Source organism: Cynocephalus volans, chromosome 9 (assembly GCF_027409185.1).
Source record: "Cynocephalus volans isolate mCynVol1 chromosome 9, mCynVol1.pri, whole genome shotgun sequence".
NCBI lineage: Eukaryota > Metazoa > Chordata > Mammalia > Dermoptera > Cynocephalidae > Cynocephalus > Cynocephalus volans.
The window spans coordinates 58,428,868-58,542,089 of NC_084468.1; the positions used below are offsets into that span (position 1 = coordinate 58,428,868).

The window sequence follows — 113,222 nt, forward strand, 5'->3', positions numbered from 1 at the left end:
TTTTTATTACTATGTATTGACATTCTCAGCAGTGCAATGTTAAATAAATATTGTTTGCTTTACCTTGTTCAGAACAAGTACATTACATAGAGTATGTTTAATTATTGCAGGTCACAAGAAAACAGAATCTTCCTGACATTTATCTCAGTAGTTGTTTGACTAGAATTGGAAATATAGCTATACGAAGGGTATTCAAAAAGTTCATGAAAAGATTTTTATTATCCTTTATTTTTCTTTTATTTCTATTTTTCCACAAACTTTCTGAAGTACCCTCATATCTTGGTTTCTCTCTTTATTTCCTTAACTTAGTTCCCATTCTTTTTTCATCATGAAGAGTTTGGTATTCTGCTGTCTCATTTGCTTGAACTTTCATAATGAATATGATCATTTGCCATGTTCTGCTAATAAAAAACACCTAATACGTTTCTGTACATATAAATGTAGGATATTTCCTTTTTATATTTTCTTTTATTCCTTGTCTCACACCTTGAAAGTGGAAATTTATGGAGATGAGAGAAACTGAAGAAATGAAGGGATTGCTTCAAATTGTATATATGCATGAGAAATTTATGTCAAGCCAAAATTTTGATGACAGAAAGCTTCTAGAAAACAAATTAATGCAGGTTGGGACAGAGTTCATCTGGCAGTATCAGGATGTTTGCATGTGAAGAAGAGCTAGGAGGAAAATATGGGTATATGCATCAAGTAGACAGTTCAGTGAGTTTGGTCAGGTCCGGGTGATTTGCAAGGAATCTTCCAAGTTCTGCATCTCTAAGAATGGCCTATGCACATGAAAAAATGTGTTCCATTCTATTAGATTTTTCTCTCTTAGATACCAGTTTTGGAAGTGATCCAGTCCCGGAAGGCAGTCACTCTAGTATAAACACCAGGCTTATTGGGTTGCCCGCATTCATCTCCCCAGCTCACTATTCCAGCAAGGTACCAGATATCTCTAGCATCTGAACTAACCAGTGGTCCTCCAGAGTCACCCTAAAGAAGAAGGGAGAAATTAGTAGTTCATAGTACAGTTTATTATGGAGGGGCAGATTTCAAAAGTCTTCAGCTTGTTCAAACTCAGAAGTGATTCCTGAATCTATCAGTATTCCACAAAAAGAAGAAGTTCCAATACCTGGAGAATTGGGTTAGCTTCAGGGTTCAGTATACTGAGATGGTAGATTCTGTCTCTTTGGAGAATAGTACTCTTAACTTATCTGGTACATCTGACAAAATAACTCCCTGTACTGGTTACCTCTTTATTAGTGTGACATAACACCCAAAATGAAGGGTGAAGAGACTATTATTGATAAACAGCACAAACATTAGAGTCAAATACCTAGGTTTCTATCTCAAGTTTGACCCTTCCAAGCTAGCTATGACCTTTAATTTACTTATTTGTAAATGCTCCTAAGAATACTTACCTACAGTGATTATTATGAAGATTTTGTAAGACAGTGAACATAAAGGCTTAGCCCGGCACAAAATAGAACTTAGGAAATATATATATTAAGCTACAAATTCCAATTGTTTATATCTTACAAACTTCAGAGGTCTGTTTCTTTATACAGGTCATAAGAACAATGTACTGGCTGATCATTTCTCAAGATCTTAAACCTCTAGTTATTGACCACATATTAAGTGCTTAGCACTCTATGACATTCTTAATTGATTAACATGTTATCTCACTAATTAATACATGTTATTCTTGCAACAAAACAGAGAAGTTTTATTTTCTCCAGTTTAGCATAAAAAATGAAACTCCATGAAATTAGCTGGAGATCACATGCTAGTCAGTGGCAGAACTTAAATTTGAATTCAACTCAGAAGCTGATGAGTTTTTCCCTACATTATACTAACATTTTTGTGAATTTTCTTTTGTCTGTTAAAAAATATTAACTAATATTAATAATAATAATATTTGACATCACGTATTTGTAATTTTTAAATCAATTAACCAAAAAAGCATTTTCTGAGATCCTCATATGTGGTAGGAGATATATAAAAGGGGTAAACACATGGGCCTTACCCTCAAGGAGCCTACAATCTGCTTAAAGAAATAAGATGCATCATATGAAGCTATTTGAAAGTAAATAATTGAAACCCAAGCCTATATGCAGGTAGAGCAGATTAGGATGAAGAAATAAAAGCTGCTGGAGACAACAAAGCTTAAATCAGCTTAAGAGATAGGAACAAGAGTCTGAAAATAAGTAAAATAATTTTTTAAAAGAGATAGCAATGTCTCTAACATCATTACAAGCTGAATAGTAAGGTAATGTCCAGGAAATATCAAATAGAGAAAGGTATAGGGTCTTTTCTACTAATACTATTAGTTCATATGTGATTGGTGAATAGGGGAGTTATGTTGGTACAAGATAGACATTTTGATGATTTATATTTGTTTTTTCTTAGGCAGGAGAATCAGAATAATGGGAGTAGAATTATCATCTTCACAAAGAAAGGAAAAAACTCTCAACTCAGCTACTGCACAGGCAGAAGCCTTTGGAGTTCTAGTTTAAGCAAATGTTTACCTGAGAGCTGCACCCCAGCCTTGCATAGCTCTTGGGTCCTAGCAGGTTGCACTTCCTACTCTGCTCAGGGCTACACTTCCACGTATACTGTCTCAGTTCCAGGAAGCCTGTGTTTCTCTCCATTGTTCCTGTGCGTTTTTAATGTCTCCTGAGTCAGCCACCAGTCCCTGATCATTCTGCCTGCCTACACTGTCCAAGTTATTCTTCAAGGTATAAATCATTGCTTTTGTTAATTATCCAGTTACAAAGTTGCACAGCCTTTGAGGGATCCATCAATCTGTCTCTAACCCTATTTTCCCTACAAATCCTGTTATTTTCAGTGAGTGGTTTAGTGAGAAACAGAACAGGAAGTTTATTCAGGAATGAACATATCATAACAGAAACTTCTCAAAGTACACGTAAGAAGCCAAACTAGGAAGTAACTGTAGTATTAAGACACAGAATACTGAAGAACTAGGTTAGGGTGTCAACAGAAGGAATAAAGACAAAAGAGATAAATCTGAAAGATATGGTAAAGGGGGAAAACGTTCTGGGACTTAACTGATTACATGTGAAGGAGATGTAAGAGTAAAAGAAGACTCCAAGAATAGTGAACCCCAATAACATAAATGAGAAACATTAAAATGGAAAACTAGTTAACATTTTGTGACTCCTATTGAGTTTGAGATGGCACATATACAGAGCTCTGTCTGATACTAACAACTTGAAACTTATAAATGGAAATGGATTTGGAGTAGATGAAACGTGAGACTAAATGTGGACAAGAGCTTGATTCTGGAGATGTAGATTCAGTAGTCATAAAAGTGACAGCTGAGTTCAAAGAAAAAAATGGCTCCTTTGAGTGAGAATTTAGAGAACAGAGAAAAATTTCACCTGAGTCTTGAGGCATATTCAGGCTTAGAGTGAAGGAGAGAAAGATAAACCAAAAGAGGAAATGAGAAATGAGTAGTTGGAGAGGGAGGGGAGAAATCAGCATACTTCAGAATCATGGAATCCAAAAAAGAATCATGTTTTAAGAAAGAAGAGGTAGCCTGATACCACTGAGAAGAGAGTAGGAAACCCAAGTAAAGATTTTTGCATAGGAACCAGAAAAGAGGCAACCCAGGAAGACAGAAAACCTAGGAGGGAAGCAAAAGTCAAGTGGAGAGGCTTCCATGCTCACCGGGCTGTCACGAGGCCCAGTCCTCCACCAGATTGGTGTCAGAAAGGCGAGTGGGGAGCCAGACTTCCACTTCTGCTAGATGATAAGAAAAAGCCCTCCCTACCTCTCCTGTAGTGACCAGGTGGGGAGCATGGACTGCCACCCAGTGGTGATGAAGCACAACTTTCCATCTCACTAGAGTGATTTAAGGGGAGACCTAGTGGGGAGTCGGGACTTTGACGACTGTCAAGCAGTATAAAACTGCCATTCCACGACAGTGAAGGTTGCAAGGGGAGCAGTAACAAGGTGCTCCCAGCCAGAGTGGTACCAGAGGAGGCCTGGTGGAGCCTGAAATTTCATCTCCACCCAGTAGTACTGAAGCACTAGTACCCCACCTGGTGTCAAAGGAGGATGAGTAGGAAATGAGGCAACGTCTTTCTATGCCTTCCTCCCCCACCAGGATGATGTCAGCAGAAGCCTGCTAAAACAGAAGATTTAAACAAGATCTAGAATCTCATAACATCCAGGATACATCTGAAAATCACTCATCGTACTAAAAACTGGGAAACTCTCAAGCAGAATCAGAAAAGGCCATCAAAGACATTGCCAGTGAGATGACATAGATGTTGGAATGATCTGACAAAGATCTTAAAGAAGCCATCACAAAAAATGGTTCAATGAGCACCAACCACCATGTCTGAAATAAAATTTTTTAAAAAGGAAATCTCAGCAAAAAATTGTAGGTATAAAGAAGAATCAAATAGAAATCTTAGAATTAAAAAATACAGTAACCAAAATTTTAAAAAAACAACTCATTGGATAGGCTTAACAGAAGAATGGAGAGAACAGAGGAAAGAGTCAGTGAACTTGAAGACAGAATGATAGAAATTACTTACTCTGCCTATGGAGAAAATGGGGTGGGAAAAAAATAAACAGCTCAGGAACCAATAGGACTATAATAAAAGATTTAAATGCCTGTCATTAGAATCCCAGAAGACAGGAGAAAGAAGTTGGGGCTAAAAAAAATATTTGAAGAAATAGATGCTGAAACTTTCCCAAATTTGGCTGAAGATATAAACCTGCAGATTCTAAAAGCTGAACAAATCTCAAACAGGATTAACCCCCAAAAATCTACATGAAGACACATAATTGAACTTCTGAAAACCAAAGACAAAGAAAAACTCTTGAACATAGCAAGAGAGAAAGACACATTTACTTACAGGAAAAAAAACAATTTTTTTTTTTTTTTGAAAAAACAATTCTAACAATAGCAGATTCCTCTCAGAAATCAGAGGTCATGATTTAAGTGCTGAAAGAAAAGAACTGTCAATCCCAAGTTCTACATCTGGCAAAATGATGCTTAGAAATAAGTGGAAAACAGGATTTCTTAGACAAAGAAAATCTAAGAGAATATGTTACCAGCATATTTACACTGAAACAATGACTGACGGAACTTTCTGAAATAGAAAAGAAATGCTTTTCAAAAGGAGTCTTAGAAAATCAGGAAGGAAGAAAGGTTAAAACTATGAGTAAATAGACTTTCCTTCTTTTCTTGAGTTTTCTAAGTTCTGTCTGGCAACTGAAGCAGAACATTGTTTGATGTGGTTCTCAGAATAAGGAGGAAATATTTAATCCTATAAACCAGCAAGGCTAAAGAGACTTAGGAAGTAAATTCTCTCTCTATGCTCCATTCAAACTAGTAAAATGTCAGCACCAGTAGACTGTGATAAGTTGTCTATAAATAACTTAGAGGAACAACTAAAATTTTTCCATAAAGAACTTGTCAAAAACACTAATATATAAATCAAAATGGAATCCTTAAAAAAGTTACTATATGATTCTATTTATGTAACATCCTGGAAATTCTTTAAAAATTATAGAAATTAAGAACATATTAGTGATGGCCAGATGTTAGGAAGTTAGATGGGAATGAGAAGGTGTTACTATAAGGAAGATCTTGTGGTGATGGAATAGTTCTCCCTCTGTTCTGCAGTGGTGGTTAAAGACATTTACACACGCAGCAAAAAGCCACAGACACACACATAGTACCAATGTCAATTTCCTAGATTTTATATTGTACTGTATTCGTATGAGATATAACTGGGGAAAACTAAGTAAAGGGCACATTGGATCTCTCTCTGTACTATTTTTGCAACTTCCATAACTTTTTTTAAAAAACGAACAATTATCCATCATACTAATAGGCAAAACAACTTACCTGACATGCATCTCTTTTTCCTCTCAAGGAGCCAGCACATAACATTCTAGGAGTTATAGCATCATTATAAACTTGAGGTTCATTGCAGGTTTTAGTGTCTATGAGCTCCACCTGCACTTGCCGAAGGTGATTTTGACTGCTACCTAAAGGGAAAAAATAACATTTGGATTTGTAGATGTACTTATGTTTTATAAACCTGATGAAATTTCTTTGTAATTATTGGATAAGATGATGATGTAGAACCTTAGAATATGTATTTTTTAGACACAGTAATTTGGAAAAAGAATTCTTTCCTAACTAGTTTAAATGGAAATTGAGGTGTCTAGGAAAGAACCTCCAATTAACTAATTTCCACTCCACTGATAAGCATAGAGAGAAATTTCATTTGGGGAGAATTGTGGCTTTATGATTCTTTGATTCATGATTGGGTGTATTAATGATCCCAAATGTCTTTAAGTGGCTAGGAGACATATTTGCACTTTCAGACCCCTTACCAGCACAGTAAGGTGCTGTAGTAGCAGTGATGTACCTTATAGAAATCTAAGGCAGGAACGAATTTATGTCTTCTTAATGACTTAGTTCACTCATAGGGCCTGACTTGGCCCAGGCCGATATGACCAAACAACCAACATATTTTGGCACAAAGGCATTCTGTTCTTTAAATGCCTTAGAATACCAAATTAGATTAATAGGATTTGAATTTCTCTTTAGATGCTCACCATCATTTTGCCGTGCTCCAAATCCTGTCACAAACATCTCATCACCTGGGTGGAACTCATGGGAGGCATCAGGGAGGCAAATTCTATGTACTGCATTTGTGTAGGGAACAGGGCTAGAAAGCTCTGCAAGTGAGATATCGTAGTCATGTGATGGATATTTGTATTTTTCGTGAACAATTATCCTCCGGAGGCCATGTTTCATTTTTGGAGGGTTTATTGTGACTCCAAAGGAAGCAGTCCACCTGGCTGGGTCTTTATACCTGGAAAAAAATAAAAAGAAGAAATTCCAGTTACCAGTAATTTACTGCATATTAAGTAATTTAGATTGTAAGTATCAATTAAAATTATAGTTTCTGTGTATAGAAACAAATTCTTTCCAATCTGAGAATCAGGCTCAGGGTTCAAATAAGATGGAAAAACCACTCAGTGCATTTGTAGGATATATGTGCCACTCCACATACCAAGTCACCCATTCCAGATCCTAGGGCTTTTTGACATTTTGTGTTATCAGTGACTTTAAAAGACATGTGGGAAGAACATCCTGTACATATTGAGGGAACTAAATGTATTCTATGTGCCTTATGTCCCCTACCCACAAACATACACATTTCTCTGAAAACCGTAAAGACCACATGTTAATTTAACAAAGCATTAAAATTCTATATACTTACAGACATTTGATACTAGGTTGAAAGGTCCTTCATTTCTTGTAATACAACTAGTCAACCTATTCAGTTGTATAATTTGCTACTTCCAAACTTCTTCATACTTAATTATCTTTTTTACTATATGTGGAATTTCCCCATTGGGGTCAAAACTACAATCTACCCAGCCTAATGGAAGTACTCAGAGGAGAGATACAGCTCTTCTCTTTGACGTCAAGCTCAAAGTCTAAAGACGACTTTAAAATTCCTGCTTTCTTTGAAAAACTATTATATATTTACCAGTGAATAATTTATCTGCAGGTACTTTGACTCCATTTCTATTTCCAGACTATAGCACCTTTTACTAAGGTTTATGAGTTTCTCACACTCTTTGTGATGTACACATTATCTTTAAGTTATGCTAAACTCATCTCTTTCAGAATTCAGGGGGAAATTTCTTCTTGCCAAAACTGGGCACATTGTGTACCCCCCAATCACTTGTGAAATTCAAGACTTACATTCTAAAGCAGTGAGCAGCACTCACGAGCCATGTGCCATTAATTAAAGTGGCTCCACAGCGATGGATCCCATCCCATTGCAGGCTGGCTTGCCATGGCCATTCACCCTCTTCTACCTCTGTTCCACCAACAATCCTGAGACTCTGTCTTGTAGATTTACTCCTTCGTGTCCCACAGCCTGCCGAAGAGAGATGATGCGTTAATTAGCAGTTATTTTAAGCATCAATTTGTGTTACTACGTCCCAAATTTCTTGTACTTTGTGCTCCAGCAGTATCACACATTTTGTCATGTTCTTACCTTGCCATAAATTTTAATGTTTCATTTAGTTAACTCATTCATCTTGTAAGATTCAAATCAGTCGTTACCTCTTCTAGGATGCCTTCTCTAACAATTCTTCTGCTTTCTTGTTGCTTCCATAATGATAATAACAACAGCAGTACACACTCTCTCCATACATGTATGTTTGTGTGTGTGTGTGTGTGTGTGTGTGTGTGTGTATTCCTCAATATTGTTTAAAACAGGGTTTCTCATTCTTAGTACCACTGACATTTTGAACCACATACTCATAATACTTTGTTCGTGGTGGCTCAGGATGAGAGTGTCCTGTGCATCACAGGATGTTCAGTAGGATCCCTGGCCTATACCTACTAGATGCCAGTATCACCCCACCCTTACAATCATGACAAAAATACCACAGATGGGCATGATACCTTGGGCATCCAAATTGACCTTGGTTGAAAACTTTATTTTAGAATTACGTGTTCCTGCATTAGTCTCATGCAGCTAGTCTCATTATAGTATGAGCTGCTTTAGGAAGGTATTATATCTTATTAATTTTGTATACTTATTGCCTTACACAGGACTAGTACCTAGTAGATGACCAATAAATATTTATGGCAAGAATATATGACATTTAGGTAACGAGATTATCTTTTGGTTTCATGTTTACTTAAGTTTATCAATTAACCAACATTCTGAGCTAGTATATTTCCTTCCATCGTTCAAGATAAATGTAATATGTACTAATTCCATAACTATTAAATGTATTCTCTAAATCATGGTGGGGTACTCCGCTATAGGTAAAGGACATGCTAGTCTTAGAGTCAGCCTTTTTAAAATATGGGTAAGGACATTATCCAGATCTTCAGTAATTTTATCAAAATATTCCCTAACCCCATAATTTCCTGTAATTTCTATAATATGGGATTAATAGCATCAAGAAAATTTTATTTAGGGTGGCATGACAGTAAGTTTCTGCTTCTAGCTGAAAAACACCAATGTACAGATTGCTTTCATATAATCTTTAGAAAACTTTTGTGAGAGTATATTAAAGATATCTGCAAACAGAACATTGATAAGCATTTTTTGTCTTTTCTTTAACAATTACACAACTCGTTTCCGATATCCATCTGCCACAGATACACATACATCCCTTCCAAAATTCTCCCAATTTTCCTATTCTTTACTAACATGGCATGCCTCAGAGCTGAGATAAAGCACCATGAGTTGTGCACAAATCAATCAAACTTTATTCTGTCCTTATAATATCAACACAAAGTAAGCCTAAATGATCTAAAGTATTACCTTTTACATTCAGTTAAGACAATTTTAATAGGTATATTAAACTTACAATTGTTCAGATAGTTGTCTGTTTCTGTCTTGTTGATTTCTGAAATACAGGAAAGATTAATAGAACAGGGTCAATACATCAGAATTGTAGTATACCTCTGAGTATTTCAAATACTAAAAGGGTGCTTAATTCCATTATAAGATAGGATCTTTAGGTTATAAAGAAAGCAACACAGTTAGTTTGTCATGAACATAGCATGTTCATTGCCTTGGGGAAGAGGGGAGACATGAACATTGTTCCTTAAACTTTAATGAGGATAAGGGTCACATACGGAGCCTATTTATAATGTAAACTCCAATTCACCTTCCCAGAACTTCTGATTCAGTAGTTTTGTGTTAAAGCCCCTCTTTGGGAAATACTGATTGAAAATATAGTATTGATTCCCTAAATGTAATGATATTTTTACTACCCTTTATTTCAGATTATTTTACTAAGCTCATAACCATAGTCTCAATCATATAACACAATTGAGTAGCATCTCCATAAATTTGTCCTCAATCACACTTAAAAACATTACCTCTTTTTGTCTCCTTTCTGATTAGGTTTTAGGAAGACACTCTGCCCTCGAATTGTCTTTCAATTCCAGCCAATGACTCCTTAACTTGCTAACTTCACAACAGTCCTGCCCTAACCCTATGTGAACACTAACCCAACTAACAGATACATAAAGCTCTATGTTCTTAAACTTCTTGACTTAGTATATTTCCATGACCAAAACTATCTTTTTTCTTTTTTGGAACATAGTATGATAGTTGTTCTAAATGCAAAAATATAAATCTATTATTTTTTCTTTTGGTAGTTAATAGTATTGATTGACTGGCTATTTGTGAGGAAAATGGCAAAAATAAGAAAGAATTGACCATTTGTTCTCAGTTAATGTTAAAAAGCCCATCACTGATGTTTCTGTTTCAAATAACCTGTTCTTCTCTATCTCAAACTCTTCCTAGGGAAAGTTCTGGTGTTGCATGTTGATAGTCCTGACAAGACTGGTGCTGTGGTTTGAATGTCCCCCACAAGCTCATGTTGTAATTTAATCTCCAATATGGTGGTGGAAGGTGGAGCCTTTAAGAGGTGATTGAATCGTGAAGACTATGCCCTTGTGAATGGGGTGATCCATTCACGGAGTAATGGGTTGGTGGTTTAATGAGTTGTTATGGGTGTGGCTGTGATGGCTTTATAAGGAAAGGGAGTGAGAAGGTTAGCTCTGTTGGTCATGCCATTTTCTCACCATGTGACACCCTGCATCGCTGTGAAGAGTCACCACCAAGAAGGCTCTCACCAGGTGTGCTCCCTGGACATTAGACTTCCCAACCTCCAAAACTGCAAGAAATAAATTCTATTTCCTTATAAATTACACAGTTTCAGGTATTCTGTTATGAGTAACAGAAATGGACTAATATAGCTGGCTTCCTGGATGTGTGACTTGCTCTGGGTCCAACACTCAGAATGGCTTTGTGCTTGGTTAAATGCTCTGCTGTTGCTGTCTTGAAATTCTTACTAATTTTATCTTGTAACTCGTATTTTGGAAGTGAAGTCCAATAGTATAATGGAGCATGGTGTGAGCAGAGGAGATACACACAAATTGTGTCCACACTTTCTTGTTACCCCATTTGCATATATCATTCATGATACCCTATGAAATTAGAATTCCATTGGACCTACAATGTGTGGTAGTTCAGCAAGACTCCAAGCAATTGAAAGATAAGTATGTTAACCTACCACTAGGTTAAGCAGGGGGTCACTGCCAGTCCCAGGAGGCCATATTTTCTGTTTGAACCAGAAATTGTTTAGAATGCAGAAAGAAGACAGTGGCATTCTAATACACACAAATTAACAAGAGATCCTAGCATATCCTTTCTTGTTCATATTACTGCCTTTTATTAACCAACAGCTTTTGCTGAAAATAATGACATAGAAAGAAAAGGAAAGATAGGGAAACCCAAAGTTTCCTGTCTTTTCAGTTCTTCATTCCTCAGTAAGCTGAAAGTAGAGAGCATTGGTAAAATGTGTCCATATCAAGAAAGGAAATAAAAAGAGTCAAGTTAGCCTTGTGTACTGTTTCAATTGATGTGGCAAAAAATGAAATACATGCATGTATGAGCTATGAAATACAGTTGCATAATTTTCATGATTTCACATGCAAGTTAAATGTGCTTATATTTGCATTAAAAATTGACATTGCACAATATAAAAAGGAACAGCAAAACTCATGTTAGTAATATAAAAAATTTAACTTTTTTTCACTTAGAATGACATTATTAACAAAAACACTTTGAAAAGTCAAGAGAAAGACTGTGGAAGAAAGAAAAGTCATATTTTAATACTTTCAACAGCACTTTTTTCTTGCTTTTTGAAAAAGGTTCTAGTGTTTTCATTTTGCTCTGGGATGCACAAATTATCTAGGTGGCCCTGACTACTGAAGTAAGGAGGGTAGATGACCATCAGTTCAGGCTACTACTTAGATCTAACAGCTGTTATACTGGCACTTTGTATTCATTCTCTTTACTTGCCTGCTGTTCTGTAGTGTCTAGTGCTGCCAAAACCAAGAACTCTGTTTACTAGCCACATGTAGCCAGTGAGCTTGTGAAATATGCCTAGTCTAAATTGAAATGTGCTATCAATCTAAAATTCCTTAGAACAAAACAGGAATGTAAAATATCTCACATATAATTTTTACATTGACTACTTGTTGAAATAGTAATACTTTGGATATATTGGGTTAAATATGAAAATTATTAAAATTAAATTTACATGCTTATTTTTACTTTTTAATGTGACTACTAGAAAATTTAAGGCCATACTTGTAGTCCTCATAGTATTTCTATAGACCTGCAATGTTTTATAACATATAATTCAGCCCTTAACCAGGTGTTTATTTCTTGAGGATCTTATATTTCTCGCTTTCTAATGATGAGGACCAATCACCACCTATCTGACCCCCATGACTCCATGGAAAACAACAACAGCAAAACACCTACCTTAGAGTTTTCAATTATATTGTAAAATATACCAAAAATAAGTATAAATAAATTGTAAATTTTAGGTAAATAGTCTAAACTGATAGCACATTTCATTGGTAAATACTCTAAGGGAAAAAGCTATTATTAGTTACATTTGCAAGCAAATATGTGGATGACATGAACCTTTCCATACATCATACTCTCAGAACATAAAATGGAAGCAACAAGAAGAAAAAGAGTATTCTCTATTTATAATTAGATTCTATAGCTAAAATATAAGGCTCAATATAGAAGAACCCATCAGGAGTTAATGACAAGCTTGTATAGAAGGTATAAGTTTAGGATAGTTTTAAAAATTAAAATGCTGTACTTCATTAGGACCAATTTAATTGCAAAGAAATGTCTTGTTGGTGGCAAGACACCAAAAATTGAATGACGTCCAAAAAAAAAATTTTGAATGAGTGTCCCAAATCAAACTAACATAAGCTATTCTATGTAAGAGAAGTAAAGGAAATAAGAGAAATCAACTTACTTTTAATTTCAACTGACTCAGGATCTACTTTAGGTGGTCCTATGGCATTTTTCAGCTTTTCATGTAGAACATGTTGAATAATTTCATTTACGTTTTCAGGATCCTCAGTAGAGCGAAATCTACAAATCAATAGCATATGAGCCAGCACTCCATGTTCCTCTTCACTGTGGATCAAAACGGAAGAAGAAAGGGAGGAAGAGAGGGAGGAAAGAATAAGCTTTATGGTAATATCACAATCGGGTTTTTTTTCTTTATCATTCATTTGAATCATGCACACACACACAAAATAAATCCATACATGTTTCCTTCTATATTCCTATTAACTGTATTCAGAACTCTCAACCCAGCCTCCATGATGTAAGGTGGTATGCCTCATGGTCTCCCTCACCACCCAAGGGTCTAGTTAAGTGCATGGCTACTCGTATAAAAAGACACTCACTTTGTCAACCATTCAAAATTACTGAACATAATGTATGGTAAATATGAAATCAACTGTGGTTTTGGTTTTTGTTTCAATTCCTGTGACTTAAATCCACCAATCTCTCTTAAGAAATCTTCAGCCTCTCCTAAAAGACTCATAATCCTATGAACACTAGAAAGGTTGACCAAATTATATGACTTCATGGGACTGTATCTTCAAGATGGAGCATTAATTAACCTTAATGCTATCTGTATGAATTACTGCCTTAGAATCATCTCACCAGCTACTTTACCCCCTCTTTTTCACAGTCAGTTCCCAGAGATTCTTACTCCTCACTATATATTGCCTCAACCCTGACTTTATTTAAACTACAAATGGGAATATAAATTAGAATCTTATTTTTGGAGGGCAGTTTTGTTTATCTGTTATAAATTTGAATAGCCTTCCCCTCTGATACAGCATTTGCCACTTTTAAAAATTAAATCTTCAAATACACCGTTACGTGTGTAAGGATGTATGTATAGATATGTTCATTATAACCTTGTTTTTAAAACAGAAAAACAAATAATGACCCAAGTGCCCATCAATAGGGCATTGGCTAAATCAACACTGACATGTACTTATAGTGGAATACTACATAGCCAGCTAAAGAATAAAGTAGATCTATATGCAATCATTGGAAAGATTTTCAAAATAAGTTGTTATTTTTGGCAGCTGTATGGGGATCTGAACCTTGGACCCTGGTGTTCTCAGCACGATGCTCTTCCAAACGAGCTAACAGGCCAGCCCCCAAAATAAGTTGTTAACAAGATGTTTTGTTTCTGAGAGTAGAATTAGTGGACAGAAGGCTTTCATTTTCTGTTTTATTGTTTTATTTATTTATTTATTTATTTATTTTATTTTTATTTTTTTAAAAGGTGACCAGTAAGGGTATCTTAACCCTTGACTTGGAGTTGTCAGCACCGTGCTGTCCCAAGTGAGCCACGGACCAGCCAATTTTCATTTTCTATTTTATATAATACTGTGTTATTTGCACTTTATATAATTTTGTATTGCTTTTGCAATCTGAAGAAAAAATAGAGCTTTAGATTATCGTTATGTATCTCAAATTCTTTCACTGCTTCACTAATCCTGTATCATTGATCATTTATCCTTTTTTCTTTCTCTTAAACTTGTCCTATACTGTCTGGCTGATAAAAACAAAAACAAACATAACCCTCTCTCTATCCCACTATTTAACTTATTTCTTCCTTTTTATTTATTTATTTATTTTTAATCACATCAAACCTTCTCAAAAGGAGCAATTACACTCTGCCTCATATTTTCTTCATTGTGGTCTGTTTCTCCCTTTCGTTTCTACCAAGTAGTTTCTCTATACACTAATGGCTTCCCAGTTGACATATCCAGCTGATTCTTATCAGTATTTGTATTACTTGCTCTCTTGGAAGTATTTATCAGTACTGACCACTCCCCTCTTAAAACTTCTCTCATGATTTTTCTTTCTTCCTGTTCCTTCCTTGTCTAGCTCCTATTTTTATTTCATCCTATTAAATATTGTTATTTTTCAAGCTTTCTTCAGCATCTTTTTTTCCTTTCATTACCTTTTTTTCTTCTGAAAAATTTACAAGCATGCCTTCCAATATTTTGAGTTGTTGATAAACACATTTGTATCTTCAGCTCAGTTCCCTGTCCCTCCACCAAGTCAGATCCATTTTTTAGGCTCATATGGTTCCCTTATCTTACCTCAACATCTCTAAACCTGACTTCATCTTTCCAATAAATGTGGACTTCTTACTACTGCAGTAACAGAAGAAAGAATAATAAGTAGCAGTAGCAAGATTAATGGGATGAAGAGGTGAGCAAACTGGAAAGTGAATCAGAAAATAGTATTGGTAGAACTTAGTTACTAATAAAGTATGAGGGACCCAGGAAAAGGAGAACTGTATGATAATTTCCAGGTTTCTCATTAGTGTGATTGGACTTTCCTTGAGTTAAGGAATTTTCTGTGGAACTTCCATGTGAAAATGTGCATGAGCAGGCATGTAGTTACTGAAATCAGGAAAATAATTCAGACTGAATGTAGAAATTTGAATTTCAATGGCATATGAAGCCATGTGGGTGGATGAGTTCTTCTTGACATAGTAAAAATTTGAGGATCAGAGAAGTAGATGCAGATCCAAGAAAGGATACTGTGTCAAACACCAGACAGTACAGAATTTTCAGGAGAAAGTGGTCAAAGTAATGCCTCAGAGATGTCAGCTAAGTAATAGACAGGGAAGCAGCTCTTAGAGTTTTATCATTGGAATAATATTGGAAGCAGTTCTTATGCTATTTTTTAAACATACAAATAATTACTATTAAGGGTATATTATTTAAATTCTTATCTAGTATTTTGCTTAAAATGTTATGCTCTGAACTTTTCTCTTTACTAATGTTTGATGAACAGATCTGAGATCTTCTTAGCTAAATATTTGGAGAATGAAGGGGTGGAATGGAAGAAAGCAATGAAAATTGATAAGGAGGAGAACTGAGAGCTGAAGATGAACCTCATCCACTACACCATTTTACACAGGGCACTACTTGCTATTAAACCAAGGGATGTGTGTTAGGTCCCTACGTGGGCTAGAGTTTCCCAAAAACAATTTTATAGCATAAGCACCAATAACATCTCTATTCCTAGCAATCATCTTGCAAATACTTACTTTTATACTTAGAGAATGAGTAAGGGACATTGCAACCCATAACTTACACAGAACAGGTGCTAAATAAATGTTTGTTGAATTGAATTACATCACATCATTAACACTTCAAAACATTCATTGCTGACCAGGTTAACAGCTTCAGCTTTAAATTAAATTCAGGAGTCAGCCTTTTAGATCTACATACCTGAACTTGATAATGTGAGACTTGACAAACTCTCCCCTTAATGGAGATTTATAAAATGCATTTTTCACCTGTTCAAAAAATATTCAAAATATGTTAACCAGAACAATTTTCTGAAATCTCACAAGTTAATTCAAAGCTTTACAGAAAACTAAGAAACAAAACAAAAGAAAACAAAAACATCGACCAACATTTTACAGTATGCTGAACTCAAAGAATCTTGCAGAATCCTTTTTGGTAATCTAACTCAGTGATTTCACCTGAATTCCACCTTAGGAATGATAAGAGCTGGGGAAACATAGTGGGACCAGAAGTGACATCTGCTGTACTACATTCACAAAGAGACCAGAGAGAATGAACATGCTATTTCTTGAAAAGTAAGAGTAAGCATTTACACTCCGAGGTAAGAACTTTTACTGCAGGTAGACAAAGGAAATAAAATAATTCTACCAAGTGATAGTTGGAACATTAGAAATGAATACATAGCAGTGTCACCTGATTCCCAAACCTTGTTAAAACATTGCTAAATATTCTGGCATGATGTGCACTCAATTCAGTTCTTGAAATGCTCTTAGCAAGGCCCATGTGAACTGGGTTACTTATGATGGAAGAATGTATTTTGTGGAGATATCTCCTGCTACTGTAAATAAGAATTCTAGCCAACTTAATTTTTTAAATTAGAAGTTTAGATAACGAAACACTTCAAGTGTGGATATTTGCCAAACACAGTTACTGCAAGTTGGTGATTGATTAACAGAAACAATGAGCCTTCTTATTCTTTCCTATGTTTTATTGACATCTGAGTACTTTATACCCAAGGATAGTTCCTACAATTATGAGACAAGCACAGTACAGATAAATTCTCTAATCAGGATGATAGTATCCACTTGGAAATTTTTATTTAAGGGTTTATTTTTATCAACTAATTTTAAAATCATTATTAATTTTGAAAGTATTAATGAGTCCTATCTATATTCCCTTAGATTTAAATTTGTCTGGATCTTATAAAATTTATTTTGGTGAATGGCACAAAGAACAAGGGAAATAGTTGCATCTTTTCTTGACCAAAGTTCCATTCCCTTTCTTTTGTTTGATGTAAGTATTTAGCCTTAGAAAAGAGCTTCTTCATATATTTCCCTGGTTTGGTGTTTGCAAGTACAAACGTAACCAGAATTTGACCTTCACCTCAGCAAGGTGACTAAATCCTCAGGTTTCTAGTCTACAGGTTTTTGGGAGGATCATTTCCATTCTGTTTCTATTTAGGATATTGAAACTGGAAGACAATTTGGAAATTATCTCACCTAACTCCTTAATTTTTATATAAGGAAATTTGTCCAAAATGATAAAATGATGTGCCAAGTGACACATCACTAACTGGTAGATGGAAGAGAACTAGGTGTCCCAACTCCTAGTTCAGTGTTCTTTCCATCATATTATATCACGAATTACCTCACAGCCTATCAGGAAAAGTCCAAATTATTCTTTGAGTAATCTGATAGCAATGAGAAGTCATCACTCAGGTCCGTGCTCTTTCGGGCCATACTGCTATTTTTCCCAGTTTCTTAAATATTTGATTCATCCCTCAGGATGAATGTTGATGCCTTAAGGACAAAGATGAGTATCCATGGATTTCCTGTAGATTTATGTACCAAAAACTTGTTCAAGGTTAGATATTTTTTAAAACAAAAATACTATTCAGATATGTGTCCAAATAGTTTCAATCGTGGCAACTTTTTGCTCAGGGCCTCTTTTTCAGGAAGTCAAGGACACAGCAACCATATTTTGGGCTACCCTTACATTCTCAGAATTTCTGGACTCTGCTGGTCAAGAGTGTAGCACTAGCTAAGGAAGGGTGAGTAGGAGGGACATAAATAAATGGCTAAGGATTACTTGGTTCAACCTTGCAAACACACTCTTCTATGTCCATGTCGTCAGTTTTGTTTTATATCCCTTAGATAGGGCTGCTTCTCATTTTGCAAAGATATTCAAGAATCAGTTGAATGGATGTTTTAGAAGCAAAGATACTAAAAAATATGGTAAAAAGTGACAACAACAAATGCCCTAAAGGTGGAAAAAAATATTACTTACCATCGATTCAATTCTCTGGCTCATTTCTGTGAAATCTTTAGAAGCTTCTCTCCCAAACTCATCATATAGTTTGTCACTTGTGAATGACAGCGTGCTGTAATAATTGTAGGTCTTCCTTTGATCTGCAAGGAAAGAGGCAAAAACCCATCATAGTTTTTATCAGATGTGTGTAAATCATCATTACTTCCCCATTTCATGGTTGGTAAAAAGACTGAGACTGAAACAACTGCCCCTACCCCAGATAATCATCTTCACATCCTGCCCCAGGCTTCATAGTTATCTCAGAATAAAATACAACAACACTCATCATCATATGATTTAGAGTGTAAAAGCTATAAGAAGTGCCTGGTGTTGTTGGATTGCTGTACAAATATTGCACTGGAGCTGTGGGCTGATTACTCATGTGTTATCCATACCTGAATAAGCCACAAGAGATAGCAAGTCACGCCATCTGAGCACACAAACAGGGATGGATTCAGAAGCTTCCCAAGTGTGAATGCACCTTTATACTTCAAAAGTGGATTTTTCCCTTAGTCAACAACACATCAATTCTGACCACAAGGATACTAGTATGAGAACATTTATCTTGGCTAAAGAGGGAGATGAGGGTAGGAATTAAAATACTAGTGATTCAGTAAACAGAAGTTTAGGGAGCCAGAGTTGCTACCTGGCATAATCATACAGGGCACTATTTAGTTTTACCTGGCTCCCTTGTCACTACATTTGTTTCCTTCCACCAGCCATAGGGGTTGGTTTGTCTGCTCCATAGACAATGTTTCTACTCTCTGCATCCAGTTTAAGCAGCCCATATTTTTGGCCTACTGGAGAGTTAATGCAGTATAGCTTTTCCTCTACCCTCTTATACATGAGGCAAGCACAGAGTCCTCAGAAGATTTATTTATTCAATGAATATTAATGCTGACTACTTTTCTATGAGTGACACAGTGCCAAGCTTTAGGAATACAATGGTAATCAAGTTATAGGAAAATGGAGTGTACCTCATCCAATTCAATCTCTCTCCTCTTTTCTCTTCCTTCCTAGTCTTTCCCTCTTCACTTTAGCCCCACAGGAAAAGGAAACTGACATTGAGCACCAGTGCCCTAGGCATATTCATATATCTCACTTAATTTACAGTAACTCCATGGGAAAGCAGTATTATCCATATTTAACACACTACAGTTTCAGAAATATAAATAACTTACCCAACCCCAACATGACATAGAAAACAGAGTTAAGTTTCAAGCCTAGGCCTGACTCCCAAAGCAAAGACTTCTTTTACACAATGCTTCTTGGGGTGGGAAAAAACAAAGCCCCTCATTAAAGCTGAAGAAGTCTTTTGTTAAATAAAATACCCTGGCCATCCAGAGGGTTTGGTGGGAGAGAGAAGGAAGTTGCTGTAATATTCTCAAGGCCTGGGGAGGGAGGTGATGTATAAAGAATGATGAATGGCAGGCTGGAGACACTGAAAGTCTAGGGTCTCTTGAGCATTAGTGACTTAAGTGAGAGACTAGGAAGATTTTGCCCTTCCTCCGTCCTTACTCACCTCCCTTTCCCTGAATGGTCAAGGTCCCTGGCAATATACATAAGTTCAAGTAAGGTTTTTAACTTACTGAAACATTGAGAAATAACTCACACCTATCGTTGTAAACTACTGTTCTATTATATTTGCATTTTTTAACATCTCATTGATGTCTCAGGTTAACTATAACTTTCTGTTTAGCTGCATTTATTGTTCTAATACACTGCTTCTAATGTGCAAATGAGCCTCCTGGGGATCTTGTTAAAATGAAGATTATGATATATTAGGTCTAAAGGTAGACCCAAGATTCTGCATTTTTAACAAGCTCACAAGTGATGCTGATGCTGCTGGTACCTAATCACATGTTAAATGTGAAATGCTCCACAACTTGAAACTTTTTGAGTGTCAAGATACCACAAGTGAAAAATTTCACACCTGACTTCATGTGACAGCTAGCAGACAAAACCCAGGTGAAAATGAATGATGGGCTTATTGACGGACTAGAGCAGCGTAAATTCATTACAAAACAAGAAACCATGTCAGTTTATAAAATCAAGGAGCAACTTCTCAGGCAAAAATTGTTGTGAATGAGGCAGATGATTCCAGAGGAAACATTTTAAAAGCCATGCAACAGAATACTTCGTCATCCCTAGAGAACCCACTTCCTAGTCCCTCAGCTGCTTCTGATGTTTCTTCTCACCTAAAAAAAAGTAAAATACCATGTACAGTAACCTTTTAATCAAAACACAGCATCATAGGCAGAGGCTGAAAGCCTGCCTGTTTGTCGTTGCTGTTTTTAACAGATGATACAGGTATTCTGGGGCTGCTACTGTGCTGCTTAATTACCCTGAACACATTATTGTTTTCACTATTTTAATGGTATGTCATATTTTCTACTGTTAAGTACTTATGTGTGAATAAGTGTAAGAAGTGACTGCTTATCAGTAGCTTACAAATTCAGTGACGAATGATAGTAATGACAAACAACCACAGATTGCCCACGTGGGTGGCTGAGATAGTGATACCTTTGCTTTCTGATAGTGCAACACATACGAACTTTGTTTCATGCACAAAGCTATTAAAAATATTGTATAAAGTTACCTCAGGCTGTGTTTATAAGGTATACATGAAACATAAATGGATTTCTTGTTTAGAGTTGGGTCCCATCCCCAAGATATACATTATGTACATGCAAATACTCCAAAATTCAAAAAAATCAAAAATCTAAAACACTTCTGGTCTCAAGCATTTCAGATAAGAGATACTCAACCTGTAGCAAGGTTCTAGAGAGGAAGAGAACAGACCCTCTACACCCTGAGACCTGTTTTATTTATTTATTTTTTAATAGTGAGGTTGAATCATTTGAAATTACCATTAATATAGGTCAAAAATGGTCAAATATCAGTAATTTCATGTGGTTCAACCAAATGAACAACTTAACATCTAATATTCAGTATTTTACTTTGCTCTATAAATGGGTCACTAAGTATTTAGACATACTCCCAGCTGCCAGAATTATATGGTATGTGTATTTATTAAAAAATATAGTTGAAGAAGATATAACAACCACAACTACTTGAAGTTGATATGACAAGCAAACAGAAAGGACATTGTTGGGGGAGGGGGGAGGGAGAAGGGAGGGAGGGAGGTTTTGGTGATGGGGAGCAATAATCAGCCACAATGTATATCGACAAAATAAAATAATAATAATAATAATAATAATAATAAATAATAAAAATTAAAAAATTAAAAAATATATATATAGTTGAAAATGTTAACAGAAAAGTAAGAAAAATAAGGATGAACATAAGTTTGTTGATAATTTTCTAACAGGTCTGTAATTCTATAACCTGGTTGCTCACAACAGATTCACCTTCTGAACTCCAAATCACAGAAGGGCAGAAATGCAGTCCCAAAGGCCCTGGACACAAAGGACACAGAATTCTATGCTGTCCTGGGCTTTATGAAATGAGGGCTGAAATGATGTTTTTCCAAATCCAATCACCTTCATCTATATCTGTCTATTTCTATAACAGATTGGTTTGGTTTGGTGCAGTTATTTTGGTGTGCCAGCTCCTAAATGGCCATGGTGCTATATTCACTCAGTTTTTAGTTTACATCCCAAAACAGAGGGCAGGTAACAAATACAAGACAGTAATACATATCACAACAATTGCTGTTTATTCAGGTGTACTGTGTGGGCGGTGGAAGTCATGTGTTCCATATTACTCAACTTATCATCCAAGCAAAAGGATCCAAGAACAGGATACTGGAAAAATCTTGCCAGGTTTTAATTGTACACATACAAGTAAGATTTATAAACCTAATAAAACTTTGTTTGGGAAGAGGCAAAGAAGTAGTAAGAAATATTTTCTGTCACCAAAATGATCAGGCCCCTAGCTTTACTAAGAACTCCTTGTAAAGTCAGATAAGTCAAAATACACCCCAAGAAAATATCCTGGGTATGGTTCACTCATTTTTATCATTCAGAATTCAATGAACACTTATAAAGCACCTAATATGTGTCAGGATTTTTGCTAAGTTCTGGAAAAAGTGAATGAAACATTGTCCCAGACTTTCATGGGGAGGAATAATGATGCTTACAACAGAGTGGGACTTAATATACCCATAACAGAACTGTAGAATTGTAAAGTTATTTCAGCAATTCTTTTTTACAAATGTATGCTCCTGAGAAATCTCTTTGATTAAAATACAGATATCCCAAATTTAAAGACCTGTGTGTGGGCATATTCTACCAAAAGAAAAAAATTTTGTTTAAAATAATTTCTCCTTAAACTACCTATCAATGACCCACGTTGCTTTGTAAACTGAGACTGGACTTGCGTGTACAGTGGAGGAAGATAAACAGTTTGCAGATCACTCTTAAGAAAGCAACTTCTGCAAATTCCCAATTAAATTAGAATGAAGTGATTAGCTTCTTTGGTTATAGGATCATGAACATCAAAGCATAATCTAGTTGCAGAGGGAGATATTAAACCAACTGGTCATAGTTGAGTCAACTAATTAAAACGCAAGGCAGAGTAGAAGGAAACTTCAGAAGCATTATTATACTCTGGAAGAACAGCTCTGAAGTACCCTGGAGACCTTTCTAATAACATAGCAACTAGCAGTTCATCTAGAAGTGAGGTGCCTGATAACCGCTGAGTGAACCTCTTTATAATTAACCATCTTAGCATATCCTCTCCTCTTTAATCACTTGCCATAAACCTCAAGATTTAATTTTAAATAACAGAAATAGGCACTCATTCAACAACATGTCACTATGAGCATTTCCAACTTACTAGTACAGAATAGAGACAACTTCTCTATGATCCTTGATTGTGCAATTGATTTATTGGGATGTCAGGATTTCAATGAGTTCAAATTATTTTAAATCAAGGTGATTGCCCTTGGATTCTACCTGTCCTGTGGTCTTCCCCTATTTAAGACTTGATTATTGCTTATTAGTGAATATAAAAACTAGAGTGCTATTCCCAGCAGGAAGCATCACTACAACAAAGACAGAAGAAAGAATTCACCTTGGCTTGTGAGGATTAAATGAGAGACAAAGCAGGTAAAGAGTTCTTTGTACTAGCTATGCAAATAAATCATAGTAATATATGAACAAGCCTGAGGCAAATCAAAACAGGAAGGTTCCTGGGGAAGTATTTGGGATAAATTACATGATGCCAGAGCAGCTCATACTTACTATATCTCACGTAATGAACAGTGAGTCCAATGCCCACTGCCAGGACGATCAGAGATATAAAAGTGATGAGGCCAGTAACCCAGGGCTCCAGATAAGTTCTTTTCCTGGCCCTCACCACAGCTGGCCTGAGGAAGAAAAGAAACAGATGGATTATATCACAGCACACACCACATCCACTTAGACGAAACAGATATTTTTGAGAAATAAAGAACATTCAGTTAGATGGTACTGTATTGTCTTGGTTTAGAACACACGATGGTCCCAAGCAACTGAGGCCAGTCCCAGCTCTGGCTGCCTGAACTTGTGCAAGTAATCTGACTTCTCTGTGCGTCGGTTCCCCTGTGTATACAATGAAAATGACAATAGCATTGTTCACTCATATTTCATAGGATTATTGTGAGGATTAAATGAAGTACTATATGCAGAGTGCCTCTAACAGTGCCTGGCATGTAGAAAATGCTACATCTGTGTTAACTGTTATTTGTTGTGTTGGCTGTGTGTATGGTACAGAATCAGGAACTGTAGGATCTTCCAAAAGGTTTCAAGCCTGTTTCTAGCACTCTAGAGTCTTAACCATCTTGTGAAATGTGTTACAGCTTGAACCATACCAGGTTCCAGATAGAGTTCCTAATTCTATTCTTCTAATTTTCTGATTTATTTTCAGACCAAATTTTGAGGATACACATGAGAAATAACAAGAGACCCCTTCCTAGGAATCTAAATTTTTGAGCTAATATTCATCTCTAGGCTTCAGAGATGCTACAGAAAATCCTCTCTGCATGAGATTCCCTTAACCTTTCCCATTTGTTTGCCTCCTAAAACACATGTTATTGGAAAATGGTCTGTTTGATTGGTAAAGCTGCTGTTCCCTTGAGTTACAATAGTTAGTAAGCAAACCCCAAAGCCAAAGAAAATGAAATAACGTCGGAGTCAGCTAAGGAGTTTGAATATAATACTGTTTTTTAAAGTTTCTTGAGGTATTTACTGTTCCAGTAGAATCAGTGGCATGCACTTCTTTTCCCCAGAGCACTACCTGTCTGGTACACGAGTACTTGGGGAAAGTGTGATATTCTCTTGGAGAAGTACTAGCTGTTGAATCCGAATAGAGAAGATTCTAAGATGAGGCCTTTTCTTACCAGCTCCATGACTTGGACAAATCATTTAAACTCTGAGCTAAGCTTCTCCATCTATCAATAGGGAACAGGATACCCATTCTGTCAAGCATTGTGGGACCCAGAATGAGATCATGAATGTGTAAACTTCTTGCGAATTGCAAAGTATGTCACAATAAATAATTTTTGCTTACAGAAATCAAGGGGACTCATTGCCTGGTGGATAGGAACTGGAAGTGATGATATTATCATATTGGTCCCTGCTACACCATTACTACATCCTGGCTCTGTCAGGACATGGAATAAGGAACATTGTCACAGAAGTCAATGGTATAATCATTGCTACAAGACTCTGCCCCTGCTGAAGGCACTGGGATAGATTGGAAGGCTCTAGAGACTCTACCCATTCTCCTCCCTTGTTCCTGTGATTTTTCCTATGGGGCAGTAGCCAGGGAAACTTCATCTTCCTTTCTCCAACCTCCTCAATCTCCAGTTCTCTCTTGAGTGGGATTCTAAACACCTGTTCCTAGAATGGCAATTACTGCAACCTAAAAGGACTTCTCCATGAAGAGAGTTTTATTTATTTGTTTTTTAATTTTTTAGGAAATTCTGCCTAAGAAGCACCAAAAACTGCCTCCTGTTCCTTCATCTCTGAATGTTTGCTATTCATCTGTTACAGAAGAAAGGAGATGTGTATAGCAGACGTAAGCAAAACTTTGGGGAAAATACGGGGAGGGAAGGGCTTCTCAACTAATATCAAAACATTACAGATGAAGAATATAAATTTGTACGTGTAGAAAATTTGATAAGGTATATGATTGCTATGTAGAATTGTAAAATATAAGACAAGTTCTATTCATTTTACAATAACTTTTGACAGAAAAGTAAACAATGCAGTCATTATTTTGATACAGTAGATCTACATTTATTAACATGAAAAAGGTCAATACTACGTTTTAAGGAAAAAAGTTACAGAATAATATGCATTATATGTTTCAGTTCTTATAAATAATAAAACTATATGTGGGTGTGTATTGCAAAATATATAGAAGGAGACACCCAAAATTATTACCAGTAAGAAGTAGAACAAAAAATGAGAGAGAAACTTTCATCTTAATTTATGTACTTTTTGTTTTATGGTAGACTTTTTTAACAACAAACACGGTTTTTGAATTAAACAAAGAGGAGAGCGAAATATTTTAAAGAAGAAAAAATAACTGAGGAAAATTATATATGTCTTCATGACTTCACATGACTACCGTGTCCAAGGTTCCTCTGTGCCCTACTCTCCTGACCCCCACCTGCCACGACTACTTTAGTGACATGCTGTCTTTAATGGCTTAGAAAGAGACAAGAGGAATAGCACTGAACAAAGAGAAAAGAAAATCCAGTCAAAAATGCTTTGAATAAACAATGAACAATTATGAGAGTATATTTGTGAGCCGTGCCACCGATGTATCTGTTATACAGTCTTATACCAGCAGATTCAATTCTCTCTTATTTTCTTCATATGAAAAACATGGATAATAATTCCAGACTCCTCCTAATCTGATAAGCTATGTAGAGATAAAGATGATAAAGTATATTAGTACTTTGAGCTCCCAAGTGGAAAAATCATTGTACAAATATCAAGGATAATTATTACTATCATCATTATTTTAATTCATAATAATGGTAAAGACCACATTACTAAGATGTTTGTCATTTGAAACATTATCTCTTCCTCTCCCAGTCTGTATGGCACTGCTTCCCAAACTGATTCACCTCGGTCCTTTTTTTGAGGTGTAATTGACCCTGTTTCTTAATTACTTTTTTTTTTAACCAGCAAGTGATTCAGTACTGAATTGCTGCAAATTAGATGTAGTAGGAAGTGTGCTCAAAAAAATTAGTCAAATGAAGAAATAAATCCATTTTACATATCAACAGACCTTTGTGTAATTAACCTTCTGTTGCACATAAACTCTTGTCCGGTCATTATTTCCACCCTTTGAAACTTATCTAAACTTCTTCATGTAAAAACACCTTCAGACTGGTTGAATTCTAATAGCTTCATGCAATCAAATTGCTTTCTTTCTATGATATTTTTTCAATCCAGGGACATGTGTAATTAGCAACAAGTCAGGTGAACATAGTAGTTAAAATGTGGGCACATTTTTATGAGCTCCAGATTGCCAGAAGTCAAGTAATATGTCCAAAATTGCGTCATTGTTATCACTTCATAGTGTGTCATTTTTTGAATGGTGGTGCTAAAAAAGAAAAGCAGCAATAACGACAAAATGGCAAGGGGAAAAAAGGCACTAGTGCAAATAAACCTTACGGTAATCACTGAGAAATGATGTCAAGGCTCACAGTGCTTCAAAGGAAAGTTTACCAGAACAAGCCCCTACACATCACCACCACTATGTACTGATCGCTAGTGGGTCTCAAACTCTGCTCATTCTTCCTAATGTAAGCAGCACTAACATTCTCAGTTCCCATGTTTCACCAGCTCAGTCCGGCTGAGCTGTTTCAAATGAACATGTTCACAATATCTGTAAAGTTGGTGGTTCCAAAGCATTATTATCAGCTACTTAAGCCAGAATTCAGCAAACTTTTCCATAAACATCCAGATAATAACTATTTTAGGCTTTCTAGGCTACAGGTTCTCTGTCACAACTACTCATCTCTGCCATTGTAGCAGAAAAGGAGCAATAGATATAAACAAATGAGCATGGCTGAGTTCCAATGAAACTTTATTTGCATATGCTGAAATTTAAATTTCTTTTAATTTTCACCTGTCATGAAATATTTTTCTTCTCTTAATGTTTTCAATCATTTCAAAATATGAAAATCATTCTTAGCTCAAGCACCATACAAAAACAGGTAGTGAGCCAGATTTGGTCCTTGGGTCGTAATATTAAACAGAAGCCTACAAGTCAATTCTAACTGTGCTGGGAAGCTATACTGATCTTTTTGTTTTCTGGTCTCTCTCTCATGGTAAATCTAATGCGGTCTGTCTCCAGTCCCATTGCCACTGAACTTGTTCTAGCAGTTCTCACTACAACTTGTCCCATAGCTTGATAACAGGTTTATTTTCTGTCTCCCCAGTCTCTGAATCATACAGTAAGCTGACTTTCTAGAAGTGATATAGACAATGGCTTAGACTACTTAAAACCCAAGTATGCCTCCCCTAGCCTAGCATTCCGCCTTCCCCGGGAGCTCTTCGCCTTCATTCCTGCTGCCTCCAATATAGAGTAACTTAGAGTCTACCCTTTGCTTGCATCATAAAAGTCTGTTTGAGGCTGGCTGGTTAGCTCAGTTGATTAGAGCATGGTGCTGATAACACCAACGTCCAGGGTTTGATCCCTGTACTATCCAGTCGCAAAAAAATTCTTTTTAAAATAAAAATTTTAAAATAAATAGATAAATAAAAGTCTGCACATTATTTAAGAGTCAGTTCGAAAATCCCCTCTACTCCAGTCAGATCTATTTACCCCTTAATATCACATTGAACCATGCATTTTGAGCTCCTTTGGGATAGGGTCTGATTCTTATTTCTCTCTGTATTCCCTGACCACATGCTCAAGAAATGTTCGCAGAAGGAATTGAATTAAACTTGATTAAACCAAATTGAACTTATCATTTGTTAATACCATAATATGGCTTCCAATCTCTCTCAATGTACTTGGGGTCTGCCTTAGTTCTAAGAAAGAACTTGGAATATTACACATAAGGGAAGACAGGTCAGACATTGTGAAGAATGACTGACATTTAATTAAAGGCTGATTTCAATGACAATTCATGTAATGATCAAGCTTTCTGGTTAGCATTTCTATTGAAAATGCATTTAAAATACATGACTTCCCAACTGTGTATTCTGTCTATTTACTGTAAAAGTGTTACTAAAGTACAAAAATTGACAAATGCAAATAAGGAGAAATTAATTTCAGGAGACATTATTTGGGGTCATTGAATATCTGTACATTACAATATCAAAACAAAAGCATAAAGAAAGACATCACAATGAAGTAAGAAGATAGTACCTTATGACATGGCAAATTTCCTAAGTCAGTGCTTAAGATTTAAAACATCAATTAATAAATATTTATTCAGTGTTTGTTAGATGTCTGGCACTAGCTTAGCTCATAGGATTGTGGCTGTTTGTCCTATCTACACAAAAATTTCAGATGCTTTTCATTTTGTGAAAAACTCATACCAGTAGGCATTGGTGAGCTCTTCAATCATTCTCATACTGTTTAGAACAAGACTACAAAAATATCCAAGGTAGAAATAAAATAAAATTTTGCATACATGTGCATGGAATATATGTTTTTATTGTTGTTTTTTAAAGAAGAAATGTAAGCAAATTACTCTTTATAAAATCACAAATAATACATTTCTGTCCTGTCTACTGATACACAAAACACAAAACTACTTAAAATATCAGCCAGCTCTTGGACTGAATTATAATGTGTGCATTCCCTACAATGATAATTATGAATAGTTCTGATAGAGAAGTTACAATAACAAGGTGATAATCTAATTACTAGAAAACTATTTCTATTTTCTTTTCACAAAACCAAGATAGATGACAAATTCATTGTTTCTATTATAAATGCTTTTATTTATATCCTACCTTGTACCAAACTGATTTAAGATGGCTGAAAAAGATATATTTATGTATTTGTGTGCATTTCTGAATTTAATTTTACTATCATACACACACACTATGTTTGTGTATATGATATTAAATTACATGTGTGCATGATATTAAATTAAATTCAGAAATACAAGAAGAAAGCAAAACATAAGTGAAAACATAAAATGGGAATAGTACTAAAACCATGTATCATAATTTCCATCTGGACATTTTCCTATGTCAGGCCTCAATATTGGTAGTTTTCTAGCAACCAACTCAAAAAGAAAACTAAATAAAAACAAAAAGTAAACAAGCAAACCCTACTCGGGTATATTCTTTATGGCACCCAAAATTTAAAACCAGAGCAATTGTTCAGCAGCAATACAATTTTATTAGGTCCTCATAAAAAGAATACTATGGAATGTAATGAACTATATTCTCTACAATATCCTTAGCATAGAAACAAAAATTAATTTTATAATACACTTAGTATGTTCCCCAATACTGGAAAATGGCACCAATTTCTATTCAGTAAAAGCAATTTATTGAGGAGGGGGGCATATGAAACCGTTCAGATTCAAATCTCTATAATTTTTAAAAATATCTGATGATTTTCCTAATTATTATTGAAATGGCTCTGGAAGTCATTTTTAAATTATAAGATATCTAAAGATTATTGAAATGGTAGGCACAAAATTGGACTTTCAAAAAATATACTATTTCTTAGTATAACAGTAAGTTCTTAGTAAATATTGTGAGTGACAGCCACTTATTATATCTTAACTTAGGCAAAACCCATAGCTGAACCATTCCTGTATTTAACCATCCATGAAGTTCAAGTGATAGTATCTTTTTCCCACCTACTTTAAAAGGAGGGTGTGAAGACTGCATATATTGTCAGACTTTGATACATAGGTATGTTATATAAATATTAGTGGCAACTCAACAGTAAGGAATGTCTCTGATCTCCACTGTGTTATCATCAAGGTCTTTACGAAGTTCCCAAACAGACATAGTGCCACATAGTTTACTACAAACTGATAGTTAGGCTGACACTTTGCCTGACCTCTAGAAATTTACAGTTACAGATAAATGGGGTGCCAAACATTTAAAGATATTATTAAGTAATTAGATATGTGTTTATAGACTTATAAATTGAGTTATTGTAAGCTTTAATTCTATTAATATATTTGCTTTCTTTTCTTCAAACTCTTTCTAGTTCAAGATACTAAATTGTCATGATACGAATAAGCAATTTTAAAAGCAGCAGTTTCCCATAGCAAACTAAACAAGGGATGTCATTGCCGCCAGTCATACAGAATTGTGCAGACTTAAAAGTGTGGAAGCAAAGTAAGAAGTAACAGGCAGCGTGCTGATATGTCACAGCAGGTGTATCAGAAGAAAAATGGTTGAGAAACCAGAGCAAGAGACACTCTTGTGTTTGCTAATATATATAGCTTTCAGAAACTCTTTGTAAAGTTAGCTGTCTTCCTATAAAATCTTTCTTGTGATTTTGTCTAGATGCCTCTTATGAGAATTGGCAGGATACAATGAAAGTAGCTCTGTACTGAAAGACCAATCTGTGTCTCAGTTCAAATAGATGAGAAATCTGAGAGCATATTCAACATCACGCAAGTTCCAGCATCTTCTGGCTCCTAACTTGTATGATGTTGTGTGCTCTCATTTTCTTAATTTGTTAAAAGTCAGTGGATATTTAAATTGATCTAGATATTCTTTATTTTCCACCAAAGCTAATGTTCAAGGCCTCAAATAACCTGGAAATGCTTAATATTATTATAATTAAAATTTAGCATTTATTAAACAATCAGCCTTCACATAATTTTTCAAATGCATAACTTTTCTGTTGACTACAATGTCAGTTGATTTGGAATAATTTGCAAACTAAGGAACTGCAAGTCATTTGAAATAATTCAACTAGCATACCTGTGAGAAAGTCATATTTCTTTACTACTTGCATCCTAAGCTAATGTTAAAATCCCTAGACCTTGACAGCACTTAAAATTGCAATGTGCCAGTTGGAACATGTGCTAAGACCCTGTGGTGTATTTCAGCTTGCTATTTCCCTGGCAAGCACTGTAAGCCATATACAAGAATCCCTAAAATAATCTAGAAACTCCTGTACATAATTAACCCTATCTGAACTAATTTAGCAATGGAGATCAATTGGAAAACATATAGACCCTGTTAATGTTTATATGATTCTTCCAAAAAAAGAGAGAGATTTCTTGATTAACGAATTTCCTGCCCCAATTACTGACCTGTGGTATATGTAAGTATTGAGTTTTAGTTTTTGGATAGAACATAAGATTTGTGAAGTTGATCACTATATACTCACCTTAATTTAATCATACCCTAATATACTGGCATTTTAATAATAACATATAGTGAAATAGGCTCAGGTTCATAATAGAATAAGGAAGAATTTTCTGTGCAAATTAATACCATAATATTACAAGAAAATATTATTTTATCCAAAAGAACCAAATATTTTTTGTTACCAATGTCTATGGCTTTAATTCACATCTATATGCTGATGGCTACCAAATCTGTAATTGTAGCTCAGCTCACTTGTCTAAATATTAGACCCATATATCCACCTGCCTACAGTTCATCGCAATGAGATGTACCTCTCATGGCTCAGACTTAATATGTCTATGGTAGAGATTCCTAGAGACCTATCCAAATATTTGTTCTTTTTCCTTAATAATAGAATCTTGATATTTGATTAGACAAATGACCACCTGGAAAATAGAATATTGTCTCTTGCACAAGAGTCAACACAGGAATAAATTCCAAGTAATAGAGACTATTCTGGTGGCTAGAATCCTGATGTACATTCCATAGTGAGAATATACATGTGCTAGTTGGAGCTCAGGCAGCCATATTAGAACATGATTTGGAAGGCACATGTTCACGTTGGTAGGACAGCACAAGAGTAAGAGCCTAGATTCCTAATTACTTAGCAAACTTCCTTGTTAGTCCTTACCTGTCTACCTCCAGACTTGTTTTATATAATGCTCTGCCACTCTGGGTTTCCTGTCACTCACAGCTAAATCTGATACTATTATAATATGCAAAACTGATTAGTTACAATCAAGGTAAATTGCTCTTTTTGTGTAATTATCATTGAGAAAAGAGGACATCATGAAACATATTAACTAATTGTCTTGAATATTCTGTATATGGGAAAGATGATAAAATATTTTACTTAATTTTCTTTAGTATCTTAATTTTGAGATACAAATAATAAATCTAATAGTAATAAATGAAGGGACCAAGATTCCAATAGTCTCCTTGTAACAAGCTCTATGACTTTAAGCAAATGACTTCCATTTTCTTGATTAGAATTAAAGACCTAGGCTTTGATATCAAACAGCTTGGGTTTAGTCCTGATCCAGCCTATCACTAGGTAGGTGGCTTTAAGAAAGTTACCCTCTAAGTCCACATTTCCCCACCTACAAATGGGGATAATGATAAGACATAACTCATAGGGTTCTTCTAAGGGTTAAATGAAATAGCACTTAAGAGCCATTGGTACCACACTAGGTACACAGCAAATGCTCAACAAACTTTGGCTATTGTCATTGTTTCCTCTTCCATAATGAGAAATTAGTTTGTTTCTAAAGTGGGTTGAAAAATCCCTCAAGATGCCTGACGTGTGCCTGAGGGGATAAAGAGAAAGTAGAGCAGAGGAGGCACTCAGCCTCAGTCCCACTGCACCCACAGCAGTTTTGCCCCAGGCCTCAGGGGTTTGAATTAGGCCTTCTGTGCAAAAAGAGATTCTGTTGGTAAAAGAAAAGTAGAAAAGCACTCATCTTTGGACTCATCCAGCTCTAAGAATCTATGAGTCAGGCAGCTGCCAATCATCATCCATGAAGTATACAGTTCTGTGCAAAGATTTACAACTCTATTTATGAAGCCCAAATTTAGGAGCTTTGTGGCTGAATCCAGTAATATGTGCCAAAGTGCTGAACAATGGCTTGAATGTACTGCATTATTTGAAAGACTGGTTTGAAATATTTTCAATGCATTCATTTATGAACGTTGTTATTTACTTTATTGGGCAAGTTGAGACACCAAGATTAAGCTAATTGTTTGAAGGCCAAGGAAAGTTAGCTCTGCATAACCAAGGAAGCACTTATGATTCCAAATAACACGTGTGGTGGAAGCAGCAGGGAGAACTAGAATGTACAGGCTGGAGTGAGAACATGTGTGTTCAAACTCCAACTCTACCAATCACTTATTCAGAGATTTGGAAGTCTCAGTCTTTCTAATCTTTGGTTTCCCTATCTGTAAAGTCATGGTTCATGGTAATATTAAAATTATCTGCCTCAAAAGGTTATTAAGTACCAAATGAGAAAGTATATGTTGTAATTGCATATATATATATACACACACACACATATATATGTGTGTGTGTGTGTATATATATATATATATATATATATATATATCAGAGAGTATTTTTATTCCTACTCCTTTACCTTTTCTAAATTTTACTCAGTGTGACCAGACAAGATTTTAATGTACAATAACTAATTTTAAAATATAAAATTTTAGTTAGATAGGAGGAATAAGTTCAACAGATCTTTGTACAGCATGATGACTACAGTTAACAGTGTATTGCCTTCTTGAAAATTGCTGAGAGTAGATTTTAAGAATTCTCACCATAAAAAAAGATATGTGAGGTAACATGTATGTTACAATTAATTAGCTCGATTTAGCCATTACACAATGTATACATATTTCAGAACAACATGTTGTACACGATAAACATATACAATTTTGTCAGTTAAAAAATTACAATATTTCTTGGATCGTGTAGTCACTGGTATTAATTTAACTCTTTTATTTGACTATATGAGACTCAGTATACAGGTGCACTGGGAGGATACATTCTACCTCTAGTATTGACTAGAGGCCTGTGTCCACCTGCAAATTATCTAATGTCTGAGTGATTTATTCCCTTATTTTATAGATTACAGACAGCAATGCTTCCTGTCTACTGGACTTGAATTTCCATTTCAAAGATTATAAATTGAATAATAACATTGTTCCTTGAAAATATAAATTGTATATCTTTTAACACAATAAGACAGTTAAATCAGAGTAGGAGAAGAACCACCTAAGTAGACAAAGGAGACATTGTAAGGATGGTATAGCACTGTGATTAACAGCATAGGCTTTGAAATCAGAGAGACCTGGGTTAATTCTTAGTTCTGCCATTTATTATCCCTGGGCAAACAATGTTACCTTTCTGAGCCTCAGTTTCCTCACTTATAAATGGGTATTATAATAATATAAGCATAGGTTGTTATAAAGATTAAATGCACATGATGTTTTAGGACAGTAGTTGGCCCATAGTATGTTTGAAACAGATGATAGCATTTATTATTTTGTCCTGCACTGACTCATAGTTCAACTTTAAACAAAGTGCTAAATCCTTTAGTGTCTGCCTTTGCAGCTTCATAAAAGAGATATCATCTTGCATCCTCAGATGAAAGGGTGCAGGGTAGAATTTAATGATGCCTGTATGGTACTTTTGATTCCCCTAAGATTAGTTCTAATATCTTAGAGTTACTATTCTAAAGATCTCAGAAATTACCCACCCACACAGGCCATGAGGAGAAGGTTGGGCTTGCAGGTTCTGGCATGATTGGTGTCTCTGCAGCTCATTTTACTTTCTCAACCTCTTAAAACCCTCACTGTCTAATATAGTCATTTCAAACCTATTAAATTATGCCCGAATCTATGAAAGCATTCTTCACAATTCTCATCCATTATCTTTGACAAAACAGTATGTCCAAGGTCTTGTGCTTGAAGAACTTCTCAGTGCAGTTCCTCTAAACCCTAACCATGACACAGTCATGAAACAAGCCAGAGAACCCATTTCACCACCTACCATCTCAGAAGAACAGCTCCACAACTGCTGAACCCACCTGTTCTCAGGCATTAAAGCTATCAGGCATGCTTATAAATCTCAGTGCTGATTTGAAGCATATGATGGTGCTATTTTTTGTGAATGTTTCTATTTATTCCCTCTTTATGTTGAAGCAATGACAAATTTTTAGAGGAAAGAAGATAGCAATGACAGAACAACAAATGTCCATTAGACAGTTACAGTTATCACAGACCGATGAATTAGTTCCATGTAATGCTGTGCTAAGATGAACTTGATTTTAGCAATATAGCAAATGTTGTAATCCTTTATAGAAAACAGTGATGATGTAACTTAGGTATTATAATCTCAGTCACTGATCGCCTTTGAGATAGTGTGGAAAAGTTAGGTCACATGTTTATTTTGTGCAAATACAAAGACAGCTTTAAGAAAATTAAATAAAGGCAGCCAGTGTGTTCTTTAAAATGTTTTAAAAACTTACAAATGAAAGTAAATTTATACCACTACCCTTCCTCCCTCGTTATATATTAGTCATTATATTATGTGTTTCTTTGCTAATACACACCCATTTTCTCCATGTGTATATATGTGTGTATTTATGTTTTCCATTCCTCTGTGACAGTGTGAAGTTCCTAAAGACCCTATTTTTAGCTCCCCACACAAGGAAGACAATCTGTTACAGAGAAAAAAAGCACAGATTTTAAAAATGGAAAGAGCGAGGTCAGATTCTAAATGCAACACTTACTAAGCCTAGACAATCTCAGCCACAGTTATTCCATCTTTTTAAAGGCTTGATAACACTGACCATTTCTCAAAGTATTTTCAAAATTCAATGAAATAGCATTTTACAAAATACATAATATATAGTAGATACTAAACAGACAGTTTTCTTCCACACAGGACTTAGTAGACAATAAGAACTCACTAAAAGTTGTTTCCTAGATCAGGACAGATCTTAGTTGAAGAAGTGAGCATGTGTTAAACACTTGTAGCATGATCATGTAGCACCTTTGGGCCTGAACCTCAATGGAGTGTCCCTTCAGTATCACTGTTGAATAATTTCAGAGGGTAACATTGCTAGATTAGTTTGACACTGATGTTTTTTCTGTAAACAAACAGATTTTTAAGATCTAAATTATATCACCCTCCGTTTGACACAAACTACCTAAACGTCTGTATCCTCCCTTCAGTTTCCCATACCTTCTGAAATTATCCTCTCCTTAATCATCACTATGTTGCATAAATGAGTACTCTGCTCTCTGGAGGGAAAGGTGACTAGCAAGAGAGCACCTCCCATTAAGATATAATTACACCAGTTTAAATAAAACACAGGGCTACTTCTTTTGACAACTGACCTATTTCATTTATGCTTTAATTTCTTTCAGCCTTACAAATTCCACTCTTTTTTATGTCTTTATATATCAGTTCTTCTCAAACTTCACTGTGAATAAGAATTATCTTCTGTAAATTTTAAAAATGTGATTCCCATGCCTCAACCAGAGATTCATTAGAGTTTCTGAGAGGGGAGCTGGACTTCTCTATTTTTAAATAGCACTCATTGACTATAATGTGGGGGTTCATGGGCTGCACTTGAGAAATAATTCTTACCTTATTAGGTGAAAATTAAAGGTGTCCATTCTGTTTCATTTGAATATCATTCATTTCACCTTCATCTATATTAATGTGTGTAGATGCTAATGCCTGTAAGTTCAGTCTTCTTACCCTTAATTCTTTTCTATAGTTGCTGGTGAATGCAGTTAGTCTACACCTCCATCACCACCAATAAATATATTTAATAAATATATATTTTTCTTTCCAGACTGCTTCCCTATAAATTTGTTACTGAAAACGTTTTCATTTACCTTCTGCTCTGTGCGTGTGTATTTATAAAATTCATATATTGATTTCTTTATGCTCAACAAATAGTAGAAAATAAGAATTAGGGGAAAATTGAAGCAGAAGAATAATAATGTTTACTTGGTCCAAATTTTTTCTTACCCTTGAATTTTTTAAAAAAAACTTCTTATTCAGAACAGGTGCAGTGAGGGAAGAGACCACCAGAAATCTGGCTGAAGAGGAAGAAAGATGCTATTTGATAAAACTCCTCATCTATTTCTTGTATGCTTTCCCTGTTATGAACCAATGACCTTAAAGAGAAATTCTCTATTTACAACCCGTATTTCAATTACACCTCTTTCTTCAGAGCATTCCTGTTGGCACACTTACTCCAGGTGTGCACAGTAAACTTTATTCCTTTCCATTCTAGCCCATTCTCCTAACAGCTTCAAGGTCCACTCAAACATAGTTTTGTTCTGCTTTTCATAAAATCTTCAGATGAAAAAGTTGTTTCTGTTTGCTTGGTTTTTTGGTTTTTTCCTTGAGATGTAATTTCTATCTACTCTGAAGCAGGACTTTAAAAATTAAGCATATCTTTTGCTTTGAATTGGAGACTACACAGAAAAATTCACTTTAATACCTTCATATTGTAGCAACTCTACACAATAATAATCAAACTCCAGATTCACTCAGAACTAGCATAGATTGGTAGAAGCTTTCTAGAAGCACTGCTTTCTGTAGTAATAGTCTTAAAACCAATGACAGAATCTGACTATTTTTCCCTGTTAAATGAAAATCACAGATTCCATTGGAAATTTTATATTTTTCAAATTATTTTCTTCTCAAAGTGGAAATTAATCAAAAATAATATGCTACTATTTTAATCAGAGAAAATAAAATTTAATCTGAAGATAAAATTATTTCCATAGTCCAAACTAGTACACTGAAAGCTTATTACTGGTTAGTTTCTAACTTTGAAAGAAAACAACCTCAAAGTAATGATGACATCTGTTAGAGAAGTTTATTGTGGCCAAGCACATCATTTTAAATGTATTTGCATTTAAAATCTGATCATAATAATTTAATCACACCATCTTCTCAAATTGTTTCTTATTCTTTTAAAATATCTATAATTTTTATTTTTAATTAAAAAAATTTTTTTTTGGTGGCTGACCAGTACAGGGATCCAAACCTGTGACCTTGGAGTTGTAACGCTGCACTCTAATCAAATGAGCTAACCAGTCAGCCCAAATATCTGTAATTTTTCAATTTTAAACTACTTACAGAAATAAGTCATTTTGATCTGCATGATTTCAGATTTATTTTTTCCCATCTATACCTTCTGAAATAAAAGTACTTTCTCAATAAGACAAACTCCAAGCTAAACACACATTCTATTCTTCTTGAAACAAACAAACAAAAAGACAGCTGTCAATATCTACCTTTACATTTTGTAGAATGCTTCTGAAAGTATACAGAAAAACACTGAGGATGGTACAGGAGAGGAGGGAACACTAATATAGAAAGAATAGAGATCTGTTTCTTGGGCTGGCCAATTAGCTCAGGTAGTTAGAACATGATGCTGATAACACCAAGGTCCAGGGTTTAGTCTATGTATTTCTTGACATAATTTCATGTAAAATCTCAAATATATTTCTCTACACTAAAAATGATAATAAACTGGAGTTCTACACATTCTTTGGTATGGCTTATGCCATTTTAATCTGTAAGTTACCTTCAGACAGAAAGGAAAAGGGAACTCACCGATACATTGCTGACCAGCAAGGAAGAGTCCTGTGGAGACCAAGGTCTGCAGTCAAGTATATACATCCAGCTCTATCAGTGACTTCCTGGGCTGGACTGAGATGAAGAAAGAAGTCCTGGTGATCTAAATAGAACCAGTCTGACGAGTCTTGGGTAGTGTGGTGGGGACTGTGTGACTAGGAGGAAAAAGACAAATTTTATAGGGAGCAAGAGCAAAAATAATTTATAAGCACTTTCTAGGAGAGAAACTTAAATGCTATAGTCTTAGTTAGTTTTTAAAAAAGTATTAGTGTAAACCAGAATTTTTTGAAAAGTCAGATGTTCAAATCTAGAAAGAAATTTTAAAACCATCTTCTCAACCTCCTCATGTTTCCAGTGAAGAAACTGAGATTTGATTAAGTCAGATAACTTTGTTAAAATTACATAGTTAATGAACCACCAAACCAGGACTAACACCTGTATTTTTTAAGCTAATTTGGCATTTAATGAAAGTTTTCCTTTGGTATTAACAATAGTTCAGCTGTTGAAAATATATTAGAAATTAGAAAATCAGTAACATCTTGAAATTTTGTGGCATCATTTTTCTAGAAAAGTCAAGTAATTTACAAATATTAACCCCCAACTGAGACAGTATATTTCTTTCATTATACTGGAGACAGACATTCCAACGAACACTGAGTCACCATTGTCTTATTTCTGAAAAGTAAATAATACATATTATTTAAATGTGTGTTAACACCATATGCAAATATTTATGTGTTTGTGTCAGGTGTAATCTTTAAATTGCCTTATTTAATCCCATAAATCATATTAGGTGTTTCTCCTCTGTGCTTTCATGGTATCATAAAACTTACCTTATTATACTAGAATTTTTGTTTAATTGAATCTCAACTTCACTGGACTGTGCATTCTCAACAAAGAGGGACCTTATTTCTAGCATATACGGGCTCCCAAAAATATGCATGGAAAGGAGGGAGGGAAGAAGGTAGAAAGGGGTTGTGTGTGACCAGTCCTAAAAATCACCATAAAGAAAACAAATAAGTATTTTACTGCACATCCGTTTAGCCAATGGCTCACCTTAACAGATGCAGAAGTTGGTATTCATTGTGAAGCATAGGATTAGGCTGCCAAGAATTGAAATCACAGCAACCCAAGAAACGACTATGTTGGAGCATGCTGTACTTAGGACTAGAGACATATGCCCTTTCTATTCTGGTTACTATGTCACTTAACACTAATAAATATCATGTATGTTTATTTACTTTAAGTTTTTCAATATATAGTATCAGGTTTCTGTATACTCACTTGAAAAGTATAATTTAGCTAAAAATAAAGAGGCAACAATAACAATAAAAACTTTGGGTTATGAGATAATGCTGTTTTTTTCATACAGCCTTTAAAAAGTGAAATGTCTGCCAATGAAATGGAAATATATCTTAATAATTATATTCAATTTTTACTCACATTCTGTGAAAATATAGATTATATTCTTGCTTTCAAAGGAAAACAGACTCCTACTCAGTGTAACTTTGGGACAAGATTTGCCATACTCATTTTAACAAAATCTCCTGACTTTTTCTTTCACAAAATCTAGGTTCCAAATTCAAATAAATTTTTTATATGGGCCTATGGTCCAGTATACTTAGGTTTATGTATACCTTGAAATGTAGATGCAGAAAATGAGACAGCTTTCAATTTTTTTAAAAGCCTGAGTATGTGCTACAGTTTATAGAAAACCAGGGATTAAGGATATGTAAGTAGAGAAGAAGTGGATGTCAGCCTAAAGATATTGAAAGATAGTCATAAGTATGTCCTTTCTCCCTATACTAAATGGCCTTTGTTCAGGACACTCAAGGGGTATTACAGTGCATGTCATCAAATTTCATGATATAGCTTACACTTTAGTAGAAATTTGAAGAATGACAGGCAAAGAAGAAGAAATAGAGCATTAGACTCTAAATTATTCACTGAATGGAGCATGTCATATGTTTAAATATTTCTTTGGTAATTATTCTAGGGGTTGTGGAATACAAAAGCAAAATGACTTATTTAAAAATTAATTGATCTCTGAGAAAAAAAAGGAATCTTAGAGCAATAGTTTGTCTTTTATTCAAATGTTTATTTTCTTCTTTGCTGTTTTTCTGTAATTATAAATTTTATTCTATAATCCTTTTTTTTCTTTTTTTGTGGCTGGCCAGTTCAGGAATTGAACCCTAGACCTTGGTGTTATCCGCACCACACTCTAACCAACTGAGCTAACTGGCCAGCCCTCTTCTACAATCTTTTCATCCTACACTATAGTGTGAAGAAAATGTTTTCAAAGAGTTACCCTGCTCTCTGTGCTGAATCAATTGGTCTGTCTTCCCTGTGCTGTTCTGTGCAAATGGCTCAAGCTGAGTCAGGAGAAACATATTTGTGGATTTGAATCCCTTGGAAACCCATAGTAGATATGTTACACTGCATAACAAGTAAAACAGCAACTTGACCACAGGCATTTTTACACGCCAACAAACTATTTAATAGTCCTTCCTACACTTAGCAGTGTCACAGCAATGAGACATCTGATGGCCTCAAGCTAAAGAAGTATGGTGCCAGTGTCACTAGTCATGGATGATTTTTATCATTGTTTGCATATCCCATGTTTTGTACCAAGTTCTTTTAGGCCTGATAATACATGGATGCCTATGTATAATAATCTGATTAATTTATGGAAGCTCTTAAAGTTATACCTAGGTTGTGTCTCTGTAATGCTAAAACAATCCTTTTATTGGTCAGTTTATTGGGATGTACATTACAGACTAGCCAATGTTGTAAAAACTAGTGAATGAACTAGTTGTCTGGGTAAACACAGATATTACAATTTGTGGATCCATTACCTTCTGTCATGTATTGTTTTGAAGGTACCTGTATTAGTCCATATCCATTGCTTATAACAAAATACACAGAACTAGGTAATTTGTAAGAAAATGAAATTTTTTGCTTATGTTTTCTGAGGCTGGGAAGTACAAGTCCAGGAAACACATTTCATGAAGGCCTTGGTCGTGGCAGAGTAGCACATGGAAAAATGGGAGAGCACAGAGACTAACCTCCTCATTCACTCTCCTTTGAAAGCCCTCCAAACCACACCCATGACCACCATTTTTGGTCTATTCACTATGACATGGTCCTATAATCTAATCACCTCTTCAAGGGCCCACCTTTCAATTACCATAATAGGATTTCCCACCTTCTTAACACTGTCGCAGTGGGGTCAAGTTTTGGCAGGTTACTCACTCCAAGGCATTCTGCATCTGGCTCCACAAAACTCATGTTTTTTCACACACAAATACATTTATTCCACCCTCAAAGTCCTAACTTGTTTCAACACAAAAATTCAAAGTTCAAAGTCTCATCTGTGAAATCAGTCCAAGTTATCTACTGCTTGTGAGGGGTCTGGTGACCCAGCCTGGCATGTGAGGGGTCTGGTGACCCAGCCTGGCATGTGAGGGGTCGGGGGACCCAGCCTGGTATGTGAAGGGTTTGTGACCTAGTCTGTACAATGGGCTTGAGGGGTCTGTGAGCTCCAGACCCAGCCCTACCTCGACAATTGGCCCAGTTGGCAGGATTATGGGCAGGAAAAATAGCTCTACAACGTGGATGCTGCCAAGGCTTCCAGCTTGTATTTTCCAAAGCTGTGGGTCCATCCACAGCTGGGGCCAATTTAGCCATGGCTGGAGCAGCCAAAGCAGCTGGGGTGCTGGTGTTGGATGCAGCTTCTTGAGGTGGCCCTGAGCAGCAAGGCTGTGGAGAACACCTCAGGCCTGTTCCCCAAGACCTTTCTGTCTCCCTAGGCCTTTGTGCCTGTAATGGAAGTTGCAGCCTCCAAGATCTCTGAAATGCATGAAGACAGTTATAGCAATTGCAGAACATCTTATAGAGTATTATAGTAAACAAACAATATTTTAGCTGAGGATTCAGGACAAAGAAAAGGAGAGTTGGTGACAGAGTAGTGACAGCTCATTCTCCAGCAGTCCTTGCTGAGATAGGGACAAAAATTAATTAATTATATTGATATTTTTGTTTTCTCAGCTTGAACAAATTAAGGTGCATGGATACTGCCTCATATTGAGTGTTCTCCCAAAACTTGACCCCCACTGTGACAGTGTTAAGAGAGTAGGAAATCCTACTACGGTATTTGAAATGTGGGGCCTTAATATAAGTATCTGCTAAGCTTTACAATACATAATGACACATATACCAGAAACCAGAGATAAGGTTTTTGGAATTTACTAACAGTAATAGTGCTAAAACTATCCTTTAACTGTTCAATTCATTGGGATATGCAATACAGACTAGCTAATGTTATTAAACTAGTGAATGAATGAAAATAGCACTTTTGGACCCATTTAATCCTCAGTTTTCTGTGATTAGTCTCTGAAAAACACTTCTAAGATTAATCAGTTTCCTGGTGGGAGATCAACGTCAGTTTTCTGAACAAATTCTTTCTGGGACATGAAATAAATTTATTTGTCTATACTCCATTTCTTTACATATAGACTCTCCCCCAAAATCTACACCAAATTGATAAAATAGAGATCAAATTCAAGAAAAAGTAGAAATGTGAATTTTTTCTACATATTAAGTCACTTGCTCTGATAGAGCTACCAATATAGCTTTGAATTTTCTGACAGCAAGGATAACAAAGAAAACTTAGAGTTAATGAATTCTCATTACTGAAAAGAAAGAAATGCATCAAGAGAGAATTTTTCCGTCTACTAGTTGATGAAGAAATTTCTCATATGGGATTCACACTGAGCAATGCATTGAATATCAGCAATGATTTTACAAAAAGTAGAAGAGAATTTTATACAACTACCTCTTATAATAAATTCAAAGAAGCCTGAGAACATAAGTTTGAAGTTGAAGTTGGTGACAGATTTTTAAAGGAGATATACTTATGTGGTCATGTATGTATACTTCTACTGGTCCAGCTTGATCCAAAGGTAGAATTAAAGTACCTAGATTAGGGTTTGGATCACTGTACTGGCCAGACAAAATAAAATAAATAAAGCACCTAGATGAGGAGTACAATGTTCCTTAGATAAACTTCATAAATTTATCACTTCTCTCAAACGAACTTTATAAGAACAGAATAGGAGATAGTCTTGAGTTCATATCCCTGACAACAGCCTAAAGAATTTGTAATATACGTTGCTGATTGAGGGACGATTGATTTACTTTGTTAAACCAAACAAGCAGTTGACGGAATCCATACTTTATCAAAACCGAGGAGGTAGATGAAATTTTACATTAAAATAAAATCTCATAAAATTATGATTTTAGATTAGTGCACTTTGACTATTTAGTAGATTTGGTGTGGCTTGTAGTGTTATGTTTCATTGTTTAGTTACTTGTGTAATGTATCTCGACAAAAGCATAAACGCAAAATTATTTTTACTTTTTATTCCAATCAAGGCTTCCAACCATGATGTATCAAGTGTTCTCATATTCCTTAATGAAATCTTGGCACATGCCATAACTTTCTAATAATTATTAGAACTTTATTATTATTATTTAATAATTATCAATTATTAGAACTGAAGTTTAAAACTTCAGTTTTGAAGCTGACAACAATACGATCACCCCCTTTTTTCCTCACACAAATTGTGATGTTGACTGTTTGGAGTAGAAAAGCTGGAAAGAGATCTGGCTCTGAGAATTCCCTCCTCTCTTCTCACTTAGCTCCTCCAGTTTTGGAGTCAGAGAAGGAAGACAAAGGTGGTAGAGGCCCTGCATAATTAGTTATGTGTTGTGTGGGAAAGTGTCCTAGGTCCTTGTCTGGCTCAATCCAGTTTTACCTACTGCTAACAGATTCTGGAATTGAGACCTCCTTGCTGGTGATGTAATTGCTTTTCTATGGATGGTGTTCATCTTCATTCTAGCCCCCTCACTCACTGAGGAATCTCTCCGGGAAAAACAACCTTCTCCACCTTTGGCCCTGACATCAGTCCATGCCCCTAACTCCCTCTCCAGCTAGAGTCTCCCTCACTTACCAGCTATCTTACCAATTTCCTAACATCTATGCTGCTTTTCATACAGCCATGGTAACTGCCAGATCATTTTATGAGCCCTCTAAGAGCCACAAAACACCAGGATGGGGAGGAGGGGGAAATTCATTTCCTTTCTGAAACAAACTCTAGACTACAGTCCCTCCCTACTCTATTAGCGTGAGCTGCTCCAGCAAGATCCTCTCCTTCAGAAATCTGAAGACTAGAAGTAAGCAGTTGTCTTTGATTCATAGGTGGCTCCCAAACCTCAGCCAGCAAATGCCCAAGTCTTCTAAGAAGGTACTCACCACACTGCTTTGCCACAGCAGCTCCAGATGTACCTCTATGTTCAGTAGATTATCATCCAGCTGGCTGAGGGACAAGTTCCAATCTCCCTTCTTGCATGCACACACGCAATCTTCACACATGATTCTCCCAGTGAGGTCACATCATTTGGCTTGAGGAGGAAAAAGTAATAATCCTTTTCCTTCTGAGAAGACAAGTAACCTTTCCCTGGGAGCACTGTGCTCTCCTGGAATCTGCTTACTTGCACTGATCCTCTCCTCAGCTTTCTCCTTGTGCATATTGGGAGCTGGGTTCTAGTTGCTGTTAGGAGAGTCAGTTATTTCATCTCACAGTGTGCCTACCATTAGTGGGTGGGAGGAGTGTCTGGCCCCATTTGGGGGGGTCTCTGGAATTTCTCATAGAAAGGAGGTGACTTAGCTCTTCTTTTTAATTATGAGCACACAAAAAGTCCCACTCAGCATCCTATAGTAGTTGTTTACAAGTGTATCTAGTTATGTCCCCTGATTTCCATAAGATTTTGTACTTCTTGAGGTATTTTTAGCATGATGTTTCATCATTTTGGTTGAGTCACTGAATATATCTATTATTAACCCAAAATTATTTGACTATTCCTGCCTCATCTCCAAATACTAGATCTCTCTTCACTCCCCCACATGGACCATCTGTTTGCTCTTGAAGTCTTGAATTTAATTCTGCCTCATGGTTCTTATTTTGCTGTTCCCACTTCCTAGAATTCTTTTCCTATTGATTTTCCCAGCACTCACTCTTTCACTTTATTCATGTCTGTCTTCAAACATGTCTTTGAGTCCTGACTGCTCTGTCTAAAACAACCTGTCCCACTATCATTACCTATTACTCTCCATCCCTTTAACCTGCTTTTTCTTCTACAAAGTATTCATTAATACATAAAATTATTTATACATTTTTTTAATTGTCAGTTTACTCCACTGAAATGAAAGTCCCTTAAAACTGAGAACTTTATTTTGTCCACCCTGGTTCTATCCCCAGGATCTAGACAGTACCTGACACGTAGGCACTCAAAAATACTTGTTGAATGAGTTGATTATTTATTGTTTCTTTGAATGCAATCTCTTTATGTTACAGTAAGAGACTACTGGTGTAACTGGATAGCAGTTCCCCATACTCAGTAAAAATAGTAATAAATAACACTTATGGAGTGTTTAACCTATGCCGTACCCTCTTCCAAGCACTTCACATGTATTTATTAATTTAATCTTCACAACAATCTTATGAATTAGTAGTATTATCTCTATTTCGCAGATGAGGGAACTGAGATACAAGGACTTATGTAACTTAAGCTGGCTCACACACTGGTAGGTAGATAAGCTGGGACTTTAGCCTAGTTCTCGCTTACAGGCTGAGCTGTTACCTATCACAATTAATTCTGCATTTCTAATTTCTAGTTCTAGTTTAAGGGCTAGGCTGTTAACTACCATATTTTAATTCTGCATTTCTAACTTCTAGACAGGTGGCCTGCCAGCCTTAAAATATTTTTGATAAGTCACTCACCTTAAGTCCTAAGACACCATTTTAAAAGATTAAAAAGATCATTTCTAAAAATCCAAAAGTCTAACCAGAAAGAGAATATATGTAAATTACCTCATTTGTCTGAGAGGCATTTGTTTGACATCTAGTCAAAGATACAAAGTCTTAGTTTCTTTTTTAAAAACATTATTCACCAATAGTTTTTTTGTAACACCTCATTCAAAAAAAAATAGAAATAGAAATGGATCTTCAACAATATTAATAATGTTAATGTAATGGAAGATACTATAAAATATATTTTTCTGATACTACAATTGTCTAAATTAAATAAAGTTAAGTTATGTTAAAATCATTGAATTTGAACTGTAAAAGCCAGCAATAGTTATTTATTTATTTATTTATTTTTCTTCCAAAGTGTATTTTATTTTGTCAATATACAATGTGGTTGATTATTGTGGCCCATTACCAAAACCTGTGTCTAGTCCTACTTCCTGAAGTGTTTCTCCTATGTTTTCTTTAAGAAGTTTTATTGTTTCAGGGTGTATATTTAATTCTTTAATCCATTTTGAGTTGACTTTAGTATACGGTGAAAGGTCTGGGTCTAGTTTCATTCTCCTGCATATTGATATCCAGTTATCACAGCACCATTTGCTGAAGAGGCAGTCTCTTCCCCAGTGTATAGGCTTGGTGCCTTTGTCAAAGATCAGATGGCTGTAGGTGTGTGGGTTGATTTCTGGATTCTCTACTCTATTCCATTGATCCGTGTGTCTGTTTTTATGCCAGTACCATGCTGTTTTGTTTATTATAGCTTTGTAGTATAGTTTAAATTCAGGTAGTGTTATGCCTCCAGCTTTAGTTTTTTTGCTCAGCATTGCTTTGGCTATGTGTGCTCTTTTTTTATTCCATATAAATATCTGGATAGTTCTTTCCATTTCTGAGAAAAATGTCATTGGAATTTTGATGAGGATTGCCTTGAATTTGTATATCACTTTGGGTAGTATGGACATTTCCACAATGCTGATTCTTCCAATCCAAGAGCATGGGATATCTTTCCATCTTCTTGTATCCTCTCTAATTTTTCTCAGCAGTGGTTTGTAGTTCTCATTATAGAGATTTTTCTCATCCTTGGTTAACTCAATTCCTAAGTATTTTATTTTTTTGGTGGCTATTGTAAATGGGCAAGCTTTCTTGATTTCTCCTTCCGCACAGCAATAGTTATTTAAATAAGTTCTGGCAATCACAATAATCATGAAAATTCCTTGAACTTTTTAAGTCAAGTGAACAGATATGATGTGGTCGGGGGGAGGGGTGGAGAGGAACGGGCAAAGGGGCATGAAAATCAACTACAATGTATATTGAGAAGCAAAATAAAGTTTAAAAAAAAGAAAAGAGGAATGGAAAATAAATAAATAAATAAATAAATAAAATAAGTTCTGGCAAGTTGTACTTGATGCATATGTCTCTCTGAAAGTTATGAAATTATTTTGATTACAGTAAAGGGAAAGGCTAACAAAAATTTCAATCTTATTTAAGAAAAAATCTTTGCCCTTATTTATCTTTTATTCCTCATAGCATTTAGCACAATGCCTAGTACAACAGAGGAACTCAAAAGTCTTTGCACAATTACGAGAAACATTGCTGTAAAATATGTTGTTCTGCTGGTTTAAAATTAGACCTAAGTGAATACCACTTTGGTTTTCCTCTAAGATCACAAGGCTCCTTTGATCTCTAAAAGCCACAACTTCCCATCACTATCCCAAACCCTAGTTTACTACAGTAATATGTTTTCCTACCTATTAGTGGCTCTTGCTTTGTTTGGGCCTAATAAAGTTATAATGAAATACAGAAGTGATAATGAGACCTGTCCTACGTGTGGAAGATCTGGAAGTATGAGATACAAATTATTAAAAACAACCTCGAAACAAGCTGTCAGAATGAACATGCCATTTCTTTCCCATCTAAAAATATTTAAGGGAGAATATCCCACATCAAGAGCATTTTTATGCCTGATGTATAGTTTAAGGAGAAGGGAGGGCTAAAGTTCGGGCAAAAAAATCCCAGAGCAAAAACAATCTTTTGCTTAAATAATTTGAGGTAGGAGAGTATGGTAGAGTCAAGCACAGGCCTTTTTTCGTGTTTTCCCATTCTTCTCCATTACTCAGCCCTGATTAAGTGTTCTCTATATTCACCTTAGAGAAGTTCACCAACGGTTCGGTGTGTCTATTGCTGAATTACTCAATGGGAAATGAGTCTCACATCACATTTCACCTTTCAGAACAAATGCCAGCATCACCACCACTCCCCCATTCTTTTATTGAGAAACAAGAAATAACAATGCCTAAACTTTCTGAATATTGAATAGTATAGCCTTTTAATGATAAAGCAATCAAAATAATTAGTTGAATCTGAAAATAAAATTAAATTTTAATCAGTTTAATCCACAGATTTTAAAAAATATTGATTATGTTTAAGTACTGTACAGAGTTCTGACGTTAGAAGGTGGAATGTTTAATTTCTTTCTGCCAACAGGAAGGCGTAGGAGGAGGCAGGCAGGGATGCTCCACGTGTGGTATGGAAACAAAGGGCTAATGGAAGAGAGGGAATGGAGCAATGAAGGTAGGACACTACATTTCTGTGAAAGAAACAGAGTTATTTTCTAATTCACACCCCCAAGTAATCAAAGTCCTCATGCTAGTCCCGTCTACATGTATCAGTGTAACAAGCTCCCCAACCAAGTGCTGTTTTTGACAACCCCTTCTAAGAAACCATCTTTCATGGTTGAACAAGAATAAGTTTTCATTCAAATATAGAAATTACCACCCCTTCCTTTTCTCTCCTTTCATTATACTGCATCACATTCTTGGAAGACATCCTTGATCCACTGGAGGCACCCTGCTTTGTGCTTCATAGGAAGCAGTATCTCACCCAGCGTAGCACTTGTTAGCCCATTCTGTAATTTTCTGTACACTTTATTTGTGTCCCCATGTCTTTAGTCTCCTTAAAGACAAGAATTGTATACTTTTTTAACCACAGTAATTCCTAAGGTTTAGCTAAATGTCAGAAACACAGTTGCACTCAATAAAGATTTATTAAATGAATGAGTACCTTAACACTTGTGGTTTATGGGCTCAAGATCCTCCTGCAGGTCTGGCAAGGGCAGGAGTCTATAGGGATGGAAAGTGAAAATTAGTTCTAGGGTAGGGCATACTATCTGAGGAGGTGCAGAGTGAAAAAAGAAAGAACTAAATTAAAAGCAAAGTCCTCAGAGAGAATAAAGTTTCAAAGTCAGGGAAACAAAGTTAAAGGGCAGAAGCAGGGTCTTAAGTGGGAAGAAAAGTTTAGACTGTGTCTCTTAAACTGGGGACCTTGTGTTCACAGGGGTATGTGTCAGGGTGCCTCAGAGGACAGGAAGTCATAAGACCAACACGGACCATCTTCCTACACTGTCAAATTTATTCAATGGTGAGTAATTTAAAACATTCTATTTCTATTAAACATAGGTAGATAGAGTAAAATGAGACATTTTACAGATTTTAAAAATAAAAATAGGATTTCAAAATAATTGTATGCTTTCAACAAGCCGCTTTATTTCTTACACACAAGCTCCTAGAGTTATGTGCTCTTTCATCTGAGGTTGGGTGTACTGCAGTATAAATTGTTGAAGTGCATAGGTAGGGTAAGAAACTAAGCAAAACCAGACTTTCACAGAAATATATTGGGTACAATTTGAGAGGGATCTTGAGCAACTGACAGGAACAATATTGAGCTATGCTTAGCTAAATTTTATTGATTTGCCTTAAGGTGTATTCCACAGATAAGAGAAAACGTTAAGCAGGTGACTAGATTTTAATTTCTTTTTAACTAAAATCAACTTTTTTCTTATTACAAAACAACACATAAAATAAGATTTTCCAGAAGTTGATAGTCGTTGAAGTTGGGTGATGGGTACTTGAGGGTTCATTATATTATTCCCTTTATTTCTGAGTTTATTTGAAAATTTTCATACTAAAAGTTAAAGTGGGGGCTGGCCGGTTAGCTCACTTGGTTGGAGAGCAGTGCTGGTAAGAACAAGGTGCGGGGTTCAATCCCTGTACTGGCTAGCTGCCAATAAATAAATAAATAGATAAAGTTAAAGAGACAAAAATAATGCATTCTTATTTTCAGAAGAATATTACATATAGGTAAGCAAAAAGAAGAAAACTTAAAAGAAGTATAATTCATTATCCAGATACTACTATATTGTAGTACTAATTTTCTCAACTATTCATACTTGGAGATAATAGGTAGGTAGGTAGGTAGGTAGATAGATATTTTTAAAAATCTGTAAGATGCTCAGCTAGCTCAGTTGATAGAGCACTGAGACTATTAAAATCTATAAAAAATGTAATTCCATTGACTATCATATTGTAGTATTAATTTTTTAGGGCATCCATAGATAATTAGAGATTAGACAGAGATTTTTAAAATTGTGTTTTGCTCCCCAAGTGCATTTCACACTATTCTTCATAGAATGGCAGCACTCTGATATGGCAAGCTGGCCTTGGCTAAATGTGCAAGCTTGACTGGTTTAAAGATAATCATGAAATACTGCCATTTGCAACAACATGGATGGACCTTGAGAGAATTATATTAAGTGAAACAAGTCAGGCACAGAAAGAGAAATACCACATGTTCTCACTTATTGGTGGGAGCTAAAAATAAACAAATAAATTCACACACACACACACACACACACACAAACCAGGGGGGAGGGGGAAGAAGACATAACAACTACAATTCCTTGAAGTTGATAAGACAAGCAAACAGAAAGGACATTGTTGGGTGGGAGGGAGGAGCGAGAGGAGGGAGGGAGGTTTCGGTAATGAGCCACAATAATCAACCACATTGTATATCGACAAAATAAAATTTAAAAAAAAAAAAAGATAATCACACTCCCTTTGCCAGCTATCAGTTTAGAAATTGACATATGATGCAATTCTAGCCAATAATAAATGAGAGCATAGTAATTGAAGGCTTCTGGAAAAGTTTCTCTTTGGTCTTTACAGAAAGTGATAGTAAGCCATTCTTTTTTCTCAAGCATATGAATGAGGAAGTGAGTAATTATACCCAAATGCACCTGGAATCTATCTTATAATTATTTTGGGGAACCAGCTGTGGAATGAAGCAGATATTTTGGGTGACAGAGCAGAAAGAAAGAACCTGGTTCCTTGATAGCATTGTTGAGTCACTGCATCAACTAACCCTGAAGCTTGCCCTACCTCTGCACTAGATGAATTAAATTAATACATTCAAAAATTATGAAAATAAATACCTTTCTTTAATTCATGTTGGATGCTTTTTCACCTGCTACTCAAACTATCCTGACACCATTATAGTTTACTCTTTTGTCTTTCTAATGATGTATTATGAATGAGCTCCCACATCAATAAATTCCATAGCCTCATTTTAAATGTGTATGTAGTACTTTTCCAACATCTCCAGTGTTTATTGCTGTGCATTCTTCTTGTACTGTCAAATGAGTGAAACTTTTTAGCAGTGAATCCATTAAAAACATGGTCCCCAATATCAGTACTCTTTCTGAAAGCAGAGCTGCCCTTTCATTGAATGATCACTATAAATAAGATTGCAACTGTATGTTCAAAGCCGTTGCATCTAAATTTGGGATCTGACACCAAGATAACACCTTATTCTTATGAACCTATGGAAAGTTTTCCATAGTATTGTCTTCTTTTCTGCCCCTAATAGGGAAAAGGTTACTATGACCCAGCTCTGTAACAATTTTTCCTCCTCACTGAGCTCCAAGCAAAGGTAGGGCTGAGTAGCAAGAGATTTTTAATGATTATTTTCCTGGCATGCTAATGGGTTACTCAGAAGGGTCAGAAAGTAAGGATCCCCTGAAATAACACTGGCTATTCCAGGGAAAGGCAGATCTTGAGAAAGACTCATTTAGGGATTTTAAGTTAATCAATTATCCTTTGTCTGCTATCTTGTCAAAAAGGATATTGTACAAGGCACTTCGAAAAGTTCATAGAAAATTTGAATTAAAAGTTGAACTTTTTGAAGACCCCTCATATTACCAGATTAGGATTAGGGTTGTCTAATGACAATAGACAATAATTTTTCTTTTAACCATAAAATTCGTATCTGTCATTGAGGACCCCCAATATGGGCGGATAAAATGCGAAAAGGGCCAATAGTTCATATATGTATAGTTGCTTTAGTAAATAGCTGTGTAAAATACCATATCATTATTAAAAAAAAAATGACTGGATCTTAAATGTTGCAAATATCAGTGTTCTGCTAAATCTGACAACATGTGTATGTATCACTTCCTTGGTTATGTGCTTCCTCTTCAGGTGAATGTTTTGTCAAAAGCTTAAATACTGATATTGTTTTAACTTTCATGCACAGGCAGGCCAATTTATGTCATATTATACTCCTTTGTCGTGATGGGATAATGCTGCTGAATTGGTGGGGGATGATCCAGCTTATTTTATGAATTAAAAGTAAAATTATTGGTATAAAATAGAACTATAGTGGATACTCAAAACAATGCGCTCTTCAATTACCTAACATATATCCAAAGACATACCTACAATCTAGAAATGCCTCCACCAATCATAATCCACCCACCACCAAAAATCTCCACCTCCTCCCCAGTGGGAAGTTTTATAAAATAATGTCTATTAGACTTTCACATCCAATGTCTGGAGGTCAGTACTGTTCAAGTGCAAGCTTTCTGTGAGATAGACAATCCCCCTCAGTGCAGTTGAGTCAGACTCTGATGTGAAGTTCCCAAATACCATTCTTTTGGGTTAGATGATGAGTTTCACTGCTCTATCAATCAGAGTCCCAAGACAAAATAGATGGCACAACTGAACAGAAAAACTTCAAGGAGGGGTTGTTTACAAAGGTACTATTTACTAAGGTGAAGTTGGAGGGGAATTAAAAAGTATAATTCAAGAACTTGGGAGTTTGTGGCAGCTGAACCATTGCCTCTAGGCCAGAAGTTACCAAAGGAGGGAGAGTTACAGAGTCATTTGGCTTGAGATGAGCAGTGACCTTCAGTTGGGGGGCACAGAGCGCAATCTAGTGGGGAGGGAGTCTCAAACTAAGAGCTCTGATCTTATCATCCCACCTTCCTCTAACTTACTGTTCTGCCTTCCCATTGGCTGAACACAGCTGTAAGCCAGAGGACATGGAATCCATGATGTTGTTCATACTGGTCAGTTTCCCAGGACCGAGAGCCAGGTAGAGGAGGGTGGCAGGTGGAGAATAGACTCAGAAGGGCAAATATAGGCACACCAAAGGCAGAATAACAATAATAAAATATCACATTTAGGGAGAAGAAAGTGGAGAGGCAATTTCTTGTTAGGAGCATGTACTATGAAATGTTGTTGACTTGTTTTCTTTGAAGTAGAGGAAATATCTTTGATGAGTTAATCTCCACCTTGTGTTCTGCTCCTTTTCAGGGCTGCCTCTAAGAGGAACATCAGAGATCTTCTCCCTAGGTAGCTGTATTACCTTTGCAAATCCAAAATAATCTCTTATAGGCATAGATACTTATGCCTGTGGAATGCATTATAAATTGAGCAATCTCTGTTTCTAGGGCTAGGTTTCCCCCTCCCCCCTGAAAATTCATTTAATTTAAAACCTCTGCTGGCTTCAATATGAATTCAAGTCAATTTGAATTTATGAAACTCTATGTGCTAATTACTAAAATCAGAAATCTTGTGGAGTCATGCCCATTTTAGTCTTTAGTTTGCTAAAAAAAAAGGCAGAGCAGGCCATCTGTGCATCATACCTGGGAGCTCTGCCTTTTCTAGTAGCTCTCTGCTTAGTGGCCTTTGTGTAGACTTGATGAGAAGCAATAGTTGAAGTATCAGGGGTGGAGATGATGGTGGTCTTTCTGCTATAGTTTGCCCTCCCTGCTGAATTCCAGGGAAATGTGGTTTATAATGGGACATAGTGTTCTTTTAGTCCAGATAGGCAGGTACTGTTAAGAGTTGCTTTAAAAAGTGTTTCCAACTCTTCTGGCTTCTCCTAGATGTCCTATTCCAATGATAAGGATCCTGCTATTTCCAAATTGGTACAATAACTTTAAAGTATGGCACAGAACTAATAAAGCTGGATTATTTTTTGACCTTCAAGGGTTTCAAATCTGGCTATAGAACTAAAGTGCTTCCATTAACAAAGTTATATGCTTTGTCCTATTTTTCCATATCTACTTTCTGGTTGGCCAGATTAGATAGAAATTAGAAGCTCTTTTATATTACATCCCTGAAGGCATAAACTAGAACACCAAACACCAATGTCAAGGGTTTATTCAGATCCTCATACTGGCCAGTCACAAAAAAAAAAAAAAAAGAAAAGAAAGAAAGAAGGAAAGAAAAGACAGAAATTAGTATATCTCTTTAATTACATTCCTAAAAGCGTAAAGAAGTATTCAACACATCTGAGTACCCTGGTATTTTGCTACTATGGCCACAAGCTGTTTGGCCTTGGTATGAGGAATTATTCACTCAACAAATATTTTTTGTGTAGCTACCATGTATCTGGCAGTCACAGAGCAGCTGGAGAATAATTAATCGCAAGGTCTGGGTTCATGCTCAATGCAGCTTTCATTTTAGGTGAGCACATCAATAGTCTGAGAACTAAGAGACAAGAGGTGATGGTATATACCTGCTTCGTCAGTGCATGTCAAGGACAGTCACCTTCCCAGACAGGGATTAAAGGATCCTCACTTTCCCCCATCATCTCAGTTTAGCTGCTTTCACATGCTAGATTCTGTTACTTATGAATCTCTCAATTTCTGTATTTTTCCAACTTGTTTGGTTGAGATTATAACAGAGATGCCTGGATAAGGATTTCAATTTTTTTTTTTAATAGCTCAGGAAATTTGTAACACAAATAGAATATTTTTGCTCTTTAGCTTTCTTTCTCTTAGAACTTTGGACTTGTTCCTCCAGATTTAGGTTAGTTAAACCGCAAAGTGACCCTCCCAGCCTAAAATCAGTCAGGATGGGTCCTGTGCATCTCAATATTCTCCAGCCTTGGGATGAGTTCCTTTACTAAGAGAGGCAATCTTCAAGCAGTTGGAAGTGACCATTGTCTCTCCCCTTTAGATTCTCTACCCCCACACTTACTTACATTTGATGAAAATTTTAATCCCACCTTGATTTTAGTTCCTAAAGTCACTGGTATTCTCTACAAGTCTTCTGCATACAAGTAGGATTCCAGGCAAATTACTGTGATGGGCCAGTGCTCACAAGACAGGTATTCAGATGGAAAAAGATAAGATGCAGTTTTAGGATGAAACTTAAATTTCTGGAATAAACAGGAAATAAAAGAATGTGGCTCCCATCCTTTGCTGCACATGATGCTTTTCAAAATTCTGATGCCCAGGTTGCACCATATACCAATGAAATCTGTATGTCTCAGAGTGGGATCCAGGGATCTGTGTTTTTTAAAGATCCTCAGGTGATTACAGTATGCAGCATTGAACTAATGAAGAAGACTGTAGACAAGTTGCAAGGATGTTATGGAAGCCAGAGGAAAAGAGTATAAAGGAGAGCTTGGGGCAATTATTTATCAAAGGCCTTTAAAATGTGCATTTAATATAATTCTCTCAAGGTCCATCCATGTTGTTGCAAATGGCAGTATTTCATTCGTTTTTATAGCTGAGTAGTATTCCATTGTGTAGATGTACCACATTTTCCGTATCAGGCACAGAAAGAGAAATACCACATGTTCTCACTTATTGGTGGGAGCTAAAAATTAATATATAAATTCACACACACACACACACACACACACACACACACACAAACTGGGGGAGGGGGAAGAAGATATAACAACCACAATTATTTGAAGTTCATACGACAAGCAAACAGAAAGGACATTGTTGGGGGGAGGGGGGGAGGGAGAAGGGAGGGAGGTTTTGGTGATGGGGAGCAATAATCAGCCACAATGTATATCGACAAAATAAAAAAAATAAATAAATAAAATAAATAAAAATAAAAATAAAAAAAATGAAAAACAAAACAAACAAAAAAAATGTGCATTTAAAAAGTTCCACTTCTAAGGATTTAATCTAATGAAATAAGAAAAGTCTCAAAAAATTTGCTTTTAGGGATATTTATCCTAAAATCATTTTGAATATTCTTCCTCATAATATCCAAAAATAGAATAGAATATCATGCCCTCATTAAAAATAAAATTGACGAATTGATTTCTGGACATTGAAAGATCACCCTGTATTGTTAAGAGGAAAGCAGATTATAAAACAATTAATTACAGTATGATTTATTTGTATAATTGTATGAGTATAAAATATATATACATGCATATGGAAAAATATTCTAGAAGTACGTACATAAAATAAAATTTTAACATTCCCTAGAGGCTGAGATGATGTCTGATTTTGTTCATATTCTTCATATTCACTTGTATTTTCTAATTTTAGTAAGGTAACAAACATAATTTTTTAAAGGGAGAGGATGGCCAAATGCTGTGTTACTCCCTGGATTATTTCATCAATGTGCTAGATTTTAAAAGCAGTGACCTTCTTTTTGTTCCCCACCGTGTCCCCAACACCTGGCCTAACAGTTATTATATACCAAGCATTTGATATTACTATTGTTGGATATATGAATCAAACTCCTAATTGGTCTTTCTGTTTCTCATCTTGTTCTTATCCAGTACATTATCCCACTTCTTGCTAGAATGTTCATTTTGAAATGCCCATCTCATCCTGTCACTCTCTTGCTAAAAATCTTTCAATTACTTTTTACCATTTCAGGATAAATTCTAAATTTATTAGCATAATATCTAATGCACCTCCTTGCCTACACCTTCAGCCACATTCCTGGTCATGGCATACTTTGCACCCTGAACCATCTTCTATTTTATCATCTTATCTTTATAAGAATTTTACCTCTGATTCAGAAGATCTGCTCTCTCTTTTTTGGTCTGAATGAACTACCCATCTATCAGCACTTAATCCATCTTTTACCTTCTCTAGGTCACTGTTCTCCTTTAGTCTAGATTAGGTGCCTAATCTATACTTTCCTTAGCTATAGCACCTATTATGTTGTATTAGAGCTTTTAATACTGTTTTATTAATTTTTATTATAAAAAGTTACATTTGTCCATGGTGAAAATTTGAGAAAATAAAAGAGAAGTCTAAAAAGAATAATGTTAAGTAATCCTCTGCTATCCCAAGATACTCCTTTTAGGCCCATGAGTGAACACATTTTGGTGAACACATTTTCATGTGTACCCTACCCCCGCTCCCCATGCATTCCCCACAGTGCAGGCCGGACAGAATGATCTTTTTAAAACTATAGATTTATCATATGGTTTCCCTTCTTAAAGTTCTTTTAAAATTTCTTATTGTCTTTAAGGAAAGATTTTTATCATTACTATAAACTATAAGGCCAGGGAAGATATGGCTCCTGCCTACCTTTCCATGTGCCACTCTCCCCATCACTTTCTCATGACTGACACACTGGAGTTCTTACTTCTGTGCATACCACGCTTGTTTTTACCACAAAGGGAACTCCCTTTATGTGTTCTTCATTATTCCATGCTGTTTGTCAATTTTTAGTATCATACCTATAAATACCTTGCTGTCTTTATCAGCAGTAGGTATCTTTTCTGAGGTATGATATACTTTTTTTTTTTTCTTTTTTGGCTTCTGGCCAGTACAGGGACCTAAACCCTTGACCTTGGTGTTATAACACCATGCTCTAACCAACTGAGCTAACTGGCCAGCCCCTAAGGTATGGTATACTTAAGGACTTAAGACAGTTAATCAAATGATAGAAGTTTTCACTTTTCATTACTTTGAGAGATTAAATGAGAGAACCATTACAAGGTACCTACTTGGATGTAGAGCAATAGCTACAAAGATAGGTACAACAATGCAAATACTGTGGGGGGGGGTTGGTTTTTTTTTTAAAGCCTATTCCAATAAAACAGACTCAGTTACTAAAAACTCAGAATACATACACACACAGAGTCTATTTCTGATTTGCTACCAAGATTTAAGAACTCAAGGGATCTTAGAAATACTACTGCACAAATGCAGGAACAAATCAACAGAATTGAACACAGCTAAACTCTCCATGCCAAGTACCTACAGTTAAACAAAAAACATGTTTCGATGATAGATCCATTCTAGTAACAACTTGGAAAGTAATATTTCTGAAAACAAGAAAAACTTTGCCTTTTAGGACTGTTACTTTGGCTAAAGAAAATGATTCTTTCCTCTAAACCCAAATATTTAGACACTAGAAAAAATCAACAGAAAGAATATTATCAAGTTATAAATAACTTAAAATCTAAATGAATGCTTTACCCATCTCTGTTCCATAGTAGTCATGACCAATAAGGCTAAAAGTCGATTGTTTTAATTCTGTCTCTCAACTATGCCCTCCCAGTTTGCCTTTATTGCTTCTCCATAATCATAAATAAAGAGTTATGTCCTCAAACTATATTTAAATATACCTATAATATATTTATATGCTTATCCTGTATGTATAATGTGTATGTGTATGTGTATGTTTTGGAGGAAAATGGACAGAGCAGGAGGAATGAGAACTGAGGTTAGTTTGTGAGGAATACACATGAATACAAAGGGAAAATCTAGTCATTTGTTTGTTTGTTTGTTCTTTTGGACAATTTCCTGGATAATTATTTGACCATATTACTAAGAACAAAACACACTAATGTTTTGTACTTAGAACTTAGTGAAAGAAGAGTGGAAGGCAGACTTCCAGTTTCAAAATGGTAAACATTTGATGTAATCCCCCCTCCTACACCAAAATTTATAAAAATTTTAATAAATATGTTTTTAAAAATAAATTAAAATATCCATGGTGAAAACAACAAATCAAAAAAGAATTTATAGAACTACAGAAACAATAATTAGTCTTTAAATAATACAAGCAGACAAGTGAGAGGCCACAGTCCATGATTCTCTTGGGAAAGTTCTAACCTAGGAGGTGAGACCAGTGACACAAATGCTCTAAGCCTGGAAGGGATACAGTCCCTTCCAGGAGAGCACCCAGAAGCCACTATTAGGATGAATAGTTGGAAAACCACAAAGGGAGAAACCGGGCAGGTCAACCCCTGGATATCTCTCCTCTCTCTCCTGCAAGACAAATAGCAGTATCTATCTCCACTCAGGAAAGATGGAAATGGCACTTATTGTGGAGAAATAGGGCAGTGTACTGGAGGGCTGGTAACACTAAGAAGAATGGAGAGCATTTCAGAAGACCTGCTATCAAGTTATCCCACCACGCTGGTAACACTAAGAAGAATGGAGAGCATTTCAGAAGACCTGCTATCTAGTTATCCCACCACGCGTAACATCCTTCAATAGATTTAGAGAAGACATAGTGAAAGAATTATTTCAGGAAGTAATAGCTTAGAATTTTCCAGAACTGCATAAAGACATGAAAGCTCACAAAGGGCCAGTGAATGTCATGTAAAGTTATAAACCCAAATACAAGATGGTGAGATTTTAGAATATCAAGTATGAAAAGAAAAATCCTGACACTGCTAGAGAGAAAAGACAAGTTCTTTTCAAGAAAATTAAAACAAGATTGACATCAGACTTTTCATCAGCATACTACTTGCAATGAAACGACTGAGCAAAATATTGAGCAAAAGAAAACCTTGAACTTGGAATTCTATACCACGTCAGATTATCAAGTAAACAAAACTATTTTCACATATGGCAATGACTGAGAATAGCCTTGTTTCCTTTCTATATAAGGTTAATTTAATATTAAATATTTAATATTAAATATTTAATTATATTTTAGCCATATTTCAGATATAATATTATATGGTGGATCTTATCCCTGTCCCTCCTGCCAATTGTCTACTGTGTATGAACATATTCATTGTTTTCTCCACCACTAAGGAGATTCTTTGAAAGCTTTTCTCAGCTTGTTCCTTTAGATAAAATATTTATTTTTTACCCAGTCCCCTGTGCCTCCTCACTACCCTACAAAGAATGATCCCCTAGATTTTAGGTTTACTTGAAGCCTCATGACTCTGGCCTGATACCCATCCCAAAAGCCCATCCTTCTAAAACCCTCCATGTCTGCCAGACTTGAGACATGGCCTCTCCTAATCTAGTTCACTCAAATACCACTTAAACCTTGGTTAGAGCAGATTAAAATGTCTACTAGCACACAAGATTATATGTTCTTTTAGAGTTTTAGGCCATAATGTGCCAGAGAGAAGAAAGAAAAAATAAGAGTCTTCTAGACTCAGATTTAAATCTTAGCCCTGCAATTTACTAGCTATGTGACCCAGGGCAAGTTTTACTAAACAGGCCTAAGCCTATTTTTATAAAATAGGGAGAATACCATTTTCCCCCCCAGGGTCATTTTTCGAAACAAATGACAATATATTTAAGGGGCTAAACAATAGTAGGCTGTCAATAAATGTGAATTTTTTCCCTTTCCTCCCTCTGAATAGGGAGGAAAAAACTCTGTAGGTAGGGAATTTACTTAAACTTAAAAAATAGCTTAAGAAATAAGAATAAAAATGCATGTTTTCAGTCCATGAATAAAGAAAAGTTTAAATACCAGCAGCTACAATAACTAACTAACTAACTAACTAACTAACTAACTAACTAAATAAATAAATAAATAAATAAATAAATAAAATGAGTTGTCTGCACTGAGTAATATTTTAATTTACTCATGTTGCCATCTGTGAATGTCTATTTAAAAACAAATATTTATTAAGTCTATAAAATATGTAGAACCCTCCCAATGTATTTGTACTATGCAATTATATAATTTACTTCTGTAATGGAAGTATATAACCAGGAAACTTCTTTGTTAATTTGTAATAAGAAACACTGTCTATCTGGTCAAGTGGACCATATTTTTCAGGTTGACCAGCACATTTTCTTCTGGTAAGAAAATGTACTGGGAAAATCAAATTATCAGAATATTCCTTAGTGAGCAGGAAATCACCACCATAGACATTTGTTACATATTTCCAATGTACCTGATATGTCTTTCTCCACAATGGATGCCTACCTCCTAGGTTACCCAATACCTGAAGGTGGCCTGACTAATCACCTTTTCCCCAACGTAGTGTTCGTTTCTTACTGCTGGTGCTAGACTTTGAGACTCTGCTTGTTTCTGCTTTGTGGCTGGCCAATCACCCTTCTGTTTGAATTGTCCTTTCTTCAGATTTATTTTGCCTTTAAGCAGGGTTACTGTCTCATGTTGTTGTTCTGAGAGTCACCTTTAAGATGACCTTGGATGCAGGCTTACTTAATAGTTTAGGCCTCAGAGATTATTTTCTTTTGAAATAAAATGGACTACTTAATGGAAAGTGAACTTTAAATTTTGAAGCAGGATTCTTTACAGATGCAAGAAAAAAGTGATCTTGTGCTTTCTGCCTCTCTAATTGTGGCAGCAAAGACTGAATAGAGGAATATAGGGGAAAAATTTTTTTTTGAAGTGGAAGTTTCCAGTGAGAAGGAGGCATGCAGTTTTTCTGCATTTTGTTCTGGAAATTGGGTGGGCCCTGTGACACTTGTATACAAGTAGCTTTTCATTATTCTTGAAGAGAGTCTTGGTTGAAAAGGAGTAGCTCCCAACCAGAGGCCTGACACTGGGCATATGTGTTCTGCTCATTAATGTAAATTTGATTTATTAGCAAGACTGAACCTCCGCAGAGCTGTAGACAGTGTCTCTTAAATCTGGATTCAGCCTACTCGCTATCTGAAAATTACTATTTTGTTTTTGGAAGTTGTGTTTATAATTTTTGTTCAAACGTTTGTTTCCAGGAGGATAGGAGTTGAGATTATGCTATACATGAAGTAGCAACTTTTCTTTGCCTCATCCTGAAGGCAAGATTTAAAGAAAATTATGGTGAATTTGTTTTGTTTTTTGTTTTTTTCCTGACCAGTAAGGGGATCGCAACCCTCAGCTCAGTGTTGTCTGCACCACGCTCAGCCAGCGAGCGCACCAGCCATCCCTATATAAGATCCGAACCTGCGGCCTTGGCACTACCAGCGCCGCCCTCTTCCGAGTGACCCACGGGGCCAGCCCAAAATTATGTTGAATTTGATACTGTGACATCTAGACAGTAATGAAACTCTTCTCTTCAACATAAAATGTTATTTGAGACTAAACTGGGCAAACTTCTGTGACTCTTGAGTAGTTCGTGTAGTCAAACCCCAGTAATGGAAGAGAATGTGCATTTTTCTCTTTATAGGAATGGGATTTTCATTCACATACACTCTATGTGTGTGCATGTGTGGGTGTGGTGTGCGTGTGTTGGCACATACCACATGGAGGTCTCCAGGTTACTAATCTGAAGTATAGTGATGATGGGTTCTAGGAGTAGTGAGTAGCTACTCCTGGTAGTAGCTATTAGTCAGTGGTCATAAACTAGTGTCTCATAGTTCCATTGAGGCCCATAGAAATATTTGGTTTGGCCACAGCAGTGTCTGGAAAAAAATAGAATCAGTTGCAAGTGTTGAAAAATGAGATGATTTCACTTAAAAATATGAATTTCTGAATTCTTTTGCAAAATCATATCTGGAAAAACTAAACCCTTGTTCCTACTAGTCAGTAAATCAGTTGGCTATGAATAGCAGCTTCTCCCTTTAAATGGGGCATCTACTAGACAATTCATTTGTATTGCTTTTATTTCCTGGCAATAAAGCCAAATGGCATGGACACATTTCTTAAATCATATGGCATTCTCTCATTTCCATTACCAGCCAGACCTCTGTTGATGTTTTACTTTGCAACTCCTGTGACTCCCAAGCATTGCCAAGGTCCTAACTGAACCTCAATTGTGTTATAGAGAATTACAAGAACAGTGTTCCCTCCCAGGAACTATAGAGAAGCAGTGCTAGTGGTAGGTAGAGGCTAAGTGGCAGTCTGATAAACATCAGTAGCAATAAAGGTAGCATCCTGTCAGTCAGCAGGATGGGAGGAATGCAGGGAATGATCCAGTTCCAACAAATCTCCTAAACACATGCCAGGCTGTATCCTGGGAAACCCTTCAGACAGTGTGGAAGACAAAGAGGTGCTAATATCCATGAAGTGAACAGATAGACTTTTTTCATAATTATGTAGACATAAAAATGAAGCATAACCTCATTGTATAGTGACAGATTAATGAGGCTAGAGACATAAGTGTGGCACAAGTTCTGAAACAGGCATCTCATGATCACCTCTTCACATTTCTCTACTGCTGCTTTCTCACGAGTTTTTCACTGTCTTAGCCTGCATGTGAAGGCATGTTACCAGACTTTGGTTTAAAATAGAGCAGAAATCAAGCAGTTTTCCTTTAGAAGAAGTAAATGGGGGGGGGGGGGGGGAATAAAAACAATGACATGTTTTTTAAAGGCTATAAAATATCCCTGATTGAAATGTGGATCATACCTTCTCATAGAGAACACATTTAAAACTTACACTTTCTTTTGTTGTCGTAAATGTTATAATCCATATGGATATTTTGGACATATGTACAATAAAACTGTATAGAACAAAATTTGTATGTTACAGAATTGGTAGTACAATACATAAGTTTGTGTTGTATTTACTTTTGGAAGGATAAGCTGCACTACAGCTCTAGACAGAATTAATTTTGATGGAAGTTGAAATACCCGGGATTTGATACAATGTGAAAATGGGCTGGATATCTTCTGTTTGGAAGAAACTGCATAAACACCAGAGGTGGAGCTCCAGCTGTGCATCATTTTCCATAGTTTTGCTAGACAGTCATTTCTGAACTCAAGCTGTGTAAATTCATGAGACTACAAAGACTGTCAGACAAGAACGAGAAAAGGATATTGAGGCTTCCATGTGTTGGATTCTTTTGAACAAATCTATTTATATGACTTATTTTTTAATTCACTTTATAATTATGAAACATACCTTTAAACAATGTCCACTGATTGTAAATTCTGTATGTTCTAATAGTGTGTTGTAAATGAAAGAAAAGCAAATGAAGAGAAACAAGAGTTTTCATAGGTACATACCAAGATGTAAATTAATTGGATATTCCCAATTTCTCTCCAACATAGTTTACCAATTTACACTCCCAGCAGCAGTGTATGAGAGTTCCTGTGTCCCTTCATGGAAGTTTGACTACCTCAGTGAATTCTCAGCTAGTGAGATGATTCTCTCTGAGACAGGACCCCAACTCTGAAGACAGGACCCCAGCTTCTGAAGGCAAGCAACAGTGAGGCAGAGAGTCCTAGTGTAAGAGAAACTATTGGTATTTATGGGGAGAAAGAGAGTGGGACGTGCAAATTAGTTTGAGGACAGTGGCATTGGGTGAAAATCCTGGAGTTAGAAATGAGAATGGATCTGACAGACTGCATCTACACCTTTAAATTTCAGCCCTAAACACAGATTAATATGGACATTGATGTCAATATATTTCTGGCTGCAGTTCAGAGTCTGTGGTGTCAGTCCTAAAATAGATTTCTTTCCTGTTCATAATTTATTTTCTCCTGACCACCTCCTCCCTGCTGTTTGTTATTTGTATTTGGTTTCTTCCTCTGCCTGATTTTTTCTGCTCTATGAATCAGTTATTTACCCCTGGTTCCCATAATTTTCACACAAAATTGTGGCTTCCCAATTTTTTATCAGTCCATTGATGAGATTATTCCAAGTTAATCTGTTAGTATTGACTATTGTCCTCCTCACACACTTTATTGTCTATTGCCAATATTGTCTGCTGTTTATTTCTATACCACCTTCTTTATGCTACTCACTTTGGGAAGGACCTTCTTCCAATACAATGAGGTGAAGGTTGAAACCAAATGATGAACACAATAATTAAACAATTTTTACATCAAGTTTAAGTTCTGAGAGACAAAATATCTATAGTAGAAGCTCAACATTCATTAATCCCAACAATGCTTAGGACTATATGAGTTGACAGGTTAACTCAGTTGCTCACAGCATGGTACTGATAACACCAAGATCCAGGGTCCATCCCTGTACTGGCCAGCTGCCAAAAAAAAAAAAAAAAACAAGAATGGAAACAATGCTTAGGACTATGCATTTCGAAGAAGTAGTGTCCCGACCCATGGGATATTCAACGACCCATGGGATATTCAACGCAGACCCTGGAGGGGGGAGTGGGAATTGGATAGGACAAGAGACGTGAGAAATGGAGACAAGACAGTATTCTGATCAAGTCTCATTTATTAGCCAGAAGGTCACAGCTTATATAGACAGCAGGAGGGAATCAGCAGATAAGGAAGTATGCAGAAGTTTTCTGGAAAAAATCACAGGGCAAATCTTTCCAGGAAATGGAACATTTCTCAGCTATCTAAAGCAAAGCAGCAGCGGTGATCTATGCCTAGGGCTGTGTAAGCAGTAAGAAGAGAAAAGGGCGGAAAGGTCACAGCATTTATATCTTTAGTGTCAGAGGGCTATTGGCAGGGCTTCATGACCCTGGGCAGGCTATGACCGGGCTCTTTGGCCCCGGACAGGTCCCCCTTTTTTATTTTTTCAAGCCAAGAGAACCTCTCGGGAACTGTGCCTGTCTTAGGTTGGGGTAACCCATCCCGAGCACGGTACCCATCACAGAAATGGGTTGCCATTAATGGCAGCCTTTTGTTTAGGGTGGTGTGGGGGACTTACCTCTTACCCATCTTTGGCTATCCAGTTCAGCTCACAGAGGCAGCATTTGTTAAGGTGAATGTGGTGGTATATAGGCACCACTTGGTTCTTGCATCTCAAGGCGTTGATAATGGACCTGTATAGGCCTTGCCTGAATAGCCTCAATTTGTTGTTTAACAAAGGCTGTGACTTTATTAAGTAAAAAGGGCCCCAGAGAAAGCAAAAGAAGCAAGCCCACAAGCAGCCCTAAAAAGGGTAAGAGATAAGGCAGGAATCCATTAAGTCCAGTCCAAAGGGGGTTTTCTGCCAGTTGTTTTCTTCTCTTTTCTAAGTCGTCTTGCAGTTGTTTGATATGGTCTTGAACTATCCTGGATTTGTTGGCATAGAAGCAGCATCTTTCCTATAGGGCTAAACAAACACCTCCTTGTTCTGCAGTTAGTAAATCGAGACCTCTTCTGTTTTGTAAGACTACTTCTGCCAGGGAATCTAATTGGTCTTGGAGGTCCTGTATAGTTTGGGAAAGGCTTATACATCTGAAATCAGCTGGGTAGACAATTTTGTATATTGAGATAGAGAATGGGTGAGACCGGCAGTTCCAGTAGGAACTGCTGCAGAAATTCCCAAACCAGCAAGTAAAGGAATAAACTGTACAGCCCTTTTAGATCTTCCAGCTATATGCTCAAAAGTAGGGACAGGGACAGGTTCGCTCCCAGATATAACATCTACATCGGGCAGAAGGAGAGCCAAAACACATAACCCTGTCCAGTTAGTGGGTAATTAGGTATAAGCTTTATTGCTACCGCAGACAAAAACTGAACTGTTATGGGAACACAAGAAAGTAGAAATGTTGATAAACGACTGACAATTTGCAACATCGACATCAAAACTATTATTAACTGAAGGGGAAATGAAACAAGTAGCATTATAAAACTGTAAAGGTTGTACCTGCAAAGGGAAAGTTAATGGACACTGATGACCATCAGAATAATTAAAAGACAAAGTGGGAAAAGCAACAGGGCAGGCTGTCCTACTATCAGACAGAGCCAACAATTCTGAGCAAGATCAGGATTGGTGGCATTAAACAACTTATGAGTTGCATAAAGAAGGTTGGAGGTTTGAGGATCAAGCCCTAAATCACCCCTGTTCTTGGGCAGGGCCAGGGGGTGATAGGTAAGTTGAGGAAACAAAATGTCATGCATTTCTTGAATTTTTGTTTCCACTTTTAGAATTCTAGTTTGGTCTTGAGGGCCTCCTCCATCAGATATGTGAATGAGGGGAGTGGTGGACCAACAAACAGGTTGACCTACTGAACCTGTACAAGAGGCTTGGGCATACTTATCTGAGGCAAGCCCAACAGCAGAAGGAGGACCTGCAAGATCCCCTCCAAAAGTCCCCGCATAATTTTTAATCAGGGTGGCTGTGAAGTATGTTTGGTTTCCAGAAGTGCACAATTGGTATGAAGAATAACAAGTGCTATGCATAGATTCAGCAAACGTGCTGCAAGGACATGGCTTAAGGCTCCCACCACTGCTGGCTATGAGCTTAGGTTTTTCAACACAACTATAAGTGGGAGATGATGAGGACAAATAAGCTAAATGGGTGTCACAATCTACAACAGATATGTATGATGTAGGAGGACTAGAAACAGTCCCACCTTACAATCACATGGTTTTCCGTACTGTTTGTTCACCAATTGGGGAGCGAGTCCAGGATCTCCAAAGCCAGACTGGACCTTGGGCAGTTGACCAGACAAACCAACAATCAGGAAGAAAATGCTGCTTGCCATGACCCCTGTGGAAAAGAAAAGAAAAAGGCATTCTCAGGGATCTACCAAATCCCTGGCTGAGAGGTTATGATCAACTTGTTTAACCAGCTGTTCTGGAAGCCATCTGGCCAAGTTATGAGTGCGAGAAAAAACACAGACTGAACCTCTACCCCAGATCAAAACTGGATCTGGGCCAGACCAGGAGTTATCTAGGGGGTCCTTCCATTTGACCATGGCAAATTGTGATTGGGACTTGGAATGCCAAAAATGGTCAGCTGCTGATTTGCTGTTGACATCAAGATTTAAAAAATTAAGGGCATGACTTAGTAAATTCCTTAGTAAATACCTCTTGTGGGGTACCATTCCCCCTTTTTTATTTTTTCAAGGCAAGTTTTTAGAGATAAGTGGGCTCTTTTGACAATTCCTTGGCCTTGAGGGTTATAGGGAATGCCTGTAATATGTTGAATTTGTAATCTAGCACAAAAATCTTGGAAAGCCTTGGAGGTATAGCCAGGGCCATTGTCCGTTTTAATCTGTTTTGGGATTCCCAGGATTGAAAAACAATGTAGCAAATGAGCAATAACATGTTTGGTTGCTTCTCCTGTCTGTAAAGTAGCAAGCAAAAACCCACTGTAGGTGTCTATGGACATGTGAACATATTTCAGATTACCAAATTCTGATAAATGAGTAACATCCATTTGCCAAAGCATATTTGGGACAAGTCCTCGAGGATTAACTCCCAAATGGGGAACAGGCAAGAGTGTAACACAGGAAGGACACTGTCTAACTATCTGTCTAGCTTGTTCTCTAGTGATTTGAAACATTAACCTAAGTGTGTGAGCATTAATATGATGAAGGGAGTGAGTAGTTTGTGCCTGTGTAACAGGATCAGCGGTAATGGTGGCCACTGTTTTAGTGGCCACATCGGCCAATTTGTTTCCCATGGTGAGAGGGCCTGGGAGGTTGGAATGTGCTCTAACATGACCTATAAAAAAGGGCAAATGTCTTTGTTGAATCAGTTTTTGGCATTGCAAGAAAAGCTCAGTGACAGTGGAGGTATGTTTGATTTGGGGAACTGTTTCTAAAAGGGGGATAGAATTGGCTAAATAGGCACTATCAGTATAAAGATTGAGGGCCTGATTTGGGAAGGTTAAAAAAAAACTGAATAACAGCTTATAACTCCACAAGTTGGGCAGAAGTATAACAAATAGTAAAGCGGACTGTGTGATTATTAATGGTATAAGCTGCAGTCTCTGTGGATGAACCATCAGTAAAAACCAAAATGGCATTAGTTACGGGCGAGTTACAAGTAACTCGGGGAAAAACAAAAGTGTGTAAGTTACAAAACTGAATAAGTTTATTGGATGGATAATGATTGTCTACTCTGCCTTCATTAGAGGCACAAGCCACTATCCAAGTATCAGAATTTTGTAAAAGCCAGTGGACCTGTTGTTGGGTGTAGGGCTGGATTAATTTGTGTGGTTCAAGCCCAAAGTACTTTCTACTATTTTCTCGACCTAATATAATTAAATCTGCAACAGCATCAAAGTAAGGAAGCAAGGGTTTTTTTGGTGATGAAGGTAAATGAACCCACATAATAGGGTTGTTCTGCCAAAATAGCCCAGTAGGGACAAGAGCCGTATTGAATATAATAAACGTTAAGGGTTGGGTATAATCCAAGTAAGAGACAAATTGAGCTGCAATAGCATTTTCTACTTTTTGTAATGTAGTCAGTGCTTCTGGAGAGAGAGATCTGGAAGATTTAGGGTCAGGATTTCCTTTTAAAATATCAAATAAAGGCTTTAGGTCTCCAGTAGTAAGTTTTAAATATGGACGGAGCCAATTTATATTGCCTAAAAGTTTTTGAAAATCATTAAGGGTTTGTAATTGATCTGTGCGGATGGAAGACTTCTGGTTAGTAATTTTGTGTCCCGTCATATGAAAACCCAAAAAAGTGTAGGGATCATGAAACTGTATCTTTTCTGGAGCTATTTGTAAACCTGATGAAGCTAACTGCTTTTCAAGCTTGATAAAACATTGTAAAACCTTGTCTTTTGAATCACCAGCAAGTAAAATGTCATCCATATAGTGTATTATGTACATATCTTTCCACAGATCTCTGATTGGTTGGATGACTGCAGCCACAAATTTTTGGCATAAGGTAGGACTATTGGCCATTCCCTGGGGCAGGACCTGCCATTGGTATCGTTTCATGGGTTCCTTAAAATCTATGGAGAGGAGACTAAAAGCAAAACGTTTTTGGTCACTAGCATGTAGGGGAATTGTGAAAAAGCAATCTTTGAGATCTATAACAATTTTAAAAGAGCCTGAAGGAATTGCCACTGGGGATGGCAAGCCAGGTTGCAAAGTGCCCTTAACCACCATTGTGGCATTAGCAGCTCTTAGGTCCTGAAGCAGTCTCCATTTTCCAGATTTTTTTCTAATAACAAATATAGGAGTATTCCAGGGGAAGTTACTCTCAACAATGTGTCCTGCTAGTAACTGTTTCTGTACTAACTGTTGGGCGACACATAATTTTTCCGAGGTTAATGGCCACTGATCAACCCAAATGGGCTCGCTTGACTTCCAAGTTATGGGGTCAGCATGCCTTTGGGGTACAGGCTTGTCAATGGCCGAAATCAAAAATTTCCAAAGCCCTGTTTATTAAGTTGGCCTGTTGCCTGAATGGGGTGTAAAATACCTTGTCCCTGTTTTCCTAAACCTTTGCCTGGAGTATATCCTTGAGCCAGCATTTGTGCTGTAACTATTTCATTAGGGCTGCACATTATTATTTTCATTTGTGAGAGCAGATCCCTGCCCCAAAGATTGACAGGCAAGTAAGGGATGACATATGGTTGAATAAGACCTGAATTATTTTCCTTATCTGTCCATGTAAGAAATTTAGAACTCTGTTTAGGATTGCGGCTTTGTCCAATTCCCTTTAGATTGGTTAAGGTATCACAAAGGGGCCAAGTGGCAGGCCAGCCCTCTTGTCTAATGATTGTAACATCAGCCCCAGTATCTATTAGGCCAGTGAATTGTTTACCATCCAACCATAAGGTAAGAGAGGGTTTTTGACGGGAAATCTGTTGGATCCAGTAAGCATCTGAGGATCCAAAATTGCCTGCATCTCTCAAAATATTATGGGCTTTCTTATTTGTTTTAACTAGAGGAAGTAGGATAAGCTGGGCTACTCTTTCTCCTTGTGGAATCGTGACAATGTCAGTAGTTGCTTTGGCCAGAAGCTTAATTTCTTCAGTAAAATCATTATCAATTACTCCGGGAAAAATTTGTAGCCCTTTGAATATTGAACAGCCGTGACCTAGGACAAGTCCAAAAGTACCAGAGGGCAATGGACCAAAGACCCCTGTATTTAAAATTTGAGGTCCCTTTTCAGAAGTTAATACTGTGCAGGAGGCGGAACAGAGGTCCAGTCCTGCACTCTCTGTGGTTGCTCTAGTGAGGTTTGAAACGGATTGTTGTTGGCTGGGACAAACTTGATAGCCCCACTTTGGTTCGGGGCCTGGGGCTAGCCCCTTTTCCCGTTTCCCTGAGGGGGTGGTAAGGGATTTCCCTGAACATCAGTTTTGGATCTACATTCATTTGCCCAATGTTTTCCTCTTTTACATCGTGGGCAAAGTCCAGGAGGCTTGGTGACTACGGCTTTTGTCTGGTATTCCTGACAGTTTTTAGCAAAATGACCAGGCTTGCCACATTTAAAGCAACCTTTATTATTTTGGCCTTTATTAGCTAAAAAATCCTTTACTGTTTGTCCACTGAGGGCTGCGGCCATGGCTAGACCTTGTTGATAAGAGGAGCCAATGTCCGAGCAAAGACGAATATATCCTTGGAGGTTAGTTTTATTTTTGTGGGGCCTAATGGTTGCCTGGCATGCAGGATTAGCATTTTCAAAAGCCAATTGTTTTATATAATCAAGATTCACATTCGCATTGCCTAATAACCTATCTGCTGTTGTCATTAGCCAGTTAACAAAATCTGAAAAAGGCTCTTCAGGCCCTTGTTTTACTCATGTAAGTGAAGCACTTGAATCCCCCTTAGCTGGGAGCCTTCTCCAAGCCTTTAAAATGGCTGTTTGAATTTGGGAAAATAGACCTGGGTCATAGTTTTTTTGTTCCTCAATACTAGAATAGTCACCAGAGCCGGTCAACATATCAAGACCCCAATCTTTATCAGCCTGAAGGATTTTTCTAGCAATGTCTTTGCAGTTTTAAAAAATTCAGACTTCCAGAGTAAGTAATCACCCCCCAAGAGTGTGGCTCTGACAAGGGTGTTCCAATCTATAGGAGTGAGCCAGCTTTCAGCCACAGATTCTAATATAGCAAGGGTATAAGTTGCTTTGGGCCCATATTGGGAAATGGCACCTTTTAGCTCTTTGATAACATTAAATCCTAGCCTGTCATGTTTGCAGGTAATTCATCCCACATTATTCACAGATTCGGATACTGGGAAGGCCTCAAGTTGGTCAAGAAGACTTTGATCTACATGAATGGGAGCTCTTTCTTTGGGGTGCTAACTTGTTGTTTAATGGAGGGCAATAGCCAGTCGCTTTAGTTTGACATGTCATATTCTTATGTTTTGTTTGTAATTCTTGAAGTTTGGTCGTTAAGACCTGGAGCTTTTCCTCTAAGAGAATTTGTTTTCCTAATTGTTGAAATTCTGACTCTAAATATTTAAAGGATCTGATACCGTCACCACCGCAGGAGCAGAGGGCAAATTGTAAGGGGGAGGGCACGACAAGGGCTGAGCCAAAAATTCATCATCTGACGCATGGCATTCAGCGGCCTCTGTGTCCGGATCGCCCCAATCAGCTCCTGAGGGATCAGGATTCTGTGCCTCCTTATCATCCTGGAATTTTAATAGTGGATACTTTTTGGATCTCTTAGGTATGGCACTGGCTGCCTTGACCTCCTCACTCTCACCCTCTAGGGAGATTAGATCTACGTCCTCCCTAGGTGGTGGAGAGGGATTTCGGAGGTCAGTCTTGGAAATGGCTTTTAATATTTTTTCAGTTTGGGCCACAGTTTCTGAAACTTCTGGGGATTTTTCCCTATCCTGAATCATGTCCCTGATTAAATTCCAATAGCAGAAGGCAGTAACAGGGACTTTTTCTGGCCCGAAAGTCTCATAGAAATCTTGTAAAGCATCTCCAACTCGAGACCACTTTTTATAATTAATAGTCCCTTCTTCTGGGAACCAAGGACAAAGATTCCGCACGAAATCAAAAAATCTTAATAGATCACTTGTTTTAACCTTTACTCCTCATGTCTTTAAAGCTTTCTGTAACTGTCTTATGTAGACATCATGACAACTTAAATCTTGTCCCATTATCGGGCGCACTTACTCACCTTATCCTGACGTGGCAGGTTCCCGCGGCGGACGAAGGTTTTACTCTTTCATTCTCAGTGGTCGACCCTCTGATGCGCCATCTTCCTCACGGTATCCCCCGTATCCAGTGCCCCACGTTTGGGCGCCAAAAATGTCCCGACCCGCGGGATATTCAACACAGACCCTGGAGGGGGCAGTGGGAATTGGATGGGACAAGAGACACGAGAAATTGAGACAAGACAGTATTCTGATCAAGTCTCATTTATTAGCCAGAAGGTCACAGCTTATATAGACAGCAGGAGGGAATCAGCAGATAAGGAAGTATGCAGAAGTTTTCTGGAAAAAATCACAGGGCAAATCTTTCCAGGAAATGGAACATTTCTCAGCTATCTAAAGCAAAGCAGCCGTGATCTATGCCTAGGGCTGTGCAAGCAGTAAGAAGAGAAAAGGGCGGAAAGGTCACAGCATTTATATCTTTAGTGTCAGAGGGCTATTGGCAGGGCTTCATGACCCTGGACAGGCTAAGACTGGGCTCTTTGGCCCCGGACAAAGTAGCCACACAATATAAAGATGTCTATTCACAGTCCTGACACATTATGATGATGGAACAAAGCAAATAATGATATTGTCACCACTCTTCCATCTTTGTTCTATGTTTCCTGTAATAAGGATATAATGTAACACTTTCCTTGTGATTCCCTAGTCTTCCTACATACTAAAGGTATAGGGCTATATTTTATTCACTAATTAGTTAATTTTAATTTTAATTTAATTTTTTTGTGTGTGTGTGGCTGGCTGTGAAGGGATCTGAACCCTTGACCTTGGTGTTTTAACACCATTCTCTAACCAACAGAGCTAACAATCCAGCCCAGGTTTAACATAAATTTTAAATTTGATGGTTAAAAAGTTCAAAATATGTGCAATAAAGAACCATATTTAATTGATACATAAATATTAATTAGTAAAGGGAGAAATTTTGCTTATCTCTGAGATCACCGCTGGTCAATCTGAGGGACTTGAACTTCAGCTACAATCAGATATGTGTATTTTATTAATCTAGTGTAGGATTTTAAACTATGAGCACTTTCATAAATTTCTCTAACTCAATGGTTTCATGGAATATTGACAAATGAATTTTTCTCTACCTTCACTCCTTTCCCAGCACTCATAGAGGAATACCTGAAAAATTGTAAAAGCATTTATAGCACTAATACAATGTAATGAATCTCAAACATGAAGTGCATAGAATGTAGATTAGATTGAGGATTATTGATTAGCCTTATCCTACAAAATCTGAGTGCCCACTACCAATGCAATGGGTGCTGCTTCAAAATTCAGACCTTGCTGTCTCTCCTTGGTCTGCGGAATCTGTGTGTTGGGTCCTGCCATAATGTCAACGTGTGTCTTTTTATCAGGCTATGTTCCCCATTCTTTTCACTGTAAGGATTCAATGAGATTATCTATTTAAATGACAGCATAGAATTGAGCACACTGTAAACTCTTGGTTCATTGATTTATTCATGAAACAAATATTTATTCCTAGAAGTATCTCCTAATGCAGGGACCTAACATTATGGCTTTGCACCTTATCAATCTAACTGATGTACATATCCTAAAAATTTACATGCAAGAATGTGTATATACAGATCCATCTATCTTTCTATGGAGAGAGAGAGAGAATGTACGTACTTAGTCAGGATTAGCATGTTTGGTAACCACATACTCTTGCTCCTGGACAATCTTAGAAATTACTTGATGAGGAAGAAGAAGAGGTGAGAAGGAGAAGGAAAAGAGGAAGAGGAGGACAAAACAATCCAATGATATTTTGAAATAATTTCTTTCTGTTTCAATTTTCTTTATGGTCTGGAGTTTGTTTTTTTGTTTTCCTGATAACACCAAGATCAAGGGTTGAACCCCAAACTGTCCAGCTGCCAAAAAAAAAGGGGGGGACAATTTGGAGTTTGTTTTTGAACTCTAAAACAAATAAAAGAAGTTTGTTTTGAGAATTGATGTACATTCTCATCTGCTGTTTTTCCTTTCCTTTCTTCTTTTTTCTTTTGGTCCCTGGCCAGTACAGAAATGGAAACTTGGACATTAGTGTTATCAGCACCATGCTCTAAGCAACTGAGCTAACTCATCAGCCTTTTCTGCTTTTCTTTTTCATCTTCTCACATTTTTCAGTGAGCATGTATTGCCTTAAAGTGTATGCAAAAATAGTAATAATAATAATAATAATGGAAAAGCTGAAGAAAGAAAACAAGATAATTTTAAGATTATTAGTCATCACCATAGACAATTTGTGCCCTTAGATGCTCCTTGACTTACGATGAGGTTACATTTTAACAAACCCTATGTAAGCTGAAAATATCATTTTAAGTCAAAACTGCATTTAATACACCTAAACTACCTAACAACATAACTTAAGTTAGCCTTCCTTGAATGTGCTCAGAACACTTATGTTAGCCTACAGTTGGGCAAAACCATCTAACACAAAGCCTGTTTTATAATAAAGTGTTGACTGTCTTATGTAATTTATTGAATACCATCCTGAAAGTGAAAAACAGAGTGGTTGTATGGGTACTGTAAGTACAGTTTCTACTGAATGTGTATCACTTTCTTTTGCACTATCATAAAGCTGAAAAATCATGTCAAACATTTTTAAGTCAAGGACTGTCTGTACAGGCTTGGTATATGGACCTAGAAGGGCCACCCTGTTTGGCAAACTGTAGTCTGCCGACCTTGGCAGCTGAAGGATGGGTCACTGCCTCAGGCACAGGCATTATGAGGGAATAACAACAGGTACAATTAAATGAGGGCAATAGTCAAGACATCCTAGGATTTGGACTTGGCAGATATCTACAGAACATTTCATCTAACAAACACAGAATATACATTCTTCTCATCAGCACATGGAACATTCTCCAGGATAGACCACATGTTGGGTCACAAATCAAGTCCAAATAAATTTTAAAAAATTGAAATTATTTCAAGTACCTTTTCAGACCACAATGAATTAAAACTAGAAACCAATAACAAGTGAAACTATGGAAATTATACAAACAAATGAAAATCAAACAACATATTCCTATATGACATATGGGTCCAAGAAGAAATTAAACAGGAAATCAAAAAATTTCTCAAAACTAATGAAAAAGACATATCATACCAAAACCTGTGGGATACTGCAAAAGCCTTACTAAGAGGGAATTTTATCACAGTAAATACTTACATTAAAAGAATAGAAAGATTTCAAATAAGCAGCCTAACAATTCACCTCAAAGAACTAGAAAAACAAGAACAATCCAATCACAAAATTAGTAGATGGAAAGAAATAGCTAAGATCAGAATGGAACTAAATGAAATAGAAATCCCCCAAAATGACACAAAAGATCAATGAAACAAAAAGTTGGTTTTATGAGAAGATAAACAAAATGGACAAACTATTAGCAAGGCTGCCTAAAAAAAGAAGAGAGAAGACTCAAATAAGAAAAATTAGAAATGGAAAAGGAGACATTACACCCAATACCACAGAAATATGAAGAATCATTAGAGACTATTATAAACAACTATACACCAACAATTATGAAAACATGTAGGAAATGATGAATTTCTGGACATGTACAAAGTACTAAGACTGAACCAAGAAGAAACAGAAAACTTGAACAGACCAATAACAAGCAAGAAGATTGAAGCTGTAATCAGCAGTCTCCCAACAAAGAAAAGCCCAGGATTGGATGGCTTTACTGTTGACCTCTACCAAGCATTGAAAGAGAAATTAATACCAATTCTCTTCAAACTATTCCATAAAAATTGAAACAGAGGCCATTCTCCCAAACTTGTTCTATGAGACCAGCATCACCCTGATATCAAAACCAGACAAAGATACAACAAAAAAAGAAAACTATAAGCCAATATCTTTGATGAACATAGATGTAAAAATTCTCAATAAAGTATTTGCAAACACAATACAGCAATGCATCAAAAAAATTATTTACCACAATCAAGTGGAATTCATCCCAAGGATTCAAGGATGATTCCATACACATAAATCAATGAATGTGATACACCACATCAACAAAATCAAGAAGAAAAACTATATGATTATCTCAATAGATGCAGAAATAGCATTTGACAAAATTCAATATCTCTCCATGATAAAGATTCTCAGCAAATTAGGTATAGAAGGAAAGTCTCTCAATACAATAAAAGCCATATATGACAAAACCACTGCCAACATTATCCTGAATAGGGATGAGATGACAGCCTTTTCCTGAAGAACAGGAACAAGACAAGGATGCCCACTCTCATCACTCCTATTTAACATAGTATTGGAAGTAATAGTCAGAGCAATCAGTCAAGAGAAAGAAATAAAGGGCATCCAGATTGGAAAAGACAAAGTCAAACTGTCCCTGTTTGCAGATGACATGATCCTACATATAGAAAAGCCTAAAGACTCTACAAAAATCTCTTGATAAATGATTTCAATAAAGATGCAGGATACAAAATCATGTCACAAAAATCAGTAACATTGTAACACTCCAACAACAAACTAGCAGAAAAAGAAATCAAGAAAGCTAGATAATTTATGATAGACACCAAAAAAAAAAAAAAGTGGGAATAAAATTAACCAAGGAGGTGAAAGATCTCTACAACATGAACTACAAGTCACTACTGAAATAAATTAAAGACACAGAAAGATGGAGAGACATCCCATGCTCTTGGATTGGAAGAATTAACATTGTGAATATGTCCATACTGCCCAAAGCAATCTACAGATTCAGTGCAATCCCCTTCAAAATACCAGTGACAATGTTCACAGAAATAGAAAAAGCAATCCTAAAATTCATATGGAACAACAAAAGACCCCAAATAGCCAAAGCAATCCTGAGATAAAAAAAAAAAAAAAAAGCCAGAGGCATAACACTATCTGCTGTCAAATTATACTACAAAGCTATATAACCAAAACAGCATGGTACTGGCATAAAAACAGACACATGGACTAATAGAATGGAATAGAGACCCCAGAAATCAATTCACATGCTTACAGCCAACTGATCTTTGACAAAGGCACCAAGAACATACATTGGGGAAAAACTGCCTCTTCAATAAGTAGTGCTGGGAAAACTGGACATCCACATGTAGAAGAATGAACCTAGACCTGTACTTCTCTCCACAGACCAAAATCAAGTCAAAATGGATTAAAGACTTAACTATACCTCTGGAAACTACAAAACTCCTAAAAGAAAACATAGGGGAAGCACTTCAGAAAGTAGGACTGGGCAAAGACTTTATGAACAGGACCCCAAAAGCACAGGCAACAAAAAGAAAAATAAACAAGTGAAATTATATCAAACTCAAAAGCTTCTGCACAGCAAAGAAACAACAGAACAAAATGACAACCTACAGAGTGGAAGAAAATGCTTGAGAACTCTGCATCCAACAAAGGACTGATATCCAGAATGTACAAGGAACTTAAAACAAATTAACAGTAAAAAAAAAACAAATAACCCAACTAAAAAATGGGCAAAGGAGCTGAATAGGCATTTCTCAAGGGAAGCTATACAAATGGCCAACAGACACATGAAAAAATGCCCAACATCATTAATCATTACAGAAATGAAAATCAAAACCACATTGAGATATCATCTCACCACAGTTAGACTGGTAATTATCAAAAAGAGAATAACAAGTTCTGGCAAAGATGCAGAGAAAGGGAGACCCTCCTACACTATTGGTGGGACTGTAGATTGGTGCAGTCATTATGGAAAATGATACGGAGTTTCCTCAAACATCTACAGATGGAACTGCCATCAATCCAGCAATCCCTTTGCTGAGTATATACTCAAAGGAATGGAAATCATCATGTTGAAGGGATACCTGTACTCCCATGTTTATTGCAGCTCTATTTACAATAGCCAAGAGTTGGAACCAACCTAAATATTCATTGTTGGATGACTGCATAAGGAAAATACCACATTTAATTCTTGTCCAAATAAAAGAAATAAGCACCCCGAGCCTTTCTCATCTGAAAATTCTCTCTCTCACCTGTCCTATTATTTATTAATTTACATATTTACCTTGATTTTAAAATAGTTTAAGATATCTCTTTATTGTGACTGGAAAGAGATATGCATAATTATTTATGCCTTACTCTTTTTTTGAAAAGTGGTACAGCAATGTTTTTAATAAAATAATTGCCAAATGGTCCTGACACATCCATTTGTGTATATACAAGCTTTCATTAGGCATGACAAATGCTGAAAGACGTGTAGAAACTAACTTTGGCAAAAATCCTGACAAATGCACATGCCTTTACAGAAAATTCGCCTACTGTGGCATACAGAGACAACCACAGACTTTGCCTTAGGGAAAGTATTATAGGTACATACGTTTTGTTATTCCACCTGAAAAGTGATTTGAAAATATTTATTTATACTATACAACAGAGACTTGTAGCCAGGGAAGTACATCAAAGTAAGTTATGCATCAGAAATATTTGCTGAAATAATAAATCATTTTTCTTAGGTGAGCCTATAATCTTAAGGTTTTCTTCTCACATTGCAGAAAGACATATATTATAAGGTAAAAAGGAATATGTACTTTTTATAAAGGCTGTATACATCCCTAGTGGAAGAGAATATGAAGACATTTGAGGGGGGTGAGGGATTTTTCTATAACCTTCTTTAATATGTGACTAAGAAGTAAGTGTATATGCTTCAACTGAGATATGGGCAATTGCCAAAGTAAGGAAAAAATAATCATTAAGGTTTGTAACATGATTATTTTTTAGCCTCCTAGTCTCAAAATTAAATATTTTTCCCTTGCTAGACTCCTTAGCTCAATAAGTATTTATATTTTTACTATTTAAAAATGATATGGGTAAAACTGTATGCTAAAAAGTACCATAGAAAATGTAAAGATGAAAAATAAACTGATGTCTTTCATGAACTAGCTCCTGAAAGTTTGAGTTTCTCTATAAACTTTGCACACCAGAGTGACAAACTTTTCTATATTAATACCCATCATCCAGGGGGGAAAAAATGCCTTAACTTAAACTATTTGAGTGCTACAAATAAGGCATGATTCTCCATTTAAATAATATTCAGTTTTCAACAAAGACAATGAAACCTGCTTAATCCAGATTATCCCTAGGAGAATTTAAAAATCAGATGTTATTTAAGAATATGGGGCAAATAGAAATAGGAAAATAGAATTGACTGATTGCTATAGGAAAGTTGGTATTTTGCCAAACTCGCTTTTTTTTTTTTTTTCCCTGGCACGGGGATCTGAACCCTTGACGTTGGTGTTATTGGCACCCAGCACAACACTCTAACCATGTAAGTTACGAGTGAGCTAACCAACCAGACCCAAACTTGTTTTTCTTAGAATGTTTTTTTCATTCCTATGTTCCTTCAATGTTTTTAAATGCCTGCCTAGGGCCGGCCCATGGCTCACTCGGGAGACTGCGGTGCTGATAACACCAAGGCCACCGGTTTGGAACATATATAGGGATGGCCGGTTAGCTCACTGGGTGAGCATGGTGCTGACAACACCAAGTCAAGGGTTAAGAGTCCCTTACTGGTCATCTTTAAAAAAAAAAATGCCTGCCTAAAGGGGATATTCCATTTTCCCTATTTCTGTAAATGTCATTTAGGAAAAAAGGTTTAGCAAATAAGCCCCTTACCCCCTGGAGCTCATAGCCAGACTATAGTTTTCCATCTCTAGTATTAGGTTTCTCATCCTAGAAACCACATGTATGCTTATAGGTTTTTGATTGAATAGTAGAAGGTTGAGAGAAGATCCTTGAAGAGTATTTTAAGAGCACTTCAATTCTAGGATTATTGTTCTCCTACTTCTTTTCTACGTGATGTCAAGGCGAAATGCTTTCCACCTGAAGGCCCCTTTTGATATTCTCCTAATTCCAGGAAAAAGTTCCTGCTTATTCAAATCTGAAGATAGAAATCATGATAACCCAGACCTATTGCAGTTCAAAAGTAGAAAGATAGTTGGATCAAGAGGGAAGACAGCATGCCTTCAGATGCACATTACAAGGAGGCAGGGGTGAAGCATGAAGAAAGTGCCTCACCCATGTAAACACAGCCCATTTAGTGTGTGCTCATCAGCACAAGTGCCTCTGCAGCCAAGGTCTGCAATGACACCTGTTTATAGTGATCACAATTGCACCATGTTAAAGGATTATTTCACCCTCACAATTCATGAAGGGCCAGCCTTGTTATGAGACATTTAGGCTTGGATTTTTATTTGGGGTGTTCATCTTTCTTAAATTATTACTTTGTAACACCATTGCAAATCAGCCAGTGAATAAATTAACTAGCAGTAAGCAGTGAGTAAAATCAGTGTAACAACTTTCATCTGTCCACTTAACTGCATTATCATAGAGGTGGTGTTCATGAACAAGGAAGTTTTGAGCAACCAAAGTCTGACAAAGAAAAATTGAGTATTATTCAGATGTTCTCCAAACAATAATTTTTAAAGTATTTTTCCTTATTGTTTTTCACTTTTATGGGGAAAAGACAAATCATACATAACAAAGTGGACTTGGAATATATCTACTGCCAGTCAGTGAGTCCTGAAACAAAACTTTGATGTCCTACGCTCTTAACCTTGGGAGAACTGTATATTAAAATTGACATTCAGAATAAAGACTGCAGCAAACTTTCAATTGTTATTTTGATATTATCTTTATCCGAAAAACATCAAGTACCAATAAACTACTGTGATCTTTGAGAAAAGCAGATTTTCACATCATTTTAATTGTTCCTTTATACTGAAAAGAATCGATCTTTTTCTCCCCTTAAAACAGTGCATACTGATTTGATTATTGAATAGTTATCATTTTAAATTTCTGGTGGTAAAAGTTACCCATTCCAAGGGTTCTTTTCAGATATTGCTTAGCTGTTATCATCTATTTATTCTTCCAGATAAGCTTTTGAATCATTTCATTAAGTTCTTCCCTTTGGAAAAAACCTTTAATTCGTTTCTTTCACCAAAATATATTACAGATTGTCCTGAGTTAAAGTATACAAACAAGGGCCAGAAACAGTAAGGAGAAACCATAATTGAATATCTTTTTCATCTCTAGGCAAAAAAGGAATTTTTAGGCATGAAAAGCAAAGGAAGAAACCTAAAATAAAAAGGCTGAAAGATCTAATTATTCTGCACCTTCTCCTATTTCCTGCATTAGTTTTACTGGCTGGATCATCTTGGACAAGATATTTAAATTCTTTGTTCCTTTGCGTCCTCATTTATGCAGTTGAGAAATAGACTCAATCGTGGTGAGTTTACGGAACATCTACTCTATGAAATATTAGGAAGGCATTTAAAAACACATTGAAAAAGCAAAGGTTTGTGGATTGAATTGTTTCTCCAAAACTCACTGAAGCTTGAATTGTGTCCTCCAAGTTTTATGTATTAGAAACTTGGCCCCCACTGTGACTGTTAAGAGGGTGGGAAATGTTATGGTAATTAAAAGGTGCGGCCTTAAAGAAGTGATTAGATTATAGGACCATACCATAGTGTATGGATTAATGATGGTGGTCATGGGTGTGGTTCTGAGGAGAGTACATGAAGAGCTATCTCTGTCTCTACTCTCTCTGTTCCACCATTTTGCAATGTGATACTCTGCCATCTCTGAAATCACCACAAAAGAAAGCCCTCACCAGGTGTGTTCCCTGGACTTTGAACTTCCAGCCTCTGAAACTGTAAGCAATAAATTTCTTTATAAGATACCCAGTTCTGTGTATTTCGTGATAAGCAACAGAAACAGATGAATACACTAGGGGTGAAAAAACACTTCTGTAACCTTTACAGCTATTGTGGTATAGTCATAAGAATAGACTGGTGTTGGACAAGCCTGTTTTATAATCCTGCCTTTGCTACTGCAGTAGTGATTTGAGTGATTTGAGTATAGTGATAGCAGTTTAAAGGTTGTTTTGAAAGTTAAAAATAGTAGAGGCTATACCAAAATTATAATTTCATTTTACAAAAGGGTGTTCATCCTCATTCTAATCCATTCTGAAGACCACCATTCATAACCCCAGTTCAATCAGTTCCTCCCAGACCAATCTTCTGACTTTGTCTAATTTCCCTGATAAGGAGGTTACTACCACCACAGCAGTCTACTGCTAAAAACATGTAAACTAGACAAGAAGGTCATTTACAAAGAGGGAAAATATTTACAATGTATGTGACAAAGGGTTAATACCCTTAACATGTAAAAAACAAACAAACAAACAAAACTTTAAAAATCACTGTGAAAGATTAGCTTGTTCAATAGGAAATGTAAGTAAATAACTGGCAATTCGCAGAAGTTATGGAACAGGATGAAGACATGGGAAGATATTAGTTTCATTTGTAATCATAAAATGCAAATTAAAATAAAAATACATCATTATTTACCAATCAACATCATGTGTTAAAAAGAATTATAACAGTGTTGCAGAGAGTAAGAATAAACAGAAGCTGTGGGTGAGCTGTGGGTAAGTATAAACATTTTGGAAGACAATTTGATAATATATTCAAAAATATATTAAGAGCTTAAATTCTCTTTTTTAAACCATACCACTGTTGCAGAACAGCGTTAGTTAATGCTGAGTTCAGTTGCTCGGCACATAAAAGAAAAATATCAAACATTCACATTAACAAAAATAGCCAGGAAGGTGCCTTTTTTATTGTGGTTGACATCAGCCAGGAGTAGGTAGGACAAGCCTTGAACTGCCTCCCCAACCAATCAGAGTTGGGGGCTTTCAAGGGGAAAGAAGGAATGTGGGTGCATGTGGGGGAGCAGCAAGGGGGAAGGCGGTGGGGGAGGGTGGTCTCAGGATCCGCAGTTGTGTTGAATCAGATGTCAGGGCTCATGATGGACAGGGTCTTTGAAGCCATGGAATCTGTGACTGGTGGTCTGCTGAGTTTCTGATTCTGGCCTGGAAGAAACTCAAAAACACCAAGTTTAGTCATTTATCAGTGGAACGTAAAGCTTCTGACTCTTAACAAATGTTCATGCTTTGACCAAGGGTATAGGTTATAGATTAATGATTAGAAGACTTTGTTCACAAAGGTGGTTTAAGCAAGCATGGAAAGCAGAAAGGAAACAGGCTCTGTGAAAGGCAGGGAGAGTTCAGCCCTAGTTTCTAAGTGGAATGCTTTGTTCTTAGGGTCAATTAGGAAAGCAGGGGAAAGAGAAGCAGACAACGTTTTGCTTTTAATCCTTAAGTTAAGGGAGGCTATGTATAGGCACAAGGAAAAAGTCTGTACAGAAACTCTTACGGGGACCTGTTTCACCACTTGAAGAAATTTGGCCTAAAAAAATTAGAGAAATAAATATTTATGTACATTGTTGGGAAAATAGAATAATTTAATCAGGCCTCCTCACCTTAGGGATGGTTGGGGCTGGAGCGGCATTCTTTGTGGGCAAGTTGTGTGTGTGTGTGGATGGAGTTAGTGCTCATGTGCGGTGCCACAAGCTGGCTGGCGTCTGCCTCAGGCTTCCGAGCGCCTGGCCATGCTCTCCAACCTACGGCTTCCAGGGACCTGTTTGCTCATTACCTAGCTCATGTTCCTGCATGTAAGGGGTCTGGTGACCCTGCCTGGCATGTGATGGGTCTGGAGACCCAGCCTGGCGTGTGAAGGGTTTGTGACCCAGTCTGTAAATGGGCTTGAGGGGGTCTGTGAGCTCCAGACGCAGCCTTAGCTCGACAATTGGCCCAGTTGGCAGGATTACGGGCAGGTGAAAGAGCTCGACCTACATGAATGTTCACTACAGTGTTATAATAAAATAGAAAAATAACCTAAGCCTCTGTCACTTAAGAAATGGTTCTATAAATACATTATTTCCATCTTTTGACTATAGTACAACTAGTAAAAATTGTGATCTAGAAGCCCATTTGAAGAATGAAGAAATGCTTATATCTAAGCATTAAATGGGATAAAAAAAGATACAAAATATATTTCTTATATTATTCCAATCATGAAATTAAGCCATATGGCTAAACACCCACCCACCCCCAGAAGAACCAAAAAAATGCAATAATGTGACAGTGGGTATCTGTACATTTATGTTGGAGATTATTTGTATGTACTTCTTTTTGATTACCAGTATTATCTGAAATTTCTATAAAGAGCATTTACTTTTTTTTTGGTCGAGAACAAACACAAAGTTTCTTTTTCCTCCAAAAAAATGTTGTTTCATATATAAATTATTCTTTCTTCTTTCTATTTTAATTTTTTCCAAATTTTTACAATAAAAATATATAAGAAGAAAAAAATAATCATTATTTTATTTCTAAAAAGATGGTGATGAAACTGTTCATTTTTATAAGCCTGAATGCTGAGGAGCATATAAAGATGGAATTTAGGACACAAGCATAATAAAAAGGCTTAAGTATGCTATAAAAGATAATGAATCAACAAATGCAAAAATGTTATGGCAGTAATATAAAAGGATATTCTGGGCCCAGTTGGGTAAGCGTTGGTTCTGACATGGGCAATTTCACCATAGTGGCACTCCCACTAAAGTGAGATGCCACATCAAGTCCTATCCTCCACCTAGTTAGAAAGACAGAAAAGGTCAGAATGGAGAGAGCAAGCACAATGCAGTCATAGTATCAAGTTCTGTTCAATGAACTGTGTGATCACTCAACATGAATTTAGTTAGAAATTGAGGGGAAGGGCCCAGGAAAAATTGAAGGAAATTTACCAGACCCTACACAACCAGAACATGCAAGTAACTTCACTTCCTGTACCAAATAGTCTATTCATTACTAAAATCAACATTTCTATGGTCTTTCCCAATTCTAATGTTGCGTCTTGTTTGAAAATAAGTGAGTTTACATATATGCAGGAAATTCCCCATCTTCTAATTTCATTCTGGGAAATATTTGACCAATGTGAAATTAATAGAGAAAAAATTGTTGATGACTAGTTATCATATATATGGATATAAGAAAACAGGTACCAGATTGTAATTTTAGCTACAGTTCTTAAAGGAAAAATGCCTTAATGTTCCCCTAAATTACTGCGTTATGTTCTTTATTAGGGAAAACCCCAAAGCAAGCAGCGTATAGCTAAGGCAACAACCCTCACAAATCCCTTTAATTTAGTTCTCAAGTGCTGAGCCTACTGCATCATGTTGGTGGAATCTTCCATCTTGGCCCCTTAATCCCATCATGATGATGTTCAAACATTTTAACAATGTGCACGTTAATAACTGGTCACCTTCATAATTTCTCTACGAGTTTGCCTACTAATCTCACCACCCAGAGAAGCAATTGTGAAACTGTTGATGTGTGTAGTTATTTTTTAAAAGCCCCAAGATAGATAGTAATTATGGTATAAGGGTGGGTGGATGCATATAATTTGGGATTTTAACTCAGAGATCCCTATCTAGAAACTCTCTGACAATGAAACTTTGTCAGAGAGACAAATGCTTTCACACATAAGAGTAGGACTCAAATGTCTAAAGAAGAGAGGGTGTAGTCACCTCAGAAAAAAGCCAGGTGGTGCTTTGGTTGCAAAGCCCTGGGGCAAATACTGAAAACCCGGTGTTTCTCTTTGGCTTTCCTCCCTTTGTTTTCAGTCTTCTAAGGGCTGCACAGACTCATTCACAGTAAAGTCTGAAAATCTGAATGCCCTTGGGAATGACATTGAGAAATTAGCATCTTCTCATTTTCAGAAAGTGAAGAATCTCATTTATCCAGGGAAACAGCAGTCGTTTTTCAGTGAATTGGTAAGTCTCTCCATTTTTACCTGGGAGAGACCTCTTAGAAGTTGCTTTATCTTTTGTACTCTTTTAGCTAAAACAGTCAATTGAAAGTATGGTATGTGATTGACAAATCTTTTTTCTTGCCATTGGAGCTGTGTCTTTGACTCATTTGCAAGAGACTACCATGAAACTCTCATTTGAGGTGCCTCTACATTTTATTAGTAAGCTGAGCAAATTTTAAAACTAGTGACACAAACAGACAATTTCTGAAGTTCTTTTTTGAGTAAGGGTTTAAATAGTATAGCTATTAAAATGTGTGATCTAAAAAAAGGGAAGGTGGAGAGAGAAAGAGAAAGAGGAAGATAGGAAAGGAGGGAGAGAGAGAGAGAACTGGCCTTTAAAACTAAATTGTAGGGCCGAGCCCGTGGTGCACTCAGGAGAGTGCGGCGCTGGGAGCGCGGCGATGCTCCCGCCGTGGGTTCAGATCCTATATAGGAATGACCAGTGCACTCACTGGCTGAGTGCCGGTCACGAAAAAGACAAAAAACAAAACAAAACAAAACAAAAACTAAATTGTAAGCATTAAGCTGGATGTATTAGAGCTGATTCTAGTCAGATCTGGCTGTTCATATAAGAACCTCAACAGGCAAAATACTCATTTGGGTTGGAGTCATCCTCTGAATGATGAATTCATGTTAAAAAGATTCATCCTTGGGCCGGCCCGTGGCTCACTCGGGAGAGTGTGGTGCTGATAACACCAAGGCCCCGGGTTCGGATCCCATATAGGGATGGCCGGTTTGCTCACTGGCTGAGCGTGGTGCTGACAACACCAAGTCAAGGGTTAAGATCCCCTTACCGGTCATCTTTTGAAAAAAAAAAAAAAGATTCATCCAGACCACAACTTTTAAAGACTGACAGTTTTTAAAGTCCCTCAAATATGATTTAATGCCCATCACTCTTCCTTGGTCTGCAATGTTCAGCTCTTTTGAGGTCCTTCTCCGCTTTGCAGACTAAATTACCATTCCTTCCCTTTGCCCACTGAGTACCCTGTAGATTCTTCTATTATAATCATATATAACACATGTTTTGCTCACTGTGTGCTAGACATTATTCTAGGTTCATTAGATATATTAACTAATTTAAACTTCAAGTAATCCCATGAAAGTTTCTGTTACTATCCCCCTGAGGCACACAGATGTTAAATGACTTTTCAAAGATCAAACACCCAGTAAATTAAATAATTAGTATTTGAACCCGTGCAATCTGGTTTTGAGTCCGTGTTCCTAATCACTATGCTAAGTATTTCATTGAATTGTGCCAGAATCTTTGTAGGTCCTCCTTACGGACCAACTGTTCACTCCTTGAGGGCAGGAATTATAACTTTCTCATCATCCTATCTTGACTATAGTGTGGGAGCTTAACAGTTTTTGTTGAAATGAATTACAAACTCTTCCAAGACTAGAATCTTTATCCTTTTTAACACTCTAATTAGTGTACTTTGATGTTCTGCACACTAGAACTAATAGATAAACATAGATAAAGGAAAGGGTAGCAAATGTTGCAAAATATAAAATATAACGGGATTTTCATTTTTTAAATTGGGGAACTGTTAAAGGTTAAAAACTCTCTTTCAGAAATTAACTCTTGTTTCTCCTTTACATGTTCTCCAATAATTCATTTCTCTTAAAACCAGATTTCTATCATCTTACGCACTGACTAGATTTTTCTTAGGGATTTCTTAACCACTTATGTCTTAAGTGAGCAATTCTGAGCTTTCTTTCCTCCTTGGCACAAAGGCTGTTCCTCTGGTAAGATAAACAGTGGGTAACACATAATTCTTATCCATAGGACTTGCCACAACTTTATTCTTCTGTATTAGTTCATTTCTGTTGCTTATAACAGAATACCTGAAACTAGGAAATGTATAAATGAAATAAAATTTTTTTCTTAAGGTTTCAGAGGCTGGGAAGTCCAGAGTCCAGGGGCGTATGTGGTGAGGGACTTCTTCTGGGTGATGATTCTCAATAGCAACTCAGGGTATCACATGGCAGGAATCCCAAGAATTCTCTCATGTGCTCCTTATAAAGCCACCAGTCTACACCCATGATAACTCATTACTCCATGAATGGATTAATTCATTCATGAGGACACAGTCTTCATGATCCAGTTATCTCTCAAAGAACCCACCTTTCGCATACCATAATTGGATTTCCCACCCTCTTAACACTGTTACAGTGAGGATCAGGTTTTGAACACGTGAACTTTTGGGGGACATATTTGACCCATAACACCTTCTCCTCCGTGAACTTTTTTTTTTAATGTCACTCATGGCTCGCTGACTCCTTCCTAATATTCTCCCCAGATGAGCATGCCCCACTCCCATTCCCAGGCTTGGGAATCACTACCATATTTTATTTTCCTCTTACTTGTTTCTGGTTTTTTTTCTGTTCTGAATAACTAGTTATTCATTTTCACTTTTCTGTTTCTTCACTAGGGATCCTATTTACGCATGGAATATACTTTGTTTCCTAAGAATTTCTTTTATATGATCCCCCATCCCCCCAAACATTCCAACAGATAAAATTTAGGCTGTCCAAGAATTATTTATTAATCATATATACCAATTCATTTAATCTGCTTACATAATTTCATCTGTATCAAATCTTTGAACTTGACAGATGTTATATTTGCCATGGTAAGACTTGCTAGATGCTGTAAACAACCATTCTAAAATCTCAATTACTTAATAAAACAAAGTCACACTCCAAAGTTGGTCTGGCAGCTCTCTTCAGCTGCTCTCTTCTAAGTGTTGACTCAGGGAAGTTCCACTCTCTCAGAATCTTCTGCTTACAGTCCTAGTACAGTGGAGAGGGTTCATAGAACATTGTGAAGAACATTTAAAAAACATTGGAAGGGGCACAAATGACTTTTGCCCACATTTTATTTCTCAGCCATATGGCTGTCGTCTAACTGATCCAACTGCAAGAAACCTTTTAACTGTAACATTCCCATTTGCCCAAGAAGCAGAAATAAGATTGGTGAGTATCCGGCCAGTCCCTGCTACAGTCTTCTTTTCTGGACAGTGATTATCCCTTTTATTCTTCATCCCACACATGAAATACATTAACCCCCATCACTAACCCAAAACCCTTAATCATTGACTGCATCAGCTCAAAAATCCAGGCTTTCCAGTTGATATGCAGTCCTTTTCATCTGATCAAGATGTGATGCCCCAGGGTCTAGAGAACTATGAACCCAAAAGCAAGTAAGTGAACTGCATCCAAATAAGTTTCTAATTAGAGTGGTAGAGTGGGGATAAGATAATCACAATAAACATTTTCATTCAGAAGAGGAATAAGAAACATAGTAGTCACTGGTGTGGGCCAATTTTGAAATCCCATTGGGCAGACATTGCCTTGGGGACAGGGGAAATTTTGATTAGGCCCTGATTATATCTTCCAGGTAGAATTCCCAGAATGTTTTCACCCTCTGGAAGTTTCCTCCCTGTCCATTATTCTCCTTGACCACATCTGGAATGGGTATTGGAGAGCATGCCCCTTTTAGTGACTGTTTAGATTTAAAAGCCTGCTGCCTGCTGCCTGTCAACTGCCTCCTACTTAAAGGTTTGGGACATGTAGTTTGCTTTAAACCCTAATGCCCTCAATGTTTTGGTTTTTTATTGCAATTTTATGCTTCCATTGGCAAAATTATTTCTTCAAAACCTTGATATTCTTTGATCTATTAGTTCCCAATCAAATCCACATGTCCGTGACTGTACCAATAGTTTTTTTCTAGAAATCATCCTCCAGTGTGACTTGTGTTGCTTCTTTGCCCCTATGGTTCCTCTTTTTACTTGATGGCAGCTGTCTTGAGTCTATCTGGAGCGAAAGATATGAAGGGAATACCCTAATCTGATCTTTGCTGTGAGTCCTTTATTCAACCATTAAGTTGTACTGTACTTTTTTCACTGAAAGCTTTTTGTAAGCCCATCTATTACTGCTTTGAGTTTACGAAAGTAGGGGCTGGTCAGTTAGCTCAGTTGGTTAGAGCATGGTGCTAATAACACCAATGTCCACGGATCGATCCCTATACAGGCCAGCCACCAAAAAAAAAAAAAAAGAGTTTAGAAATTAGGGCTTTCCAGGTTTCAAAGCCCTGAATTTCTCTTCTCTCTCTCTTTTCTATCACTTCTTTTATCAACTGGCCAGTCTTCTCTGGGGATCATCTCTTTTTCACTATACTTTGCCAAATAAGCCAATAGTCCCAACACCGCCAATATTTACTTTTCCAAATTCTTCTTCTAAAACTATAAGCCTAGTAGGTCAAGGTCTACCCTGGAAACAAAAGCAGGTGACAAATTTACCAAAAAAATTTGACACCATGTAATATAGATCTCTGGTGTCTCTCTCCTCACTATCCAGTAACAGCTGAGTCAGTGTCACATACTTTAGTTTTTATTATGACAGCACCTCACTTCTTTTACTAATATCTGTGTTAATTGAAATAAAGATTCCTAGCTGCTTTAAGAATAAACCTCAAATTGTAGGGGCTTAGTATGACAAAAATTTGTCTATAGTTTATGATGTGGATCATGTAGCTCTCCCAGGTGACTCTACTCCAAGTGATGACTCAAAGATTTGGGTTCCTTCCATGGCAAGGCTCTTCTATCTCATTTCCAACTACTCAGACAAAAAGGGAGTATGTCGAAAATTGAGGACATATTTTAGTGGCCAGTTTCAGAACTGGCGAAAATCACCTTCACTCATTTTCTGTAAACCAGTCACATGGCCCCAAACCAATTACAAGAGAGGTTGTGAAATGCAAGCTTTCAATGTGCTTAGAAAAACAAAAAGGATTGCTCATCATGTAGCCAGTCTCTACCACACTGTGACAGGGAGAAAGAATCAGAATGGTTGTTTGCATCGTAGCTTTTAGTTCTTACTAAGTTTAATCTTGGCCAAGTTAATTAGTGTCTCTTAGGCTTTATTTCCTAACACATAAGCAGTATTCATAAACATACCTTTATGAGGTTATAGAGATATGCAATTCAATTCTATGTTTTTTCAGGGTTATTAATGCAAATAACAAAAGCTGATTTTAATTTAAACAGAAAAGTAATTTATTAAAAGGATTTTATATAGCTAAGAGAATGGCCAAGATAGCTAGACAAAAGAGTTCTGAAAAAAGCAAGATATAAACGACAAAGGGCAGCTGAAAGGACCACAACTGAATCCATAGATCTAAGTGAAAGAAAGTGAGCTGAGATGCCAGGTACCATTCAAGATTTATTAAAGAAAGAAATCTGCCAGGCTGTGCTCAAAATGGAGGACAGACTGGGACTGCCCTGAAAATGGGGGACAGCATGGGTGTGGTAGAGCTTATATAGTGCGCCAAGGGCTGGCTGATATCATCAAGGAGAGTCATTATGCTAATGTGGATCAGGGTGGAGAAGTGCGTCCTTGCGGAAGCAAAAGGGGTTTCTGTTTAAGTCAGGAGGCTTCTCGTAAAGGGAAGGGGGGAAGGGAGGGGAGGAGGTGGACGGCGCCATTTTGTACTTGGGCTTGTCTAAAGTGGCCCTGGTTATGTTGCAGATCTATTACTAAGGTCATAAGCGTACTGCTGCCACCACTGCTGAATACTGGATGCTGCCACTTATACAGCCACCACCTCTGGCACCAGGTACCATTTGCCACTACTAGTTTTGCTTCCACCACTGTGCTGGAACAGGCTGTTGCTTCCGTACTGCTGCCACTATCAGAGTAGATCCTCCATCATTCCTGCTCCTTTGCATCACTAACTCCCAATGGAAGGTTGAGTAGGTGCCACTGATCAGCTGAGTCTATGTCATATTCCTGTGCCATAGCTGAAAAGGAAGATGGGATATAAAGTTTATGGCCATTGGGGCTACTATTAAAAAGGCATATGACGGGGAATTCCTTAAACAAAGAAAGTGAGTTGACACTCTGGGCAACAATAACAACAAAAGACAAATGTTTACTTCAGACACTTATTGAGCTATGTCTACCAATTTCTGAATTCAACAGATAGAAGTCAGTGAAATAGTTTCTTTAAACTATGTAAAAAGTAAAAAAAAAAAAAATCTATATGTGAAAAGTATTTTATGAATTAGAAAGGTTGAAACAGAGTAAGGCTAGGCCTGTGAACCAAACTGACTCCATTTTCCCTGCATAGGACACTTTGTTAATTTTCCACTCCTCAGTCATGAGACCCCTCAGGGAAAATGATGACCCTGTGGGCTACCCTGATAGACTGAGATAAGAGAGGAAACAGATATTTACTGAGTTGCAAAACCCCTCCCCAAGGCTTGTTTACTATAATTGTAAAAGTTACAGATTAAACTTAAGACCCCTTTAGGAATTCCCGCCTGCAAACGAAGCATCAAGGTGGCTCCTATAATGACCCTCCTGGCGTGACAGTGATGAACACCACTGCCTACTGAGCATGTGCCCATGATGTACCCAGGAAAAACAGAACGGATCACCTCCAGTGATGCTGGCCTGCCACCCCTTAACTCCTTTCCCTATAAAAGATCCTGAACAGCTCCCCTGGGGGGCTAGCTTTACTGTCGCTACCCCCCTTATGCATAAGTCTATCTCCTCTTTTAATAAAGCATTGCTTGCTTTACAGTTGGGTACATTGTTCATTTCTATGACTTTGGAATCTGAGAGCCTAATTTAATCACTGGCAAAAACTGGAAAGCTTTGGGCACTGGAGAGGACTCTAGCTTCAAGAGGCAAGTGGCCACTGGGACTATTTTGCTCCTGTGTCTCTGCTGCTGGTAGATCTCTCCTGGAGTCCCTGGCCTAAATTCTGACAGGCAATGCTTTATTCTCTTTACCTTTCCCTGATTTTCTGAGCCCTCTTCTATTTGGTTGGATTGTATCCACTTCTGTATAGGTGCACCCTGGAGGGCTTCTGGCTATGCTTTGTTTTTCTGATTTAAATCTAGTTGATACTTTTTTTCTTTATGCTGAAAACAGTGGGGAGAACTTCTTTTATCAATTACTGTTAATGGAATAGGTTGGCCCCGCCTAAATTGGACCCTACTACTCCTTTTTTCTCTTTGTTTGCTTGGTTAGACATCTAGTTGAGTACCGGTAATCTGAATAAACCTTCCAATCCTTGCATCAACTTTTGGACTTTCAGGTCATTTGTTTAAGGCGAGAGGGCAAGCTGAGCCTGACCTGTCGGTAATAAGGTCTCAGAAATGAAAGGTACTGCTATTATTGTAATTTTTTATTTTGATAAGATTATGTTAATAGATTCTTGAGATATACTATTTTTATTTTAGATTTATGTCAAAGTAGTCATCTAATTTCAACATTACTTTAGTCTATTCAAATACAAGGGGTCTTCAAAAAGTTCATGGTGTAAGACTGGCCCAAAAGCACGAATCTTACTTGTTGGGAAGGCTCATCTCGCAAAGACCAGGAGACAGAGATCACTGCAATCAAGCAAGAGGTTTTTTATTCCAGCATGCTGGGGTTGCTCTGTCTTCAGGACAGAAGCAGCCCCTAGCTCTTAACACGAGCACTTTTTATAGTTTGGTAGGCAGACTTTGGCAACAGGATGAGTTGTATACAGCTTATTGGTCACCTGAGGTAACTTTTAAATTCATTGGTGGCTTTTAGTGGGGTGGTACACAGACAAGGAACTGGAGAATTGCCCAACAGCCCACCCCTTGTGTGGTTAGGCCCTTCCAGGAACTGGTTGAACTTTGGGCGGTTTGGGAAGTCCTTTATCTGCCCTTACCAGAAAGTCCCACCCGCAGGGGCTTGTAAAACCTTGTGCAAGCTAATTACAGAAGCAGAAAAGCTAGTCAGTTAATATTCAAGGGTGGGGGAAGGGGTTCAGGTCCACATTCCCCCCTTTATCTTATGGGTATTTCAATCATGAAATACTGATTCCTGTTGGTTTAATTCCTGATATTGTTGTCTTAACATCGTAATTTGAATAGTACTAACACGTTCTCTAACAAAAGCTAGCAAGCAATTTAAAATGCAGGGACCGAAGGTCAGAAGCAACACCAAAATGACTAGTGGTCCTAGTAGGGTAGACACAAGGGTTGTGAGCCACGGAGAGGAGTTGAACCATGACTCAAACCATCCCTGATTTTGTTCTCTTTCTTTTATTTTTTTTTCTTTTGGCTAGGCCTTCCCTGATTTTGGCCATGGAGTCTTTAATTACCCCTGAGTGATCAATGTAAAAACAACATTCTTCTTTTAGTGCAGCACAGAGTCCCCCATACTGAAGGAACAAGAGGTCTAGTCCCCTTCTATTTTGTAGGACCACCTCAGAAAGAGAGGTGAGGGACTCTTGTAATTTAGTAACTGAATTTTCTATTTCTTTAATATAAGCTTCTATGGCTGCCTGTAAACTTTGGTAATTTTGATGTTGAATAGCCAGAGCTGAAGCTCCTGTAGCTGCCCCAGCTGTTCCCAATCCTAAGCCCAAAAGGATAGAGAGTGTGATACTTAGGGGCTCCCTTCTGGCTCGGTAGTTCCTGTTATTTTCATCCGAGTATGATAATAATTCTTCATAGTGATGGTAAACAAGCTGAGGCAACAACCGAACCAAGACACAGAAATCCTGGGTCTCGTCTAGGGCCTGTAAGCTAACACAGGGTGTGACCTCAGTAGTGCAGGCCCACCATCCTTCTAGAGGGGGCAACAGATATGTGTCACCAGACCACTTGGTCAAGTTAAGAGTCTGGTTGCACAGCTAGCTGTGTGAGGAGGGGATCTTTCCCACACATGTTCCTTGCCCCTCAACAGCTGACAGAGTGAGTTTGACCTGTCGTTGCTGCCAATGACAGTTGGAGACATCAGTTGTAGTATTAATTTCATTTCTGAAGGCTATTCCTTCCTAATATGGGGGAGCAACATTATAACAAAGCCAGCAGGAGCGGGTAGCATTGGGGTTGGTACTATTTAAGACCTTGAAGGCTTCAGAAATTAAGTGGAATAACCCAGGTTGTTCTTGTGGCCTAGGTTCAGGGGACTGAGTTATTCCCTTTGGTGCCTTAGTCTTGGACCCTTTAGTGGGGGCTGAGGACTCTGGTTGGGTACCTGGGGGTGCTGGGGTAGTCTTTGGTTTTACCCCTGGAACTAGGTATTTATTTGGGCCTATGGCAGTATACTGGGTTTCTACTTTGAGCTTGATGGTGAACAACAGCCCATCATCATACCTCTCTTTATAAAATCTTAACCCCCACATAAATCCTTTTTCCCACTCAGCGGCCTTTTTTCCTAAATCCGTGAAGGAAACTCGGAGGGGGTCACACCACCCATTACGGGCAGGGTTATCTTTCCACTTAGAGTGGCTGCTTCCCAATTGGCTTTTCCACCCTGCAGCAGGGGGAGAGGGATGGGTATAATTAGCAGTTACCTTTATATAGTCCCAGGAGGATGAGGGATTCCAATACGTGTCTCCCATGGTCTCACAGCCCCAGCCTTTACAGAAATAATCTGCTTTGCCTCCACACTGATAGTTTAGTGCTCTGTCACGGTGGAACCCAGGGCACACATAGAAGGTGAGGGCACTCAGCATACTTCTCCGATTTTTAGTAGAGCAGCCCCCGCCACAGTCCAAGCCCAAAGCACCCCAGTGGGGAGGGGGTAGAAGGGGGTTTGTGAGCATCAAAGTATCCTTCTAAATCCCAGTTGGCTGGGGTTCCCATGGCTAATTTGCACACATCTGGAAACAGGGAAATAGGTCAGGCCACCATTTTCCCGTGGTGACCTTGGATAGGTTCCAGATTTCATCTCCCACTCCATTTATAACATGCCAAGTTAACTTTTGGGGGATATGTGGGCTGGAAGCTCTCAGGCTCCCAGGAAAGACTGTCAGGTACAGAAGGGGAAAAAATAAAATTTTCATCTTACAATATTTAAGGTGTTTGAACTCCCAGTCTGAACGATTTTGAGCTTCAAGGGGTGTTCCTTGGAACTTTGGGCTCTCCAGGCGGCGTCTTTTGATCCTTGGTCCTCTGGTGGTGCAAGCTTTACATGCGAGGCATGGATCCAAGTGGAGATCCCATCTACCTTCACAGCCTTTGGTGCTGTCAGGAGCACCAGGTAAGGTCCCTTCCAGCGGGATTCCAGAGTCTGAGAGCAATGTTGCCTTACGTAGACTGTGTCCCCAACCTGGAACCGGTGAGAAACTTCGGGAGTCCCAGGTTCATAGATGGCCACTAGCTGCATCCAGACTTCCTTCTGCACCACTTGCAGTCCTTTTAACCTGGCATATAAGTCACTGTTACTGTGGCAAGTGGGTTCAAAGGCATCCCCCAGTAAAGTCAAGGGGGCAGGGGTACCATAGAGAATTTCAATGGGGGTCAGGTTGAACCAGGAGGGGGTGTTCCTAGCTCTAAACAGGGCCAAGGGAAGGAGCACCACACAGTCCATGCCAGTCTCCATGGTTAATTTAGTCAGGGTCTCTTTTAGAGTTCTGTTCATCCTTTCTACCTGTCCTGAACTCTGGGGTCTGTAGATACAATGTAATTTCCAATTGACCCCTAGGTATCTGGCCACTCCCTGGCTTACCTTGGCAACGAAGGTGGGCCCATTGTCAGACCCTATTACCTTGGGCACCCCAAAGCGTGGGAAGATTTCTTCCAGGATTTTCTTGACCACGACGGTGGCAGTCTCCTGTTTTGTTGGGAATGCTTCTACCCATCCAGAGAAGGTGTCTACAAAAACTAGGAGATACTTGTAACCATATTTACCTGGCTTGATCTCTGTAAAGTCTACTTCCCAATATACCCCAGGTCTGTCTCCCCTGGGTCTTTTGCCAGGTCCCATGGTATTCTTACAAGCATTTACCTCTTGACATGGCACACACTTATAAACTATCTTTTCTGCTAATTGTTTTAGCCCCATGATGTGATATTTTGTCCTTAGGGCAGTCTGGACCAATCTGTTTACTCCCAGATGAGTCCATTGGTGCATTTGTTTAATCATGGTGCGTGCTTGTTCTTGTGGCAAGATAGGCTTGCCTGACACTGCATGCCAGCGCCCTTTTTCCTGATTGAAGTGGTTATTAGAGTCCCTTGACATCTCTGCTACATCTTCAGCAGAGTACTTAAACTTGGGCTCCTCTAGCTTTGGGATGTTAACTAGCAGAAGAGAAGTGGACCTGTTGGCTGCCAACCTTGCTTCAGAATTGGCCAAGTTGTTTCCCCTGGTGATGGGGGAATCCCCTTTCTGGTGGCCTGGGCAGTGTATAATACTCACTTTTAGCAGTCAGTGAAGGGCCCCTAGCAGGGCTACGATCTCTGCCTTGTTTTTGATTTCTTTTCCTCCAGAGGTTAGCAGACCCCATTGCTGATAGACAGTGCCATGCACATGGGCAGTGGCAAAGGCATACCTGCTGTCTGTGTAGATGTTGATTCTTTTGCCCTCTCCCAGTTCAAGGGCTTTTGTGAGGGTGATGAGTTCTGCCTCCTGGGTGGATGTTCCTGCAGGTAAGGTCTGTGCCCATATCAGGTTCTGGCCATCTACTATAGTGGCCCCTGCCTTCCGCACTCCTTCTTCCAGGAAACTGCTGCCGTTAGTGAACCAGGTGGCTTTGGCGTTCATCGGAGGCTGATCTGACAAGTTATTCTGCCATCAGTGTGCCTCAGCAAGCACTTGTTGGCAGTCATGAATAAGAGGGTCAAGGTCAGGGTCTGGGAGCAACATGGCTGGATTTAAGCTCGCCGGGGGAGCAAAAGTAACCCGGTCTGAGTTCAGTAACAGAGTCTGATAGTGAGTCATGCGAGCATTTGTGAGCCAGCGGTTGGCGGGGGGACTGGTGGCCAATACTCTCTAAGGCATGAGGTGCCGAAATTACCAAATTCTGTCCCATAGTCAACTTGTCAGCATCTTTTACCAGAACTGCGACTGCTGCTATGATCCTTAGACAAACTGGCCACCCCAAGGCTACAGGGTCTAATTTTTTTTTAGACAGATATGCTACAGGCCTTTTCCAGGGGCCCAGTGTTTGAGTTAGGACCCCCTTATTTTCTGCCACATACAAGTGGAAGGGTTTGGATACGTCGGGGAGCCCTAGGGCCAGAGCGGACATCAAGGCCGTCTTGATTTTGTCAAAAGCCTGTTGCTCTTCTTTTCCCCACTTGAAGGTCTGACTGTTTTTAGTGAGGGGATATAATGGGGCTGCCATCTCAGCAAAACCAGGTATCCATAGGCGGCAGAACATAGCAGTGCCTAAAAATTCCCTGACTTGTCTTGGATTAGTGGGTGGCGGAATGTGAAACACTGTCTCTTTCCTGGCCTCAGACAACCATCTTTTCCCGTCTTTAAGAAGGTACCCCAGGTAACTGACCTGTCGCTTGCAGATCTGAGCCTTTTTGGTTGAGGCTCGATAGCCCAGTTCTCCCAACTCTGTAAGGAGATGCTTTGTTCCTTCCAGACACAGTTCTTTGTCGGCTGCTGCCAGGAGGAGATCAACTACATACTGCAACAGAGTTACCTGGGGGTTAGAGGCCCGGAACACAACCAAGTCTTGGTGAAGGGCCTCGTCAAAGATGGTGGGCGAGTTTTTAAATCCTTGAGGCAGGCGGGTCCACGTGAGTTGCCCTGCTAGGCCAGTCTCTGGATCTTTCCATTTGAAGGCAAAGTAATCTTGACTTTTTACAGCTAATGGTAAACAGAAGAAAGCATCTTTGAGATCCAGTACCGAGTACCAGGTCCTGTCTGGGGGTAAAGAGCTTAAAAGATTATAAGGGTTAGGAGTCGTGGAGTGGAGGTCGGCCACCTGCTTGTTTACCTCTTGGAGGTCTTGGACCGGTCAGTAGTCATTAGTCCCAGGTTTTCGGACCAGTAGCAAGGGTATGTTCCAGGCCGATTGGCACTTCCATAGGATCCCCAGCTGGAGCAAAAGGGCAATGTGGGGTCAGATGCCTTCATGTGCCTCTCGGGACATTGGGTATTGTTGGACAGCTATAGGATTGGCCTGAGCCTTCAGCTCTACGTGGACGGGGGTCCGCTTCTTAGCCTTCCCTATCCCTGCAGTTTCTGCCCACACCTGGGGGTAGTTTTTTAACCACCAGTCCATCTGTCCTGTCTCCTGCCCTTGTTTTTCAAATAATTGGTATTCATCTTCTAACCTGAGAGTTAGTATCTGGAGAGGCTTTCCTTGTTGGTTTAACACCCGAGGTCCCTCGGGGTCAAAATGAATTTGAGCACCCATTTTGGTGAGGAGGTCTCTTCCCAGTAGTGGGTAGGGGCACTCAGGAATGACAATGAATGAGTGGGATACCTGGCCCACGCCTAGGTCCACTGTTCTTTGGGTAGTCCATGAGTACTGTCTGTTCCCTGTAGCCCCTTGTACCCACGACCTATTTTTTTTTTAAAAAGGGGGTCCATCTGCCTGTTGCAACACTGAATGTTTGGCTCCAGTATCTACCATGAACTGAGTAGGCTTCCCCTCCACTGTTAGGGTTACCCTGTGTTCGGGGAGGGGGTCCAAACCCCATCCCCTCTAATCACTGTCTTCCTGCAGGGCCAAGACTTTGGGAGCCTGAGGCTTTTTCTTTTTCTTGGCGCTTTTCTCTCTTTATTTCTTCCTCTGACTCTCTATTATGATAAACCTTTTCAGCCACCTGCACTAATTCCCTTAAGGACTTATCTTGTAACCCTTTAAGTTTCTGCAGTTTCTTCCTGATGTCCCTACTAGACTGGTCAATAAAAGCAACTGTCACTGTAGCCTTGTGCTCCTCACTACTAGGATCATATGGGGTAAACTGACGGAATGCTTCCATGAATCTCTCCGAAAATGCTGACGGAGACTCATTGGGCCCCTGGATTACCTCTCTTACCTTAGTCAAATTGGTGGGGTGTTTTGCTGCCGCTCAGAGACCTGCCATTAGAGCCTGGCGATAGACCTTCAGGTGCTCCCTACCTTCTGCCGAGTTGAACTCCCAGTTCGGTCTGGTCAACGGGAATCCTGCATCTATAACATCAGGGAAGAGGGTAGGTCACCCATTGTCTCCTGGAACGTTCTTTCGAGCCTCCAGGAGGATTCGTTGTTTCTCCTCAGTGGTGAACAGGACCTGGAGGAGCTGCTGGCAGTCATCCCAGGTGGGCTGATGAGCAAAGAGGAGGGATTCTACAAGGTTAGTGAGACCCTGGGGATTTCCAGAGAAAGGGGGATTCTGAGATTTCCAGTTGTAAAGATTGGAAGAGGAGAAAGGCCAGTACTGTAAGGGCTGGTTTCCCTCTTCATCGGGGGGGCCATAAGCCCACAGAGGGAGGGTGGGAACAGCCTCCGGAGGGGCTGCTTGCCTAGTATGCGTCCCTCCCTTGTTCCTTGTGGGTCCTCCGGTGGAGCTGATGGGTGGCTGCCTGAGGGCGGAGGGAGGGATGATAAGGAGGAGGAGGGTCTAGGAGAAGCAAGTCCGATTCGGTGGGCGGTAGGACCTCCGGTTTCTTTCCCATCTCTTTAAGAGCAAACACGGCCGATGGACCTGTTAGGGGAACAAAGGGACAGACCCACGGAGGAGGGTCTGTGACCAGATCTTCCCAGGCAATGATATAAGGGACCTGGTCTGGGTGACTCTTAGAACCAAAAATTTTTCTCTTTACTGCTGTGATCAGCAGCAGAGAGAAGGAGCCTTCGGTGGGCCATCCGAGTTGGAAAGTTGGCTACTCCGAAGAACAAAGAGTTGCTCATTTATCCTTTTTAACCTAAACAGACAGATTATGAGTCCTGGCCTTCACATCAGTCCAGTATTTCAGAGTCAGATTAAAAGGGGTCGAGACAGTCTGCCCCATGTCACCCCAGAAAGTCGTCAGTCCCAACACACACGCAACCAGACAAACAAAAACCAAAACACTGATGCGCCCCTGCCACGGGTGCCACAACCTGATTATCAGAGAACTCGGGAGGGGTCTCCTTCCTAGAGATCTCCTGTGGAGCCGAACCCGTTCATCTCCAACATAGGAATCTGAAGCGTCCTCCAGGATTCCTGTGGCCGCAACGTGCCGGTACATCTACCCACCGCTATGGACCACCACAGACCAGTGATTTCATCTCAGAACCTCCGAAAAACCGAAACCAGATCGATGACTCCGTCCCGGAGCCACCGAAAGCCGAAACCAGACCGATGACTCCGCCCTGGAGCCACCGAAAAGCCGTAACCAGATTATAGTAGACAACAAAGACACAAAGACAGACACAGCAGACAGACAGACAACCGCGGTACCTGCTTGAGTGATCATCCATTCTCTAGTCTCTGGTCTCAGAGAGAGAGCCTCTTCCCGGCCAATGCACCAAAATGTAAGACTGGCCCAAAAGCGCAAATCTTACTTGTTGGGAAGGCTCATCTCGCAAAGACCAGGAGACAGAGATCGCTGCAATCAAGCAAGAGATTTTTTTATTCCAGCATGCTGGGGTTGCTCAGTCTTCAGGACAGAAGTGGCCCCGAGCTCTTAACACGAGCACTTTTTATACAGTTTGGTAGGCAGACTTTGGCAACAGGATGAGTTGTATACAGCTTATTGGTCACCTGAGGTGACTTTTAAATTCATTGGCAGCTTTCAGTGGGGTGGTATACAGACAAGGAACTGGAGAATTGCCCAACAGCCCACCCCTTGCGTGGTTAGGCCCTTCCCGGAACTGGGTGAATTTTGGGTGGTTTGGGAAGTCCTTTATCTGCCCTTACCAGAAAGTCCCACCCGCAGGGGCTTGTAAAACCTTGTGCAAGCTAATTACAGAAGCAGAAAAGCTAGTCAGTTAATATTCAAGGGTGGGGGAAGGGGTTCAGGTCCACAATGGAAGGATTCGTATTACCTTTTGTGGGGGAGGGGTCTGACAACTGGCTGGTAAGTGGATTTGAACCCTTGACCTTGGTTTTATGAGCACCACGCTCTAACAAAGTGAGCTAACCAGCCAGCTCTCTTATTATCTTTTAATTCCATTTTTTTCACAAACTTTTTGAATTACCCTTTTATTTAACCTCATATATGTAATTTTTAACTAATAATTTTTGATGAAGATTAGCTGACTGCAACTCCAGAGGTACAAACATATAGTTTATGTGGATGAGTTTCAATGATTTCTCTTTAACTAGTGAAACAAGCAGAAGGAGCCCTATATTCATGTGGAGTCATGTCAAACAACTTAAGGAAAAAAAGTAAATAAAATAAATATTAATGTTGCTTAATTTCTATTGTAAATAGAGACTTTGGAATTTCAGCCAATGTTTTCATAAAGTAACATATTATCTTTTCTACATTTTGACATAAAAGAAATGTGAATCTCTGAAGCGTATTTCTTCTTAAAGATAAAAATAAGAGAAATGTCCCTCTTCCAGGGCTCAATTAGTAATTAACACTCAATGAGTTGAATGATCTTCTGAAACTTAGTACTATCGGTTATTTTTAGCTCCCTTACTTATAAAATTGTGGTAGCAATCAAGCAGTTTGTGACTGAGCTTGATGCAGAGGGATAAATTAAAATCAGAAGTGGAGCCAAGTCTCACAAAACCTACTTCTTTTGGGAACAGATTATAAGGAAGAGGTGACAACAATCAGCAACCATCAGGCCAATACTAAGAAAAATAAGCAGGACTTTATATTTCTGACACAATCAGAACCCAAGGAGTTAGTTTATTCAACTGACTTGGATTTCGAAATAATCATTTTTGCAACTGTGAAGTCATTTTGCAATGTAATATATTAAAAAATTCATGAGATAACTAGAAATAAGAAAATTACGATAAAAATAAAGAGGAAATCAGCATCATTTATTAACAGAGTGAATACTGCCATAATAACCAATTTCCTTAGATGATCTTTCAGAATCTATTTCTTCTCAATTCACCTAGAGATAACCTTTGTTCACTAGTTAGAAGATGAAAAGTACAGATGACAGCTGAATTGCAGTCATCACTCTGAGTGATATAAGCTTTTTCTTTCTCAAATGGTAATATCTATTCTTTACCCAAGAAAACCCACAAGCATACAACTCTTCCCTTTAAACTTTCTGAAGTACTTTAAAAATTAGCCAAAGACTCTTTAGCTTCCTTGAGACACAAAGCTGGCATTTTCCCCATAATGAATATTCATTACACCAATTAAGGAGTAATCAGTGATGTTAAAACACACCTAATATAATTAAATGTTCTACATGGAAGCATAATATCCTCTTAATATTCACATTCAATAGTCAAGAAAATATTATTTCAGCCATTTCCTCTAATGGGCTGCATTTTTCTTCTTTTTCTTTTTCTTTTGTGATTGTTCAGAGGAATCAAGACAATAAAGATATGGAGCACAGGGTAAGTTCAAGACTAATAATTTTGAGAGGCACTGAGCTCCAACAATAATCCTCATTCCAAGCCATTAATGATAATTAAAGAAAAATAAAATATTATCTTCAACTGAAGTAATTTCTAATGATGATACATCAAGATCTGTGAATGCAATTTAAGTCTCACATTATACAGATTAAAAAGATAATTGCAAAAGAAATTCCACTGGGAAAATAAATCACCATTGCTTCTTGGCCTTTTGCTTAAGATCAAGTGAAAAAAAATCACCATATTTATCACATGGAAAGTTGAGGTTTTTGATGAACATTGTACATCATTTTCTCTTTAAATATATTTTCTATGTTTATATTTACCAATATAAATAGGTGCATCAATTAGAGCTGTATAGCTTATCCAGTTATTGTCATTTGCTAAACCAAAACCAGAATTAAAATATAACCACTGTGAAACTTACTATCATGTTTGACCTTAGAAAGGATCTAAGAGCATTATTGGAAGTGTTAGAATTCAATGCGCACATTCTCATATAGCACTGACTTTCATTAAATTATTCCTTCAAATTACCTAGTCTTCATATTTCAGATTCTACTATGCATTATTATTTTTAGACTATTAAGTGCACAAAATTGAATTAATCACTCTCCATTTTATGCATACTCTCAGCATCTGAGCAATGCCATTTTTTAAATTTTACTTTCCTACTTTTTACTATTTTTTTCTATTCATCTACCGTCTTTACCTCTCCCCCACCTTGCATATTTAATTTACATCCTTCCAGTCTATCATTTCTGTTTACTTAAATACACATGTAATGTACCCTTAAAAATAAATGCAGTGTTGTTTTCTGGATGTGTGCATGTAATCTCTTTGAAAGGTGCTCTTTTATAAATCTCATGTTGTTTTGTTTTAATTTTCCCCCACTTGCCATGATATTTTAAGAGACATTTGGACATATATTAATTCAGAACATTATTTCTGAGTGCTGCATCTAACTTTATCATGTGTCTATCTCTCATTTTATTTCCCATATCTCTCCAGATGGACATTATACTTCCTCCATCTTCATTACCACAAACATTGAGGTGAAAAATATTCTTAAAGGCATTTTCAAGAGATATATAAAGGTCATTGCTACATCACACAGAGTGTATTAGTTAATTTACCAAGTACTTCCAAGTTGCTTCCTGGAACAACAGTTTACTTTCTCTTCAGCTGTATGGGAGGTTTCTTATTTCCCAACATTCCTACCACTACTTGATATTAGTAGACATTCTAATTATTTTAGTTTGCATTTCCTGATTACTAGTAAGGGTAAATAACTCTCCATTTGTTGACTAGCTAGCTGGGTTTCCCTGTTTATTTGTGTATTCTCTGTGTCTACAGCAGGGTTCAAGCTTCGTGCGTGCCGTTGTTCATTTGAATCATCTTTCCTTTTCCTGATTAGTTTTATCAGAAATTTGTTTAATCAATCTTTTAAAAGAAAAGCCAGCTCTGGTGGGCCAGCTCATGGCTCACTTGAGAGAGTGTGTTTCTGATAACACCAAGGCCACGGGTTAGGACCCCTATATAGGGATGGCAAGTTAGCTCAGTTGGGAGATCGTGGTGCTGACAACACCAAGTCAAGGGTTAGGATCCCCTTACCGGTCATCTTTAAAAAAAAAAAAAGCCAGCTTTGGGGTTTTTTTGTAGCAATGCTTAGCACCTAGTTGATGTTTAATATCTATTGAATAAATGATGAATAAATGAATAAGTAAATAAGTTGTATAACAACAACTGCACAGCTCGATGACTTATAACCTCAAATGTTTATTTCTCACTCATGGGGTGCACACCTATCTGCGAGTAGTTGTGACTCTGATGAGATCCACTGGCCTTGGCTCTAGCCTGCAGTTTGATTGAGGTCTGTAAGGAGAGGAAACTATCCTTTAGATTTTTACAAACTTTGCTTAATAGGTTACATGTTTTAAATGGCCTTTCTTTAAAATAAAGGAGAGAAAATAATGCAGAATATTTACAAACCATCAGTTTAGTGAAAAACCTTGCAATTTACTTGCCAGGAAAATATTTTCAAGAAAATTATATCTGATTATTCTCTCTTCTTTATTATAACTTAATATCCTTTAATTATATTTTCAGACTTTCATTGTAAAGAATGTAAGGCTCTCCACTATGTCAAATGGTTTTACTACAGAGGGTATCTTAATCTTTCAGTAATAACAACTACCTGTGATTTGTTTTTAAAGAACAAGTAAAGTGTGTTTCAGAAAGTTGAACGAAGTCATCAAACATGTCTTATGGTGGAGATGCTATTCAGCCATAAACATGACCATACCAATTGTGAAAATATTTTTGGCAGCTGGCTTGTACGGGGATCTGAACCCTTGACCTTCCAATTGTGAAAATATTGAAATAATTCCAAATCCACGGAAAATAGAACCTACCCTGAGCTCCTCCCCCATACCTCCCCACTGCCCCAGCCCATCACAAATGTATTCATAATCCTGACATGAAGGGCACAGCAGGAGCCTCCGGAACCTGCTGCAAGCACTTTGGCTGGTATCTACTCTGATTGTTCAGTAGCCCATGCTGTACTAGTTGTTATATATTTGAAATATCACCACTGATTATAGGAAATAGTGCATATTCACACGTACAACTAGTGTAAATAAATGTAAATAAAATAAACTTTTTTGGGTTTTTTTTTTTTTTTTTTTTTTGCCTTTGTCCCTCCAATAAACGTACACATATACATATGGCATGCATGAGACCTACGTATGCTCTCTGAAATCTCTGAGATAAAGAAAGCAGTCCAATCTGTCTCTCTTCCTGAAGTTTGTATTAAACTCTGGCAGTTTATGATCTGAAAGCAATGCAGATCTTCATTTCTTCCACACTTCTCACATCTCCCAATTATCTCCTGGATTCATTCCTTTTCTTGCTTGAACACTTCATCCTGAATTGTTTTCAGATAGGATCTTTGTGTGTCAGACTTCTGAGGCCTCATACGCCTTATAGTAACTTCTGTCAGCCTTACATCTTATTAATTGGTTATAAAATTGTAGCTTCAAATTTCTCTTATTTCAACACTTCGTCTGTACTCTGTCTAGGTAACTATTATCATTCGTGAGTCCTGCAAAATTCTGTCACTGTTTCTTAACCTCTCTCAGTTTTTTAGTACCACTTTGTCACTTCCTGATTCCTTCTTGAAGAGCTCATTAGCCTGATCTTTCACCTCACTAATTTGTTTGCAGGCATATTCACTGTGAAAAACAATAACCACAAACAGTAGTAAAGTTTATCTAATAATATATTTACTGAGTTATTTCAGCCTTAGGTTTTTTTATTCTCAATATCGCAAATTCATTCTTCAAAACTGATTTTCCTGATTTATGTTTTCAATTTCTTTCTTTAGATATCTCAGGATATTTAACATGCTTTTTGAAAGTTCTTTTTCTGTATGGTCCATTCATTTGGCTTTCTCTTTTTAAGATTTCTTAGTTTGCTTACTTTCTTTTTCTAGTACTTACATTCTTCATATTTTGTATTTTTTTTTTCCTATGAATTTATAGTCCCTTAGGATCTCAAGTAGTATTCAAATGATTTAATAACCAGGACAACATGGACACCAATCAATCTTAGCAGAAGGTTGAATGTATTAGAACAGATAGATGCCCACTGCAACTGCCTGACATAGGCTCAAATAGCTGAATGTCATCCTAACTTGGGATTATCAGCTCACCATAGTAGTTATACATACCGTCTGCTGTGGATTGAATGTTCCCTCCCAAACTCATTGAAGCTTGAATTGTGTCCCCCAAGTTTTATGTATTAGAAACTTGGCTCTCGCTGTGACTGTTGAGAGTATGGGAGGTCCTATTATTATAATTCAAAGTGGGGCCTTGAAGAGGTGATTAGATTGTAGGAACATGACATAGTGAATGGATTGAAGATGGTGGTAATGGGCGTGGCTTGGAGGGCTTTAAAAGGAGAGTGAATGAGGTTAGTCTCTCTGCTTCTGCCATCTTGCAGCATGAGACCCCTTGATCACTGTTACCACTACTAGGATCACTACCAGATGTGTTTCTTGGACTTTGGACTTGCCAGCCTCTGAAACTGTAAGCAATAAATTTTGTTTTCTTACAAATTACCCAGTTCAGTGTACTTTGTGATGAGCAACAGAAATGGACAAATACACCATCATACCCTAATTAATATCCTCAGATTATAAAATTCTTGTGCCAAAAATCTTTAATCCAGTGATCCCATTGTGTTGTTTATTTGATCTAAATTCATTGGTAATATAATTTCTATCTTCTCCCTGCAACTATTGAAACATAATTCAACATTTTCCTAATATTTAAAGATAAGATTTTTAAGATCATAAAAGGTTTAAGATGATAAGATAAAACACATGTAAGAAAATATTGTCTACCATCCAGCAAGGGTACTCTTTTCATTTCCAGATTAGATGATCTGACACAATATCAAATTACAATCATGAAATATTTTCCATAGAGTTTATACCAAAATTTAACAAAACAGTGGTGAGGTTTATCTGGTGCTGTAGTACTTACTATTCTCTTTTTAAATGCTTGGGTCCAACACTTAAGTATCAGAATATTTCTTCTTAGGGACTTGCTTTCAATTAGCCAATCTTGCCACTAGATGGAGAGTGATGACAGTTTATGGTCTTGCAGTAAACACAGACAGGCTTTAAAGTTAGATGTTTAAGTATAATGTGTATGTACAGGGCCCTGTCTTACTCTTGTGAAAAATTGATATTCTAGTTTCAAAAGTGAATTTAGAACAAGTACTTTTTCCTCTAAATCACTAAATATGAGTGAAACACACCTTCTCTTTTATGCCTCCTCTAAATCTCCCTACACTTACTTGGGAAAAAAAGGAAAAATCTATAACCTCAGGAATAGTAAAAAAAAAAAAAAAAACAGTAATAATAAATAAAGCTGTCATTATTTCAGGCTATGTGCTGCACATGCTGCTGGAATAAAAAGATCTGGGAGGTTTCCTGACAGCCTGAGGGTTCCCCAGGAATTCATTCGGCCTCATTAAATCAGGAAAGGACAGTTATTTGACCAGCAGATCTCAGCAGGTGCAATGCCAGCTCCTGATGTTTGGACTTTTCTGGTTTCCCTGAGTCACAGAGCTCTTCCTTACAGAACTAACTTCCATTCATGGCTCTTACTGTGAGTAGCCAGACATTCATAGACTAGGCCCATTCACAACTAACGCTTAGAACTCATAAAATTATACTGATAGATATTCAGGCACTTACATTTCAAGTCTAGCATTTGCACATAAATTCAGTCAGCTGCATCATAATTAAGTTACATAATCTTGCTTTTAATTAAGGTCCACAGGCTTCAACTATGTTTCATTTTGGAGACTGTATTAGTCCATTTCTGTTGCTTATAATAGAACACCTGAAACTGGGTAATTTATAAAGAAATGAAATGTACCTCTTACAGTTTTGGAGGCTGGGAAGTCCACAGCCCAGGGGTGGCACCTGGTGAAGGCCTTGTTCTTGGTTGTGACTCTCTACAGCTACATAGGGTATCACATCGCAAGAATGGGCTGAGCAAGAGTGCTAACCTGCTTACTAGCTCTCCTTTTTAAGCCAACAGAACCACACCCATTACCACCCATGAAGCAATCAACCCATTTCTCCTTGAGTGGATCAATCCCTTCACTAGGGATCCAATCACCTTTCAAAGGCCCCACTTTTCAATTTCTATAACAGAATTTCCCACCGCTTTAGCACTGTTACAATAGTGGTTAAGATTCCAATACATGAACTTTTGGGGGACACATTTAATCCACAGCAGACACAGTAAAAGGGAGAAAATTTCCTTGGTACTTACTTCAAAGACCTGAAAAGGAGTGTCTACCTACCAATACAGGGCTACACTGAGGGATCACTAGATCTTAAAGTTATCTATTTCATTAGTGATAATTATACACAGATGAGCAAAACAATCATGTTCAGTTTTCCACCATAAAAGATAACCTATATGTACATTGGTGAAAAATACTGGGGAAGCAGGTAAAGACTTAATTCTGATTCACCTGTGGTGGTGAGAATTAAAATGCTTAAACTTGCTAATAAAAGAAACTCAAAGTTTAAAAATAATGTATCATTTTCCTTTTTAAAAGTACTGACAAATGTATTAATTATGATTGATGATATGGAACAAGGATGGCTAGAAAGAATGTAAACTGTTCTAAGTTTTCAAGGGGGCAATTTTGCAATCATTATCAAAAACTTGAAAAATATTCATATTGTTTGACTTAGAAATTCATTTTATTTATTTATCATAGAGAAGAATATGTAACAATCTGAAAATCTAAAATTCAAGGAATGGTTAATTAAATCGTAAAACACTGCTCTATTTCTATTCCAGTCACATCTAACACGCCTTCTGTGCTTTGCAGATTGGAAGGTAAAAACTACGTTTCCCACACTCTCTCGCAGTTAGGCTTTTCCGGGGTTCGGGTTGCGCCAATCAGATGTCCGGGATCCTTGCGCGCGGGACCGGCGGCCGCGGCCGGTTTTGGTGCTGGAACCCGGGCGGAACCTGCTTTGTTCTGGCCTCCTCAACCTCCGATTTGCTGGCTTCCTAGTGGCAGTGCTGGACCTGGATCGGAGGACTGGTGGTGTGATTCTGGCGAGTGGACCTTGTTCTCAGAAGCTCATTTAGCGCCCGCTCCTGCAGCAATTCCAAAGAGTTTGTAAGCCGTCGAACACCCAATAATAAATTCCTTTCTACTTTATTTCTGCTGTAAGAGCAGTCTGCAGCGGAACCGTATTCAATAGAGTATCCATATGACAGAATATGACACATCTATTTAAAAATCACATTGTCAAATAATATTTAATGATACAGGAATAAATTACGTAACCTTTTTACTGACTCAATTTATTTTTCACCGATTTATAAACTTATCAATCACTATTCATGCCGAAAACTATTTTCTTAAAGAGCCTCTGTGTCTTTGAGAGCAAACACGTGAGTAGTTCAATGTCATTGTTGAAGGGAAAATTAAAAATGATTTTTTTTTTTTTTTTTTTTTTAAACACAGAGCACTAAAGAGATTTCCCTCCTCGGCTCAGCCACGATTCTGTGGCTGTACTACTCAATTTTCCTCAGAAGGATTTATTAGGCATGGACAATTTATCAACTAAGGAGGACTGTTCTTTGAAATTCAAGCAAATCTGGCTCAAAGTTCTCTCACAGGAATGATAGAAGACCTGAATTCTTCCTGTTTTCAATTGCTCAGCCTATTGGAAAAGAGAAGGAAGGTGGGAGTCTAGCTTAGATTTTTTTCCTTAACAATTAATTGAGCTATCTTTTGCTTGCTGTCCCCATTCTTTATAAAAAGGGGAAGGGAACTCCCTTCTTCTTTCTCCTCTGATGTGAATTACATCACTTCTCTTAGCAGGCAGAAGCAGCACAGTAAATTTTAGTTTTAAACTATTTTTTTTTTTTTTTTTCCTACCTCAGTAACACAAGGCTACTGAGTGGGCACATTCTCATTTGAAAACGCGTTGTAACCCTAAGAACACACCAATATGTTCTGTATATGTTTTGGTTAAAGACTATACAATGTAAATCAAAGGTAAGATTAGTCATTCAGAGTAAAGACTGAAAGAAAATGTCCTTTTTTATATTTTTCCTCCAGCTTTTGGAAAATAATTTCAGAAAGGGGCATGCTTTGGACGGATTAGAGTTAAGAGCTAATTGTGTGACTCACCATTGCTGCCCTACTTAGTCTTCCCAGTACACCCCACCCGCTTTAGTCCCCTGAATGCAGCGTCTGGGAGGCAGTTTGGCATGCAGGCTCCGGAGAAATTTAAGATCAAATAGTTCTAAGTTCTAATTTCACTTCACATAATATCTTCCAGGTTCATCTATGTTACTGCAAATGATAGGATTTTCTTCTTTTTTTTATGGCTGAGTAGTATTCCATTGTGTATTTGAGTATATATCCCATTTTTTTTATCCATTCGTCTGTTGATGGACACTTAGGTTGATTCCATAGATGGACTTGCCTGTTGTGAATCTTGGCTATTGTGAATGGTGCTGCAGTAAACATGGGGATGCAGATATCTCTTCAGTAGATTGATTTCCTTTCCTTTGGATAAATACCCAGTAGTGGAATTGCTGGATCAAATGGTAGTTCTATTTTTAGTTTTTTGAGGAACCTCTATACTGTTTTGTATAATGGCTGTACTAATTTACATTCCCAGCAACAGTGTACAAGTGTTCCCTTTTCTCCAAATCCCTTTTCATCCTTGCCAGCATTTATTTTCTGTCTTTTTGATGATAGCCATTCTAACTGGAGTGAGATGATATCTCATTGTGGTTTCGACTTGCATTTCCCTGACAATTTCTGATGTTGAGCATTTTTTCATATACCTGTTGGTCATTTGTATGTCTTCTTTTGAGAAATGTCTGTATCATCTCATGTGCCCACTTTTTGGCAAAATTATTACTATTTTTTTCTGTCAGGTGAATAGTTTGCAAATATACCACATGTTCTTATTCATATGTAAAAGCTAAATAAGTTGAGCTCATAGAATTTGAGAGTAAAATTCTGGTCACTAGAGGCTGGGAAGGGCAGTGGTCTGGGGGACAGAGAGCGGTTGATTAACAGATACAAACTTACAGCTAGATAGGAAGAATAAGTTTTACTGTTCTTTAGTAGTGCTACCTGTCTATAATTAACAATAATTTATAGTTTATTTTCAAATGGCTAGAAAAGAGGAGTTCAAATGTTCTCAACACAAAGAAATGATAAATGTTTGAAGTGATTGATATGCTAATTACCCTGACTTGATCATTGCAC

At 37.5% G+C, this 113,222-nt stretch overlaps 1 protein-coding gene across 1 annotated transcript; it reads right to left on the reverse strand.

Moving 5' to 3' along the window:
- Window positions 1–828: 828 nt before the first annotated feature.
- Window positions 829–68,016, reverse strand: LOC134385711 (transmembrane protease serine 11E-like). Its single transcript, XM_063107444.1, has 11 exons — window positions 67,910–68,016; window positions 67,566–67,790; window positions 23,509–23,633; window positions 18,281–18,402; window positions 16,196–16,263; window positions 12,889–13,052; window positions 9,397–9,435; window positions 7,766–7,943; window positions 6,604–6,863; window positions 5,885–6,027; window positions 829–990 (listed from the first exon to the last, which is right to left on the reverse strand). The coding sequence occupies exons 1-11, from the start codon at window positions 68,014–68,016 to the stop codon at window positions 829–831; spliced, it is 1,593 nt and encodes a 530-aa protein (XP_062963514.1).
- Between the last annotated feature and the right edge of the window lie 45,206 nt (window positions 68,017–113,222).

Bases quoted from the DNA above. Each gene is read 5' to 3' on its own strand.
- LOC134385711 (XM_063107444.1), bottom strand. From the start codon at position 68,016: ATGGCAAGCAGCATTTTCTTCCTGATTGTTGGTTTGTCTGGTCAACTG. The intron at 67,791-67,909 runs GTACGGAAAACC...TCCCACTTATAG, and splicing joins CCCCAATTGGTGAACAAACA to TTGTGTTGAAAAACCTAAGC. The intron at 9,436-12,888 runs GTAAGTTGATTT...CCTGTATTTCAG, and splicing joins TGAGTCAGTTGAAATTAAAA to AAATCAACAAGACAGAAACA.